We start from the raw sequence: 144,179 nt of genomic DNA, 5'->3' as shown, positions 1-144,179 counted from the left end.
GGTTGTATATTTGTGGGTTAAAAAAAAAAATTGCAGATAGAAGGAAAACAGATGACATGATAGAAACATTTGTAATATTATGTTGTTTTCTATCTTATCTGCTGCGCCATTGTAATATTATGAGAAAACAAACATCACAGTCAGACAAGAACTATTGTATAAAAAGACAATAACAGAAAAAATTAGAAAACAACAACTGAGATGGTTTGGACACACTGTACGCATGGATGCAGACAGACTTCCTAACGTCCTAATCAATACTTTTCCAACTGAAAAGAGAAAGACCTGGAAGACCAAGAATTACCTGGCTGAAATTAATAAAGAACATCTCGGGATGCAGAACATATAAGGAACTTTTTCGAACAGCAAGGAATAGAGAAGGCTGGAAGATCCTGCTCAAGAGAAGACTCAGCACGTCTTAGACGGAAGAGAAGAAGAAGAAGAATTCAATCCATCAAGGGCGATATTTAATTGTTTGCCTCAGGGCGCGATCTAATCTAGCGACGGTCCTGTATGCAAAATAATATTAAAGCAACTGATATAAATATCAGTTGATTTCCTTCTAGGTGTAAATCAGAACTGTTGACACGCTTCCCCCTGGTAGTCTAGCTGCTATCTCTAAACTAATCATTTCAGGCATCAACATAGGAAGGAAGAACAAAGTCCGGCTCATTCTCATCGCAAGAATGTTGCTGTAAACAATGCAGGATACATACCAAAAAAATTAGCATGTTTCAACGTAACACTTGGTATAGACGATATACAGAAATAGGGGGGGGGGTAATAGAGATTATGCCCAACACTAAAGAAACATTGAATATCGGCGAAACACCAAGATACTTTGAACACATATTGTGATCATTAGGGTTAGAAATCTCTGGTAACAATAGTCATAATATACAAATATATTGCTGTTCAAAACCTATGGACGAAGATTATTTCTGAATTATGCAAACGCAAACTGAGACGAATCGGCGTGTGGCAACCCCCCCCCCACCTCTACACACACAGATTTCGATTAGAAATCGGGTACACTTTCATATTTTCGAATCGTACGCAAAGAGGTCAGGTTGCTGCACAAAACAGGATGAAAGGCAACAGGGAATTGTGTTCGAAGTAAGCTCTTGTCGTTATGGAATGAAGCATCAAAGTTGGATTTCATGTTTGGATGATTCTGTTGTCTATTTCCATATTTAGTTTACCATCTTCACTAAAAACCGTCCTTAAGTAGCTGAAATGTTTTACTTGTGCTATAGGTTCTCCATTCACAATGTAGTTGATATTTTCAGTGCTTCTGCCTATTTGCATCGTCTTTGTCTTGTTACTGCTGACCTTCATGCCATATCTATTACAACAGTTATTCAATTTAGCCAGGGAATCTTGCAGACTTGTACCAGATTTATTTAGAAGTATAACATCATCTGCATAAAGTAAGTAGCTGAGATTAACATCGCCAGTTTTGATATCTGGTTTAATATCACTTTCATTCAAATTTGATCTATGTATATAATGAATAACGGAGGGGATAATATACATCCTCGTCTGACACCAGATTTAACATTAAACCATCTTCCTGTACTTCCTTCACTTCTAACTGCTGACTTGCAGCTCAAATAACGACTACGTATTGCTTGATATAATGCCCCATTGATACCATATAGCTGTAGAGTTTTGAATAGCTTCTCTCTTGGCACCATGTCACATGCCTTTTCCAGATCTACAAAACTTAAATACATATCTTTGTTATATTCCCTTGATTTCTCAACTATTTGTCGTAAAGTGAAAATCTGATCCTGATAGCCTCTATTTGGCCTGAATCCAGCTTGTTCTTCACCAAGCTTCCCGTACACAAACTTTCTCAACCGTTTCTCCAGTATACTTGCATAAATCTTACCAAGAACACTCAGTGGAGAAATACGTCTGTAATTCCGACAGTTAGTTTTATTTCCATTTTTATATATATGGCTACTATGAGAGAGCTCTATTTCAATCATCTGGAATTCGTCCCTATGTCTAGCCCTTCTGAACTATGCAGTGCAGCCACTGTAAGACTTTTATACCTCCATACTTCAGCACTTCTGGTAGAATATCATCTACTCCAGCTACATTTCCGCATTTCAGGCTTTTGGTGGCGTTTTCTACTTCAAGTATGGATATATATTTCTGATTGCATGCCTGTTGAGGGTTTGTTACCACTGTGCTGTTACTGGTTGTTTCATTTAGCAATTTTTCAAAGTAATTACACCAAGGATATCTTTTTCTCCAGTTTTCATGTAACCTTTGTCATTTCTAATTTCTTTTACAGCACTCTTTCCTCCATTTCTGAGCTTCATCAACAGTCTCCAGAAAATCTTGCCACCTTCTTGATATTTATTTTCTATGTTCTTACTAAAGTCTTCCCATGACTTTTGTTTAGCTAGTTTTTTACACAGTGTTTAGCTTTCTTACATTTGTCTACATTCTCTAAGAGCACAAGCTGATTTATTTTTCAGGAACTTTTGATATGCTTTCTCCTTTTCCTTCACTGCCTCTCGACATGGAGTTCTGATTTTTCTATCCTTGCAGACAACTTCACTCATGCCTCTCTGGCTGAATCAGTCAATGTTTTTTTCAGGATTTGCCACTGAATCTGGGATGTTTGGTTCCTGTTCTAAAACTCTAGCATTTTTTCTTGTTTAATGTTTTTATCTAAGAATAAAATTAAAATCTGAAAGCACTTTTAGAGTCAAAAGGATATTGAACGTAAATAAACTACAAGACAATAATATTCTAAGAAAATATCAACAAGAACTAGATAAAAACCTGAAGGAACCGAATTTTTTCCCGAATTATCTGAAGATTCATTGAAAATCGTCAGCATTGAAACTTGGCCCTTGCAGTTTTCTACAACCTGTCTTTGTGAGAAAGGATTTTCATCGCTCCTTCAAATAAAAACAATATACAGAAATCTTCTTAGTGTGTGCCGAACTTCGACTGAAGTTGACCAATATTGAGCCAGCTATCCAGCAACTCTGCAAAGGCCGAGAAGCTCAACCATCTCATTAAAAAGTAAGTAGTAACATAATTATATCATATTATTTATTTATTTACAAAAAATTATAAATTGTTCAATGAAGATATACTTTGAATCGTTTACTTCCAATTTGATTAATTATGTTTCCATATGTATTCAAAACATGCTTTTAGATTTATTGTGTTATAAATGGCAGTTTTTCCCAAATGTTGGTAATCCCCACATAGGTTTTTTTAAAAAAAATTACATAACTTAGTAGTCCGTAGAATTGTTTTAGGCATTTTACTGGTCCTTGGGCTTAGAAACGTTGAAAAACGTTGCTCTACTAAATCCAATGCAATACCTTATGCGACAATTATCACAAAGAGTAGATACTTCCCACTAAAATTCTAATTTTTTGAACCCGTCTGGCTCATATTTTCTTTGGTTTCCTGCACATCGCAATAAAACTAAAATTCCAAACTCTACGTTCTAAATTAATGTACAGTCTGTAATTTTACTTGAACATATATTAGCTTTCAACTTATATTATTTGAGCAATCCGAATTATCTGAAAGTGATCAGTTTTAATAATTAAAGCTAAAATTCTAAAATTAAAGGTAAACTCGTGAATTTTTCAAGAAAAAACTTCAAGTGTACGCAGCAAGGGATTTTTTTTTATTTTGAAAATTACAATTCCATCAAAACTCTAGCATTATATTTAAGAGCATATTATTTTTAATTTATATTTTCATTATTAAAATGTGATTATCTGTAATGCTGATCGTCTAATTTATTTCCTCCATATTATTCTTTAGAGTACATCAACGAGAAGTTATAAAAGAGGACAAAGCACATCACAGCCAAACTTGAAAATAAAATAAATAGGACTCTGAATGTTGGACTATAGCGTAGAGGCATTCAATTACTTATATTCAAGTGCAGTATTTAGATCCTCACAATGCTGATTATAGTGTTTTCTTAATACAACCACACTTAATCGGAGTCTGCCACTCTACTTGCTGAGCTTGGTTGAAAACATAAAGAAAGGGATCTTATCTTCATTTTTTCGAAATGTATACGAGATGACGTCAGTATTAGTCCACGCTACTGTTCATTCCACCTTCACATCAACGTTTCGGTTTTATGCCCTGAGTCGCAGTTCTTGTCCAAGGAAACATCATTATTCATTAAAATAGCGAAGGATTCAAAGGGGGAAAGATTTCCCCCCTTGAAAAATCAGACAAAATAATATTGTAAATTTTATGTTACATTTAGATGGAAAAGAGATTTCATCGTCCAGTGTGAGACCACTGCTCTACTTATTGGAGATATACGAAGTGGCTTGAAATAGTTCCAGGTTTGGTCTCTAGAACAGGGTTTCCATATTCCACATCATTGATTTATCCACAATACGTTTAAATAGGCATCCAATGAACTGAAAATATTCATACACTTGGATTATTAAAACTTCAAATTCATGTAACTGATTCTATTCTATAGATCTTTATTTTTTCTCCAGAGCAATAATTACCAATCACCACTTTACCTCTTCTTATATCGATGCGTGTGGGTTTAATTTTTGGATTTAATTTACAAAAATTCAGGCGATCTATACGAAGTACAGACCAACGAGAAACATGTATTACATGTCTGAGGAATTTCAGAGTGGAAAAGAGGAATTCAAAGGACTTAAGGAAAGTTAGAAGTATTATCGGTTTTCCAATGGCTTATCATAGAATTAATTATACCACTCTTAAAATTGGTCTACCTGCTAAAAAAGAGAACAATTTTTATACTTTTCCTTAATTTTGCAAGGTCGTTCTGAGGGTTTCGAAAAAAAAATTACTTTGGAATGTCACAGTTTCATGTGACAAATGGAAAACAGTTTCCAAAAAGCGAAACAGAATAGAAAAATTATTGCAATAAAAATTTTTAAAAAAATTACAAAAACGGCAGTACAAAAAAGGTAATATTATTATCGAAATGTATTTTCTGATCTTCCCTCCTTTGTTGAGTTGCTATATTTTTTTAAAGTTTTACCATGTATGCCACTTTTTCTGGTTCACTCGGTCGACGAGGCAGCACGCAGCAACTGAAAAAAAAATGAAAGAAAAATCCAAATCTGATTTTGAAAGGACTAAGTGCAACAAACTTGCCTCCTGCTCAAACAGCAGTCGAGCCTTTAGGTCTCTCACATAGGCCACTGCGCGCAACTCTTGCCGGTTATGTTTTCACCCTTCTCACATACAGAGGATACCACTGTAAACATCATTCAAAAACAAGGTTAACCACCTGGCATCATTCTTACCATCCAACTTCTGTTGATGACCAAGGAAAAGTACCTCAACATTATTAAGATCAGCGTAGCACACTGCATGCCTCCTTTAGGCTTTGATCAGAAAGCCATTAGAAGAATCTTGAATAGCTTGGATGCCAACCAGTCTTCTGGTTCCGATGGTATTCATCCAGCTGCGCATAAAACTCGTGATCGTAAACTAGCACTCGTCCTGTATGATGTTTGCAATCTTTAATATTTATCTAGCATCTCGCCTTCGGCATGGAAACAAGTTCCTTCCTATCCCAAAGAAAGGAGATAAGACCCGGCCATCCACATCTCGATTCTTAAGAAAGTGTGCTTTATTGACCTCTGTTAAGTGCTAGCTATGGGCATTTGCATGTCTTTCTATTAAAATTTTTTATTGAAGTGATGTCAACAGCAACTATATACAAGTAGCCTAGTCATGAAGATACTTCACGCGCAAACTTTGTTTGCTTACGCTGAGTAAAAGATTAAACAAGAATATAAGTTCTTGGCAGTTATAATTTATAATAGTGAGTTAACAGTCCTCACGGACACTCGGATATTTCATCCCGCAAAACATTCAAACTGGGCAGAAGAACACAAGTTTATAAGATGTCAAGCTACATGGCCGTGACTGTCCGTTGAGCCTAACATGAAAAGGAAAATAAGATGGTATACTGTAGGACTTAAAAGTGTGACAGGCATGTAGGCTGGCACAGACACTTTTCGTCCCCCATTATGATGAAATTAATTTTTTTTATTTTAATCTTGTTAAGAAATTTTCCAAGGTATCCATTAGGCTTATCATGTAAACCAAAGTTTTTTTTTTCTATTAAAAAGGAGTCTTTCTATTAAAAATTTTAAAGTTGTGTACTTTTCTATAAATTTTCAAATATTATGAAGAAATATTGACTTTTTTTTTAGAATAGGATTTTGTAATTAATAAAAATTGAGGAAGCTGCATTTTAACTTGCTATTCTTTTTGTGAACTGAAAAAACTAAAAGGAAAGAAAGAAAAAAAGAAAATGAAAAACTACCAAGTGTAGAAAGTGGCTGAAAGCGAATTCTGTTTTTGCTGGTTGGTCGAGAGGCTGAGGAGGGCCTGAAGGTTAACTTGCTATCTTAATAGCGTACCAATAACGTATATAACGTTTATTTAACACGTAGAAAATTTGAATATATTCCCTTTTTTAGTTAAATTATTACAGAGCTTTGTACTGTAGTGAACATTCAAAGGTCATTTTCAAGAGAGAGAGAGAGAGAGGGGGGGGGGATGGTGTATTGCAGCGACGAACATTCAAGGTTTATTTTCAAGAGGGAGGAAGGTGACCTTCAAATGCTCCGAGCCAACATTAACTATGATACAGCTGTGTACTTCGTTAGTCATTTTTTACCCCTAGATTAGTTGTGCTTTAACTTTCTATGGGACATCATATGCACAAAATATATATTTGAAATCAGTGAATAACCCTTTAAAGTGATTTGCAGTTTATTGTTGCATGGAAAGAAAAAATGCGCCTCTAAAAGGGAAAGCCAGTAGATCGGGAGGTCAGGGTTACGACGCGAGGGTTGATGCTAAATAAAATGGGGGGGGACGAGTAGATTTTTTTCGTAGCGAGTATTGTTTTACATAATTTATTGGCCAGTGGCGACCCGTGAAGCTTTAAGTGGGGGGCGCTGCCTATACAAAATTTTAAAAAAAAATCCTTCTTTTTTTTCCTAATTAGTAACCAATTTATTAATAAACTGGTTACCGATTAGGAAAAAAAGAAATTTTTTTAATTATTTTGTATAGGCTGCACCCCCACTTAAAAATTCAGGGGCCGCCACTGTTATTGACCTCTGTTAAGTGTTAGCTGTAAGTCACCTTTCTCCTAGAAAATTATCTTTGAAGAGGATCTTTAAAACTACGAAGGTTTCACTATAATTTCAGATAATAAACCAATTCATCAATCAGTTTGCATACTGACGTTTTTTGTTACGTGACACTATATTGTTATGCTACACTGTCATGTCCACAGATATTGACTTAAAAATGATCAAACCTTCCTCCACATATTGTTTTCAGGAAAATTCTGCGTGTTTTGCACGCATCTTTCAATGGCACCCACGATAGTAATTGATGAATTTAAATAAATGTTAATCCTTAATATTAATTAATTAATATTACAGCGTGGTGTGATGTTGATATTGGATTTATTTATTCGTATGGAGTTTCCCCCGTTCCTTTAGGGGGGGGGGGATGACTGGTTGAGTCCTCCTAAGGATGGATGATATTGGATTAAGTGCGTTAGTACAGACGGAAGATCATGCACTACATAATGTACATGATCTTCCTGTGTACTGTGGAGTGACCTCTCGCGATGAATTTTCGTACTCCTTGGAGGTATCATTAATAATAATAATAATAATAATAATAATACATTAAACAAGTTCTGCATATACCGTATGTTTGATTTTAAAATAACTTATCGATTTTATCAGAAAAGTTGATGGGAGTTTATTTACACTACAGTACGTACTTGCATTTCACTCAACAGGGCCTGGGTTAGAATTCCGTCGTGGGTGATTATCTCTAAGACTAGAGGAACTTTTCTAACCTCTTTTTTTTTCAACTGGTTACCCAGTTAAACGATCTCTGGCACGGGCAAGCGAGTTTTTTTCTCTCAGAAACTCGGTTTTTTCATCCCGTAAACTCAAGAAAATCGACCGTAGAACCGACACATTTCCGACATTCAAAATATTGTGTTAGGGTTAGTGACCACGAGATGGCATCACTTTTTGAGGCGTCTCTTCACTGCGGGCTGTTTAAATTACAGAGCTTGAGAATCTCCACAATCCCAGCGGAGATTGAACTGTCCACTCAGTCTCCAAAAGAGTTAGATAGGGCTAAAACGGCCTCGCCTACTCCCTATACGGAAATAAAAGGCGTTAGCTGATTTTTTTATATCGTCGTCGTCCGGTAGCATCCTCTAGCAAGAGGTTGCAGCAGATGAGCATCTCTTCTCCAATTTTCTCGGTCTGTCGCCTCCGTCATTCTTAAACCAGTTCATTCCACGATGTCATTGAACCACTCTGTAGTTGGTCTTCCACGTCTTCTCTTCCCCTCAACTTTCCCTTGTAATATTATTCTTGTCAGGTGTCCTGAAGAACCTCTCAGAAGATGTCCTGCAAATCTGGTCTTTCTTTGCATAGTATTCTTGAGCAGTGTTCTTTCCATCCCAACTCTTCTTAAAACTTCTTGATTTGTTATTCTCTCTGATATATATATTTATATATAAGTAATAAAAACTAGAGAAGAAATCGTAGCCCATCCATGGTACGAATGTACTATAGGTTTCCAAAAACCTTTTGTTGGTGGAAACCACATAAAATAAGCACATTATATATATATGTAGAAGTTTTTTAACTTGGGTATATTATGTATTCAAAATACCAAGTAATTTTATATAAACTTACTTGGGAAACAGGATTAGAAACTATCTATCCCAATGGCTTTAACAGGCCTTTAAGGCCCACAACCTTCCAAGCATGCTTGGATTTCGTAACCGAAGTACGAGAATAGGATGGTCACCCCTATGCCGTAAGTATTCCTGAATGTATCCCTGTGTGTTCACGGGGCCGGTTTGCCTGCTTGCGGGATGAAAAATCCCAGATAAACTGGCAGAAAAACCCTGCTGTCCACGCCCAAGACCGGCTAACTTGGATATGGCTGAGGAAGATCCTCAAGCTCCTCACGTCGGCGACGGGAATCGAACCTAGGACACTCCTTCCCCAGGCATATGATTGCGAAGCGCAAAGTCACTAGGTTAACCGCGCGGACAGGATTAGAAACCAAGTTTATATAAAATTACTTGGTATCTTGAATATATATATATATATATATATTCAAGATACCAAGTAATATATATTACTTGGTATCTTGGTATATTACAAGATACCAAAATATATATAAGTGAAGACATAAAATATCACGAACTAGTGAGTCAGATAACGGTTTGGTTAAGTGAGTCACTCAATGAGTTGACTCACTGGTAATTCACATTATTCTCCTCCATGCGATAATTTCTTAATATTTAGTTCAACATTTATTTCATCTGAAACTAAATGGCTATTTAGTACTTTCTATTAATTGGAAAGAAGAATTTAAAATTCGGCATTTATTATTTTTTTTAAAAAAGTTGTAAATGATTAAGAGATCTTTTTTCTGTGCATCAGGTGACACATTACGTTAGATACAAGTTACATGTGGCAAAATTATATTGACTTGCAAATTATTGGCTGGGATGATCGTGGTTCAACTGATTGAACAAAAATAATGTATTGCTTAGTAAAATAAAGACGAATTTCGTTAACATGTACAGCGGAAATAGAAATATTTTTAAACAACTGACAACAAATAAACAGGCGAATTGCTAGATAGGGCTAAATAATGTCCTCTGATATACATGTACAATGCAGCTGCGGAGCCGGAGGCAGCTATGAATATATCAACCATGAAGTGTGCACGTGAAGTTTTTGAAATTTAAATATTCCAAGCGCTACAAAGTAAGGCTGTTGTATGAAACCTAAATGATTATATACCAAGCCTACTGAAATGTCTGTAGTACAGCAGTAGAGACTTTCAGAATTTTTGCTGTCCACCACTTTCAAGCGTTTAAGCCGAACATTATTCTGACTTCGATTTCAACATAACTGAATACGTGTCAACGTGCGACTTTAGTTCAGTAGATACTACGTGTACCAAATGTAGCTGTTTCAAAACTGCTTTAAAAGCAGTATTCTTGTTAGAAATGATAAAAGCCTCTGAACTTATTTTATGATTATCATAAAAGCACGCGGCAATTTTTTTATTATTTTATAAAAGTAAGATTGCTGTATAAGTCTAAATAATAGAGATCTAAATATTCAAATTAAAACAGAGATATGAATTTTTATACACAGAACATAAAGATAAAAATCGATATTTTGATAGAACATAAATATGTTCTATCAAAATATCGATTTTTACTATCAAAATATCTCTTTACATCGACAACGTGATGACGTCCAATACATCAGTACAATTACGATTCCTTTTGTCAGCAACCTTTCCAAAAAATTAGCTAACCTTTTAAAACCACATAAGATCAGAGTGGCATTCAAACCAATCAACACTATTCGGAAATTTTTAAGATCACCGAAAGATCCTCACCCATTCTACAAGTACTCTGGAGTATATAATATACCTTGCTCATGTGGTATTAGTTACGTAGGTCAGACCTCTAGAAGCTTTGAAACGAGAAAGAAAGAACACATAGGATATGTCAGAAATAACAGACAAGACACTTTGCCTCTACTAACCATCACATTGAGTGGGATAAGAGCCTTATGCCATACATAGAAGATAACTACCATTCAAGAACCCTTAAAGAAGCAGCTACAGTTGCCCGTAAAACTGAAAACCTAAACAAGAATCAAGGTCTAATTTTACCAGAAATTTGAAAACTTTTATCAGATCATTAAACATCAAAGAAATGAACTTTCATAACAATTACGTCATGATATATAACGAATAAATTACGTTAACGAGACACGCACATTGTCACGCACAATACCAATTTTTTGTATGAATTAGAACCATCAGTTATAACCTAGTCTGTAACCTTCATTTTAGCTTACTAGTTTGTATTCCCTGAGGATGCCAATAGAAAAAGATTGGCGAAACATGTAGGAGGATAAAATAAAGCTACTTGACAAAGATTCGATAAAAAAGTGTAATAGTCTTAGAACATAAATATGTTCTATCAAAAATATGTTATTTCACAGATTGATCTTGAATTCATCATGCAACTTTGGCTATATTTAAGGATAATACAGAAATTTGTTCACTTTCGCTTTCACTTTCTAAGATGTTACAGGATTGGTGATTCTTTTTATATTATATATATATTTTTTTAATTAATAATTTCTTAGAACTCTCCATTTGAAGAACCTGGTATTAATCTACGTGTACAATTCGGTTTTATATTTCAAATGATATATAAAATATTTTCTATTATTTAATATTTCTATAATAATAATATTTAATATTTTCTATTATTACATTCACACATAGCACAACCAAGACATAAATAAATTGAAAGCCAAAACGGCTATTTTTCTGGCATCCTTAATAATAATTAAGGGGATACAAATCCCTTGTTGTTTAACTGCCAGTAAGCAAAACTCTAAGATAGAGAACTACGAATCTATGAGTTTCATATATATATATATATATATATATATATATAAGTGTAAATGACCACTTGGTAGTACAACTCCAAGGCAACTCGAAGGAAAGGTGGAGCAAGCTCCCTCACTATTCTTGATATTTTCTCATAATGAAAAATCACAGTCCCTAGGAGATGTAATACTGTAATTACATTATGATGAGAGGTCACTACCCAGACCGGTTTCAACCTTTTTTGAGGTCTCATCAGTGAGTAGGTAGACCTAGAAGATAACAAGGTCCTTATAGTCCTTATAAGGACTGGCTTAAAGGGGCGAAGCAAGAATGCTTTTCATCTTCCCCGTTATCTGTAGAGGACAGTGTAGGGATAAGGTGTTATTGAGCTATTAAAGCTCTGATCATGGCAGGAGGGTAACAGCAATAGCCGAGCCTCAGTTAGAACTTCATTAGCTACAGCATTGCCATCCATTACCCTCCAAGGGTATTGGACTGAATGAATCAATCACCGCATCTCACGGTCGATTGATTCCTCGATTTAAGTGAAAAGAACTTATATACCTTTACTATACGAATGCCATAAAGGTGTGTTTGTATATTATAACATAAATTGAAAGGCAAAACGGCTATTTTTCTGGCATCCTTAATAATAATTAAGGGGATACAAATCCCTTGTTGTTCAACTGCCAGTAAGGATGCCAGAAAAATAGCCGTTTTGGCTTTTTTTTCCTAATATTACTATACGAATGCCATAAAGGTGTGTTTGTATATTATAACATAAATTGAAAGGTAAAACGGCTATTTTTCTGGCATCCTTAATAATAATTAAGGGGATACAAATCCCTTGTTTGTTCAACTGCCAGTAAGGATGCCAGAAAAATAGCCGTTTTGGCTTTCAATTTATGTTATAATATACAAACACACCTTTATGGCATTCGTATAGTAAAGGTATGTAAGTTCTTTTCACTTAAACCTTGTTATCTTCCAGGTCTACCTACTCACTGATGAGACCTCAAAAAAAAGGTTGAAACCGGTCTGGATAGTGACCTCTCCTCATAATGTAATTACAGTATTACATCCCCTAGGGGCTGTGTTTTTACATTATGAGAAAATATCAAGGATAGTGAGGGAGCTTGCTCCACCTTTGCTTCGAGTTGCCTTGGTGTTGTACTACCAAGTAGTCATTTACACCTGGATTCGCCGATAGTTTTTCGGTATATATGAAACCCATAGATTCGTAGTTCTCGATCTTAGAGTTTTGCTTACTGGCAGTTGAACAACAAGGGATTTGTATCCCCCTTCATTATCGATACATAAATAAGTTTAAATGTTCAAGATCAGAACAGGTTTTAAACAGAAGAGATACTGATACTGATTTTATTATTTATCGGACTTTAAAAAGATCTTAGAAAGTGGGATGAAATGCTTTGATTGCTATAATAATAAATGCTATTTATACAGTTGAAAAATTATTAATTAATTTAAAAGGAACGCAGAAAAAAAAATTCAAGTTATTTTGAACTTATTCAAGGTTTCCTAATATTCAAATGTCAAAAACAACATATCTACCATAAAAGAAAGCACGATAGGGATGATAATTAAAATTTTCAATATCTGATAAATAAAAGAGAGAGCGAGGGAGACTCCGAATCTCGTCTGGGACGCGAAGAATCTTATCACTGAAGATGAGGTAGCCGGTTCATACAGAGGTGTCAGCGTTTTAATTCTGGGAGTTTTTTTCATCCCAAAAAATACATAATCATACAAATTACATACTCCATTACATAAATACAAATTACATACTTCATTACATAAATACAAATTACATACTCCATTACATATATACAAATAACTCAGCCCATAACAGACAATGCAGATAGGATTGAAGCCCTATTATAAGCAATATTCAGATTCCAAGAAAGCCAAACTAATTTGGTTCGTAACAAGCAATTGAGCCTAACAAGAAAGGGAAGAGGGGATGAGATGTACCCACATTGCCTGTTTGCTGGAGAACAATGAAAGAGGTACAAGCAACGCACAATAATATCACACTTGTACCTCCATCATTGTTCTCCAACCAACAGGCAGTGCGGGTTATAATCCCACTGTGATAAAAGGATGTTTTTGAATGTATTATTTAGACAGTCGAAAACTTTTATCTCCCGGTATGAGTCATTACCCTGCTCGTGGAGGCGGGAAGTGACCTGAAAATGTTGTATGTTTGGTCTCTCGAGTTCCTCGATGTGCTATAGGTTCTATTATATCAATCCCACCCACGCAAGCTGTGGGTGGGATTGATATAATAGAAAAAGAGAGGTAGATTGCATATCTTAACATCTTAATAAGCCGATCATCGAAACCGGAATGCGCCACCATTTATTATCTTCAATTAGGACAAAGGCAAGGGCTGTCGCAGCGCAAAGAGTAGAACAGGAATAGTTTTTTTTTTATTGCTGTGTTCGTTGAAAAATGAAAATTATCTTTATTTTTATTATTTTAGCGATTTTATTATTACCTTTGTATCAATTTTGAATTGATACAAAGGTAATAATAAAATCATTTTCATTACACTCGTTTGCAAAAATGAAAATAAAAATTATTTTCGATGCACTGAACGATATTCATGTAAAATAAATGAATATTGCGATTCAGAGAGGCCAAAGTCAGTAGAATAAATTTATAAGTAAATAATTTACCTAATATATACAGGGGTGACTCGTGCATAGGCACTACGGGACTGCAGCACCCCCAATTTCTCTCGATATATAAATATATTTATTAATTTATTTATATTTGCTTGTAATATTTAATTTCATCATCAAAAATCCTATACAATTCTCTTATTTTGTATAAAAAATAATAAAAATTCATCTTGTAGCACTTAGGAGGGTGAAGGATGTTAGCAGCACTGTGTTTACCACAGTGTCATATTGCTACGCGCGCAAGCATATGCACGTCATAGTGAGATACGAGCTATTAGTGTAATGCGGCACTGTCTGTCGCGCAGTTCCACTGTTGTTTATATGCAGTTTGCCTGTAGTAGAGGGATCGTAGTACTTATCTTGTTTACTCCGTCTATTTAAATATTTGGACATTACAATTAAAGGATTTAATTGTAATGTCCAAAAATTGTAAATCCATTCCTTTAATTACAATTAAAGGAATGGATTTTATTTTTAAGTAATTTTGAATTATACTAAAGTGTATAATTTTATCGATAATAAACAATATTTTTTCATGTTTCATTTTTTTTAAAGTTTTACCATAATTTTGATATTTTATCCAAACACGTTTACACTGTACTTACAGTGTGTATGTATATTTTGAAAGTTGCAGCACCCCCACGATTTCAAGCCACGAGCCGCCACTGAATATATAATATATAAATTATTTAAATTTGATTCTTGGTTATATACCTTATTGTGTAAGTTTAGATTTTCACTTTTCACTCATGAAAGCTTATCATCATCATAATCATCAAATTCCTGAAATGTATCCTCAAGGGGTGTACAGGATATGATAGTACTACATGAAAAATTTACATCATTACTGCTTCTTATCTACAATTTTACTCCAAATTAGTCTGTTACTTCTCAAGACTCCAACATTATCAGATCTTATATTTCTATCATCTAAGGAACTTTGTACAGTATCAATCCACCTATATCTTGGTCTTCCTCTGGGTCTTTTACCTGCCAACCTGGCACAGAGCACTTGTTTTGCTAATCTTTTCTCTCCTATTCTGTTTAAGTGAACATACCATCTGAGATTGGCTCTGCTAACGGATTCCTGGATGCTGACAATGTCAAGTTCTTTCCTAATATCCTCATTTTTAATATGATATTGCCATTGACGCCATCTCTTCACGCCTCTAATCTTTCTCAGAACTCTCATATCTGCGGTCGCTAGTCTTTGGTCAAGTGTTTTACTTCTGACCCAGCTCTCAGATCCATAAGTTAAAACTGGTTTGAACACTGTCTTGTATACAGCTAATTTAGTGTTCTGATTTCTCTCTTATTCCATATGAATTTATTCAATTGACTTCCTACCATACCAGCTTTGTTGATTCTGTTGTCTATTTCCATATTTAATTTACCATCTTCACTAAAAAGCGTGCCTAAGAAGCTGCAATATTTTATTTGTTCCACAGGTTCTCCGTTCACAACACAGTTGACATTTTGAACGATTCTACCTATTTTCATTGTCTTTTTAATGCTGACCTTCATACCATATCAATTACAACAGTTGTAGTAATTGATATGGTATGAAGTATGGAATTACAAACTTGTAGCGGATTTATTTAGAAGTATAACATCGTCCGCATAAACCAAAGAACTGACATTAACATCTCCAATTCTGATATCAGGTTTAATACCGCTTTCTTTCATAATGTGATCCATATAGATAATGAGTAACAGAGGGGATAATGTACATCCTTGTCTCACACCAGATTTAACATTAAACCATCTTCCTGTACTTCCTTCAATTCTAACTGCTGACTTGCAACTCAAATAACGACTAAGTATTGCTTGATATAATGCCCCATTGACACTATATAACTGTAGCGTATTGAATAGCTTCTCTCTTGGCACCTTGTCATATGCCTTTTCCAGATCGACAAAACTTAAATACAAATCTTTGTTATATTCCCATGCTTTCTCAACTGTTTGTCGTAAAGTGAAGATATGATCCTGACAGCCTATTTGGCCTGAATCCAGCTTGTTCTTCACCAAGCTTTTCTTCCACAATTCTTCTCAACCGTTTCTTAAGTATACCGGCATAAATCTTGCCAGGAACACTCAGTAGGGAAATACCTCTGTAATTCTCACATTCAGTTTTAATTCCCTTTTTATATATGGGTACTATGAGAGCTCTACTCCAATCATCGGGAATTCTTCCCTCCGTCCACGCCTTCTGAATTATGCAGTGCAGCCACTGTAAGACTTTTATACCACCATACTTCAGCATTTCTGGTCGAATATCATCTACTCCTGCTGCCTTTCCATATTTGCCTTTGATGGCTTTTTCTACTTCAAGTATGGATATGTATTCCTGACTGTATGCCTGTTTGCTAAGTGTTTTTTTTACCACTGTGCTATCACTGCTTGTTTCTTTTAGCAGTTTTTCAAAGTAATTACTCCTTACTTCAAGAATATCTTTTTATGCTGTTTTCATGTCACCTTATCATCTCCAACTCCTTTTACAGCACTTTTTCCTCGATTTTTAAGCTTCTTCAACAACCTCCAGAATATCTTACCATTTTCTTGATATTTAGTTTCTATGTTCTTGTCAAAGTCCTCTCATAACTTTTGTTTAGCTAATTTTACGTGTTTAGCTTTCTTACATTTGTCTCTGTATTCTCTAAGAGCACAAGCTGACTTGTTTTCCAAGAACTTTTGATATGCTTTCTTCTTTTCCTGCACTGCCACTTTAACTTTAATTTTTCTATCCTTGCAGACACTCTCACCGCATGCCTCTCTGGCTGAATCAATCAGGGTTTTCTTCAAGGCTTGCCACTGAATCTCCAAGGTTTGGTTCCTGTTCACAAACTCTTTCATTTTTCCTTCAATAATCTTTGTGTATTTTAGTCTACAGTTCATGTCTGAGAGCTGCTCAACTTTTATTTGCTTTAAAACATTCTTACATGTTATTCTTTCCAATATGAAATTCAATTTTATCCTGCTCTAGACTAAATGGTGATCCCTTCCAGTTTCAAATTCTTTGTACACTCTGGTGTCTTGCACCAGGGAGAAAACATCATTATCAACAATAACATAGTCAATGAGACTTTTCTTATTCCTTGCCTCTTCTCTCCATGTGAATTTGTGCACATTTGTATGTTGGAACAAGGTGTTAGTAATAATTATTCCATGTCATGAGCAGAAATCCAACAGGGATTTGCCATTATTATTAGCTTTGCTCTTTTCTCCAAATTTTCACAAAATATTTTTGTATGTCTGAAAATCATTTCCTACTCTGCTATTTAGATCCCCTACAAGCACCAACTTTTCCTTTTTCATTGTGTCAGTTTCTTTCTCTAAAGGATCAAAACATTCCTCCACTTCTACCTTAGTAGAACCTTCTGTGAGACCATAGGCACAAATAAGTCTCATTGTCCAATTCCCCATTCTGATATTTGCCCACATAACTCAACTTGAGCTTGCCTGCCATTCAAGGAGATTCGCCTCGTATTTTGTGTCGAATACTATGGCTACTCCTTATTTTCCTTGATTGACATTGCCTGAATATAACATTTTGTATTTATTGCTCAGAATGATCTCACCAGTTTTTGTCTTTTTGTTTCAGTCATCCCTATTATGTAGATCTGGTGCTTATCTAATTCCTCAGCTAGCTCCATTTCTTTACCATTCAGGCTTCTTATGTTGATAGTACCGATCTTTAAGTGATATTGAGTTGTGATGTGCTTTCAGATTTGTTCCAGTAGCTGACTTTTCGCTGTTCGGCCTGGTTCCCTGGCGAAAACAACGGGGGCCATGTTTAACCGGGCGACGCCCCAGTCGGCATGAAATTTTGTCATGTTGTACCATCATTTTGTATATTGGTTTAAGCCAATAAGAATACAATTTGGTCGGCTAAATCCGAAATTGCCAGCCCATCCTTGTTCGCTCAGTATCCAGGTAGATACCCAACAGGGTGCACCACGAGAAGGTGAGGATTAGACATTAGGTCAGAAGCCCTGGTCGGTTCTCCGCATTCCTTTAAATGCTATGTGGAGGTCTCCTCTCAGTTATACAGCTTTTTATTATCAATAATCTATGAAGAAAAAAATAAATAAAAAAAACCGGTATATCCAATTTAGTATTAAATTCCTTACTTAAATTCCTTAGTTTCGTAAGCTCTGTTTTTTGCTTTCTCGGAATTAAAGATACATCAGATACAGTTTAAAAATGTTAAATATATATAACATAAATAATATGGCATTTAATGATGTAGTTTATGCTCTGTCTTTTAATATTTTAAGTATATTTTATGTAATTTCCAATCCTAAGGAAGCAGACAACTACGCAAGCGAAATCGGTAGACGTATATAAATGCTAAATTTTTTATTTAATTAGAAATTATAAAAATTATGTTTTAAAATTCTAATATAAAGGGTCTGCGCGGCTAGCATTGACTGCTACAACGCGAAGTCTGCAGCAGAAGAAGAAGAAGAAGAAGAAAGATTATTATAGGTTCAATTGAATTTTTAATCTCTCAACTCAGTCAAATCAACCGTAAAAATCAAGTAAATAACGAGTACATATAAATAAATACAGTACCTGTCAAATTACGAAACGTTGCCTCTTATCTAGTGCGTGGAAATGCACTCAAAGTTAGCGATGGTGAGAAGTTGAGACCGAAATAGTGGGCTAAAGAGTTCCACTGCCTACCCCCCCTTTTTCCCCCTTTGGGGAAAGCAGAGGCATTAGAGGAGAGAGGAGAGGATAGGAGAGAAAATGTCTATTTTACTACTATTGCTTTACTATTTCATTCATTATCTTAGCGGATGACCTTCAGTATTAATTCACGATTGTTCCTATCACTGATCACGAAACGCGAAAACATTCCTTACTATTCGTCATCTTCTTCTTGGCTTCACGTATTAGGCAATTGTTTGCCTGTAACATTTTCAAGGGTTTAAAAAGTCATCTGCCCATCTCCTCCTGGGGGTCTTCTTCTTGATCTGTGTCCCTTTGGTTTATATTTCAGGCAATATTTGGACATCTGTCTTCATTCATTCTTTCTATGTGGTTTTTACAGTTCTTTCTATAGTTTGTGATGTCTTCTATTGCGTTAATTATGGATAATTTTTCTTACTTCTTCATTTCTTATCTTGTCTATTCTTTTATAGCCTGCGAGCGGTTTTAGGAACTTTATTTCTGCAGCTTCCACTTGTCTTTTATCTCGTTCTCCCCGAGTCCAAGTTTCACTGCCATATACAGTTATAGTATTTCCGAATACTATAATATAATATTATATTATAGTATTTCCAAATTGATTTGGCTATTATTTTATATAGTTTTATTTGGGTTGTTCTAGACATCTGTTTATTGAAGTGTCTGTTCAAAGTTCCAATGACTGCAGGAATTTTTGCTTTTTATATGCAATATCAATTTCTTCATAATTTCCTAGATATTTAAATTTGTTCACTTGTTCTATTACTTTGTTGTGGATGACTAGTTTGCATCTTTTAATTTCTTTACCTTGAAATGCTGTTGATTTTGTTTTATTAATTGAGATTTTCATGTCATACTGTTCTATTGTTTTGTTCAATACGTGTAAATTTTCTGTAATTGGTCTTCATTTTCAGCAAAAATAACTTTATCATCAGCATACAAAAGGCTGGTTAATTCTTAATATATATATATATACAGGGTGTTCGGGATAAATTTGACAGTTTCGTAAGGAAAAAGAAAATCTTCTTTGTATCTATTAAATTTAATGAATTGACAAAAAAACATTACAGGCAGAGTTAATTACAATACTATCAACAAGATTTACTCAAAATAACCACCATTAGCATCGATCACAGCTTAAATTCTGCTTCGGAACCTCGAACAAGCTGATGCTACAGTCTCCCTGGGAAGGGCCGCAAAAACTGTTTTAATTTTATCCATTAACTGGGCTTTTGTATTACTGGAAGTGCGATTGGTGTCTTTTTCAACTGCGCCCCATACAAAATAATCCATGGGGTTAAGGTCTGGGGAGTTTGGAGGCCAAACATTTGGACTGGTGAAGTCATAGAAATTTTCAGACAACCATTTTTGACTTTTCCCAGAGGTGTGGCAAGGGGCCGAATCCTGCTGCCATACATACGGCCTACCATTGGCTACCCTTGTTATCCAGGGCTTGACTACAGTTAGCAACTCCACGAACAAAGCCCGAATTCCAATGCCAGGGTTCTTCAACACCTGTTCCTGCAGATTTGCGAGGAATTCTGCTGTACGAACGCAATCAGATCGTCTGCTAGGGATCTTTCTTCTTGCTACATCCTCGTAGTCACCATTGCAAGTCTCTAGTTCATGCCTGATTGTTTTTACTGTATTCAGGGAGCATTGGGCAGCAGTCGTAATATCCTTATTTTGATGGCGGGCACGAATCATCATGATACAAGTTATTGTCTTCCATGATTCAGGTGGGTTCCAGCTATCCATCCTTTCTGACATCTTGTATATGAATGAAGAAGGGTCCAAACTTTTAAATGAAGAGAAGTGTGTGTTAATACATGTAACTTACGGAAAAATATAATTAATTATAAATATGTCAAATTTATCCCGAACACCCTGTATATATATATATATATATATATATACATGGGTATGGGTAGTGGCTCCTTGCCTTTAATGCATAGCATCATACATCTCCTCAAGGAGATGGGCCTTTGCATTAAGGGTAAATATTAAGAATAGTGATCAGAGCTTATTCCATCTTTACCACGAGTTGCCTAGACTTGCACTACCTTATGGGTCAGTTAGACTCACACTACGTGCAGGCGCAAACTTGACTTATTTGTCTGTTTGCTTACTTGGGAAACAGAGAAAAACCAGGTTTAAAATAGCTTGGTATCTTTAACATATATTATACCAAAGTAAAAAACTTTCTACATATATATATATATATATATATATATATATATATATAGAAAAAATTAAAACCAATAAAGGTCTTGAATAAGACCTCTATTGGTTTTAATTTTTTCGGTTGTTTCATTATTACTTTTAATTTTAATATAGCTTTCTTCTATTATATATGCTACTGCTTTTGTGGTTTGAGGTGGAGCTTTCAATTCATATAGTACATTGATTAATTTTGTTCTGTTGATTTGATTGTATGCTTTCTCATAATCCAGGAAGGCCATATATGTTGGCAGGTTAAATTCTGTTTTTCCCTATAATTTGTTTGAGTGTAAATGTAGGATCTGTGCAGGATCTTCTTTTCCTAAAGCCGCATTGTTCTTCTCCAATAATTTCCTCAGCCCATGGTGTTAATTTACCTTTAATTATATTATTATTATTAGTCACTAATCGAAAGAGGGTATCTACTCTACAACTCTGCTTCCACCACTCACAATCCACCAACTGACCGCAACTACACCAACGGCACCTACCGCTGACCACCACCACTAGTCTTTCCACAGACAATCACAAACACCCATGCCCACGGCAGGATTCGAACCGGCAGCCTCTTGACTGGACAGCGGACACGCTAACAACTCGGCCAGCCTGACTGATATATATAGTTAGTTAGAGTTAGATTTAGAGAGTTAGATTTAGAGTTAGATATATACAGTTAGAGTGGTTATATCTAGATATATTTTATAGCATGCATTTAATAAGGATATTCCTCTGTCGTTTCCGCAGTCCTTTCTGTTTCCTTTTTTGAATATGTTTATGACTATTGCTGTTTTCCATTCTTGTGGGATGTTTCCTTCTTCCCATATTCTGTTTAGGAATTTAATTAATCGCAATTAAAATGGTTTAGAGCTGTATTTGTATAGTTCTGAATTTATTTAATCTTCTCCTGTAGCTTATCTATTTTTTAGTTTTTCCAAAATTTTCTTTAGATAATTTAACTGTATTAGTTCTTCATTTGTTTCTTGACTTATTTCTTGTTTTATTTCAATATGATTATTATTGTTTAGAAGCTGGGTGTAGTGATTGGTCCATTCTTTTGTGGATGGGCCTTCTAATTGTAGATTATCCTTTGTTTCTTGAGTCATTTTTTTAATGATTTTTATAGCTCTTTAGTTAAGGTCCATTTATATCATGCTCTAATCTTGATACAGATTTTTCTCAGTCCTGCCTTCTGATTTTCCTGGTTTCTCTTCTTGCTATTGCTCTGATTCTTTTATATTCTATTTCATTTCCTATGGTTCTGTCGTTTAACCATCTGAGGTACATTTCTTTTTTCTTTCTTATTAAAGATTCTATTTTTGGGTTCCAGGTTCTGAGTCCTTTCCTTTTTCTTTGCAGTTTTGTTCCTATATCTTCATATGCTGCTTGTTTTACTATTTGTTTAATGTTTTGCCATTCATTTTCTATATCTGTACCTTCATTTATTTTCTTTATATGATTTGTAAGTCTTCTTTGGTATAGTTCTCTGATACTATCTTGCTGGCTGTAACAGTTCTATCTTAAACTGCTCCTGCTTTTGTATTCTTGTATTGTTTCTATTTCTCTGGTTTGGGATCTTAATAGTACTGATTAATAAATAATGGTCTGAGTCAATATTGCATCCTCTGTCTTCTTCTTCTTCTTCTGCGGCTTCTCCCACTTAAGTGGGGTCACTGTTTGTAATGAGTCTCTTCCACACCTTCCTGTCTTGGGCTGTCACCACATCCAAGTTCTTCATCTTCAAGTCCTCTTCTACCAGCTCCCTCCATTTCTTCTTTGGCCGCCCACGCTTCCGCCTTCCTTGCACATCCATCTGCATGACCCTTCTTCCCACATATTCGTCCTCCCTCCTCATCACATGACCAAACCATCTCAACCTTGCCTTCTGTATTTTCGCTCCTAAGTTCGTAACTTTCACTGTTCCCCTGACATAGTCATTTCTCAGACGATCCTTTCTGGTCACACCGCACATCCACCTAAGCATTCTCATCTCTGCTACCTCCATCCTGCTGATGTTATTTTTCCTCAGGGCCACAGTTTCTATAGCATATGTCATAGCTGGCCTCACTACTGTCCTATAGATTTTGCTTTTCAGATTGATCGGCACCCTCTTATCGCATAACACTCCAGCCATCTCCCTCCAGTTCCTCCAACCCGCTTGTATCCTGCATCCCACTTCCTTCTCAGCTCCTCCATCTTCTTCCACTGTTGAACCTAAGTATCTAAAGTCTCTCACCTTCCTGATGATATTTCCTTCCAGCTCCAGATCTGTCTCCTGGCCGCCGCCCACTGCGCAACACATATACTCTGTCTTACTTCTGCTCAGTCTCATACCTCTCTCTTCCAGTACTTTTCTCCATCTTTCCAGTTTGGTTCCCGCTTCTTCTCTTGAATCTACACACAACAAGATGTCATCTGCATACAACATTGTCCAAGGCGCATCTTCTCTCACCTCCTCTCTTACCACCTCCATCACAATATTAAACAGAAACGGACTTAATGCTGAACCTTGATGCAAGCCAACTGTTACTTGAAAACTTTCTGTCTGTCCCAAACAGGTCCGAACACTTGTCTTCACATTTCTGTACATTTCCCGCAACAACCTGACATATTTCTCCGGCACCTTCTTCTCCCTCAGACACCTCCAGACTTCTAGCCTTGGCACTCTATCGTATGCTTTCTCCAGATCAATAAATACCAGATGTAGCTCCCTTTGTTTCTCTCGATATTTTTCCATCATCTGCCGTAACCCAAAGATAGCATCTGTTGTTGATCTACCAGGCATGAAACCAAATTGTTCCTTTGCAATCTCCACCTCCTTCCTCAATCTACCATCAAGAACTCTTTCTAGGATCTTCATTGTGTGGGACATCAACTTTATTTCTCTGTAAGTTTTAGTCTTGTGCATCCCCTTTACCCTTGTAGATGGGGACAAGAGTACTCTCCCTCAATTCCTCAGGTATATTTTCCTGTTGGCAAACTTTCATGAACAGGTCCCACAGCATGTCAATTCCCTCTTCCCCCAGTGCCTTCCATGCCTCCACTGGAATTCTGTCGGGGCCCACCGATTTTCCATTCTTCATCTTCTTCATGGCCTCCGTCACTTCCACTCTACTGATGTTATGCACCATCCCCTCAGAAGGCTGCCCATCTCCTCTGAGAGTCCTTGCATTTTCCTCATTCAAAAGTCCCTGAAAGTATATTTTCCATCTGTTTCCTATGTCCACATCCTTCCATAATACTCTTCCTTCAGCATCTTTGATCTGCCTCACATGTAAGATGTCCTTTACTGCTTTATGTCTACATTTCGCTAGTTGGTAAATTTTTCTCTGTCCTTCCTTTGTTTCTAATTGATCATACAGATCTTGATATGCCATGGCCTTCGCCTGTGCCACAACTCTCTTGGCTTCTTGCTTTCTCTCTTTGTACACCTCTCTATCCTCTTCCACTCTTGACTCATCCCACTTCTGCTTTGCCTTCCTCTTAGCTGTCACTGCCACTTGTACATCATTATTCCACCACCAACCCTCCTTCTGCTCTCTAATCTTTCCAGATGTCTCACCAAGCACCTCGATTGCACAGCTCAGGATTACTTTTGAATTATGTTTCCACCAATCCTGTACACTTTCCAGTCCATCCGAAATCCTCTCTAACACCCTCTTCCTAAAACGATTCCTCACACTCTCCTCTTTTAAGTGAAACCACTTAATTGTCTTCATTTCACGGTATCCAGAAGTTCTTATTTTCGATCTTATTTGAAAGTCTCTGTATACTCTGCAAATTCTTACCATATTCTTTAGTTTTTCACCCATTATTATATAGTCAATGATGCTTTTATATACAGGCACTCTGGCTTCTCATGTATAATCTTTATGTTTAAAGAAGCTGTTGGTGATTTTCAAACTATTATAAGCCACATATTATCTGAGTTCTCTTCCATTGTTATTAATGGTGTTTTCTCCTTGATCACCTATTAAATCTTTAAATGTAGTTGATCCAATTCAAGTATTGAAATCGCCTACAATGATTAAGTAATCTTGTTTATTTGTATTCTGCATTACATTTTGGAGGATTTTATAGAATTATTCTGTTTCAGATTTTTTCCCTTCTTTGGGTGCATATATTCCTATGATTGTAATAAATTTCTTATTTAATTTAAGCCTAGCCGTTATTATTCTTGCAGAGATTCAGTTATATGATTCAATTTTGTTTTTCCATTTATTCCTGATCATGATGGCTATACCTGCAGCTGCTCGTTTTTCATTGGATACTCCCACTGTATATTAAACTGTAGTCCTGAAGTTCTGTAGAGCCTTTTGATTTTTTCTTTGTTTCTGAAATTACTGCTATTTCTATTTTCATTTCTGTTAGGACTTTTTGCATTTCTTCGATCTTGTGATTGATGCCTAATGTTTACTGTTCCGATCCCTATCCAGTTCATAGTCCTTTTTTCCAATTCCGTTTCGTTATCCGTTTGGGCTGTCCGGTTTTTATTCCCTTGCAATTTACGAGTATAAGAATTTGTCCGCTTGGCTGGTTACCAACCACCCGCAGCCTAGTCTGGTGATGGGGCTGCCATCTTATGGGACTCCAGACATGCCTGCTTTAAGCCAGTGGCGCACTCAGGTGGGGGGAGGGAGGGAGCCGAGAACTCAATATTTAATCTTGGAAGGGGTAGGTATTGGATGCTAGTGATTTGTGATGTGTATATTAGTGTTAATGGTTTCTTAACTTTGTTGGCATATTATCTACGTGTTTTAAATTTCTTGGTAGGTTGTTGAGTTGCGTGGGTATCTGATGTGATCTCACAAAAGAACCGTATGAGTTGTAGAAGGGTGTGAGGATGTAGAGAGTTGTTGTAGGTCGTGTTATACGATATGTGTCTCTGTTGTTTCGATAGGTGATGTTGAAGTAATTCCTTGTTAATGTCATGTAGTGTTTCAGGTTTTTAATGCTCAGAATTCTGTGTATCGCCATGTGCTTGTCGGATATTGGTTGTTGCGTGTAAGGCGTCCAGATCACTGTTGACACGATTTTCCTGTGTAGTGTTTCTAATTTTTTTAGGTGGCTGTTTGATGTATTTGCATAGACTGTTATTCCGTATCTGAGTAGGGATTCGCAGATACTGTGATATAGGAATTTTTTTTTTTATGTTGGGTGGAATAATGTCTTTAACTTGGAAGATTTTTGCTGCGATGATCCGGAGTTTGGTGTGTAGATATTCTATATGTTTTGTCCATTTAAGGTGGGAATCTATATAGAGACCGAGGTATTTTGCGTGTGTTACAGGTTTGATTTCAGAATATTGGCAGGTATTTTTGTTGTTAATGCAGCGGTATGTGTGACGATGCATCGATAGTGATGCGGGGCGTATGATTCTTGGGTTGTGTATTATCAACATCGACATCATCATCGACATCATCATCATCATAATAATAATAATAATAATAATAATAATAATAATAATTATTATTCATTTCTTGTATTTAAAATATCACATAATTTATTAAAAATATCTCAAGTTCTTCTGGTTCCCATCTGCCATACGGCCGCGGGAGGGTAGATATATGCTACCATTCTAGGGAGAGATGATTATGAGCAAGGTGGTTTCCCGTTGCCTTCCTTGCCAAGTATTTATGACTGTAACCTGTGTGTTCACGGGGCCGGTTTGCCTACTTGCGAGATGAAAAACCCCAGATAAACTGGCGGAAAAAACCCTGCTGCCCACGCCCGGCTAACTTGGCTATGGCTGAGGAAGATCCTTAAGCTCCTCACGTCGTGGACGGGAATCGAACCTAGGAATCCCCAGGCATATGGTTGCGAAGCGCAAAGCCACTAGGCTAACCGCGCGGACTATCTCAAGTTAGTATTGCTTATTATATTATTATTTAAAAAATATACACGTATAAAAGCAAACCAGAACCAGAACCAGGGCCAGATTTGAACATGATGCCATAAGCCATGAAAATTAAATACGGTATACTATACTATAAAATATATTAATTCTTTAAGCCAGTGGCGCACTCAGGATTTAAACTGGTGGCAGGAGGGGGCCGAGAACTCAAGATTTAATCTTGGTAAGCGAGCACTCGAGATATAACCTTGGTGGGTGCGAGTTGAGTAGACGATTTGAGAATAGACATCACGCATTGCATACGACCTATGACTGAGCATCTGCAGTGATCGCCAATACATGAAATCAGTGATCTCCTCTGGCCCGGTTCGGGTAAACGTAGTAGTGCTCGGTCTGCCCGAGCACTACCTCGTTCGCCTTACGTTCACAGCGGCCGTGATTCCCGAGAGCTATAGGGTATTCCCACTTTATGTGACTGCTAATTCATAAGTAGTATAGAAATAGAAGATATCACACAACACAAAAATAAATAAATAAAAAAATAAATATAAAAATAATTTTAATTAGGAAAAGATTTTTAGAAAATTTTCTAATGTTTTTTTCCTTTTTCTTTTTTTGGAAGGCCCGGGTCCTCTGGGTGCGCCGCTGCTTTAAGCATATACACATATTCAGCAAAGGTTTAACGAAAAATGTGAACGACAATAAATTTCCTATTCAGTTGTTGCAATTGCATAACTCTTAACATCAAATTTCGAACGTTGCACGAATCACGGCACAGTATTAAACTAACATTGATTTTTTGGTCTAGCAAAGACAAGCATTCTTTGTCAAGAAATAAGCTGTAAAATGTATTTACAATTTCTTTCTTATCTATTTTATTTTTTAATAAATCCAGATCAGTGCTATACAGGGTGGCTCAAAATTCGACGTACAAACTTTGAGGGGAGATAGAGAACATCAAAACCAACCATATTCACATAGGAAAGCATGACCAGAAACGTCACCCGAAAGTGATTGGTGGCGCTGTTTGCCAGCGCTCCAGGTGAGCAATTGGGGCTTCCTCATTCAAACTTTCGACGTCGTATGAAGAACATGCGTCGTTTTACGAACGCTGAGATGGCAGACGTGCACCTCGCTTACCATATTATGTATCCAACTACTATCGAACTGTTCAGTTACGCCTAATAAAAATTTTTACACTACTTACTGCCTTGTGCTATTTTGGTATCTTTGTGTCCCTGTTAGTACCTTCCGGTCATGCTTTTCTATGTGAACATGGTTGATTTTGATGTTCTCTACCTCCTCTCAAAATTTGTACGTGGAATTTTGAACCACCCTGTATATCATTACCGTATACGTTGATAAGGAAAAAACAGTTACAGCAAATTACAACTCAAATACAACATTTTAATATGATAATTATTCATACAGCTTATAATGAATATTAATATAAATATTAATTTAATTTATATAAATAATATTTTATTAACGAAGTATTTAAATAAGAAATGCTTATAAATACCTGACAGAGATCCAGTAATTAACATATTTGTATTAGGTTGCTAGTATTATACTAGTTATATTAGCAGTTTTGCAAAAATTGAAAGTGCTTGTCTAGTTAAAGATTATAAAGATTATCTGAATTATCAACAATAAATTTCAAGGCAGTAGCGAAAAAACAAACAAACAAAAGACTATTCTGCTAGACGAAATTCAAAAATCAATTATAAAGGAATCAAAAATAACAAAATATACATACCTGGTGAGTTTTGCAGAGCTGTTACTTAAAGTTTTCAGATTGTAAATAAATTACATATTCAAGGATTCAAAACATAAATAAATAAAATAAAGCAACATTAATTACAAAAGATACAACGAGTGCGATAAATACACTATTCAAGTCACCAGGCTATCACTTACGTACACAAACTATTAATGGTCAAATATTTCAATAAATAAATAAACCGCTAATGCGCTAATAAACCGCTAATTCCCCTATAGGGGAATAAAATGCATAAAATGAGTAGGAGGGACTAAAATTAAATAAAATTAAATTAATGAAATTGGTTCAAGATTATACCAACTAAAATTCACAGAATTTTCCATATAAAATTTAATTTGTACATAAATGATATAGGAAATGACTTGAAAGGAGTTGTTTGCTGACGATGCAAAGTTGGGAAGTGCAATATGAAATCAAGCGATGTTGAGAGTTTGCAGGATGATTTAAATAAGCTGACAAAATGGACAAAGGGTAATGGATGTCAGCTCAATCTGGAAAAGTGTCAAGTTATGCATTTTGGGGTTAAAAGATTTCCAGCTGTGTACCACATGGATGGAACGGTACTCCAAGAGATTGATGAGGCTAGGAATTTGGGAGTATGAGTGGATAGGGAATTGAAGGTCAGGTGACACATTGCTAAGGTGTCCAAGATTGCACATAGGATTACTTGGTTATTCAAGAACACATTAACATCCAGAGATAAAGAGGTTATTATTCCTCTTTATAAGGCGTTGATGCTTCCACATTTGGATTACTGTGCTCAAGTCTGGTCGCCTGGATTCCTTGGAGATGAAGAATTGGTGGAGAGGGCCCAGAGGAGAGTGACTAAGTTGGTGAGTAGTGTAAAAAATGCTCCCTACATTGATAGATTGAGAGCTTGTGGATTACAGAGGTTGGTTGATAGGTGGAGAAGAAGAGATATGATAGAAACATTTAAATTACTTAAAGGTTTTTATAAGATTGATGCAAGGGAAATATTTCAGCTTTGTGATAGCGATGGAAGAACAAGAGGTCAACCCTAGAAATTAAGGAAAAGTGTGGTTAACAAGGGTGGGAGAACTAGATTTTTTGCTTGGAGAGTGGTGAATGAATGGAATGCATTTCCTGGGTCAGTTGGAGTATTTCGTCTGTAAATGAGTTCAAGAACAGCTATGATAAATATTGTTTTGATACCTTGGGTCTTCCGCGATGACTCTTCTGACTCCATGAAGATACCCATATAATAATAATAATAATAATAATAATAATAATAATAATAATAATAATAATAATAATAAAAGTTAAAAGATGCTAAAATTCGTTTGCCATTCCCTGATGTAGCATTTTCACGATACTAGGATACTGATTTTAAATTCTGATTTTTTCTACCAATAATTAGCTTTTGGTCCAAAAAATAGTTATCACAAACTCTCGATCTATTTTTTTAGGACCTCCTAGACGAGTCTTTGGCTACATGGGGTTTTGGGATGATAATAATAATAATAATAATAATAATAATAATAATAATAATAATAATAATAAAATTTAAAAAAACTGAAGTCCGCCTGACAAAGACGAACTACATGGATTTCGGTCAAAGCATCTAACCAGTCTACATGATCGAATGGCAGAACAAGTTAATTATTTGTTGCAATCAGGTTCACTGGAAGACTGGATGATATCTGGGCGCACTTTTCTCTTCATGAAAGATAAGGATAAGGGTATAAGTAAGTAACTATCATCCAATAACATGCCTACCAACTATGCAGAAGCTGTTCACCGCATACATATACCACCACTTATCAGATTTATCCGATTGAACCAAAAGGCAATTTTCAAAAATCTAGAAGAACAAAATACCAGATCCTTATTAATAAAATGATTCTCAGAAATAATTTTATTAAAACTGATTTCCAAAACACAAATAGATTACTCAGAAATACGAAAAACTAACTTAAAAATAGCATGAATAGATTATAAGAAAGCAGTCGATTCCCTCCCACACTACTGGATCCTAAAATCACCACAAATATTTGGAATTTGCAAAAACATACGCTCGTTTCTGGCTGTTGCTATGAAATTATGGAAAACAACTTTAATAGTCAATAATGAACGATACGGAGATATTAGCATCAAAAGTGGAATTTTCCGAGGTGATTCCTTGTCACCATTGTTCTTCAACATTTCTTTGATACTTTTGTCTATGATTTGGAAGAAAACAAAACTTTGATATGAAATTCCTAAATATAATAAAAAAAAATTCCCATCTGTTGTATAAGAATGAGTTGAAGTTATACGGAAAATCGGACCAGCAAATAGAGTCTTTACTGAACACAGTTCGTTTTTTCAGTCAGGACATCAAAATGGAATTTGGTTTAGATAAATGCACAATTTTGTCCATTAAAAGAAAAAAATAATTACACTAGCAATTTGAATTTTGATTAAGAGAAGTATATGAGTAATTTCAGCTGACCAACACTATAAATACCTAGAATTATTAGAAACCGGTGATATTCTCCACTCTAAAGATAAAATAGACATCAGCAGAATAAACCAAAATAGTTAGAAATATTCGAAATATTCTGAAAACAAAACTAAATGGATTAAACACAATTAGAGCAATGAATTATTGGGCTATACCAGTGATCCACCAGCTGGCATAATAGATTGGATAAAAGAAGACCTGGCTAAAAAATGGCTAATGACTATGCATCATGCATTAAATCCACGAAGTGATCATGACTGGTTGTAGCTACCAAGGAGATTAGGTGGATGGGATCTTCTTCAGGTGGGACAGACTGTGGAGGAAGAAGAAAATAGCTTAAAAAGTTACATCGACAATAGTTCTGGGTAAATGTTTCAAGCAATTACACAAGAGGGCCTTCTAAAAGCAACAGGAAACAAATTCGATTACAAAAAGGAACAGCAAAATAACCGTTATGTGCGCTGGAAAAATAAACCCTTGCAGCCACTTGATCATGGCGGTCAGTTTGAACTGTCTTGCTGCAGACACTGATTAGATGTTCTACAGTCTCATCTTTCTGATCGCATAATCTGCATTTGCTGTTATTATTAATGTTAAACATTTTTGCTTTCATTGCATTAGTTTGTAATAGCCAGTCTTGTTCACGTCAATTTTTAACTCAGTATCTAAAAATAATAATTCATTGGCATATATTAAAAAAAATATGGGTTTCCTACTTCTAATAACTGGTGGTAGCATAAAATATAGATAGTATTAGAAAACGAAACAGCACATACTGAAATATATGACATCAAATAAAGTGATCAAGCTGCTGCTCCTAAAAGCTGTAGTGCACCTGACCATAATAATAAATGCAATCTTAAAGTTTCACTATTTTCCTCCCATTTGGAAACTGGCTGATGTAATCCCAATACATAAGCCAGGCAAGGACCCACACCTGCCTCAAAAGTATCGTCCCATCATTCTCGTCTCCAACGTGGGTAAAATTGAAGTGAAAGTCATCCTCTCACGACTTCAAGCTTCGGTAAATGAACTAATCATCCTTCCAAAAGAACAATTTGGTTTTCGGCAATACCATAGTATTACTCAACAAATCCTCAGACGAGTTGAATATCACCACCAGCTACAACTGGCATCAATGCACTGGAGCTTTTTTTCTCAATTTCTTTATCCAAAGCATTTGACAAAATTTGGCACTTTGGATTACTACATAAACTTATCTCAGTCGGTATCTCATTGAAAATGGTACACATAATTAGATCATATCTACAGAATAGAAGCATGCAAGTCAAGATAAATGTCACAATCTCAGCCCAGCGCCATGTCTTGACCGGAGGTCCGCAAGGACACTTACTGGCTCCATTACTTTTCTCTATATATACGTCAGATATTCTGCACAACCTAATGTCGTCCATCATGGTCTTATATGCAGATGATACAGCATTATGAGACAGATCTCTTCGGCCACACTCTGTTACTAAAAAACTTCCAGATAACCGAAAGTTAGAGAAATGGTTCTGCAATTGGACTACAAGTAAATCCCAAAAGAGCACAGCCATTCTCTTCACGAAGAGATCGATATCTCCTGCAGCAGACGTCTTACTGTTCAATACTAAAATTCCATGGCAGACAGAAACAAAATACCTTGCTGTAGTGCTGGACAAAAAATTAACTTTTAATCAACACATCAAGAATACGTGTGCAAAGGCATCTAAAGCCATCACCCAGATCTACTCCCTAATTAACAGGAAAGGCTAGCTAAACATTAGAATCAAATTGCTCTTATACTAGCTGACCATTCGTCCATAATCACTTACACCTCTCAAGCCTGGAGCCATACCTCCAATACTAATATTCCCAAACTGCAACGTGTACAAAACAAGTGCTTACGAATGATTCTAAACGCTCCATGGTTCTTCAGAAACAATTAACTTCATCGAGATATAAATATTCCTTACATCTTCTTTTACCTACAATCTTTAGCAACAAAGTTTTCCTTAAGAACGTCCATACACCCCAATGATCTGGTTAGGAAGATGTATCCTACAATGCAATTGATCTACTCAAACATAAAAGACCAAAATCCATTTTAATTTCGTGTTGCGATACATAATCTCCACGCCCATTCAGGGCGAGCAAACTGCTCATAAAATTTACCCCTCACTGCATCCCTAACAAATATGGGGAATATGAAAAGCATCTTGCTTCACCCCTAAAGCCATTAATGTCAAACGAAACAGCAAAAATTCTCTGGGACTTTAGAATACAAACCGATTGGCATTTGGAACACAATAGACCTGACATCACAATTATCGAACATCGACAGGTTTGAATTATTAATATCGCAGTACCCAGTGACAGCAACATTAACAACAAAGAACTGGAAAATTTTACTAAATATCGACATCTGGCAATCGAAGTTGGCCGGCTATGGCTTGAACACACCAGAGTCATCCCAATAGTTATCGATGCAATTTCAAAGTAGCTATACAACTATTTACAGCAATTAAACATGAACGAAAGGATCCCCTGATCTACAAAAAAACAGCAATACTGGAAGAGTCCATATTTTACGACTCTACCTGACAGACTATTCCTAGATTCTTGGGTGGAATTGAACTGTTCTGTATCACCAGTCAAATTGTTGTTTTAATGATATCCTGTTTTGATTGTCTATCAATTATGTGAATAAACTTTTTTTTTTCACTATATTATTTCAGGAAATTACAACGTACTAGGATATACATTAAAATAAATTTTAATATATTTCTATATTTCGGCAACGTCACGCTGCCATTTTCAAGAACTTAGGTACAAGATACATGCACGCAGGCACAGCAAAAACAATAAATGAGTAAGAAGAATGAAGCTATTATTTCTCCTAAAGTCCTGATGGTGCCCTCTAGCGGGCGATGTTGGTATTCTTGGGCGATGGGGCTGGAGGTCTTCTGATGTAGGTTTCCCAAATTTGAGGAAGTCTCATGCAGCCAAATTTGTTGAGGTTTGGCTCGTTTCTTAGGGCTGAAGCTGATTCTATGAAAAGCCTTTCATATCTGTATTTGCTACGGTGTATTATCCTGGCTTTTTTCCACCGTATTCTATGGCAGGTATCCAGAGCATGGTCAGAAAGACCAGAGGGGCTGTATTGGTGAAACCGGATGTAGTCCTTGTGTTCTGAAATTCTGATATTTGCTGTCCTGCCTGTTTATCCGAAGTAGGACAGCTTACAGCTGCAAGGGACCTGGTACACCCCAGGTAGGTCTAGGGGGGGGGGGCAGGTTGGTCTTTTGTTGAGCGGATAAGGGATGCCAATTTTTTATATGGTTTGTAACAAGAAGTTATGTTTTTTTAGGATTTTTGTGATTTTTTCTGAGGTGCCTCGGATGTAAGGTATGGTGATGGATTTAGAGTAATCCTTGTTGTGAGGGGGAGGGGGGGTTGTGGTTTACTGGTTTTAATATTTTTTGGATTTTTTGGGTGGGTAGCCATTGGCTGAGAACGTGTTGAGGATGTGGTTTCGTTCTGTGGTTAGGGCATTGTCATTCGAGCAAATTAGTTTAGCCCTGTTGTGTAGTGTCTTAATGACTCCATATTGTTGTGAGGGGGGGGGATTGTTGGTGAATGTATCTGCCTGTATGGGTGGGTTTTCTATATACTGAAAAAACCAAGGTTCCATCAGGTTGCCGGGTGACTAGTGTGTCTAAGAACGGAATGCAGTTGTTTTTTTCCTCTTCCAGGGTGAATTTGATTCTGGGGTGTTGGTTGTTTAAGGGTGTTAAGAAGGAGAGGAGTGCATCGGAGCCATGTGGCCAAATAGCGAATACATCATCTACATAGCGAAGCCAAATGGTTGGTTTTTGTGGGGCAGAGTTCAAGGCTTGCTCTTCAAAAGTCTCCATAAAAAAGTTGGCCAAGGGTGGGGAGAGTGGAGAAACCATGGCTGTCCCCTCTATTTGTTTGTAGAATTTTCCTTGCCAAACAAAATAGCCTGAGTTCATTGTGAACTGAAATAGGGCTGTGATATCGGGAGGAAATTTAGCTTGGATTAGCTCTAAGGATTCTTTGAGAGGGACATTCGTAAATAAGGAGGAGACATCAAAACTGACCATATATCAGTGTGTTTGAATGTAAGGTTTTCTATGCTGGCTTTGAAATGGGCTGAGTTTTTTATGTGTGATGGTGTGTTGCCAGTACAGTGTGAGAGAGCTTTGGCCAAATGTTTAGCTAGTTTGTATGTGGGGGAATCAATGCCATCCACTATGGGACGTAATGGCACATTTTCCTTGTGAATTTTTGGGAGTCCATAAATACAAGGGGATATGGAGTTATATGATTTTAGTTTGTTGGTGATTTCCACAGGCCAAGAAGTGACCTTCTTAAGGAGCCTGTGGAGTTTTCTAATTTGTGAGTTGGTGGGATTGTATTCGATAGGGAGGTAAGTGGAACGATCTAACAATAGAGATTTCAGCTTACCTGTGTAATCTTTTTGGTTCATCAATACTGTGGCATTCCCTTTGTCAGCTTTGGTGATTATTATTTTCTTGTTTTTCTTTAATTCTAATAGAGATTTAATTTCTTTACTGTGCATGTTGGTTTTAGGTGGTTTGGCTTCGGTCAGAACACAAGCTACATCCAGTCTAATATCGTTGGCGACGTGGCTTGGGAGGTGTCGGATCCCGCGTTCAATCCGTATCATGATATCCTCAGCAGGTATTCTTTTGGGCGCAATGGCGAAGTTGTGGCCACGTGCGAGGGCGTCGAGTGCTTCAGGTTTCACGCTTAGTGACGACAGATTCTCCCCACCCTTGGCCAACTTTTATATGGAGACTTTTGAAGAGCAAGCCTTGAACTCTACCCCATGCACTCCACTCCTTCTTAACACACTTAAACAACCAACACCCCAGAATCAAATTCACCCTGGAAGAGGAAAAAAAACAACTGCATTTCGTTCTTAGACACACTAGTCACCTGCCAACCTGATGGAACCTTGGTTTTCTCAGTATATAGAAAACCCACCCATACAGGCAGATACATTCACCAACAATCCCACCACCCCCCTCACAACAATATGGAGTCATTAAGACACTACACAACAGGGCTAAACTTATCTGCTCGAATGACAATGCCCTAACCACAGAACGAAACCACATCCTCAACACGTTCTCAGCCAATGGCTACCCCCCCCAAAAAATCCAAAAAATATTAAAACCAGTAAACCACAACCCCCCTCCCCCTCACAACAAGGATTACTCTAAATCCATCACCATACCTTACATCCGAGGCACCTCAGAAAAAATCACAAAAATCCTAAAAAAACATAACTTCTTGTTACAAACCATATAAAAAATTGGCATCCCTTATCCGCTCAACAAAAGACCAACCTGCCCCCCCCTAGACCTACCTGGGGTGTACCAGGTCCCTTGCAGCTGTAAGCTGTCCTACTTCGGATAAACAGGCAGGACAGCAAATATCAGAATTTCAGAACACAAGGACTACATCCGGTTTCACCAATACAGCCACTCTGGTCTTTCTGACCATGCTCTGGATACCTGCCATAGAATACGGTGGAAAAAAGCCAGGATAATACACCGTAGCAAATACAGATATGAAAGGCTTTTCATAGAATCAGCTTCAGCCCTAAGAAACGAGCCAAACCTCAACAAATTTGGCTGCATGAGACTTCCTCAAATTTGGGAAACCTACATCAGAAGACCTCCAGCCCCATCGCCCAAGAATACCAACATCGCCCGCTAGAGGGCACCATCAGGACTTTAGGAGAAATAATAGCTTCATTCTTCTTACTCATTTATTGTTTTTGCTGTGCCTGCGTGCACGTATCTTGTACGTAAGTTATTGAAAATGGCAGCGTGATGTTGCCGAAGTATAGAAATATATTAAAATTTATTTTAATGTATATCCTAGTACGTTGTAATTTCCTGAAATAATATAGTGAAAATGCATAACCAACGTCTAAGCCTTTCCACTAGAAATATGTGAATAAAGTAATAATAATAATATTTAAAATGATAAAAATGTAAAGTAAGTGCCGACATACTTAAGGCAGCACGAGCGCTGTCTGTGTGACTTAACATACAAGATATTCCAATTCAAGTTATAAAAAGGTGAAGGCGCGATTAAATTCCTTTTCTACAGATAGATTCCTTAGTTGTTATGGGATGGGGGGTCATATTCGAGCAAGTTTTTTCCTTCGGTCAGACTGTGTCTATCGCATGTATGCATGCCGCATAAAATATATAGGGTAATGATGACAGTAAGATTCTGTATTTTGTTCCAATATAATGAACTATTAGGGAACTTTTTTTTAAAAATTGGCGAATGTACGCGCATCCATAAACCACATTATTGTTTAAATGAGGTATTTCACTTTGACTAATAAGTTTGGAATTTTTGGAGTGGTCATGTCTGTTTTGCCATGGGGCTTTATGGGGCCTAAATGTACCAAATGAGAACAATGTACAGTGATGAGATTTTTTGTGAGCTGAATTTGCAGTAAATGAAAAAAAATTCATGAAATGTTAACAGAACAGTATAATGACATCGTTAATGAGTAACAAACATTATTCACTTATCAAAAATGGCTGAACATGGGTGCATCAATGAAAAACCAACGAATTAGAATTAGAATATATAGAATAAGAGTATGGCAGAAGCATATCACTATATAGCGAAACTTAACGCAATACATCGTTGGCTGAAATACCGTGAGTTCTACTATCGATTTTCTAGAATTGTGGGATGAAAAAACTAACTAAACTATAGCAGAGATCGAATAAATTGGGGACCAGTAGAAGCAACGCATAGAAAAATTCCTCTAGTCGGCGACAATAATCGAACTCAGAACGGTCTCTCTTTGGGCGGCCTAGCATTATGAATGCAAATGTCATTTTCACCAAGGTATACAGGCTTAAGGCGCAGAATTAAAAACCTAAAGATTATTCTGGGGATCGTCAGTAGTGTTTGAAACATTTCTTTGCTAACGCATTTTCTTTCCCCAGAAGGAAGTAAACGAGACCGTTTTAGTCCTTTCTAACTTTTGGAGATTGAGGAAAACTTCATCCCTTAGCCAATCAAATATAGCTAACACAAATTATCAATGATATTAAATGCATCCGGTGAAGAGAGTATGGTAGGCACTTGCTGATTTATCGTAGTATCCATCCCTAACAGAATAAATTATTGTCTGATATATTGTGGATTATATGGTCGACTTGTATTATAACAATAATTATAATAATAATAATTATTATAGCAGCATCTGGAAATCTGGAAGTCATTTTAGATGAGTGTATGAGTTATGTGTGAAGTTAAATACATTAATAGCTTCATACAACTCAATCATGTGGTAAGTTCTTGTCTGAGATTTTCAATACAGAATAATCGCAAAAATGATTTAAGCTTATTGATTCTGTGAAGTTTCTCTCTTTTTATGTCTCGTTGATCCTAGTATCTGTACAAAATTTCAGCTTCTCAAAACTATATATATATATATTTTTAATATTATTTAAGAAAAAGTTGTTTTAGATGCTTGTCAGGCAGAAGAAGAAGAAAATTCTTGACCTGATTTAATTGTTCTATCAAAAAAGCAAATGGCTACAGATAAAAGATAATCTTCCCCCCGGAACACTCGCAGATGACAAAAGTTCGTCCTCCCTGAAAGTTGAATTTTTTTATCTTGCAAAACTGGTGAACTGGCCAGAGCACAGAAAATACATATACAACAGATATGATACACTGATTTTAATAGCAATACTAAGATCCACATCTAGTTTCGTTCAGTTATAATATACATTTTTTTTTAAAAAAAACTATTCCTTGTCGTTTTTTTGACAATAATATGCCTAGTGACCTGTTTTAGTGTCATATAATCTTTAAAGAGATGGAATGGTGTCTATTTTTTCTTTTTGGTTTATATTTTGCTATTTCTTGTGGTCTCTTCAGTAACATTCTGTTCACATTTTGAATTCGTTTGTTTCACTATTCGTATATTGTTCATAAGGTTGGTTTTTGTCAGAGGTTTGTGAAATTTCTGTTTCTTTTTTTTTTCTTTCTTTCTTCAAGTTACGAACAGAGAGAAAGTCTAAGTAAATTCTTATTTTGGATGTTGTTCACGTAATTTCTCATACGGTCTGTAATCTATTTGTTGACTATTCTTGCATTTAGATACAATATAAGAATGCTCTGGCCTGGTTGGCATATCTATTCTCTAGCTAAAAGGCTGCGGTTCGAATCCCGCCTTGGGGATGGATATTCGTGGCGTTCTTCACGGATGCAATATATGCACTCCCAAGATGGACTGGGTCACCATAAGAAAAATCGACCCAACCGTTTTCCCATTAGGAGGAGAGGCCTTCTGCAGTAATGAGAGAGATCAGAGGCTGAATACAAAACAATAATACAGTGTGCATTTATTTTGATTTATGCTGTTAATTATTTGATTGAAGTTTGTAAACTATTTCGGATTCTTCTTTATTGTTTTTTCTAGAGTGTTTTTATGTAGTTCCCATCCAAGAAAGGCTTCTATAAACCTATAGTACATTGGGGGTAAGGATTTTTTTTCATTTTTGCTTTTGATTTTATATTTTTTTCATTTATGTTTTACATTGTCCGATACCTCTTCTAGAGAGCAAACATGGACCTTTTCATGCCTCTAATAAGGGGGGTGGGGGATAATCTCACACTAGACAATGAAATTCATTTCCTGCCTAATACAATCAAAAACATGAGCATAGTGGGATTCAAACCTGCAGTCTGTTGTTTGGAGAGCGGATGCGCTAACTACTCGGCCAACCAGGTCGTGTGAAGGCGGAATATTATGTTTCCTCTTTGCATTTGTAAATCTAAAATAACTACCTACAAATATTCTACTTTCGTTTTAATATTTTAGATATCATTATTGTGTTTCCTGCTTTTGATCTCTGAGATTTCTTTACTCTGCTATATATTTTAATATAATTAGTTGCTTTGTTCCTTAACCCCATTTTTTACTCTCTTGTTATTCAGCTAGTTTTACACCATACTGCTTTAATATTTTGAACAGTTAATATTAACATGGAATGTTCTAATATTTTGGTTGTGCTATAATAAATTTAGTTTCATCCTTTATCCATGTGTAAGCAAGCAAAGTTTGCGCCTGAAGTATCTTCAGGACTGAGGCAACTCGTCGTAAAGGTGGTCCAAGCTCTCATCACTCCTTGTCTTAGTATCTCCCATAATGAAAGCATATCTCCTTGCGGACGTGTATAATGCTATGCATTAAGGGAAGGGCCACTAACCAGACTGGTTTCAACTCGTCAGTGGGAGCCAGACCAGAGGTGATGATACCAAGGTGGAAGCAATGGAGAAGTCATATTTACCTGTGCGAGTTGCCAAAATGTGTCTCACCTTATTACTAAATTACTGGTTGTGCATTTGTCTGTTATTATGGATGGCATCTACTTTGTATGTCAGGTTTCTACTTGTGTGAGAATTACGAGTAATAAATAAATTCTCCTGAATAATATTGTTAATGAAAAATATCAGTGAAATTTACTTTTTTTTTTTTTTACATTTGTTAACAAATTTGATGAGTTCCCTCTCCTTTCAGATAGCTCGTTCTCATCCAATAAAACCCATCCGGCTCCGTTTCGTATATACATAACTCTTTTGTTGTTCAGTAACTGGAAAGTGATTTTTGGGTTGACTTTGGGGGGGGGGGCATATATCCTAGAACATTTATTTTTCATAAAACGAAAAATGTATTTCATTTCTTATATATATATATTGTGCATTTGTCTGTTATTGTGGATGGCATCTACTTTGTATGTCAGGTTTCTACTTGTGTGAGAATTACGAGTAATAAATAAATATTCTTGAATAATATTGTTAATGAAAAATATCAGTGAAATTTACTTTTTTTTTTACAAAAAAATTTGTTAACAAATTTGATGAGTTACCTCTCCTTTCAAATAGCTCGTTCTCATCCATATAAGCCTGTGTAGCTCAGTGGATGTGGTTGCACACCACGGCGCATGGCAGCACGAAGGAAGACTTGGTTTCGAGTCTAGTCGGAGAATAGAGGAAATTTTACTAAGCCTTTTTTCTACCGGTTTCCGATTTAGTCGATCTCTGGCAGGGGCAAACGGGTTTATTCTCCTGGAAACTCGGGTTTTTCGTCCCGTAAACTCAAGAAAATCGACCTTAGAATCGAATCCATATTATTTCAGACATTAAATACGAGTGTTTGGGTTAAGGACTGCGTGCCGCTTAAATAGTGATAGCCTTGGGCCAACTATCTCTGATTGGGTACCAATAGCGATTGAACTGCCCACTCAGTCTCCAAAAAGTTAGATAGGGCTAAAAGCGGCCTCGCCTACTCCCTGTATATACGGAATAAAAAGGCGTTAACTGATTATATATATATATAGATACTAGGGGGGAATCTGTCCCACTGGCGCTACGGCGCCCAAAGCCCCGTGTTCCGGGCTGGTAAGCCGGTAAGACAGAAAATGTGACATAAAAACGTTTCAAATTTCGGCTTATCTTTATATATATATAGAGTAGATATATACTCCAAAATAATCAAATACAAATAAGATTAAATCACGAGCTATCATATACGAGAGTGATAAACCAAGTGGTCCGACAGGGATGTCTCCTCTCAGCAACTCTTTTTAATATTTACTTAAATTAAATAATAATAAAATGGAATAAAAATTTACATCAAGGAATTAAACTTTCTTTTACAGTGAAATTAAACACTCTCCTTTTTTGCCGACGACAAAATAATAATTACAAATTCTGAAGATAACTTACAGAAAGCTATTTTAAATCTAAATGAGATAGCCAAAGATTATGGTATGATAATATCAAAAGAAAAATAAAAAACTATGGCCTTTAAAGGACAAGATCCAGCAAGAACTAAAATAGTAATAGATAACAAGATCTTAGATCAGGTGAATTCGTTTAACTACCTAGGATGTATGATCACATATGAAAAAGATATAAACGTAAAAATTGCAAAATATTTGAAAACAACAGGTTTAATTAACTCTATATTTAAACCAAACTTAGTTCAATAACAAATCAGACTAAAAAAGTATACAATACATTAGCCCTACCAGTCTTAATGTATGGAAGCGAAATCTGGACAATAAAACAAAAAGACAAACAAAGATTAATAACAGCAGAAAATAAGTTTATGAGAAAAACTGCAAAGTATACCCTATTTGATCACAAAAAAACGAAGATATTATGAAAGAATTAAATCAAGAACCAGTAATAGAAAAAATTAAAAAATATAAACATAAATGCATGGAACACATTCAAAGAATGAAAACAGAAAGATTACCAAAACAATCCTTAAAGTACAAGCCATTAGGAAAAAGAAAACCAGGACGTCCTCTTAAACGATTTAACGATGACTTCTAAGGCCGGAACAGGCCATGCTAGGCGTAAATCCTTGATACGCATGATGATGATATATACTCCCTATAAGGGAATAAAGGGCGTTAGTTGATTTATATACAGGGTGATCCAAAAGTGACAGAAAAAATAAAAATTCAATAATTCGAAAAGTATAGACAGTAGCATAGCACGATGCGGTTTTTACAGAAATGCACAGAAAGACATGGAATTTTTTTTTAATAAAGAGAAATTTTATTGTCAGAATAGTTACATTTGTCACCGACAGGTGGCGATGTAGTGGTACCGGAGCTGCTACCTGTCACTATTTAAACCGTGAGATACGTAAATTTCAGATGTAGTGAATACTCAAGTTAGACTTTCAACATTTAACGTTTATTACTGAAGTTAAACGTTCTGCCAAGATGAGGCATGTTATCATTACGAGATAAAGCACTTTAGTTAAGCTAAATTATCAGAACTTCGGATGTGCAAGAGAGGCAAGCAGTCCATAGTGTAACATTCATGCATGATGGAGCACCTCTGCACATCACAGGTCCTGTCCGGTACCTGCTGCGATCGACATTTGGCGATGACAGTGTCCTCAGTCGCTCTTTCCAGCACGAATGACCACCAAGATCCCCAGACCTAACACCTTGTGACTTTTGGTTATGGGGATACTTGAAGTCACAGGTGTACAGAGGTCGGCCGACGTCTTTGGCCATATTGAAAGAAGCTATTCGCCATCATGTGACAGGAATTACAGCTGAAATCCTCTTCGATGCTGTGCAGGGTGTCGTGCCACGTCTGACGTCCATTCTCATGAATGACGGCCGTCAAATTGAACATTTGTAATCCTTGCTGCGTTGTGAACTGTACTGTGCCACTGCACAAACTACTGACACAACTGAAGCACCACCCGTGGGTGGCAAATGTAACTATTCTGGTAATAAAATTTTTCGTTATCAAAAAAAATCCCATGTTTTTCCGTGCATTTCTGTTAACCCATATCGTTCTACTGTCTATACTTTTCGAATTACCGAATTTTTACTTTTTCTGTTACTTTTGGATCACCCGGTATTCATATTTATATATACTGACTAAAACCGAGACTAGAATGACAATTAAATTTATTCAAAACGCAACATGTTTCATCGGATTGCTCGACTTCTTCAGGCGTGGGAACATAGAAAGCAAATAAACACTATAGGAAACATCGTATCACTATAAAAACGACTATTATAAAATTCAGGTAGCTTTGAACTGTAGCTACAGTCCGTGTTGATGTCCTATTCTTAGGCAGCTGCGTGCGCCCGATTTCACGAGTCTGCCAATATCGGATAGCAGAGCTGAAAGAGTCTGTAGATTACAGTTAAGGTTATTATTTATGTGATGAAGGTCCATAACAATTTCTTTAGACTCGACTATGCTGCGCTCCACTCGTCACGGCATATATGAGGGTGGTTTGAAGTTGTTGTCCAGTTTATCTCATGTTGACGGCCTTCATCATTTGCGTTTACTGCAAACCGTACATGGCTTGACAGGGCACTTGCTCTAGTTCTTTTGAAGGCAATGTCCCTCTGGTGTTCTTACAGACGTAAGAGGATGGATTTTTCAGCTTGGCCATAGTATTGCTTCACGCAGTCACACGTGATTTTGTGCACTCCTGGAAATTGTAGATAGTTGTGAGCTTGTTTGTATTTGCTTAAAATCGATTTTTTTTAGGAAGAGTAGAGAAAAACAGGTTTTTATGTTGAATTTTCATAAAATTCTTCTTAGTTTCGTGGAGAGAGAGCTGATGTATGTTAAGAAGATATAGCCTTTGCGGTTGTCTTGTGTTTCTGAGTTGTTTTGATGGCAGCGGTATAGATGCTTATTAATAGTTTTCGACGAGTAGTCATTACTTGTGAAGGGTCTTTGTAGATGTTGTAGTTCATTTTTTAGCTCTTCACCATCTGACAGAAAACGTAAGACTTACTAAGACATCTGATTCTATTAAAATCTCAATCTTTAGAAAGTCTACACACACATATAGATACCTGGATTCGTCCTCACATCACTATCCTGCACAGAAAGTGGGTTATCATCTCAACCCTAGCACATCATGCCAGATCTATACTGTCAGATGATGAAGAGCTAAAATATGAACTACAACATTTACAAAGAACCTTCACAAGTAAACACAAATGATGAAGGACGTCAACATGAGAAAAATTGGATAACAACTTCAAATCTTCATATATGCCGTGACGAGGTGGAGCGCCACATAGTCAAGTCTAAGGAAATGGACCTTCATCACATAAATAATAACCTTAGCTATAATCTACCGGACTCTTTCAGCTTTGCTATCCGATATTGGCTGACTCGTGAAATCAGACGCAAGCAGCTGCCTAATAATAGGACTTCAACACGGACTGTAGCTACAGTTCAAAGCTAATTGAATTTTATAATAGTCGTTTTTATAGTGATACGATGTTTCTTATAGTGTTTATTTGCTTTCTATGTTCCCACTCCTGAAGAAGTTGGACAATCCGATGAAACATGTTGCGTTTTGAATAAATTTAATTGTTATTCTAGTCTCTGTTTTAGTCAGTATATATAAATATGAACATATCCCAATTCCGATTAATGCTACAAATTGTTATATATATATATATATATATAAATCAGCTAACGCCTTTTATTCCCTTATAGGAAGTAGGCGAGGCCTTTTAGCCCCATATTTTAGCCTTATAGCTTATGTCGTTAATTATGGAATCAAATATTTTAATTTTTGTGTCATTTTGCAATTTTATAAAGCACCATCTAGCGATGAACATTTATTTTGGTCATTGCAACCTGCTATGATCGCAACCAATCGTTGCACGACAACGCAGAAGCGCTGCGACATCCTCTTGTAGCCACGTTGTTACCTGTAATTTGTATTTAAGCCGGTGGCGTTCAGTCTTTTTGTTGGTGCTTTTGTTAGTGTGGTCTTGTTTGCAGTCCGTGCAACAATATTTAGGGATAATCATTTTTTAAAAGTATTAGATTAATTTTTAGAAATGTATAGAATTGTCGTACTCTGTTCGCTGGTGCCACTCTTTCTATGTAGCGATGTACTTGATTATTCGGGTGCAGATTTTGAAGACCGAGTTAAAGAGCATGATACGATATTAGTAGAATTTTTTGCTCCTTGGTAAGTTGCTACAGTGAGTTATGAAAATGACTAATGGGTACCATTAGTGCTTTTGTTTAATCACTGTAATGGAAGTAACTTTTGCTCTCCGACGTGATGATTGTTATGTATCCAAATTATCTGAACCGATTGATCCCACTTTTTAGAAACGGTCAAATCTAATTTTTAGATTTGATTGTTTTCTCTTAATTTTAATAATCACATGGTTAAAAGAAAATTAAGAAACCCCTTGTTCTCACAATTCAGGTTGATTAATTTGTTTATTTCTCCTACATTTGTGTTGGAAAACTACTCAACCTCTGCGCGTTTTATAAAGCAGTCTTGCTGCCATTACATACTGAATATGCACTCGTAAAGGCATAGATCCGCATTTTATCATAGTTGAATTGGATTTCTCGATGAGAGGGATATGTATACATGTTCCTTTATGTTTATGTAAAAGAATGGGAGACGGAGTTGTGGAGTAGGTGCCCTCCCTCGGTGAATCTTTCGACTCCCTGGAGGTGTTATGCAATAATAATATCCTTACTTAGGTCTAATTATTCTGAGTATCATTATTACATGACATCTCTAAGGACTTATTACAGGAAGATGCGCAATTGTTCACGTCTGTCCCCCTGCTTAATTCACCAACTATACACAACATGGCTACCATCCGCCAACAGTACTTTTTTGTCTGTAAATTGCATGTGATTTCGTGTCTGGGTGGAAAAAACTACTAATGGAAGCATAGGAAATTAGATAACTTGCCTTCAATGATGTGGAATTTGTTTCAGAATGGGCATTGTGCTCAAACATGGTTGCCTAGGTTCTGTGGAAATGGATCAGAAAGATCTAGTAGCATTTAATGACATCTGGCTCATGTAATACTGTAATTGTAATTACAGTATTACATGAGCCAGATTACATGAACACTGCATATGAAGACTGAAATATGGTTTTCAAAGTTTAAATAGCAGAAAAAATATGCCAAACATTAGTTGGATAGGGGCAGTATGGATACAAAGGCATTCATAATGTTTGCATAACAATAAGGCTAGGAAACTGCATTATTATGCCTCTAAATTGCTTATATTATTAAATTCAACCACTTTGCCTGTTTTTGTGATTTAAAAACATAGGCATCAGATGAAAACCATGTTACCTGTGAAACTGCCTAATATGTCTTCATTGAGGGAAAGGGAAAAAAACATGAAAGATTAATAAGAAATGAGGGGAATTTTAGAGCCTTGAAAAAGTTTGTTGGGGGGGGGGAGACTTGTGTCTGGAAGCTGAGTAAGAGTGGGGGGGGTCTAGATTCTTAAGATGTACAGTGAGTAAGCTGTTGATACTTGCTGGATGAGTGCATATTCAGTGGCTTTTCAAGAGCTCAAAGTATTTTAGAATTGTGGGATCGGCAGAGGAAACCCTATCCAGTGAATTATTACAAGTTAACACCTCCAGGGTCTATTTTAACATCCAATTTTGGAAGTGTCTAATTTTCAACAAAATTTTTCTTCAAAAACTAAGTGTTGCATACTAGAATAGAGAAAAAAATTCATTATCAATGGTTGTTATGTTATTTTAACTTCATCATAAAACTTAAATCTGAGAACAAATGTTATGTTATGCTGTGTGACATGATAGTATATGCCATGAAAAAACAACTGAGGAATAGGGATTGTTACATAATACAGTGGCTGCCCACAATGATAGCATGGAGGCAATTGCTTTTGCTCCCAGATGGTCATCTGCACCAGTCAGACTTTTTGTTAGAAAGTTGGCAAGTAACAAGGTATTTTCTGTACTATAAGATTTAAATTATTCATTGATTGGGTAGCAGAGAAAACCTGTCTTTAACTATCATAAGCACAAATTAACTTTTGTCATAGTTAAATGGTAATTTGCATTTTTATATTTAAAAAGAAAAAATATGGAAACAACCACTGTGTATCATGTCCTGTCAAGTGCCTTTTCCCTCCAGGAGATTGACTATCGTGTGTTTCCACCTTGTCCTATTCTGCACCTCTTTGCCGCATTCCTTATATGAGAGATAGGTCTAGCCTTCGGTATTTTTCATCCACTCCAGTCTTTGTTTTTCTCTTCTTCTCTCTCCCTCAACAGTTCCTTCAAGAAGTTTAGGCAGTTTCAGAATATGCCAAAAGCTGACTTTTCTTTTTTTTTAATTTCTTGTATTAGGCTCCTGTTTATGCCTACTATCTCTAGTATCTCTTCATTTGTCTTTCCATGATATCCTCATAATTCTTTGCAGCATCCACATTTCAAAGGCCTCTCAGGTTGGAGAGTGTTCATGTTTCTACTCCATATAATAATATGGACCATATTTAAATCAACATTTGGAGATTCTTAGTGTTGTTTTCAGATTTAATTCTTTAGATGTCAGTAGATTTTTTATACTATTGAAAGTTGAATTTGCAATTTCAATCTTTTTTTCTAATTGCATCTTCAGTTCTGCTATTCTGTGATCAAGTGTCTGAGGTATACATATGTTTGCACCTGTTCTAATTTATTTCATTTTATATTGATGCATATTTTTGGTATTTCCTTTTTCTCTTGAAGTTATCATGATTTTTGTCTTTTTAAGGTTGAAACTGAGTCCATACTGTTCACTGTACTTGAGGGTTTCATCTATAAGTCATGTGGTCATATTTGTTTTCAGCTAGAAGAACAGTGTCATCTGCATATCCTAGGTTATTAATATATCTGCCCCTACAGTGATTCCTTTGAAGGTTACTAATTTTATTAAATATTTCTTCTGTGTACAGGTTAAAGAGAATTGGAGACAAGACACAACCTCATCTCATGCCTTTCTGAACTGGGAATTCTTTTGAGGTCTCTATTTATTCTGAAAGATGCAGTCTGTTCCCAGTAACGATAAATTATTAGCCTAATGTCTTTTCCATCCATGCTGTTTTTGAAAGGATTTCAATTAATTGCTCATGTTGAGCATTGTCGAATGCCTTTTTGTAATCTATGGAGCAGAGGTACAAATCTTTTTTTTTTTTTTTTAAGATATCTTTCTATGCTGGTTCTGACATTGAAAATACCTTCTTTTGTACCTACATTTTCCTTGAAGCCACTTTGTATATAATTTATTTCTGTTTATTGTTCTTTTATTTCTTTCAAGAATAGCGTATAGGAGGTTTGATACTTGACTGATGAGGCTAATTGTCCTGAACTCTTCACATCTTGTAGCTTTTTGTTTTTTTGGGGAATTGGAACGAAAATTGAGTGATTAATATCTTTTGGGTAGAAATCCAGTCTCGTTTATCTTATTGCATAATTTTATTTAGAAATTTCAGTCCTCCTTCATCGAGAGCACTCTGCCAAGATATTATCTATTCCTGCAGCTGGAAGTTTTTCCCACTTGGTTAGACTAAAATAAATTTAGTTTAATCCTTTATCCAAGTGTAAGCAAACAAAGTTTGTACCTGAAGTATCTTCAGGACTCGGGCAACATTATGGGAGATACTAAGATAAGTGATGAGAGCTTAGTCCACCTTTAACACAAGTTGCCTCAGTCCTCAAAATACTTCAGGTGCAGTCTTTGTTTGCTTACATTTGGATAAAGATTAAACTAAATTTATTATTTTTGTCTAACCAAGTGGGGGGAAAAAAATTCCAACAGCTTTCTCTAAATCCAGAGTAATTTAATAAGGTGAGACCTTTTTAGCAACTCATAGGTATATGACTTCTGCATTACTTCCACTTTAGTATCACCACTTCTGGGTCTGGCTCCCACTGACGAGACCTCAATAAAGGTCAAAACCGGTCTGGGTAATGGCCCTTTCCTTAATGAATAACATTATACATCTCTGCAAAGAGATGTGCTTTGCATTATGGGAGATACTAGGACAAGTGATGAGAGCTTGGTCCACCCTTAACCACGAGTTGCCTCAGTCCTGAAGATGCTTCAGGTGCAAATTCTGTTTGCTTACACTTGGATAAGGACTGACTGGCTGATTTTCCTTTTCAGTCATTTCCGATGTAGGTGACTTCATAGGCATTGCCCACAAGGTATTTCTGGTGAGATTTTTACAGGAAGGGTAGTTCACCATTGCTTTCCTCAATTTTATCCGGGCTCAGGACCGGCATATAGCTGGGATGTATTCATGATTTAGCCCATGCTTTCATGGGGCCGGTTTGCCTGTTCTGGGGGACGAAAAAACTGAGTTTCTGGGTGAAAATACCCTCTACCTCTGTATGAGACTGGCTAACTCACCTTTGGTCAAAAGAGACCAGATAAAGATTTCTCACATCACTGACTGGAATCGAGCCAGGTCTTTCCGACCAAAGGGCTTTTTCTATACTGACTGAGCTACGGAGGCTCCTAAAGGATAAAACTAAATTTATTATAGTTTAACCAATGTAATAGAATTCCTGTTCTCAAACTTCCAACATTTTCTCTAAATCTAGAGTAATTTAATAAGGTCAGACACCATGAAAGAGTTTGAGAACAGGAATCAAACCTTGGAGATTCAGTGCCAAAAGTCATGGGAGACTTTGGCAAGAATACAGAAAATAAATATCAAGAAGGTGGCAAAATATTCTGGAAGTTGTTGAAGAAGCTTAGGAATGGAGGAAAGAGTGCTGTAAAAGGAGTTAGAGATGATAAAGGTGACATGAAAACAGGAGAAAAAGATACTCTTGAAGTATAGAGTAATTACTTTGAAAAACTGCTAAATGAAACAAGCAGTGATGATAGCATAGTGGTAAAATGCACTGCCCAGGCATGCAATCAGGAATACATATCCATACTCAAAGTGGAAAAAGCCATCAAAGGCTTGAAATGTGGAAAGGCAGCAGGAGTAGATGATATTCGACCTGAAATGCTGAAGTATGGTGGTATAAGAGCCTTACAGTGGCTGCATTGCATAGTTCAGAAAGCATGGACAGAAGGACGAATTCCCAATGATTGGAGTAGAGCTGTCATAGTACCCATATATAAAACGGGAAATAAAACTGAATGTGAGAATTAGAGGTATTTCCCTACTAAGTGTTCCTGGCAAGATTTATGCAAGTATACTTGAGAAATGGTTGAGAAGAATTGTGGAAGAAAAGCTTGGTGAAGAACAAGCTGGATTCAGGCCAAATAGAGGCTGTCAGGATCAGATCTTCACTTTATGACATAGTCGAGAAAGCATGGGAATATAACAAAGATCTGTGTTTTAAGTTTTGTTGATTTGGAAAAGGCTTATGACAAGGTAACAAGAGAGAAGCTATTCAATGTGCTGCAGTTATATGGTGTGAATGGGGCATTATATCAAGCAATACTTAGTCTTTATTTGAGTTGTAAGTCAGCAGTTAGAATTGAAGGAAGTACAGGAAGATGGTTTAATGTTAAATCTGGTGTGAGACAAGGATGTACATTATCCCCTCTGTTATTCATTATCTATATGGATCACATTATGAAGGAAAGTGGTATTAAACCTGATATCAAAATTGGAGATGTTAATATCAGCTCTTTGCTTTATGCGGATGATGTTATACTTCTAAATAAATCCGCTACAAGTCTGCAAGATTCTCTGACTAAATTGAATAGTTGTTGTAATAGATATGGTATGGAGGTCAGCAATACAAAGACAATGAAAATAGGCAGAATCATTGAAAATGTCAACTGTGTTGTGAATGGAGAACCTGTGGAACAAGTAAAACATTTCAGCTACTTAGGCACGATTTTTACTGAATATGGTAAATTAAATATAGAAATAGACAACAGAATCAGCAAAGCCGGTATGGTGGGAAGTCAATTGAATAAATTCATATGGAATAAGAGAGAAATTAGTCGGAACACTAAATTAGCTGTATACAAGACAGTGTTCAAACCAGTTTTAACTTATGGATCTGAGAGCTGGGTCAGAAGTAAAACACTTGACCAAAGACTAGAGACCATCGATATGAGAGTCCTGAGAAAGATTATAGGCATGAACAGATGGCATCAATGGCAATATCATATTAAAAACGAGGATATTAGGAAAGAACTTAACATTGTCAGCATCCAGGAATGCGTTAGCAGAGCTAATCTTAGGTGGTATGGTCACCTAAACAGAATGGTGAAGAAAGATTAGCAAAACAAGTGTTCTCAGCCAGGTTGGCAGCAAAACGACCCAGAGGTAGAACAAGATATAGGTGGATTCATACGGTACAAAGTGCCTTAGACGATAGAAATATAAGATCTGATAATATTGGAGTCTTGACAAGTAAGACTGATTTGGAAGAAAATTGTAGATAGGAAGTTAGTAATGATGTAATTTTTTTCATGTAGTGCTATCATATTCTGTACACACCTTGAGGGTACATGACAGGAATTTGACCTTTTGTCAACTAGTATAGGTAAGTATGACTTCTCCATTACTTCCACCTTAGTATTACCATTTCTGGGTCTGGCTCCCACTGACGAGACCTCAATAAAGGTTGAAATCAGTGTGGATAGTGGCCCTTCCCTTAATGCATAGCATTATATATCTCCACAAGGAGATGTGCTTTGCATTATGGGAGATATTAAGAGAAGCGATGAGAGCTTGGTCTACCTTTACCACGAGTTGCCTCAGTCCTGAAGATATTTCAGACACAAACTTTGTTTGCTTACACTTCAATAATGGATTAAACTAAATTTATTATATTCCTGCAGCTTTGTGGTCTTAGTTTTCTGATGGTGTTTTCATCTTCACAAAGTAAAATGGAATGGCTTTCTAAATCCGTCTGTTCAGGAATATTATTTCTTTGTTGCTCATATAATTTCCTTGTGTATTCAGTCCATCTTTCCATTATTTTTTTCTTTATCTATCAGAACAGCAATCCCAAACTGGCCCATTATTTCACGGCCCCCAAGGGGGCCGTGAAATAATGAAAAATTTAAAATGTTTTAAGACTAAGTAGATTTTTTATTTTAAAAGAAACGTATTTAACTTTTATTTCTTTTTTGTTATTTTTTGTTTTAATGGAAAAATTCACACATTGGTGTTGGTTCACAAACTTTGCTTCCTGCGTATTTCAGCGCTTAAGCAATATTAGTAAATATTGCTTATTCATATGTTTCATTTCAAAGCAGTGGTTAATTGTATTTACTTCGAATGCTCTCAAGGGAAGCTCCAAATCTTCCTGTCCCTTTTCATCACGCGTTCGTAATCAGGGACTGTTGACTTTATATACATATCAAAACTCATTTTATATTATCACTGTCATCCAAGCTAGTTTTCTGTTACCAATAAAAGTTTCCCATATACTTCGCACATGAAAAAAAGCTTAAACAAGTTCATGTGGGGAGATAGTAATTCACTTGCAGTGGTAAACAACACGCCCTCCCTAACAGCCACTATACTGCAGAGGCAATAAAAACAAGTACTTTTATTTTGCCAGTGAATAAGGTATGAGGCGTCTGTGTAATATATTTCTCAAGAAATAGCCCAATTAGAGAACTGGGATATAAACACTAATGAATCACATGTCCCCCTCATACAGAAACTATGCTGTATAGACTGAAACAAAACCATGTTGCATGGGCAAACACAGTATCTAACTAAAAACTATTGTTATTAATTAGATGTGTAAGAGTTCAAATTCCCAAGGCAGCAATAAAATTCAACCGAACGTGTTAAAATTCTTAAGTGTTAAAACTAAATAATATATATATATAAAAAAATGAATGTTATGGCAGTTTCGCATATGGAATTCGGTTGAAGAGTTAGCATTTCAACTCGATTGTCAGCTATGCTTTTATCTTTCGGTTGCGCGATCGTTTGTTAATACCGCACCAATCATATGCAGTTTTAATAACCTGCCTTTGCTCTCTGTTTCGTGTTAGGCTTAATTACCGTAAAGGGAGAAAAGTCGCAAAAGAGAAATGTTCCTGGTCTGGGGATCCCTTATTCAGGTAATATTCACTAATTTCATGTTATCAGTCTGTGGTGTGCCAGTATCGGTAAGTGGTAATATTATTTGATCTATTCTACGTTAAAAAAATTTAATCCTGAGATGGATAAGTGGCTAATTAAAAAAAAAAAAATAATAAATAAAAATCCCCATGAACAATCAGAAACAGACTAAAAAAAAAAAAAGGATAGTATTTCATATTTTACCAGAACTGCCCGCATCTTCTTCAGAACCAAACAGTAAGAAGCAAAAAATGTAATATGCTTTTGATTTTTGCAATATTCGCTGGTATGTTTTGTATTGAATATAAATACAATAAATATTATTATAATATCTCTATTACGATTTTTTTTCGAGGGAGGCCATGAAATATTTTAATTTTTGCAAAGGGGTCCCTGACATCCAGAAGTTTGGGAAGCACTGTATTAGAATATGGCCTCTTGAGTCTCATGACAATTGCCTGATTTATTGTATTTGTCATGCTTGTCATTTCTCTGATCTTTTCATACATTTCTGTGTTTTCTGTATCTATACCTTTTTTTTTTTTTATATTCTTCGTCCATTCCTCTTTTGACTCTTCTGCATTTTTTTTTTTTTTTTTTTTTTTTTTTTTTTTTTTTTTTTTTTTTTTTCATGCTTTTATATTCAGTTTAGGCCTGTGTAGCTCAGTGGAAGTGTCACTTGAAGTCGGACGTAAGTTCAAGTTTAGTCACTGACTGGAGGAACTTTTTCTAAGCCTTTCTTTGACCTATTCCGGAATTAGTCTATCTCTGGCATGAGCAAGCGGGTTTTTCCTCCTGGAAACTCGAGAAAATTGACCATAGTACCCACATTATTTCAGACAGTAACATATCGTGTTAGGGTTAGGTACCAAGAGATGGCAGTACTTGTTTGCCAGCCTCTTCATCGGTGGCTGCTGTAATTAGTGATAGACATGGGCCAGCTATCTCTGATTGGTTTATGGGTGGAGATTGAACTGCCCATTCGGTCTCCAAAAGCTAGATATTTTTTTCCTGAGATTACTCACAGGAAACAAACTGTACTGATGCTGTCCAGTCACCCTAATTTTCATTCACACGTAGACCTATACTTCACTGTGCAGGCTCTCAAAACTGAAATAACAAATAGATTGGTTACTCTTTAATTTCTAGAGTGTCTTATGGCTGTAGATCAGTGTGTGTGTGTTCATGGCTGGTCTGCCTGTTCTGAGTGATGAAAAACTAGTTTCTGAGGGGGGGGGGGCTCTATCTTCGTATGAAACTGGCTCATACAAAAATACTTTGTAAGAACCTTTTATCTGGTCTCTTTCACCTAAAGGAGAGAGACCATATAAAGGTTCTTCACATTATGGACTGGAATTAAACCCAGGCCTTCCTAACCAAAGGGCTTGTACCGACTGTCCAGTAAAAGCTGAAACTATGGTTTAGTCATAAAGTGAGGGTTTGCTGGAGAACTTGAAATTGTGTGTGCAATCCATATTCTCGGGATTTTTAAACACAATTGTCATTCAGATTAGGATTGATCAAAATTTCACAGGCTATCTTAAATTCGCATTTGTACCAGGTTTCTATATAATGTAAAGAACAGGGAACTTTCAGATCATTTAGTGTAGGTCAGCGGTTCCTAACTTGTTTCCCATGGAACCCTAAGCTTCTGCAATAAAATTAGTTTTTGAGCTCTAATTAATAGTTTGTATTAAAATCTTATTGAAGGTAGTTTTAAAATTTCAATGAAATCTGAGTCAAGTGGTGTGCAAATGAATTGAATACTTGAATTCAATTGTCATATCCCCTGACAAAATTATCTGTAGTGAGATGGGTGCAGTAAATGACAAAAGTGCACTCGAAATGACATTTTTACTGAAATTGACGAAATTCGAAAAGAAATTTTCATCTAAAATGATTGGAGGTGTCGTGTAGTAGTAATATATTAAAATTAACGAGTGTGGCATTAAATAATACTTTCCTCTGCTAAAAGATAACTATTGTTTTCAGTCCTTTAAGTATTAAATAAAAACCAGAGGAACTGTCTATGATTTTCATTGATCTGACATCAAACAGCCAAATAAAAGCTAAATTTAATCAAGCTTCATTAAATGAGGTTTGGTGTGAATTAAGAGAAGAATATTCAAAAAGTCGATTGTTTGCTGTTTAGTACCACATTTGTGTAAAAGTAGATTTTCACTCTACACTGCAACAAAAACAAAATACATCTGATTCCCTTTCTGATATTAGAATTCAACTGTCCACAATTAAACCAAATTTTGAAAGAAAAAAATTGTTAAATTATTCACATTAATTAAAAGTTTGAATTAATATTTGCTTTTCCATTATTAAACTTTTTTTTGTAATTTCAATAATTCTTTTTTGTACCAGGTGAAGAGTTTTGATTGAAGTAAGTTGGGTACTGCTGTTGTAGGATGTTTAGACCATGATGCTATTTTGCAAGCAATTTGTTGACAAATTAGGCTATCCCAGGTCAACAATCAGTGATACTATACTGAGATGGAAGGGCAAGTGCTACCTGCAGTGGAAGACCCATCACAATTGTCACAGAATGTGACTGTAGGGTGCTATGAAGCATAATATGTAAAAACTGCCATTCCTCAGCCTACATGTTGAATGTGGAGGTCTGGACATAGACTGGAAAATGAATGTGTACAAAAAAAAAAAAAAAAATTCAGAACAAGCTTATCACATGGGTTTCCATGGTAGAACCACAGTGTGCAAGCCCCACATTATCTGAGACAACATGCATCTTCAGTGATACAAAGAATATGTACAAGGGGACATGTACGATTGGAACACTGTATTATGGAGTAACAAATTAAGCTATACCCTCTACCAAGCAGTTGTAGTGGTTGCCTTAGTGTTATGCACTCTGGTAACTTCAACTATGAAATTCAGAGATGGCAGTGTGATAAGGGCCTGTTTGTCCTTGGACCTCTGTTTGTGGTGTCTCAAACATTGAACTCTGAGAGATATCTGAACAATGCAATGCTTTTTCTCTTTCAGCAAGAAAATGCACCCTGTTGTAAGACTGCTGCTGTAACTGCATGATTTGTGGACACAAATGTCACCACATTTGACTGGCCTCTGCAGAGTCCTTATCGCAATCCTATTGTGCATTTGTGGGATGGACTGGAGCATTGGGCAAATTCAAGGGATGTCTGTACCACAATACTTGAGGACCTCATTACCTACCATACAGAAAGAATGGGCCAAAATTCCCATTATCACTATCATACACTTGTGGAAAGTATGTCCCACAAGATTGCTGCAGTCATTGCAGCATAAGGTGGGTACCAGGACTGTTTGTTCCTCACTATGGTGTCCATTTAACTTCTTTTTAAGCAGTATAGAGCCAAGTGATAATGATGGTGACTTTCTATAGAAAGTTCTTTATAAGGAGATTGAAGATGTGGGTTTCCAAGTTTGGTTGATAAGAAAAGGAGGCAAGATAGAAACTGTTCCGTTACTAATGGGTCCTAGAAGATTGTTAATTTTTTTCTTTTAATAAATAGAGGAAACCAGTAATCATCCCTGGAAGTTGTGTAAGAATGGTTAGATTTTTTTTTTTTTTTACTTGGAGGGTACTGAATGATGGGAATAGATTGCCACAGGTAGTGTTCCAATAGTGAAATGAATTTAAGGAGGGGTGTATGTGAATGATGGACTGTGTGTGGCTCCTACAGTAAATCTTACTTTTTTTACATAATTATACATTTCAATGGACAGGTGTCCATAGTAACTTACTTTTATACATTATGTTACTAGCAAATGACATTAGGTATTCCTTTAGGATGGGATGCCTGTCTTTTGCTAGTAGCATAATGTATAAAAGGAGAAACTCATGTTAATAGTGAAACAGCACCAGGAAAGGATTGAAAATAGTATTTTATTCTTCCAATATTTCATTTGTTATAGAGACATCATCAGGGAATAAAAGATGGACTTGGAACACACACACAGCACAAACTGAGATGTGGACGAAAGACTAATCCTAACTTGATGGGGTACCCTCACTGGACAGCTTTCCAATGAAATGCACAATTATGTAAAAATAAAAAATCTTTAGCCCACCTACTGTACCAATAAGTTGACTATTAATCTTTTGTGGTTGAAGTTAAATGTGACTCCTCCAAGGAGTCATTGAAGGAAGGCACCTACTCTACAGCTGTTTCCACCACTTAATCCAGCTACAGCAAACTGCTGCTACTACCATTCTCACCAACAACTGCCCACTAGTATTTTGTCTATAAATTGCCTGTTCTGAAGGCTGATTTGTCTGTATGCAGGAGAAAAAAACCTTGCTAACACCATATGAGATCAGCTAACTCACCTTGAATTGAAAAAAATCCATATGAAGATTTCTCTTCTCATAATGAGAATTTAACTTGGGCCTTTCACAGTCAAAGGGTGCAATGTACTGCAGTTCTTCCAGTTGCACTAAGGAGGTGCTTAAAATTCCCACTTAGCTTTGTGCCATGGATTTTTGTTAATGATATGTTCGATTAATATGAAAAATCCTTTCCTGTTGATCAAAGATAATAGGCAGAGAATGTCTTTAGCCTTAATTCTTTGCAGATTTATAGGCAGATGGCTCCACCTTAAGTTGTCAGCAGTTATTTAGTTCAGATTACTCATCTTGAGACTTATGTTAGAGTACAGACAGCCATCTCTTGTTCCTAAACTTAATGGAATCTGAATAAGAACTTTTAATGAGCACCTTTTCTGACTTGTAGGGTTAAAAGTCTAGTTTCTAGGAAGAATATTTCAGTTTGGCTGAAAATTTGAACTAGTTTTTTTTTTTTTTTTCTAGTATTATGGAAACAGTGTGATCTGCATTTCTATACTGGCATAAGATTAATATATTAAACTTGCATTTATTTTCTTCACTCATGCACAAAAGGCATCAAAGCCTACAAGAATATCCATGCTGTGTGTTAGGGTATTTCTTAAAAGAGCAAATTTGAAATGTTTTGTATTTCATGTGGCACCTGCCAATGGTTTTTGCAGTAAGGAATCCTGGAAACTTCTCATTATTGAGAGTATATTAATGGGTTGCAACAGCTAGTTTTTAATATCCTACCCAATAAAATTAAGTCACTTTTATTTTTAAATTTTAATTTAGTACCCAAAGTGAATTTTTAAAAATTTAATTAGTGATTTGTAACATTTACTTTTTTTTGAACAAACTTCAGTAATAGAAATGACAGAATGAAATTTTTATTTAGATAGATTAATATAATTTACAAATTGTTTAAAACAAACAAACCTTAAATTTGTGGTTGCTTTCTCACAGTTGGGTTACTTACTACCAAACTTTTTGGACTTCATTGTTGGTGTGCAGTTGTATTGATCCATCAGGTCATGTCTCTTCAATGGCACTGAAAATTTGTGCATTAAAGTGTTTTTATATTTACTGGAATGACTTCATTCTAGTCAGCTGTATCTTTTGTTCAGAAAATCAGTTGGAAATTTAATCATAAAATAACTGCAAAGTGTTTACCACAAAGTCTTCTGGTCATAGACTGGAAGAAGGGTTCTGTCTACAATAGAAACTGTAGCTTGTTTCAATGGACTATCTTCTCCAAAACGTCAGTATTTCTCAAAAGAGACATTGAAAAATTTGTTATATAGCAAATAGCCAGTTCCTCTGAAATGTGCCAGATGCCACCAACCATTTTGAACTCAGATTTTCTTCAGTCTCTTTCTTAGCAGCAAGGCCTTGGATTTTTAATGTTCAAAACATAATTGGCTTTCCTCTTCCAACTACACAGATCATGCAGACAGATACTGAGACATTTACTATTGCCACTGGTTTTTTCACATGCTTGCTCAGATACCTGATAACCTTAAACACGCTGAACTACTTCATTAGTGATGGAAAAAGAAATCAGCACCATATTATGGTCTAAATTACATAAAGGACAAATAATATTCACAGCATAACCTAGTGATAGTTTTCTTAACTAATGCTGATCTCTTCCACCGTGGAGCAATATAGACAGCCATTGCCACCTTTTTTTTCTATAGCAGTATAAAAATTTGGGGTGGGATGATTTTCACTTCATTATGTTGGTTGAGATTTGTCTAGCTTTCTGACTCTTAGGTACTAAAAGAGTTGTCAAAATAATCATCCTTGTCTAATATAGAAGCATTTATTACTATTACTCATTCCATCCTACATTTCTGGCTGGTAATCATCCTGATTTTCTAAAATGGAGTGCCAAGGCTATACAGCAAGCATAATGTATCCGACTTATCCCAAACCCTGTCTTCCTGTATTGCTTATACCGAAGCATAAAATAACTGCAAGAAAATTCGACTTGTCCAATTTTGACAAGGGGCTAAAAGCAGAAAAGTTGGAACCTTTTTCCAAATGGCAGCCATGGCTTCTTTTCATCTAGCTAAAGATGAGCTATGACTTCTATACCTCTTCCATCACTGTTATACTCGAATTGTTCAATATCATCACTTACGAATGGATATCCTGTTCTAATCTCCCTTGCCTTGTAATTTCTCTATAGTTAACCCTGACAAATGTCTCCCCAGCTATTGCAAACCGTCATTATGTTACACCTTCTGACTTTCTGTACAAAAAAAAAATTTTTGAACTTTATGCGAATAAGATAAATCTAACCTAGATGATGGCATTTATTCAGTTATAGTAAAGGCGTATAACTGAATTTTCCAGCAGCATGGAGATTAGTCCATATATTTCACCTATTCCTAAAGAAGTTGTGATAAATACTTTTTTCAAACTACTGTCCAATTTCTTCTGTCTTAGTTCTCTAAAGTAATAGAGAGAGAACAATTGATGTTCAACTCCTTTTGTTAACTTGATCGCTCAACTGATAAGTGATCACCAATAAGGATTCTGTAACAGTAGATTCAATAGGGGATCTTAACTATATCATCCTTCTGTGAACAAATACCATGAAATAATGTGGCAATGTAGTTGCTCTTCATATAAGGTGACAGCAGGATTTGGTGTTGAGGTTTAACTCTTGAGCAGTAAAGCTGTGTATGTTAATATCCTAAAAACTGACTACATTCAAATTTTAGCTACTGTAATAAAGCCAAAAACTTTAGCTTCAGAGTTTTTGCAGGGAAACATTATTTTGTTGCAATATCTTAGCAATCTTTCCAATTTTTTTTTTTTAATTTATATTTTTTTTAGCTATCGTACATAGTGAAATTTAAAATTATGTAACTAATACATTAAGAGAAGATTGAAATTAATCAAGGTGCAAGACAGGGATGTAGTTTCTCTAACTCTATATAGATAGAATTATTAAAATATAGAAAACAATAACACGAGATTCCCAATTAATTAAGACAATGAAATGACCTTAAAATCAATTTACGAATTAAATAAAATAAGCCAACAATAAAACCATAAATTTTACAGAAGACTCATGGTATTTAAAGGTCAGTCATATTAGATCAAAAATGAGAAAATAAAAGTTGACAGTTCTTAATTATTTAGGTTGCATAATAACATATCTAAAATGCCAGAAACATTTTGACAATATGACAGAATTTCATGCCAGCTGGTGCATCGCTGGTTAAACAATGGTCTCCGGTTTTTTCATCAGGGAACCAGGGAGAACAGCAAAAAGTCGGCAACTGGAACAAATCTCTGAACATGTCCCAAGTCAACATCAATAGAGTTCAAGATTGGAACTATCAACAAGCATCAAGGAAAAAAATGGAACTAGCAGAAGAACTTAGTTAAGTACCAGATGGAAATAATTTGGCGTGACTGAAACAATACAAAAACAAGAACTTTCTAAGTGACAAATGTAAAATGTTATATTCTGGGAAAAGAGGGAGTAGCCATAGTATTCAAAACAAAATGAGGATAATCATCTTGAATGGCAGGCAGTGGAGAAATGTGGGTAAATATCAGAATGGGAAAACTGGACAATGAGATTATTTGTGCTTATGGTCCCACAGAAGAGGAATTTTTTGAGGCATTAGAGAAGGCAGTTGAGTCTGTGAAAAAGGAAAGGTTGGTCCTTTTTGAAGATCTAAACAGAATAGGAAATGATTTAATAGACATAGAAAAGTTTTGGGAAAATTTCAAGAAAAGTGCAAAGCTAATAATAAGCATAAATGCCTGCTTGAATTCTGTTCATGACATGGATTAGTTATTACTAACACAATGTTCCAACAGAAAAATGTTCAAAAATTCACATGGAGAGAACATACATAAAATAGGAAAGTCTCATTTGACTATTATAGTTGATAATGTTTTCCAGCTTCTTCACGACATGAGAGTATGTAGAGGATTTTTAAAATAGGAAGTGATCACTTGAATTTCATATTGAAAAGAAGTGTAAGAAAGTTTTTTAAAACAAATAAGGGTTGAGCTACTTTCAGAGGTGGACTGAAATCCACAAGCATTGTTAAAGAAAAAATGAAAAGTTTGAAAACAAGAACCAAACCTTGGAGATTCAGTGGCAAATCCTAAACAAAATGTTGATTCAGCCAGAGAGGCATGTGGTGAGGGTTTTAAGAATAGAAAAAATGAATTCCTTGGTGGACTTGAAGTTTTAAATACTTCAAGATGAAGGAAAAGAAGAAAGCATATTGAAAGCTCTTGGCAAGTAAATCAGTTTGTGCTCTTAAAGAATAAAGAGCTCATCATGCATATCAAGGATTTAGGCCTAGCATGGCTTGTTCTGGCCTTAGAAGTCATCGTTTAAGAGGCCGTCCTGGTTTTCTTTTTCCTAATGGCTTGTACTTTAAGGCTTGTTTTGGTAATCTTCTGTTTTCATTCTTTGAATGTGTTCCATCCATTTATGTTTATATTTTTTCTATTACTGGTTCTTGGTTTAATTCTTTCATAATATCTCAGTTTCTTTTGTGATCAAATAGGGTATACTTTGCAGTTTTTCTCATAAACTTCATTTCTGCTGTTGTTTATCTTTGTCTTTTTGTTTTATTGTCCAGATTTCGCTTCCATACATTAAGACCGGTAGGGCTAATGTATTGTATACTTTTAGCCTGGTTTGTTTTTGAACTAGGTTTGGTTTAAATATAGAATTAATTACACCTGTTATTTTTAAATAGTTTGTAATTTTTACGTTCACATCTTTTTCATATGTGATCGTAAATCCTAGGTAGTTAAATGAATTCACCTGTTCTAAGATTTTGTTATCTATTACTATTTTAGTTCTTGCTGGATCTTGTCCTTTAAAGGCCATAGTTTTTGATTTTTCCGTTTTTGATATTATCATACTATAATCTTTGGATATCTCATTTAGATTTAAAATAGCTTTCTGTAAGTTATCGTCAGAATTTGTAATTATTATTTGGTCTTCGGCAAAGAGGAGAGTGTTTAAGTTAACTGTAGGAGAAAGTTTAATTCCTTGATGTAAATTTTTACTCCATTTTATTATTTCATTTAAGTAGATATTAAAGAGTTGCTGTCGGACCCCTTGGTTTATCTCTCTTGTATATGATAGCTCATGATTTAATCTTATTTGCATTTGATTATTTTCATATATACTTGTGATAGCTTTTAGGATATTATTTGGTATTTGTCTTTCTTTTAATGTGTTAAATGTTTTTTTTTTAACTTTGTCAAATGCTTTTTCAAAGTCAATAAATGCAATAGGTGTTTCTAAATTATATTCTCTTTTCTCTATTAATTTTAGGCAAAAGGCTGGGTCTATACATGATCGTTCTTTTCTAAATCCATCCTGTACTTCTAGAATAATAATAGAATATAGTTCTGAACCTAGCTTATCTTCTCCAGGTGATTTTCCATTTCTTGTTTCATTCAGGTTGATTTCTAATTCTTCAGTTATTTCCTTTTAATTTTCGTTAATTGTTTGCCAGTTGTCTTTTTTTTTAATGAAGAGCTAACTGTAAGAAAGTGAAGCACCGTACATCTAGCTCAACAGGTCATGGGAAGACCTTTGGTAAGAACATAGATAATATATTGGGAAGGTGGCAAAATACTCTGGAGGCTATTGAAAAACTTGCAAATGGAGGAAAGAGTACTATGAAAGAAATCAGAAATGAAAGTGACAAACTGAAGATAAAGATATTCTAGATGTCTGGAGTAATTACTTTAAAGTGCTAAATAAAACAAGTAATGCCATCATGATGGTAGAAAACTTCTAACAGGAATGCATATCCATATTTCAATTAGAAAAAGTCTCCAAAAACCTGTGGAAATGAGCCTGGAGTAGATGAAATTTAGCCAGAAATGCTTAAATAACAAGTTTTAGTGACTGCATTGCATCATTTAGAAGGCCTGGTCAGAGGGTTGAATTCTGGATAATTTCAGCTGAGCTCTTATAGTGCCAATCCTTTTTAAAAAAAAAAGGGAGGGGGTAAAACAATGTGAGAAGTAGGTATTTCTCTGAGTGTTCCTGTGTGATTTATGCAAGTATACTTGAGAAATGTGGAAGAGAGCTTGGTGAAGAACAAGCTGGATTCAGGCCAACTAGAGGTCAGGATCAGATTTTCACTTTAAGACCAATAATTCAGAAATCTTGACTATGTAGCAAGGATTTGTAATTAAGTTTTGATCTGGAAAAGGCATATGACAAGGTGCCAAGAAGAAAGCTTTTCAAACTGTTATCAAACAATACATTACTTCTGATTTAAGCTGTAAAAAAAAAAAAAAAAAAAAAAAAAAAAAAAGTCAAGACTGAAGTACAGGTTTGAGGTAAAATCAAATGTGTCAAGGGTGCACATAATTTCCACTGTTATTCATAATCTATATGGATCACATTCATGAAGGAAAGATGCATTAAATCTGATATCAAAATTGATGTTAATTTTAGCTCTTTACTATATGCAGATGTCATGAATAAATCCAGTACTAGTCTGCAAGATTCCCTGACTAAATTGAATAACTGTTGTAATAAATGTGGTATGAAAATCAGCAATAAAAAGACAGCCAATGAAAATTGGCAGGAACATTGAAAACATCAACTGTATCCTGAATGATGAACTTATAGAGCAAGAAACATTTTGCCGATTAGGCATAATTTTTGATGAAGATAGTAAATTAAATATGAAAATTGATAACAGAATTAGTAAAGCAGGTATGATAGGAAGCTAGCTGAATAAATTTATATAAAATAAGAAAAATTAATCAAAAACTGAATTAGCTGTGTACAAAATAATTTTCAAACAACTTTTAATTTATGGATCTGATAGGTGGGTTAGAAATAACACTTGATCAAAGACTGGAGACCTCTGATAAGAGTTCTGAGAAAGATTTGTGAAGTGAACAGATGGTAACAATGGCAGTATCACATTAAAAATGACGATAATCAGAAATTTCCATTGTCAGTATTCAGGAATGTGTTAGTAATCTCAAACAGAATGTTTGAGATTAGCTTTAACACATTCTTGTATTACTAATCTTTCCTCTGGGAGAGAAAAGATGAGCAATACAAGTGTTCTTTAGGCAGTCTATCTACATCTTTGTCTCAGAGGAGACAAAGATGTAGATAGACTGATACCATAAAAAGTGCCTTGCAAGATGGAAATATAAGATCCAATAATATTGGAATCTTGACCAGGTTAGTAACAGTAACATTTTTATGTAGTGCTATCATATTTATCCTGTACATATCAGGAATTTGACCTCTGCTATCTTGAATTCTTTATCTCTAAACTATTCTTTAAAAGGTTTGGAGAACTTTGTCAGTCTCCATGTCAGCAAAACCCAAAAGAACTATTTTCTTTGTCTTGCTCTCAAGAATACCCAAATCATCTAGACAAGATTTCTTTTCTTGGTTTATTGGCATTAGGGGGAAAGTTAAGATTTCACTTTTCCTCGGTGTTTGTTTTAATTTTTGAAGAACTATTAACTTTCTACAAATCAAACGATTGAATACTGTCTGCACATCTAGGATGGTGACCTTAAGAGCTCCCTAAAATTACCCAATATAGAAGAATGCGATTAGGATCAGTCTTTCACTACTTTATACATTCATGAGAGGTCAAGGGACCTAGTTACACATTAGTGCCATGTGTGGTGTGCAGGTGAGGACTGAGATAGTTGATGGATTTTTTGAAGAGTGTAGTTGCTTTGGAATATTTCTTGAAGGCTCTTCCAGAGAAGAGGTGGAAAAAATAAGAGGAAGATAAGCACAGGATGCTGGGCAGCTACTACTCTTGTATTAAAGGTGCAACAAAATGGATGAATGATGGTTGCCAATTCCATCAGAGCAGTGACCATGGAAGTCACCGTAGAATAGATAGCACCAAAACACTACATCTGTGAGGTGTTGAAGTGAATCTATGAGGGATCATCTGAGCCTAATTGCTTGTTTCTGGACAGCATCAATGATTGTAAGGATAGTTCAGGTGCACCACCCCAAACATGCAAGCAGTATTCTATGTATATACAAATTTGGGATTTGTATATAGTTAAGAAATGGTTTGGGTGCAAAATGACATCTTGAATTAGTCTAATTTAGTGATCTTTTATGTTAAGAGGGATGACTGGAGGTGAATATTAGTTGAAGCAGAGATCAAATCTTATGATGATTTGTGTTGTATTACTTTGGGTAAGAGTAAGTGAGCTGAGATCTCTTTTGCAAGAGAAGAGGTAAAACTATTTTGGTTGTCATTGAACATTACAAAGTTATCATTGCCCCATTGAAATATATGTAGATCAATGGTTAAGGTACTAGTTGTAGATTATCTTGTAGCCTGAGATCTTAATACTGCCATGTTTGTTAAGTGAGTGGAGAGAGTACTATCATCTGCAAAGCTGTGGATACGATTAGTGTGATTGCAAGTATATGATTTCATGAACAAGAGAAAGATGATAGGACAGGCACTCCAGCATTGATGAAACTCAGAGTGAGCCATATGATTTACAAAGAATGACTGAAGAGAAGCTGGCTATCCAATTATAGAGTGGTAGGGAGACCAAAGGATGGCAACTTGTTTAGCAGGGCAATAGCACAAATTCTTGAAACTTTCCATTACATTCACCCAGTGGGTGATGCAAGCTATAATGTCAGCTGTGGATCTTGAGTAGTGGAATCTATGTAGGTGACTGCTGATTAATTGGTGTGCCTCTAAGTAGTGAAGGAGTTGTCTATTGAGTTTATTTTTTAACAGTATATATTAGAACACAGAATATTAAGTAAATAATTATTTATTAACTTATTGTTGATATTTCACTGGTTATAACCAGCATCTTCAGAACACAAACACAGTTTGTCACAATATGCGAGACTATAACAACATGGTGTAATCAGTGGACTAGTTAAACAAAATTGTAGCAGCAACACAAGGACTAAAGTCCTGATTTTGGCACCCTCTATCTGGAAAAAAAAAAAAAAAATTGCAGCTATTACACAAGACAAGTCCTAAACAGAGGGGGGGGGGAAACTGGTACTAGTTTTTTCTTAAGATGACTGTCTCCCAGATCTTAGGCAAATTTATACAGCCATATTTGTTGAGATTTGGAGTGTGTTTCAGGGCTTCTGTTGCCTCTAAGAACAATCTCTCCAACTTGTAAGAGCTTTTGTGCAGTACTTTTGTGTTCTACCAGTTGATCCTGTGTGCAGGGGTATCCAGAGCATGCCATAATGATAATGCTGGATGTATCTTTTATGTTCACAGTTCTTCCTGTTTGACCATATTAGGCCTTGATTATATGAGCAGGGTACTTTGTAGACTCCTAGATGTGATAAAGGAGGAATGCTTTCCTTGGGTGAACGGATAAGAGTTGCTAATTTGACACACGGTCTGAATATGATGCGTAGTTCATGTTTATTAAGAATTCTAGAAATCTTTTCAGATGTGCCTTTAATATATGGGATGGGGACTGTTCTGTTGTAGTTCTCTGTGGAGGGATTTCTTAGGAGTGTTTAATATTTTGTTTATCTTATGGGGATTATAGCCATTGTCTAAGAAGGTGTGGCATAAGTGAGCCAGTTCATCAAGAGCATTGTCATTGGAACAGATTACTCTTGCTCTGTGGGTTAGCATTTTTAAAATGCCATACTGTTGAGAAGGGTTGAAAACTGCTTTTGTGCATCTGAAGATGTTGGTTATAACACCAGTGAAATATCAGCAATAAGTTAATAAATAATTATTTACTTATTATTCTGTGTTCTAATATATACCATTAATAAAATAAAAAAAAATAAACATGTTACCAACTAGTTGGTAAGTTTGATGGTAGACTTCTTTATCACCTTTTTCTTGGAATAAGATGGATATGGAATTGCTTTCATGCATGAATAGATACAATCTATGTATAATAGATTGCAGAGATAATGCAAAATGGGTATTAGCTCTGGAGCACAATGTTTGAGAACAATTAGAGAGAGAGATGCAGCCAGGAATAGAAGACTTTATTGTTAAAGTTATTTAGTAGTTTTCTTGGTTCTTTTGGGTGAATATCAGTATGTTACTTGTTGAATGTCAATATATTTCAGCTTTTTGATGGCTTTTCTACCTTGAGTACTAATAGCTACTTCTAATTGCATTCCTCTAGTGCAGTGGTCTCCAAACTTTTTTGATCGTGTATCCCCAAGACAGAAAAAATAAATAGTGCATACCCCCAATTGATTGAGCAAAAATCTGTTGTAATAAGTATTATAAAGAGGAAATATGCCTTGTATCATCATATAATAATTAAACTCTAGATATTTTTATTATTCACAGCTTACAAACATATTTATTACAATATTTAATGTGAACAATGGCCTTGCATTTCTTTCATAATTTCTTGAAATTCTGGTTTAATGGCTTCTGATACTGCAATACGAAGGTCTGGTTTCAAGTTTAATTTATTTCGATATTTGGATTTAATACTTGTCATTGCAGAAACAGACGATTATGTGCACTACTCGCAAATTTACGTTTACAGGATCTTTGTCTTTGTCTATATTAGATATGTTTAATTGATGAAAGAAAATAATATTCTTTATCTTTAATTTTTTTTTCCTATCAATGTAAAACTTTTTTGATGGTACTCCCACGTATCGACTCACGTACCCCATGGGGTACGTGTACCACACTTTGGAGACCACTGCTCTAGTGCATTTTCTAGTATGTTTTGATTTAGCTATCTTTTAAAGTAATCATTACAGACAAAGAATATCTTCAATTTTCATGTTGCCTTTTATCTTTCATTCTTTTGACAATTTCTCTCTTTTCTGGGCTTTTTTTTTTTTTTTTTTTTTTGAATGAGTGGAGCATTTTGCCACTTTCCTGATATTTATCTTATTTTCTTAACCAGTCTTTATAACTCTGTTTAACTAGCCATTTTACACATGTTTTTTTTAATTTTTTTTTTTATAATCTACTTGTTAAGAACTTCAGATACATTGCCTAACTCCTTTTCTTCACTATGGAGTTTTGCTTGCTTATGCTTTTAGACATCTGTTTCTTTCACAATCTGGCTGCAAGTTTTAGATTTTATTATGAAACTTTCTTTTTTTCTTCTTGAATAATTTATACATGTTCAGTATAGTTTGACTCTGAAAGTTGCTTGAGTTATTTATTTTTTTTTTTTTGCAGTGTTATCCACAATAAATCCAGTTTTTTTTTTTCTTCATGTGAATTTTGTGCACTTCATTGGAGCATTGCGAGTAATGAGTAGTACATATCCCTAACAAAAATCCTGCAAGGATCTAAACATTTGATAGCTTTATTACTCTTTTCTCAATTTTTCCACATGTTTCTATGGCTTGTATTCATTTCCTACTGGACTGTTTAGATCTCCAAGGATCTACTCTTGTTTTTCATTATCAGTTTCCTTCTATATGAACTTCTTTCTTTTTAAATACATGCTGCTTCAGGACTGTAGGCATAAGTGTTCCAATTTTCTGTTTTGATATTTGCCCATATAATACGATGTTGCTTACCATTCATGATTATCCTCTTGATTATTGTAGAATGCTATGGCTAATCCTTCCTTTTTTTTTTTAATCTATTTTCTGAATAGAACATGCTCTTGTTATTTAGAATCTTCCCATTTTTTTTTCAGTAAGTATTAATGTTTTTAGTGTGAAACACTAGTTTACCTTGGGGAGCTATTCAGTACTTATACAGATTTTAAAACATGCAGTTAAATGCAAATCTTAGAAATGGCCACCTTCCACAAAATTAGTATTCTCATGTTATATCTAAAATGTAATTTCTTCTCTTCAGAAAGAAATTGCTCAGAGGTAATTTGAAGCCATCTTTTATTGCAAATTACTAAAAAAAAAAATGTACGTTGTTTTTACTAGGTGTGGTCATTGTAAACGACTAGCTCCTGAATATGAAAAAGCTGCAACTGTTTTAAAGGATAATGATCCATCTGTTCCATTAGCAAAGGTAACTAAAATTTTAATATTGTCTTAGTACTAAGAATCCTAAATGCAAAACCTTTTAGAGGGTTAAGAAAAAGCTGATAAAAATCAAATATCATGGTATATCCCTTCCCCTTATCTTAATCAACCATAACATTTTATTATAAATTGTGGCAAAGTATACAAACATGACCTTTAATTTGCATGTTCATGCTGTTTATTATAAAGTATATCTAAATCTTGTTGACTTTTCTGAAATCTTCACCAGTCCAGAAATACTGATAGGCTGATGACTACATGCCTTTTGCATCACTGTTGTGCAATGGGATTATTCTAAATTCTTTCTGTTCTGCCTGTGGAATCGTCTCTGTGCTGATATTGTCAGACCCATGCTGATTTCTTATTCCAGCAAGGTACTAGGCAGCAGCTCTAGTACCTTACATCAGTGGTGTAGCTAGAACTTTTGCCGCCCCTCTCAATGCACACCAAAAATACTACAAAAAGGCAAAACGACGTATAGGTAAAGAAAGTAAAACACCATGTTTATTTTTGAAGTAAAACTTTTAATTTCAACATTCTAAAATGTTATTTTTCTTGCTTTTCTGATTAGGAAAATCATCGATGACATTGAAGTCTATTACATAGTAATGTAGGTAATTCTTAATCAATTTTATTTAGAAAAACTCCTCACAACTAGCAACACTTACAGCAATTGTGAGGAATATTCACAGTAGTATTACAATATTTGGAACTGAGTTCTCGAGACTATTTTAGAATTAACTGCAAAAGTTCGAAAAGGTTCAAAGTGTGGACAGCACCCCCCCCCCCCCCCCCGCTACATCGCTGCCTTGCATGAATTTCTTCAGCGTTGAAGCATTGAGCTGTTACATAAACCAGGTTGATTAATTTTAAGCAAGATAGGCACTTTTATCTCATCTAAGTCTGGTGCCCACCTGCCATCTTCATTCAGTAGTTATGAGGGATTGCTGAAAAGTTCTGATAAAACACTTAAAACAAAAATGATATTAAAGCAACTGACATAACCAGAAGAAAAACATATCTTAAAACCCTTTAAGCTCCATGTTTCGTCAAATTGTAATTTCTTTTTCTGTTAGGATACATAAGAAGACATGCCAGAGGTTTTGAAAAAATTCAAAGACACAGGTGAGCAGTCATCAAATTTTTCATGCTGCAAGAAAAGTCTGCAACTGAGATTTGCCAAACTTTATGTGCGACTTTAGGGAATTGTGCCCCAGCAGTTGCCAGATGAGTGGCCAAGTATGAAACTTGGCATCCTGTGACAACAGATGGCCCCAAGTCTGGAAGGCCTTCCACAGCAATTGCACCTGAAAACATCATTGCAGTACATCCATGATGGAATGAATTAGAATCATTATGGAGATACTCTCAGCAAAGTGGGTCTCCAAATGTTTGAAATGCTGACCAAAAGAGAGAACATGTGCTGTCATCCCAATGGATTTTGGATCATTTTGAGAAATTGGGTGCAATTTTTTTGGCTGTTAATGAAACGTTGCTTCATCACTATGACCTGAGCCAAACAAGTCTGGCGTTATTTAAAACCACATCTAACTTGTTTCTGTATGTATATACATACAGAAATGAGTTAGATGTGGTTTTAAATTTGTGAACGTATTGTGTGTGTCATTCTTTTGCATTCCTATAGACTTAAATGTGGATTGCTGGATAGTCTCAGCCCTAACTTGTTCTTTCTCACTTTTACATTTCTTTATCCTAGAATAAAGAGAATGTGTCATTAGTTGATCTAGGTTTTCAGTGACCCATATCTACAAGATTCATGATTAACACTTCGGCAGGATGAGACTTAAGTCATAAGTATCTCATTTCTGGCCTTATAACAAGGAAAGATTCCTGTCTGCTCTTTGATCAGCACAATAGCTATTCTAGTTCACTATCCTACTTTTAGAAATATACATATCTACAAGAGAACTTTCTCTATGCTTGTGTAAAGTTTATTTCATATTAATCCTTCATTCACACTAATCTGGGTAGATGACTGTACACATGCCCTTAAATGTAGTTCTGATCATTCTGCACAAGCTGATGCAATCTGACTTGGTTACGAAACAGTCATATTAGGTTTGGGGTGAAGCCATTGATTCATGATGGTTTGTGCTTTATTTCAAACAATCCTTCTACAGGTTTTATCATCTGCTATCTTGAGAGATGCATTGAGCCACTTGGTAGCAAGTGGATTTTCTCTCTCTCTCTCTCTCTCTCAGGTTTAAAGCACAATAAATGTATGATGTAATAATTTATTAATAACCTAGTATGGCCATCCATAGTCTTAAAATTATTGAATTGCAATGTCTAATGAATAAAAATCCTATAATTTTTAAAAATAATTTTCATAGAATACTCTGGTAGGAGGATATAGATATAGGAAATTTAAAGTTTAGCCCTGTCTCCTTGATACAGAAGTGTTTGCTTTATGTGAAGTAACTTTGGTCTTTTTATTGCATGATTAGACAGCCTAGCTGGATTGAATAATTATCATCTCTAACCCAGTACAATTAAATCTTGCTGTGGTGTGATTTATGCTGCCTGTTGCAAGTTCCAGGCAGTTCCAAATATGACTGTTCCATCACCTTGCTTTATTGCAGGCATGGAGTAGCTTTAAAACTGATTTCTTCATCTCTGGAGCACTGTTTTTAGTTTGGGGTAGGAGAATAGGGACACTTGAAATATTTTGCTTAGTCTATTTAAAGGAACTTTATCTTACTTATCCTGTTTCTTTTTTTTTATAACAGACCTTCCTATGCTGGTTTCATTCTATGATGGATGTAAAGAAAAAAACAGTGGATATAAACATCACTTTAATGTTATGAATCTCGTGATGCACTACAGTGTGTTTAAGTTCATTAGGACAGTTGCACATCAATGCACTTAAAAAAGAACAATTGCCAAATTTGATAATTGTTTTGACTGGGAAACTTGAAAAGACCAAATGGTCTTTTCAAGTTTCCCACTTTACTTCAATAACCTATTGCCAAAGATGCTCCATGATTTTTAACTGAATTGTTAAAAATAGTTTTATATATTTGTTCTCACTTCTTAAACTGTCTTCAGAACAGTGGAGCCTGTTCAGCTAAGTATAGTGAACTTGCACTACTTATGCTCTAAACTAACCTGTGTGCTCCAGTTAAATCTATTTATTTCATCGAAACAACCAGTTCTTGATAACCCATGATTCGGTCTTTGACTTACTTGTGTGTGTGTGTGTGTGTAAAGTTGACTAACTTCTGTTCTTCTACAATCAAAGCTCTTAAGCATATAATCTGCTGGAGAATTTGTGCTGTATATTCATGTGTGAAATTAATAATCATACTATGAGTAACCTTTCAATAAGACACTGCAGAGTATAACATCATAATACTGTTCCACAATAGATTTTGCTTTCGTTGATCCAAACCGAACAAACATTGATCCATGTAAAAATATACACATGAAACCATTTGATGCGACATGATTAAAAAAAGCAGTTTTCATCAGTATTGCAGGTATCACGAGCACTAAATTTTTGAATCAAGATGACCCGATTTTTCTAACTCCATGTGGTGGGGTTTATTGGCTGGCCCAATTAAATATATTGTATCACGAATGAAGCAAATTCTTCTATTCTCAATTTGTTCTGGTTTTTCCAGACTTGTCCCAATAACTCAGCTGTCCCGAGTAACTGAACATCTTGAACAAGTTTCTATATCTGGAAGCTACATGCAAACATGGCTTGACTGGTGGTTTTCTACAGGTGAATTTTGGTGTTTTGTGATGATTTAGATTGAATTTGTAGATATTAGTTACGATTAATAGAATTGAGCAATGTTTGCTTTTTTTCTATTGAGTATAGATGTAGGAACCAAGATTCTGAAAATCTTCAGGACGTTAGTTGTTTATGCAGAACATGAATTGCTATTTAATGTTATTGTTTCTTTATTAATTCTTCAGTAGTTAGTCTTCTATTTCCTTTTTGAAAAGAAGTCTTAGTAATGAAAGCTTTGCTGCTACTTCATGGATGGATTGTGTAATATAAGTGAAGCTTTAGGCTGGTTTTTCAGGTATCTTTAATTTTTAAACTTGAAAAGAACTGAAATTTAAAATGCACCTCATTATTCTATGGTCAATTTTTAGTCAACACTGTTGTAGCCTTTGCAGTTTTCAGCTGCATTGACCAGAATGGTTGTTCTCATCTCCATTTTTCCATTTTCAAAGTCTTCAAAAGAATAAAGGCAATAATTTTAAACCCAAAAGCAACTATAAACCAGTATTTACATATTCACTAAGATTTCAGATGAAAACTTTAAGAATGCATTCTATAATTGGTTATCAGATAACTTACATTGTCCTAACAAACACCATCATAAGCAGAGATTTTAATGTACAAAGTTAAGATGCTTCAAAAATCACAAAAGAAATCTTAATGTGCCACAATACTATTTTTCTTGATATACTTCTCAATGATATTATCAAGTATGTATAGGATACTATGACAGTTAAGTTGACTATCCTATTTTCCTCCAAATTAAATCCTAGATTTTTCTGCTGATGTAAGGGTCAGTTTTGTGTGGTTGGTGACCTTGCATTCAGAATCAATTCTCTGCCTATGTTTTCTGATTTGACTCTGCTTCACTGCATAGGTCATTAAACTTCCCATCTTCCAATAGTAGGTATGAATATTATAGGTGAAGATAGTAACTAGTTTCTCCAGAGGAGTTTGAGTGCTATTCTTGCTTATAGACTTCCTTAAAGGTGGCCTGTAAGTGAAAGCCAACAGGCCTACTTTGAGGAAGTCTATCTCCTAGTAGTATTAATATTATCTCTATGCGTGTTTTTATTTAATATATAATCAGCAAAAAAAAGTAGGTTAATCTTGCTTTATGGGATAACTAATATTAGCATATTAAAAATACAGTAAATAATGATCTCAAAATCATGTCACATTATATATTGCCATATAATTAGAATAAAACTGAGATTCAAATTGTATTTCTATGGTAGTCATCTGTTTATGTATTGATGGCCTTTTTTTTTTATGCAAGAGACTTGATCAGACTTCAGAGATATGATTGTTAGGTATTAAAGGATGGCAGTATCCAGAAAATGTAGGATATTCAGTATTACTGTTCCTAGAGAGAATGAAATCTGGACAAAATGCCAATGGCCAACACCCATGCCTGGTAATAAATGCAGGTTTTCTGCCTTGGGCAATGCCAGTTTTCATCTAATGGATGAAAACTGCAATAGCTGAAACTAATCCATCTTAAAGTGATCATACATCTAATCATGCTGTCTACGATTTAGTGTCTAATGCAATCGATGGATTTATCTGAAAAAGATTCTTTTAAATGAATTTCGTTTCTAGCTCTGCCATGCTGAGAGTATAAGTGCTGATCTTTCTAGATCAAGGGTTATCTAAAAACTGAGAAGAATTGTCCTGATTTTATGGTCCATAAGTAGCAACATGTATAAAGGATGTTTTTCTGGAAAATCTAAGCCTTGATACTATACTCTATATCATGATTGCTACTAAACATCAGCATCTTGGCTGATCGGTGCATCCTTTCATAGTGACTCTTCCACATGCTGAATTTGAATCCTCCATCTCAAACACTTATTCTCCATAGATTTGTAAAAAGATGAAAGATCTATGAAACAATCATGATGTAGATTGAAGATATTAAATTATATTCTTGATTTAATACTTCAAGTGTAACAAAATTTGTGTGAAGTAACTTCATGACTGGGCAACTCGTATATAGAGGCTAATGACTTCACATCACTTGCCTTAGTATCTCATAATGCAAAGCCCATAACCTTACCCTTATGGGCATGTATAATGCTATGCATTATGAGATGGGTTGCTTCCCATACCGATTCCGACCTTTATCGAGGTCTCATCAGTGTGAGCCATACCCAGAAGTGATACCAAGATTGAAATAATGCAGAGGGCATATTTCTATATACAAGTAGCCAAAAGGTGTTGCACATTATTACTAAAATACTCTGGATTAGAGATGTTAAAAGATTTTCCATTTAGTTATACTATAAATTAAAGATATCAAGAAATTATATTCTTAATTTAACACTTTCATCCAAGTGTAAGCAAACAAAGTTTGTGTATGAAGTAACTTCACTACTGGGCTTTACGTAATAAATAATGGTACAGTCATACCTCGATTAATGAAGAGGATGCGTTCCATGAAATTACTTTGCTAAGTGAAACTTCATTCTCAGAGGTAAAAAATAATACTATGGCGATAATGGAGATACATTCATACTTAAAGAAAAAGAGCATTTTTTGACAAAAGAAAACCTTTATTAATTTAAAAGTCAATATTACATACCTAACAACAAAGATAAAATCATGACGTTTTAAAATTGATTGTTTATACTTTTTTTCTCTTTCATTTAACTGCCTATATGGATTTGTTGCATTTAACACTGGTCGCTTAACAATAACACTGCTTTGTAAATCGGGATCATTTTCACTGAAAAAATTTTAAATGTTTCCAGTGTCATTGAAGCACTTTTCTTAAATTTTTGGTTGCTAACAAGTTTTTCTAAATCTTCCACTGAAAAACCATCTTCTACATTTAATAAATTTCTTGCATCCTCTTTATTGACATTTTCAAAACCTACTGATTGAGCCATCTGTATGACTTCATTTCTAATCTCTTGAATGTTATTTTCTTCTAGTATAACTTCTGGCCATAATTTGCACCTAACTCCATTTCTGAGTGATTTCTTTCCAAGAGCTATAAATATTTTCAATTGAGTCTTTAATGGTGTAGTTTTTCCAAAAAGTTTTGACATTTGCTTTTTATCTTGTTCAATTAAATTGCTTAATGTACCATGTAGATGAGCTTTAAATGTTGCTGTTACTCTCTGATCCATCAGTTGAATCAGGAAAGTTCTTTGCTTTAAGAAAGAAAACTTTAACAGGAATGCATGTGTCTAATGTACTATGATCAGTAGGATATCCTGAGCATTGTCGAACAACAAAAGAAATTTTTCTTCAAAATTATTTCTTTGGCAATACTGTTTCACTTCTGGACAAAAATGGTTAACAAACAAATCCAGTAAATATCTCTTTAGTAATCCACAGGTCTCTATTGGCTTTCCATATTACAGGTAAATTCATTTTTGTTACCTTTTTAACGTCTTTAGATTTTTCGAAGGTCAACTAATAATAATTGTAAATTAAAATCACCAGAGGCATTTGATCCAAAGAGTAACGTTAAACGGTCTTTGGCTGCTTTGAACACAGCTGCTGATTTTCTTCACTAGAAATGAAGCTTTTTGATAGTAGCCATTTCCAGTACAACTGCTTTCAACAACATTTGAACACCGAACTTGAAAGATTTATCACGTTCCATTATTTCCTTTAGTTTTTCTCAAAACTTATTTGCAGCTTCTTCTGATAATTTTACTCTGAATTCTGGCCTGTTTTTTAAATGTCTCAAACCAACCATGAGAAGCTGCAAAATTTTCTTCAGTTTGTTTAGATATTTGTCTAGGTAATTAAACAAAAAATAATGCTTTTTCTTGAATCGCCATTTGAGTTAAAGGCATATGATGTGATATATCATCTATCCACAAACTTAACATCTTCTCCATTTTTTTCTCTAAAATTGGACTCCTTAAGCCAGTTAATTTTGCTGTTATAAACATCTGTACAATTCTGAGCAGACTTTTTTTTTTCCCTCTGACTAAGTATGGTTGTTAAAGTTGACTGCTCTAATCCTAAAGAATGTGCCATATCGGATTTTCTTTCAACACGTTGTACGATATGTAATTTAGTTTCTAAAGAAATTGCTTTTCTATTCCTTGATTTTGACATTTTAACTAAATATTTACAAAATCTACAATAATGCTATCGGAGAACATATGCCATTCATTGCAATGCACCACACTGAAACACACCCTGTGAAGCATAAGCAACGACTAAATTATGCTTATGATGTGCAAAACTTAAAACATCCACAGCTTGGGAGTATGTGACAAGTAGCCGTCGTTCGCCAATCGGATGATTGCTGGGCATTGGACCTTAAAATTTGCATATTTTTATAAAATGCAGCTTGAAATTGCAGACTTAGTTATATCGAGGCTTCATTACCAGAGGTAACATTAACAGGTATGACTGTAATGAGGTGTGACATCTTTTGGCTACTTATACATGAAAATATGTCTTCTGCATTACTTCAACCTTGGTATCACTTCTGGGTCTGGCTCCCACTGATGAGATTTCAAAAGTTGAAACCAGTCTGGGTAGTGACCCATAATGCATAGCATTATACATGACCGTATGGATATGTGCTTTGCATTATGGGATACTAAGGAAGTGATGCGAAGTCATTAGCCTCTATATACAAGTTGCTCGGTTTTGAAGTTATTGCATGCACAAGCTTTGTTTGCTTACACTTGGAAGAAGGATTAAATTAAGAGAATAATTTCTTGGTATCTTTTTAATTAATAGTGTAACCAAGTGGAAAAGCTTTCAAAATCATTGTGGTATGGCATACTTACGGTAATGTTTAGAAATCTTAGTCCACACTAAACAGTAGCAGTTTTGAAAGCATTGGGGAGGGTCCTGTGATATGTTGGGATGGTGGCCATAGTCCTTTTGGCTAGACAATATTGTTCAACATTATTTGAACTAAATTTAATTTCCCCAATTACTCCTACATATAGCAGATAAATTAGTTTTGCTTTTCTTGGAAAAGCGTTAATATATATAAAAAAATTTTTTTTTTAATTTCTGAACTATGATTGATTCCTTGCTGAAAAAACACAAGCTGTAGGAGTCCGTGTATGTATATATGTATAACATTTAGCCTAGTTACCATTTGCGGGTATTCAGTTTAGTGTAATTGGTTTTAGTTCATGTGAGGCCTAGTTTTTAAAATAGTTGCCTTGTGACTTAGTGATGTGTTATTTTTCAGTTGTTCCATACCAGGAATGGAGTGCCAATGTTTTTGCTACATAATAAGACTAATACTTAAAAAGTAAAGTGAATGTAATAGCAATTTTTTACTATGCCTCCTTTCCCAAGAAGTAAGATAGTGATTACTTTAATGAGTTTTCACCACATATTATTACATTGCATTATCGTTTGCATATCATTACATCTCACTAATTTAAATTTTCTTTCAAAATGATAAAATTGTAAAACAATGACATCCTAATGTATAACCTAAGTGCATGAGCTCATCCAGGTTACAAAAGTAACAATTATACAGCATAAATAATACACAAAAATATTGACAATATATTTAGAGAATATGTCTGCATGTACACACTAACTACTCAAGTACATGTGTGCAACAGTGCAGTTCAGTAATTCAAAAAATTATAATAGTACAGAAAGATATACAGAGAATAATATATATTTATATTACATGTGGAATAAGAACAATGCAGTTCAGTAATTACTTGAATAATTTGTATTGGTTAATTTCTCTTGGTATAAATTGGTAAACTACTTTTTTTATACAATTTTTTAAACCAGTTTTCAATATTCTTATAAAAATTTAGGTACTGTCTAATCAGATTTCTGTATGCCTTCATGACTTTCGTATTAAGAGGTGAAGATTTTTGGAGCCAAATATATATAGTGTTTGTATAACAAGTATTTATGTACTGGTTATCAGTCTTCAGGAAAAGTAGCATCCTGTAAATACGTAGTTGTCTAAGTGAAAGGATATTTAATGATATATTTAGCATTGTGGGTTCTCTATATTTAATGTTGGTTAAAGTGCATATTAATTTCTTTTGTAAAGAGATTAATGACATCGGTATGGTGTGATATGTTCCTCCCCAGCTTGTTGTTATACTGTACTCTATAACAGTTTGTATCGAGCTGAATTATAATGTTCTTAATATTGTCAGTGTCAAGAATCTCTTTAAAAAGAAAACTTGATGGCATAAATCTTACTTTGTTACATACTTCTGTAATATGTGGTTTCCAGCTTAAGTTGCTGTTTATTTTTAATCTTCCGTAGGTTATAGTATTCACATTTTCTATACCCATACAATTACAGTTTTACTTTAACAGTTGTAGGAATGTATGGATGGAAAAAAATGTTGGAAGTTTATTTTCCACTTGGTTAGACTATAATAAACTTAGTTTAATTATTTATCCAAGTATAAGCAAACAAAGTTTGCACCTGAAGTATCTCCAGGACTGAGTCAACTCATAGTAAAGGTGGACCAAGCTCTCAGTATCTCCCATAATGCAAAGCACATCCCCTTGCAGACATCCTTAATGTTATGCATTAAGGGAAGGGCCGTTACCCAAACCAGTTTCAACCTTTATTGAGATCTTGTCAATGGGAGCCAGACCCAGAAGTGGTGCTTTAATGGTCAGCCAGGCCTGACTGACCATAGTAGTGGCTGCAGATGTATGACTTGTGTTCCTCCAGGTGGATAATTGCTGATCTGCCTGTCTGTCCAAAGTACGTCAGCTTACAGGAACAGGGTACTTTATAAACTCCAAGCACTAAGAGAGGAGGGAGCTGATCTTTTATAGACTAGATGAGGTAGCCAGTTTGCAGTGGGGCACTGTGGTCCACCTTTACTTTGGTCCTGAAGATACTTCAGGTGCAAACTTTGTTTACACTTGGATAAAGGATTTAACTAAGTTTATGATGGAAAAATTTGGTTTTACTAATAGTTGTATTTTTGAGTTCAAAAATTTATAAACTTTGTTTTTCCAGCATTGATGGCAAGTTTGTTCACATGAAACCAATTTGTCATTATTTTGCAAATCTGTGTTCACCATATTTTGCATTTCATTTTCAGAATTTGCAGTGAATATCAATGCGGTATCATCTACTAAGGTGTTTACTTTACTTCATAACTGGAAGTCAGAAGTCGTTGATATAAATAGTACTGGCCCAAGCATGCAATCTTAGGGAACACCACATTTTACCTGAATAAATTGCTATAGCTTGTGATCTGGATGTTAAATAACTATTAAACCAGTCACACAGCCTGTAATTCATGTATTCTCCAGTTTTTTTTAATAAACTATTATGGGGTATCGTGTCAGTCTTTCTGCAGGTCTAGAAAGACTGTGTTAAACTTGGTTGGTCTTGTGATGAATAAATAAGTTTATGAAGTTCAGCAGCATGTCCTCAGTGTTTAGTTTCTGTCTTAAACCATACTGGTTCTTTGAGACTTTTTTTTTTTTTTTCCCTAAAAAAATTAATCTATTTTTTTACTAATTCTTTCGATATTTTGAAGAAAACCTGGAGATTGGTATGTAGTTTTCAAGATCGTTTTTGCATTATTTTTTATATAATACCTTAAATTTGATTGGAAACACCATCAGTGATAGATTAAAGATGGTCATCAGAGGAGCTATCAGGTATTTCTGCAACTCCTACACAATTCTGACAATATTATCATGGCCAGGAGCAGAAGAGTAAAAGTTGCATTGTAATATCTTTAGATTTCATTCTCACAAGTAGGTAAAAAGTACATTGAACTCTCATTTCTTTTAAGTCTACAATATACGGATGGATTATTAGGACTATTTACAAGTTTTTCATTGGCGTTATAAAGTAATTAAATCTATGATTTAATCTATATGAATTAAATCTATTTTCGATGTGTCACAGATGTAGGGTATGGCGATGGCATTTCTAAACCCTTTCTGAAGAGATGACCTGGGAATGGGAGAAGGAACCAAGTATTTTTTAATGCTGTGATCGCTATAGCCATTGGAGAGGAAGGTGCTGTGTGTGTGGTCAAGCTCAGTTGCAAGGGTGGTTCCACTGGAACAAAGATTGTGGGGGGTCTTGTTTAACTGTGCGATGCCCCAACTGGCATGAAATTCTGTCATATTGTACCATTTTATATTAAGTATATTTTGCCATCTTTAAAATTACTAATTATTGCTAATACTTATTTTGTACTTTATGTTCTTGTTTCTTTCTGGCCATCTATTTCTTGTCTCCTTAGACCTGAATTTTATTTTATTTCTTTATTTTTTTTGTGCGTTACAGAGTGTTTCAAAGTCTCCTAATTAAAATCTACCTGAATTTTTTGTGAAATCTTTATTTCATATATGCTTTCATGAGGTCCTTAAGGGACACCTGTTTCCAAATTTCTGTTTATGGCTTGTTGACTGAGATCATCAACAGTTTGATTAATTAAAAATTGTGCTATAACCATATTTACTTATCCTCTTTGCACCTCATATCACATAAGGCAGAGATCGTATATTTTATTTTAGATAAATGTCCTGAACTACCAGCACAGCTTCTCTCCAGCCGTCTATTCTCTCCTTTTCATCCTCTGCCAAATTAATTTAGGCCTTTTCTTTTTCCTTCTTTGATCCATGTCAAAGTCACTCTAGAAATCTTTGCTGTCTATTCTCGGTATGTGTCAAATCTGTTTCATCTGCAATTTTTTCATCATAGATAAGGTTTAGTTTATTCAGAATATGTAAATCAATGTTATATATTGGTGCCACAATATTATTTTATGCAAATGTTTTTGTTTTAAAACTGTAATTTTGCTTCCTGTTTTTTTGGTTAGTTTCCATGTCTAATACATATAATACATATAATACATCTTTAACATTGCTATTGACATTTATCTTGGTTTTATTATATTTTGATTTTCCATAATTCAATTTTTTTATCTTTGTTCTAAATTATATTTTTAATTATTCAGTTTCTAAATTTGCTCCCAAGTATGTAAAATTCTTAACTTCTACTACTTCATGTTGTTTGATTTTAATTTTTTTATGCCATTTGCAGTTCAGTTTATGAACTTCTCATATTTAAGAAAATTTCAGCTGTTTTATGGCTCCCAATTTTGCTTGTGTGTCATAATTTTTTGATACTAAAACTGTCATCTGCATAACCTAGCCCAGTTGTGTCCAACCTTTTTATGTGCACTTCACAAAAATTTACCCATAGAGTTGCTGACGTGCTGGGCAGTTTTTAATAGGGGAAAAATTAATCTAACTTCATAATATTTTATAAATATTTATAATTTCATAAATTTTATTTCTAATTATTTATGTAAATTTATAATATTATTCAATGTGAAATTGATTATTGTATTATTAAATTGATTTTAATGATAATTTGAAAAAAAAAAAAGTACTGAGAAAAATATTTATGCATTATAACTCATCTTTGTAGTTAGTTGAGCAGGGGAAGCAGCAGAAGGATGTTGGCGATACACTTGCCATGTTTACTCAAATAACTCTCCCTTGCATATAACTGACACCCCTGATTTTACTTTATGAAAACTGACACTTGAGCAATAGTAACTCGCTCCCCCCAGTTAACAACACACGCTTCACAACAGCCATTGTACTGCAGATGCAAGAAAAATAAGTAGTTTTCTTGTATCCCTGAATAAGGTACAGAGGCGTTTGCAGTCTGTGTAATATATTTCTCGACAAATAGTGCAATTAGAGACAGCTGGAATAAAAACTGCACTAACTAATGTATCGCATATACCCTCTCACAGAAATGCTGCTGTATAGCAGCGCTTCCCAAACTGTGGGCCACGGCCCCCTTGGGGGCCATAGATTTTGTTGAGGGGAGCCGTGAAATAATGAAAACAAATTGAAAATGTTTTAATACTAAGTAGGTTTTTTATCTTAAAAGAAATGTATTTAATTTTTATTATTATTTCTTTTTTGTTATTTTTTTATATTTTAATGGAAAAAATTGCATATTGGTGTTGGTTCACAAGTTTTGCTTCCTGCGTATTTCGGCACTTAAATGAATATTAGTAAATCTATGCTTATTCATATAAGTTTCATTTCAAAGCAGAAATCTAAGAATTGCAGTTTCAAATATTTCACCTGATATTGGTGCAGCAGTATTGAAACACATCCATCACATTAAATTGTTATTAAACTTTTTTGTTTTTAATTCTTTCTTTATTACTAATCATTTTAAGTTTCATGTGCTTGTACTGCCAATGTAAAATAACAATATATCTATCTATATAAAAATATGAGATAATGTGTATGTAAGATGCTAAAAATGTAATAATTGCATTTGATTTTTGCAATATTCTGTGTATGTTTTTGTATTGAATATAGATACAATAAATATTATAATAATGTCTATATTATGATTTTTTTTCGAGGGGGGACCATGAAATATTTTAATTTTTCCAAAGGGGACCCTGACATCCAGAAGCTTGGGAAGCACTGCTGTATAGGACTCGAGCAAAACCATATGTTGCACCGGAAACATAGTATCTAACTAAAAACTATTGTTCAATTACATGAAATGTTTGTTTTATTGCATTTGAAATTCTCGATATTATGACAGATCACAAAGGATAACTTCAAATAAAATCCTACTGCGAATTGAAATATGCCACATAATGCATGAGAGTTCCCCTGCCAGCCCAAATGCAAACAAGTAGCCATAAAATTCAACCAAGGGTTGAAACTTTGTTGAGTTGATCCTGCCAGTAATGAGAAGTTCCGCAAGAACAATAAATGACACCCCATCGTGAATGTTTTAAAACTAAGAAATATATAGTGAATGTTGTTATGACAGTTTCAGATGTTATGGAATTCAGATGAAGAGAATTACCATTTCAACTCAACAATTGTAGGTTGGTTTTGTCTTTGGGTGGTGTGATCTTTGTTAATATCACGCCAATCATATGCACATCTTCATAGTTGCTCTCTCATGTAAAAACAAAACTTAACTTGTATGTGTTGTAACAATTAAAAATAAATAGATAAAAGGGGTTGAATAATTTATAAACAAAGGATATCATCTGTAAATTGTTGACATGCCACCGAACCTATGACATGTGTGCCATAGGTTCGCCATCTATGACCTAGACCCTTCTGTGATAGGATTGAATTTAATTCCTCTTATACCTGTAATTTTTCTCATAATCAGATCAGTGACTGTTAAACAGTAAACCAGATTTTACACAGCCCTGCCTGATGCCAGACCTTAACCATTCTGATATTTGCCATGTAGTAATACAACTTGCTTCCTTTATACATCTTTATCTTCACATATTTTAGGAATTCCATCCCGTTCATGTCTCCTATATGGGAGGTTGACTACTATGATGCGACTCATAGTTAACTACAGGTGTAACAATATTGTTTCAAGTATTCATGACTGTAATCTGTATGTGTTCACGGGGCTGGTATTGCTTTTTCTGAGGGATAAAAAAAGTTTCCACGTGAAAAACTCTCTACTTCTGTATGAGACTAGCTAACTCGCCTTTAGTTGAAAGAGACCAGATAAACGTTCCTCGTGCCATCAACAGGAATCGAACCCCGGTCTTTCGGACCAAAGGGCTTAGTCTATGCTGACTGAGCTACGGAGGTTCTAGGAATTCCATAACTTCTAATGATTAACCATAACGTTTCTATATCAGTACTGTCAAATAAGTGCAAAATCTAGAAAACTTAGGTATAAACAAGCTCCTAAGTTGAATGCTTTTGTTCAGTGATGTTCTGTAAAGTAAAAATGTAGTGCACAGTGTTTCCATAAGTTCTAAAACCAACTGTGCCTTAATCTTTGCTTCATTTTTGATCTTATTTATCAGTATTTTAGAGAATTTTTACAGGTACTGGCAGAATTTTCAAATCTAGTAAGATCACTTCCTTTTGGGATTATAATTTTTTCTACTGGTAGATATATTATCAGTCTCTAGCATTGTTAAAGATGATCAGTAGCAGTTTTCTTTGTTTCTTGATCATTTCTTCTGCCTATATCCTAAGCCTTTAACTTTCACTTCACAATCATGTTCTAAATTTTGAAATCTGTTCTTTCAATATGATCTTCAGTTAGCAGCAAACTATCTTTATTCCTTATAGCATTTATTAAATTAAATTTTACTAACTTGTATTAGTGTTAATAACAGTATAAACATTATGTATTGCTATCATATTCTTTTTGCTCCTTGAGGGTACATATTAATTGTTATGATTAGTTTCCTATCAGCAATTTTCTTACAAATTAATGTTATTTGTCAGATCTTAAGTATTGTTTAAATCTTTCATATTAGTCTTAAGGAATTAACTGTATCAGTCCAAATTGTCTTGCCATCCTGGCATCAACCACCTATTCTACCAACCTTTCCTCTTTCATTTGGAAGTTTACAGTAACTTGTTATATTATTTTTACCCCTCTACAGCTGCAATCACCTCATGATTTGAAGAAAAACTCTGACCAGTGAGGAAGAGTTTTAGTTTTGGGAAGAGATAGAAGTCGGAGGGAGCCAAATCCGGGAAATACGATGGGTGTTCCAACAATTCATAGTGCAGATCCCTTAATTTTCCCATTGTCAAAATGTGGAACACTTCACATATCTTGGATGATGCATGACTTGGACCCTCCCCCTCCCCCCAAAAAAAGAGAGAAAAATTAGAATAGCCATGGAAGAGCTGAGCTATATAGATACAGGTTTCTATAATGTGCAGTTTGGTTTGCATCTTCAGCAGCAATGCTCTGTGTGAGGCCTGGGTACTCCTGAGAAAATCTGAAAGGAGGTTATTAGCATTTGAGAGGAAGTGCTATAGAAAGATCTTGAGAATAAGCCAAATCCAGAAAGTGAACAATGAGGAAATCTACAGATGAATACAACCAAAGAAAACCTGATCCAGAAAATAGTCAAAAGGAAACTACGTCTCTTTGGCCATATATGTAGAACGAACGATGAGAGGAAAATAAAAATGCTGCTATTTGGGATGATTGAAGGAAAGAACAAAAAAGAAGACTAAACAAAGAATGGGGCGATGACATTGTCAAATGGTGCGGAGGCTCTATGCACGGACTGAGCCATCTTGCACAGTTTAAAATGCAGTGAAGGAATTATATCAAGATTGCATCGGACACCTATGAGCACTGGACCCATGGATGGTTGATGATGAAACTGGGTCTTTACTCAAGAATTTTTTTGTCTAGTCTGGTTAAAAGATCAGAATAATATTTCCAGTTATTGTTTTACCTTTTTCAAGATAATTAATAAACAAAATTCCTTTTGCATCCCAAAACACTAATGCCATGATGAAAGGCTGTCGGTTCCATCAGCCTTTCCTGCTGATGGAACAGACATTGTCTTCTTTAGCACTGAACAACCAGCTTCTGTCCACAGTTTTACCTGGAGTTTGGATTCTGGTGTGTAATAGTGAATCTAAGTCTCATGCATAGTAATAAATCTGTACACAAAATCAGTTTTATTCTTTTAAAACACTTCAAGCACTGTTCAAAAATTATCATGTGAGTGCATTTTTGATCTGCTGTAAGCAAGCATGGCACCCATCTTGTGCAAAGCTTTTGCATTTCATGCAAAATATATCCTACACGTTCTTTTGAAATATAGTTTCAAAAGAACGTGTAGCAATTTCACGAACACCTATAGTTTCATCAATTTCATGTACTTTGATTCACCAGTCATCCAATACCATATCGTGCACTTGATCAATGATTTCTGGTGTTTTTTACTTTTTGGATATCCTTCACATGAATTAAGGCAGGTACAGCCACATTTAAACTTGACAGCCCATTTCTTAATTGCCAAAAACGAAGAAGAGTTCCCATAAACTTTTGAGCTTCAAATGAATTTCTTTTGGCATTAAACCTGCTTTTTAAAAAGAATATAACTGCACTCAATTTTATCCATTTCAAAGGATACAGACAACACTTTAGCTTCAGACAGCTGTAAAAAAACAAACTACTTGATAGAATAACTTGCAATTTCACATGCATGCTTATGACAGATGTACCAACTTAGGGAAAAAAAAATCTTGCTGATAGTGTTGCCATCTATGATCGAGGCCGAGAACTTTTCAGACCACCCTCGTACAACTCTGTCTAAACCACTGGATCCACCAATGCCATCTACTGTCCACCACTAGCATTTTTCACACACATCCATCTCGGGATTTGAATCTACAGTCTTATTGGCTGGAGAGCACATACACTAACCACTCTGCCAATCAAGCTGGCCATGTATTTTTAAATGCCAAGTTGTTGATTGCTTGTGCAGTGTATACCTAAGTTAAACGTGCTGGAATAACTAAATTAGTAGCATGTTTTCATTAGTTTTTATTATTTTACTGAACCTTCTTAATGTTTGCCAGATATCAATTGATGCAGCATAATTTACATTACATCAATGGATAAGTGCCTATCTATGATGACTTCTGTGTAATTTTCTTTATCAAAGTATTAAGTGTGCAAAAGCATGTTTGAGACATTTCATAATTTCAATGTTATCTCATGAAGTATCTTCTTGCTTGCATGTGCTGCTTGGAAAGAAGTCAAGATACCATAGTATGGGGAACAAACAGCCATGGCACTCACCTTAAGACGTAGTACTTCCTTTCACTGCAATGACTGCGGCTGGAGCATGCCTTCCACGAGTATAAGATGGTGATCAATGGGCATTTTGGACCATTATTCTTATAGGCATGTAGTGAGGTGGATGTCCCTTGACACTCTAGTTCATCAGTTCATCCCACATGTATTCAATAGGGTTGAGATCAGGGCTCTGTGGAGGCCATTTGGGTGTGATGTTTATCTTCACAAACTACACAGTTATAGCCTTATGATGCTGTGCATTCATTTTGCTGAAAGATACTATGATTAGTTCTGTAGAAACCACAAAGTATGTGGAAGCTGCATTGTCGAATGTTCAGGTGTCTCTAGGAGTTCAGTGTTGGTGGCACCGCAAACAGAGGTCAGGGGGGAAACCAAGATGAACAGGAGCATGCAATCACACCACCACCTCTGAATTTCATAGTTGGTATTATGTACTCTGGTGACATGGTAAGACAGCTTTCCAAGCTTCCATTTCCCTTCTTGCAGCCACTTCACTTGGACACAGATGCACTGGCTACAAGCATGTGACTCATCACATGGCATCATCATGCCACGTATTGTTAGACTTCACTCCAAGTGTATCTGTAGTCATTTATTGGTATTAGATTGCTGTGTGTTCAGACTGCTTTTTTGTAGTATTTATTAGCACATAATTTATGATGAAAATAAAACTTTTCTATTTTAAATAATAGGTTGACTGCACATCAGATGCTGGGAAAGAAACTTGTAGTAAATATGGAGTAAGTGGCTATCCTACCCTAAAGATATTCCGTCAGGGAGATTTTTCATCTGAATACAGTGGACCAAGAGAATCTGGTAAGAATAAATATAAATTGAATGAATTCATGCTCCTAAAATTTCATTTTTTTTATTTAACTTTTAAAAATCCTTATTCTATTTTAAGAAATATTCTAGCAAATAGTATTTGCAAACAAATTTTCTTTGGAAAGAACTATTAATAAAATGATACTAGATTTGCTATAGAAAAATTCATTCTAGAATTGGATAGCATTGATAGATGTGGGACTTCTGTCAAGTTTTAATAAACTGAAACTTGCTGTACTATAATATAACACTTTGCAGCTTGCTATGCTATTTCTTGTGTAGAGACTTAAGTGCTGTGAAGACATTATGTTGGAGGTTTAATGGATTTTTTTACAACACTCAGAAAGAATTAAAATAGAATTTAATACTTCCTATATTTCGTCCTAGTCACTAGGACATCTACAGGGATTACAAAAACAATTAATGTAACATGCACACAAAAACTTACAATACTAAGCCCAACCACGTGGGTGACACTAAAGTCCTATCTAGGTGGAGCGCCCTCTAAGGGCGGTAGTAGGTGGCCTGGAATGTAAGGTGGGACCTCTGGTGATGAGTGTTTCTAATCATCCATGGAGAAGATTTAGCACGTAAATCCAAGCAATACGGTAAGTCAAAACTAAGACTATCTAGACAACTAAATAGGCTGGCCTTTTTAAAAAGATGTCGGGATACAAGAGTGATACCGAAATGCGTTAAAATGAAGACCAATTTCCATTCCAAAAAAGCACTCCGTATATGTATATATATACACACACACACACACACATATAAACGTGCCAGCCTAGCATTACTACGCGAGCAAATCGCCTCTACTCGTGCCACCCTCGCAGTGATGAACGCCGCCATTGGCTCCCTACATACAGAGCTCTCCACCGTTCTTAACCCTGAACTTTGGTCGATTCTCTCTGACATTTCGGAAACTTCCGCACAGAGAGAATTTCAAAAAATAAAAAACAAACACGTCAAGAAATACAGCAACCTGGTTAAAGACAAACCACAACCACAAATTCAACCGCTCCAGACAGTAATTAACCTCTCTTCCAAAAGGCTCAACGAGGATGCCGTCAGCGCCCTTGGCCTCGGCCGTAATTTTGCCGTCGCCCCGAAAGAAGTGCCGGTGATCGATGTAATGGTTAATGTCGAACGGGGGATCGGTCGCTTACCGTCAGAGGTAGCCAACATCCTCGCTCACTCTTCGCCTCCAAAAAGTAACTTTTCTTATGCCCAACGCATGGCTCTCCAGAAACTACGCAAAGAAAAAAGTATCGTCATCACCAGAGCGGATAAGGGTAATGACACAGCTGTTCTTAATACCAGCGAATACAATCGTAAAATGAACACTATCCTCCGCGATCGCGCTACCTACATCCCGATAGAACACGACCCCACAAAAACACAAGAAATTAAAAATCTTACTTAAAGTAACCTCCTGGCCCCCTGACGTCACAAAAAAACTTAAACCTTTCCGCTCCCGTTCCCCCCCCCCCCCCCCCCCCGAATATACGGTTTACCAAAAATCCACAAACCCAATTCCCCACTCACTACTATAGTAGATGCCACCAATGCACCTTGTTACAGACTGTCTAAACAGCTGGCCAACTCTGTCCCCCCTCACCAGAAATTCAGCTTCCTATATAAAAAAAAAAAAAAACTTGACCCACTTTAAAGCCCTCAAAGAAAATTTAACCTTGAACAATACAGACATATTGGTAAGCTTTGATATCTCCTCCTTGTTTACCAATATTCCCTTAACTGACACTTTATCTCTCTTAGAAAAAGTTTTCTCCTCTGACATCTTAGGTCTCTTTTCCTTTGCCATCAACTCTGGGTATTTCTCTTGGAATAACAATCTACAAGCAGATAGAATGAACCGCCATGGGTTCCCCCTCTCACCCCCCTTTGCCAATTTCTATATGGAAGAATTCGAAAAACGAGCCATAGACTCAGCCCCACTCAAACCTTCTATCTGGCTAAGATATGTAGATGTGTTCTCCATTTGGCCTCATGGCCCAGACACGTTAGACTCCTTCCTCGTTCATCTCAATAGCCTACATCCAAGAATCTGGTTTACTATGGAAAAGGAAAAGAACAATTGTTTACCCTTCCTAGACACCTTAGTCACGTGCCTGCCCAATGATACACTTGGGCAGGCACGTGACTTCACTGTATACAGAAAACCCACACACACAGGCAGATACATTCACAAACTCTCCCACCACCACCCCTCACAACAATATGGCATCATTAAAACCCTTACCAAGAGAGCCCACAATCTTTGTTCCAGTGGAACTGCCCTCACTACTGAGCTTAACCACATACACAGAACTTTCCTCTCCAATGGCTACAGTGAACACAGTATCAAAAAAATAATCAATTCCTCCCCAATTCCCCGTCCCTCTCGTCAACAAGAATTTAAAAATGCCATCATACCCTACATCCAAGGCACTTCGGGAAAAAATAGCCAAGATACTAAAAAAGTATAACCTACACACAGCATATAAGCCCTACCGCAAACTTGCTACCCTTATCCGTTCTACGAAAGATCAGCTCCTCCCTCTCTCACTGCCTGGAGTTTACAAAGTACTTTGTTCCTGTAAGCTTGCGTCCTTTGGACAGACAGGCAGATCAGCATCCATCTGCCTGGAGGAACACAAGTCATACATCGTTAAACACAACTATGGCCATTCAGGCTTGGCTGACCATATTTTGGACACCACCCACAGCGTATCATGGAAGAAAACCACCATGCTCCACCACAGCAAATTCAAGAAAGAGAGACTTTTCTTAGAAGCAGCAGCAGCTCTCAGAAACCAATCAAATCTTAACAAATACGGTTGCATTAAGCTTCCGAAGATTTGGGAAACTCTCATCACCAGAGGTCCCACCTTACATTCCAGGCCACCTACTACCACCCTTAGAGGGTGCTCCACCTAGATAGGACTCTAGTGACTTAACTTACAATACTAAGCCCACGTGGTTGGGCTTAGTATTGTAAGTTTTTGTGTGCATGTTACATTAATTGTTTTTGTAATTCCCGTAGATGTCCTAGTAACTAGGACGAAATATAGGAGTATTAAATTCTAGGTAAGTTAACTGATCACATATGAAGGGGGGGGTCACCCAGGAACTCTGGTTTTTGTCGCCTAGAACAGACATACTGACCCCATGAACACACATCAACAGACCTAGGACACGCTGGGAGGCCTAGGGCTTAACCACCTTATCTTCAAGTTTGTTGCAGTTCCTAGAATAATCATTAAAAAAAAACTCTAAACACTGTAAAGGTAAAAGAGGAGGATTAAGTAATGAGTTCCATAACAAAAGGCTCTTCATCTGTGTGAAGAGCCATTTACAGAGTATATGTATGAAAGTCAGTATGAAAATGTCTTTTCTCATAAAAAAAAAAAAAAAAAAAAAAAAATTAAATTGGCTTATTGCAGGCATTGTAGCTTTCCAGTTTTTATATATATTATACAGTCTTACTGTTTCTCAGCAAGATGCTCTATGCTGACCCTGTGAAAAATCTCCACTGCAAGGGTTCCTTCCGAATAGCTATCAGATCCAGGCTATGTGTAGGATGAGGAAAGGTCGGTCCAGCCAAGTGCTGCAATTGCAACCCTTCTATGCAAAGTTGAGGATATGTTTCTGACCCAGTATGTATACTCATCTGAGTACACATTTTCCAGGTGTAAATTTCCATCGTACTGGATCTTTGGCTATAAAGAACTATATCATCTCTGCTTTGTACATACTTCCTATAATGTGCCATCATCTTGAAAGTTGTCACATTCCTGTGACAGTTGCAAACATTGTGGAACTGACTGCTGTTTCCACTTCATCTATCAAGTTTTCTGTTTTGCTCAAAATGAATAAACAGGGTGCATTACTTTCATAATGCATCTTATATGTACAGTAAAAACATAAAATTATCTGGAAGTGTCTAGAAGACTTGGTTTCCTGCAATATCATCTCAACAGTTTCTGTCTAATGACTATTACAGAAATATTGAAATTCTTTTTAATTTTATATTGCAATTATCCATTTGAAACTGGTTGTATTCAAACATTTATCTTTGTTAAATCTCTTCATGCTCTGTGGCACAAGGCTAAGATCCTTTGTCCAGAGTCAGTGTTCTTGCTTTTAACTTGCATTTTCAGCTTGCCCATCCAGCTTCATTTCTTTCTTTCTCCATCATCCTTTGTCATGTGAGCTTTGGTCTTCCTCTCCTATGCCTTCCTTCATGGGTCCAAGTCAGAGCCACCCTTGGGATGTCATCAAGGTTCATCCTGAGTACATGTTCTGTCCATCTATTCAATTTGATTTCCTCTTGAATACTTTATTTTATATAATTCTTTATGTGATAAATTTTTCTAAGACATTTGGTTAGGAAACTAACTTTTGTTCTTGCATTTTGCTTATTTTCCAAGTTTCTACTCTGTAGAGAAAAAGAGATCTAACATTTTACTTAAAAAGGTCCTCAATTCTGTTGTAATCTTATCCTGCAGATTTGTGTTGGCTGTAAACTTGTGAAAGCATTGCATGCTTAGGCTATTCTGTTTAATATCTTTATCTGTGCCACCATTTGACAGACTGTTGCTCCAAGTTATTGAAAGTCTGTCAAATCTTTCACTTCTATGTTGTCTACCTTCAAAGTTTCTTTACTTTTTATTATTAAACCTTATCATTTTTTTATCTTTATTTTTAAACTGAAGATGTATTTTTCTCTTAATCTGTCTGTTTTCTGTTGCAAATTGAAACAAGAAGAAATCATCAGAACGATGTCATTTGCATAATCCAGGTCTTCAAGACGTTATCATATTCCATCTTAAGCCAGCTTTGGTTTTTATTTTTGGTCATAGCTCAATCTATCACTACATTGAAAAGTAGGCCAGACAGTATGCATCCTAGTCAAACTCTAGTTACAATGGGGAAGGCTCTTGATCTGTTTTAATACATTTGTTTGATAACATTATCTTATTTGGTATGCTATAGCCTTCGTAGCTGAGTCAGTATAGATGAAGCCCTTTGGTTTGAAAGACCTAGGTTCAATTCCTGTCAGTGACGTGAGGAACCTTTAGCTGGTCTTCTACAGAGGTAGGGGTTTTTCACCTGGAAACACTGGGAGGCATAGGGCCAACCACCTTATCCTTGAACTGCGGTTAAGAAATCCAAGAATACTTGGAAGGTCGTGGGCCCTTAAGTGCCTGTTAGAACCAGTGATAGAATAGAATTTTGTATGCCACAGATGCTTAGAATTTCCAGAGGATTTCTCTGTTAATGCAATCAAAGGCTTTGGCAAAGTCTAAAATTCAAGTACAAGGGGATATCAAATTCTAAAGTTTGTTCTGCGTTTCTCAAAATGAAAAGCTCGGGTTCCAAAGCCTGCTTGTTCCTTCATCAGTATTACTTAGATTTCATTTTTCATTCTTTCCATTAATACACTGCTAAATATCTTTCCTGGCTAATTCAGGATATAAGATTAATTTCTCTTTCTAACATTTTGTTAGGAAGAGAAATTAATTTTTGGTATTTTCATTATCACTGCTTCTTTCCACTGATCTGTTATTTTCTTGTTAAATATCTTTAGTCACTCCTTAATTTTTATAATACTAACTGCTTGAATAATCAGATTTAGGAAAGATACTGTCAATTCTGTCCTTATTGATCTTAGTATCACCTCAGCATGCTGTTTTGTGTTGGTCTTGCCAGCTAGAAATCTTTCACTAATTCTTTGTGTTAATATTTTGCAAAGAAAATCCATTTTGTATAGTTAACATTCAGGTATTGTTTCTGTTAATCATAAGGAATTTTTTTTTATTGATGTTTATTTTTTTTTTCTTCAGATGGTATTATTAAATATATGAAAGCTCAAGTTGGACCCAGTTCTAAAGAACTCACTAATATGCAAGAGGCTACTAAATTCTTTGAGAAAGATGAAGTACTTATTGTTGGTAAGTATATTGTAAACTAGGAAGTTTTTAAATCTTGTGTATGTAAGAAGAATGCTGAGCACACAACTTAGTGAAATTGTACCACTTTCCTTTAGTACCTAAGGAAATTTATGGATGTCACTTTGATTCTGCTTCTAATAATCCTAAATTTGCTTCCAGGCATGTAAGTTTTTTTTATAGTTTTTATATAAAAATGCATTGGATTTACATAAATCCATTCGTTCCTTATTTTTTTCCCTTGTTTCCCACTAGCTTTGCAATGGGTTATTTAGGAGTCAGATAACTAGGAAAGAGACTACATAATCTGTAAAGAATATGGAGAACTCAATAGGGTTTATGACCACTCCCTAGTCTTTCTCATACTATACCCTAGTTAGGTATCCACCTGGATATTGAACAAATAGGCTGACAGTTTGGGGAGAATGTGAACCAAATACAACTAGTTTATTTACTTAAACCATCAACAAAAACAGTGGTAGTATAGTATAATCATTCTGGCTGTGGCACTCGGTTAAACAAGTTCTTCAATTTTTTGTCAGCTACTGAACAAACTTATCCTCACCAGAATTGAAGGCAAGTCACCATGAAAACTGTTACTGGAATAGTGGAACTTTCAAGAGAATGAGCACTGTCAGTATAACTGAAATAAAGAACAAAACAGCTGAAATACTGCTAAATGTTACATTCAGGCAGTGGTGATCAGGAAAAGGAAGTTGTAGTATAGTACTCAACAGAAACATGAAAATACCTTATTGTATGGTAGGCACTAAACTGAATTTGTTGGCAGATTTTATAATGGGAAATGATGCAGTAAGATTAGTGCCTGCAGTCCTACATAATTGATCTTTTGAGACATATAATGAATGTTCAGTGTATTGAACTGAATGGATTTGAAATTAATGACTTGTGTTATTTTCTTAAAATAATTAGTTTTAAAGTAATATAAATTATACACAAAAATTCGCAGTAATAAGTATTTGGTAATCTATAAATATGGCTATCAAAGGCTTGAAATATGGAAAGGCAGCAGAAGTAGATGATATTCGACCAGAAATGCTGAAGTATGTGGTATAAAAGTCTTACAGTGGCTGCACTCCATAGTTCAGAAGTCCTGGACACAGGGATGAATTCCCAATGATTGGAGTATGGCTCTCATAGTATCCATATATAAAAAGGGAAATAAAACTGAATGAGAGAATTACAGAGGTATGTCCCTATTGAGTGTTTCTGGTAAGATTATGCACGTATATTGAGAAACGGTTGAGAAGAATTGTAAAAGAAAAACTTGCTGAAGAACAAGCTGGATTTGGGCCAAATAGAGGCTGTCAGGATCAGATCTTCACTTTACAACAAATAGTTGAAAAATCATGGGAATATGACAAAGATCTGTATTTAAGTTTTTTCAACCTGAAAAGGGCAAGAGAGACTATTCAATATGCTACAGTTATATGGTGTCAATGCGTGCGTTATATCAAGCAATGCTTAGTCTTTATTTGAGTTGTAAGTCAGCAGTTAGAATTGAAGGAAGTACAGGAAGATGGTTTGATGTTAAATCTTGTGAGAGAAGGATGTAAATTATCCCTACTGTTATTCATGATCTATATGGATCACATTATGAAGGGAAGCAGTATTAAACCTGATGTCAAAATTGGAGATGTTAATGTCAGCTCTTGGCTTTATGCAGATGATGTTATACTTCTAAATAAATCTGCTATAAGACCTCAAGATTCCCTGACTAAATTGAATAACTGTTGTAATAGATTTGGTATGATGGTCAACTATAAAAAGACGAAGACAATGAAAATAGGGAGAATCGTTGAAAATGTCAACTGCATTGTGAATGGAGAACGTGTGGAACAAGTAAAACATTTCAGCTACTTAGGCACAATTTTTAGTCAAGATGGTAAATTAAATATTTAAATAGACAACAGAATCAACAAAGCTGGTATGGTAAGAAGTCAGTTGAATAAATTCATATGGAATAAGAGGGAAATTAGCTGTTTACAAAACGGTGTTTAAACCAATTTTAACTTATGGATCTGAGAGCTGGGTCAGAAGTAAAACACTTGACCAAAGACTAGAGACCGCAGATATGAAAGTCCTGAGAAAGATTAGAGGCATGAAGAGATGGCATCAATGGCAATATCATATTAAAAAAGAGTACATTAGGAAAGAACTTTATTGCCAGCATCCAGGTATGCGTTAGCAGAGCTAATCTAGAGTAGTATGGTCACTTAAACAGAATGGGCAAGGAAAGATGAGCAAAACAAGTGTTCTCTACCAGGTTGGCAGGTAAACGACACAGAGGAAGACCAAGATATAGGTGGATTGATATGGTACAGAGTGCTTTAGATGATAGAAATACAAGATCTGATAATGTTGGAGTCTTGACAAGTAACAGACTGATTTGGAGGAAAATTGTAGATAGGAAGTTAGTAATGATGTAAATTTTTCATGTAGTACTATTATATTCTGTATACCCCTTGAGGGTACATGGCAGGAATTTGAGTATTTGGGAATTTCTTTATTTTGTTGCTAATAACATTAAAGCAGTATTGTATTGTAAAATGGTGCCAAAACCAAACCTTGCAATAACGAAGAATTCCAGTGAAATTGCTACAAAGGCTAGTCTCCAAAACGCAACCATGCCGCTTCAGAAACTAATGAAGAGATAGAGTATGAATTAACTTCATCTGACTAAAACAACTCAGTGCAGATGACAGGGGAATTACAAAAAGTTAAAGCTATTCACAGAGGTATAGGAAGGATATCAATGATGAGGAGAGACTAGACCAGGAGAAATTAAAATTACAGAATTGTGTAAGATATTGCATAACAAAGTAGATAAAATTATTTGTGAAATGGATATTATATGGTGTAGAGATTAAATTGTTAAACATGTGATTGATGACCGTGTTACCACTTCATTTTTTCTGGATGCTGAAATTTAATGAATGTAATTGAAAATCAGAAAAGTATGTGACAGAAGGATTTCAATAGTAAAAGAGATGGCTGCTCCACCTTCAGTTGAAGTGGTAAGTAGTGAAGTGTTTTTTTTTTCTATTTAGAAAAGGCTGAACTTAAGAGCAGGAAATTATTACCAACTGAAGAGAATTCTAGGTTTGATTTCATAGTATTAGTTGCTAGAAAAGGATATTGGCAATGCATGAGAAGTATTTGAAAAAGACATTTAATGCAATATTGGAATGTGTTCCTCGAATTCAAAGAATGGATTTATGACTATTGTACAGATTATGGAAGAAACTGGCTTTTCAACCTAAAGACAATCCAAAAGGAATTCCTTGATAAATTTCCCTCCCATTGGAAGAACATCTACTGTGAAAGTATGGTGTGGGTAATAATTTTAGGTGTGTGCTATTACAGGTTACTTGTCATCTTTTGTTTAGTTGGGAAAAAAATTGTGTGTAGTACTAATTTTAATACTCATTAGATTATGGTTTAGGTTATAGCAGCAGTAGGCATTAGTCCTCAAAATTTATTAAATTGCAATTAATTCATTTTCTTTAATAAACTTGCTGTTAATCCTTACAGAATTTTTTTTTTTAAGGATTTTTCAAGGACAAGGATAGCAAACTTAAAGAAGAATTCTTGAAGTTGGCAGAAAAATTAAGAGAAAGCATGGCTTTTGCTCATACACTTGTATCAGAAATCATGGAAAAATACAGTTATGCTGAGTAAGTTTGTATAGTTGTTATAGAACTTAAGCTATCTAGAAATGTTATACATTCTTTATTTATATAAATTGTGATGTAGCTTTAAATTAGAAACCAATCCTGTCTTCTTTCAGCTTATTTATCTCTATTCTGAAATTGCCTTTCTCATAATGATCAATTAATCTCCTAAGAATTTTTAGCTTACAGCACTAGTCTGCTATAAATTGTGAAACTTTATGTATGGGATTAATCTGTTTATGTAGTACTATCTGCCTTATTACATTTTTAGAAGAAAAATTAATATTTAAGTATTGTAAATAGTACAGAACCACTGACTTGTCATATAAAAGGGTGTGCTTCAGTAAGCTCCCCCCACACACACATACTACTAATAAATGCTAGCCTAATTGTCTGAGTAGATTATCTTTCCAGATAAGAAGCTATAGGTTTAAATCTTATGGATTTCACAATTAGTGTTGTACTGCAGAAATCTTTAGTTAAGCACACTGAAATGGAATATGAAAGTGAACAAATGAATGTAGTACTTGGTCAAAAGAATGAATAGCTGAAACAAGCAGGTGTCTTTCTATAAACAAAAGCAAATGAACAAATGAGATACTATCCCTAAAAGAGTAATTGGTGGATTACATAAGTAATGTGCTGTATTTAATATTTTCCTGCAGCCACATTGTCAAGGAACAATTTTGAACACCTAGGGCAATCTCAACCTGACATGATGAGATTGCTTAGTGATATGCAATTGCAAAATGTTTAACTTAGCCTCTCAAGCCTCCTAACAATTCAACAGCAGCAAATTGTTAAGCATTTGACCTGATTTGTTTTAAAGTAATACAAGGATGAAACTGTTTTAGTTGTTTCATGTGAGATTTCTAAAATAAAATTTTATATTCAGTGCTATACCATTAACTAGTATAGTCATGTTTGTTATAGCTCTCTTGCTATAACAAATGCATGCTAACTAGGATTTGACTGTGGTGATTTCTTCTACTCCTTTTACATAATCTGTTTATTGGTCTCCTAATCCAAATACTTGCTTTCTGAATAAAGTCCATTCTTGGAATAATTCAGTTTTCTATCTAAAAATTGACCATTATGCTGACCTTCCTTGGTTTCCTACCAAGTGTGCAAAAGCTGTTCCAGATAATTCAGCACATCCCAAGTGATTAAAGTCATAAATCAGCTTTGTGCTGTCTGTATACTATAGTTTACAACATTGAATATAAAATCACTTTAAAAGGGACAAGTACAGAAAACTTGCTACTTGCTCATGATCTTTCTACTTTTGTGCAGATGTCATTGTAACATTACCAAAGATAAGGCAAAACTATGACATGAACTTCACTGGCTCCCCTACTTCAACTTCGCAGATCAAGCTGGAAGCTGATTCATTTGCCATCAGTCATGATCTCACACAAATAATCAATCTACCAACCAGAATACCACAATCCTTATCATTCAACCAACATTGACCTTTCCTTAAAACGAGGTCTCTCTACAATAATGTGGATGTTTGCTCTCCACTTGGCAGTTCTGACCACAATTTTAATATAGTCTCCTTCTTTACAGTTCATCCTCTTCCTCTCAGCCTTATACCCTATTACATTACAATTGTGCCAACTAGGATGACCTCCAGAATTTTTGTCTTTTTCATTGTCAGATTGTTTTTGTTCTCCCAGTCCAAACACCTGCACTGAACTAATAACTGTAATGAGAGTTCATTCTCCACTCCAATGCAAACCCCTGACCTTTATCTGAGCCATAGTTCTCAAAAATAAATAAAAGCCTCTGCTGTCTCCATGATAATAGTGCAGCTTGTTTTCAATGGCTTAAATTAAGCTCCAACTTCTAATTCAACACAACCAGAAATGTTACGGAAAATAAAGAGATTCCAAAACAGACTTCATAAGAATAAAATGCCATAAATTTGCTCCTGCTCAACTGACAGTCAAGCCTTCTGGTCTCTTGCTAAGGCTGTTGTGCATAAATTCTGCCTTCCTTGTTGCTACCCAGATGGTATTCCTCCAGTTGTGCTCCAGAATTGATACCCATCTTATATTGGCTATATAAACTATCATATTCTACTGGCATCTACCTAACAGCATGGAAACAAGCCTGTACCCAAAAAGAGGCAACAAAAGCCTACCATCTATCAATCCATTGGTCATAGCTAAGTACTTCTGAAAAGTAATGGTTAATAATTGAAAAGGTTATCACCAGTAGTGTTGATACACTAGCTGTTGATAATAGCTACTTGGAGGTGATTAGTAATCACTGATATTTGATTCTGCCATTCTCATTCTACAGCCAACCACCTAGCTAATATTGTCCACTTTGAACATGGGTCATGGTAACATTTGGAGAAACTCGTTATCACTCTTGATATTTCAAAGCCATTTGATGTATGAAGCCAAGGTTCCCTTAACAAGCTGCCTTCTTATGGCTTCCCCTAATCGGATTTCTCATTAGTACTGGTGTGCCCCAGTGTTCTCTGCTCTCACTAAAGCTGTTCTTCTTTAACATCAATGATCTCCTTTCTCTTACTTCAAATTTTAGTCACAGCTTTGCTAATGATGGTACTTTTCCTCTTCCTTATTTGATAAACCTTGTAGTACCCAAATGTTAAGATGTCTGAAGATCTTCCATAACCAATGGCTTGAACACTGACCTTTTTTAAATGGGGTGAAGACAACTTAATAAATTTCATTCCCAAAAAAAAAAAAAACTCAAGCCTGCATTTATTACCTGCAAGAAAAATCCTATTTTCATTTGTAATTCTAGTATCTTTTCAAGATAAACTTTCTCTTCTTGACTGTCACATCCAGTTAATCCTGGCAAACATATTACTTGTAGATTCTTTCACCTTAGAAAAAAACTTTTCCATTCTAAACACTACTTCTCTTCCTCTCAACTCCTAAGACTTTGTCTCAAATCCAACCATCTTTGAATTACTGTTCTGACATTTGGAGTAGAGCATCTAAAATATCCACAAGAATTCTTGATCAAATTCAGAAGAGGATAATATGCTTAATAACCTTTCCATCATAGACTCCATCATTCACTTTAACATTGGTGCTCTGTTTCGGCACTGTGCTTTTTTTTCTATAGGTACTCTCATGGCCACTGCTCCTCTGAATTGGCTGTTATTCTTCTATCTCAACACCTGCATACTGTCCAGCTCCTCCTCTAAGAAACAGATAAACATGTTAATTTTTTTTTTCTTGATGACTTGCTCACATGTGGCACTGCTGTGTTATAGGTCTTTGGTGTAGGTGTGTGTTATCATTAAAAAGGAAAAAAAGGCACATTGCCTTCCCTGTATACCAAGAATATCTTATTATTTTCCAATCTTTCTACGGGGAAAGCAGAATTGTTAATAGCTTGAATAACAGTTATGCAACTGACATTTCTCAGTTGTATTCTAAATATGTACTCCAGAATTAACACCATCCTAGCTATGTGGAAGCAAGACTATTGAAAGGAGTCTGCCATGAAACTACTGTTCCTTTAATTTCTCAACGATCATAGCAGTGACTTCTTTGGTATCTAGAAGCTTTTCAGTTAATAACCAGTATGGATTCTGCCTCTCTTTTAGAGTTGTTTTTCTCTCTGGACAGATTTAATGACAACCAAGTTTTTTTTTTTCTTTCACTTGTAAGACACCATACTAACAGAATTTCTTCATTTCAGATCTTGAGAATGGGGTTGTTTTTAAAAAAAAAAATAAATAAATAAATGAATGCCCTAGGTACCAAATGGAGGCAGGCTGGAAACTACCCATTTTAACAGATTTGTGAATTTAGTGTAGTACTGTGACAAAATATGAATGGTAGATGCATTAATTATTTTGGTGTTACTACGTGTAAAAACTTCATGAATTTGAAGTGTTTAGGCTAAACAAGATAAATGTATCATAACAGTTAATGATAGTTTGATTCTAAGTAAAGAATATCCCTATTCACTTTTCCTTATCTCTGCATTCTTATTTCAGTGAAGTTATTCTCTTCCGTCCCAAGAAGTTCCACAGTAAATTTGAAGATAAAGAAGTCAAGTTTGAAGGTTCTGCAGATAAGAATGAACTAGAAAAATTTGTTAAAAGCAATTAGTAAGTATTTGCTCTTTTATAATTATTACTTGAAACAGTAATATTAAATAGAACAGTTCTGTGTGAGCCCACTAAACTTTTACTGTTACGATATGGGTATCATGTAATTGGACCTACACAAGTGTACTTCAGCAACGTTTATGCTTCAGTATTTTCTCTGAAGCATAAACGTTGAAGTTTAACACGATTTTAAGACAATCGTGTTAAGAACCTAGGCATCAGAACAGTTGTCTGTTCTGCCAAACTGATCCAAAGAAATTTTACTCTTCAAGATTTGAACCTAAATCATTGAATATAGTATGTACTTAGGTTTGAATACTGAATCCTTTGTATTCTCCTCCTAACAGCCTTGCTCTCTGAAGAGTTCTCTGAGCACTACTTTTTTTTTTTTTTTTTTTTGTCCATCACCTAATTTCTTACTTATTTCACTAGGTGTTCATCACTGCATATTTGATGGTAGGCTATAAAAACTATTGAAAGCATGGATAAAAATCCAAATTAAATCGTGGCCATTATTATGGTCTTGTGACAAAGTAAGATTAGTCATGATTGATCTCTCTTTAATGTAGCTACTGTGCCATGCTCAAATGATGACTATAAGGAGTATCCTAAATAACAATTTTTCAATTAGTGTCAGTAACACTAAGAATATTATTATAACTAACATATTTATTCAGTGGTTCTGTAATTCTCTGCTATAGAATGAACTACCAATTATGAATTATAAAATCTTTTAAACTTACAATTTTAGAAACTATTTTTTATCAATTGGAAATTCACTAAAGATGCCATTTTTTTCTGTGTATAAAACAAACCCTACTTTTTCAAGCACTTTTTCACAATTCTTGGTGAAAAGCTTATATGCTGGTTAAACATGATAACTAATAAATAAAGAATTGACAGCGTACACCAGAAATATAAATTAAAAAGAACTTTAATAAATACTTGCTGATATTTCGGCAACATCACGTTGCCATCTTCTTGGGAACTTAAAATAAAGAACAAGTGCACGCAAGTGCTACATAACAGCAAATGAGAAACAAAGCGAAGAAGCTGTTTTCCTAAAGCCCTGATGGTGCCCCCTGGTGGTCTATATTGGTAGTTTTTGGGTTTAAGTTCTAATATGTTTCCCAAATTACGGGCAGTCTTATGCACCCAAATTTGTTGAGGTTTGGCATGTTCCTAAGGGCTGAGGCTGATTCCATGAATAGTCTTTCATATTTGAACTTGCTGCAGTGTATTACTGTGGCTTTCTTCCACCTTATTCTGTGGTTGGTATCCAGAGCATGGTCTGCAAGCCCAAAGTTGCTGTACTGGTGAAATCAGATGTTGTCCTTGTGTTCTGAGATTCTGATATTTGCTGTCTTGCCTGTTTGGCCAAAGTAGGACAATTTACAGCTGCAAGGGACCTGGTATACACAGAGTAGGTCTAGGGGAAGTGGTTGGTCTTTAGTCGAGTGGATAAGGGATGCCAATTTTCTATATGGTCTGTAACAGGTGGTTAAGTCATGTTTTTTTAGGATCTGTAGATTTTTTCCGAGGTATCTCGGATGTAAGGGATGGTGATGGATTTAGAGCAATCTTTTTGGTTAGGGGGAGGTGGGTTGTGGATAACTGGTTTAAGTATTTTTTGGGTTGGGGGGTAGCCATTGGCTGAGAAAGTGTTAAGGATGTGATTTAATTCAGTGGTTAGGGCTTGATCATTTGAACAGATAAGTTTTGCCCTGTTTAATAGTGTCTTAATAACTCCGTATTGTTGTGGGGGGGGGGGGGGAATTGTTGATGAATGTATCTGCCTGGATGGGTTGGTTTTCTATAAACTGAGAAAACCAACGTTCCATCAGGTTGGTGGGTGTCAACCTGATGGACCCTTGTTTTTCTTTTTCTAGGTTTTTGGTTGTTTAAGTGTGTTAAGGAGAGGAGTGTATCCAGGCCATATGGCCAATTAATATATATTTCTAGTGTATGCTGTCAATTCCTTAATTATTAGTTTTCAAGCCCACAATTAAGAAATCGATATTTTAAACATCTCCAATGTCTAATCAAACTCAGTGGGAAGAGGTCCAATCTCTCTCTCTCAAGCTTTATTTCCATGTTCTTATGTGTAATTGATGACTTGTAACTTGAATTTTGAAGAATGACAACTGTTTTCTATTTTCGGACATTTTTATGGGCTAGTGCTCAAAATATTGTTAATGCATTAACTTACCTTGCCAATGAGTTGTAGATATCTGAAGCTTTCAGAGTTCTGATTGTATTATTCAGAATCGGCCATTAATGTCGACTGTTAACAATACAGCACAGGGTAGTGATAGGTAGAAGCCTATTCCCGGAGACAAGGTACCTGCAGTTTCACCATGACAGTCATAGGTCTCTCACTTACCCCCTTGTGTATAAGCCAACACCCAATTTTTGGTCTAAAAATTTTTAGAAAAAAAAAGTTATACATAGGGAAAAATATGGTAAGTTGATAATCCTGACATCTGTTTACTACTTATTAGTGTGAAGGGGGGAGATCTCTGTTCTTCCCCTTATCTGCCAAGTGATTTAAGATAACTTTCTTTATTTTGTATGTCATTAAGGAAATTTTGTTGCTCACACTAGTCTCTTCTGCTCATTGTTCACATACTTGCAGAATAGTTAGTTTTCTCTTTACTAGAGCTGGATGATTATTATTATGTAACACCTCCAAGGCGTCCAAAGACTCGTCGAGGGAGGACACTACAACTCTCAGTCTACCCCACCCATAACTATCATCATCTTCCACCATCTCCCTAGCGATTTTCATAGACAATCGCAAACATCCATGCCCACGGCAGGATTTAAACCCGTAACCTTTCGACTGGAGAGTTGATACACTAACCACTCAGGCTGGCCTTTCAAAATTGTTTCGCTGGTTATGTTTGATTCATTTCTGTTATTCTTACCAGTCTCTTTTTATTACCTATGTATGTATATATAATAAATAAATTGCATTAAATTTTGGCATTTCTAACTGGCTGTAATTGAAATTTTGCTTTGTCAGTTGCTTATGTCTGCCTTTACTTGCTGATTTGTCAGATGAATATTCTTTTCACAGTACTTTGGACCTTCATAATTCATCCAGCCAATTCTGGGTTTATGAAATCTGTTTCCCTGTAAACATTGTCATTATACAAGACAGACAGTACTAAGGTACACTTGCAATAGTGCCGCTTAATAATTTCTCTTAATATACCATAAGTTTTTTAATTTTATCCTTGATGCTTTCTAATTATAATTTTCCTTCTTTAGTCATTGTTTCCTACAGAAACAAATGATCAGTCACAAATTAATGAAGTAATTAAGAGACCATTTATTTTGATACTGAATTGAATCTTGTCTCTCCCCTCAAACTAGGTTCTTAGTGTATTGCTTATCACAAAATTCCTAAAGAAATTCGCTGTTTTTTGTAATATTAGCTATTTCATTCTGTCAAGATTTTAATTAATTAGTCCACATAATATTACTACTTCCTCTACTATGGTAATATCCTTCCACACAGCTATGCACACTTATGCATGATAGTAAAATTCTTATCCTAAATAAGAATTCAGTGCATCATTGATTTGCCTCTGAACAGTATCTTCCATGCAATATCTGGCTGAATTTCTCTAGTTAATGTCTGGTTAATAATTTAAACAGCAGATTTAATATGCAAGATATGCTTCAGTGTTCTCTCCCTGTCTGCTGTTAAGGCAAATACCCTTCCTATTACTTGGAATATCCCTTGAAATCTAAATCTATTTAGTCCAGCAGTTACTCAACCTTGCAGCCTGCAGAGCTGTTTGCATGCTCCTGCACTGTCAATTATTAAATAAAGAAAAAATAAAATTGAAACTGGAAAACATGTCTTCTCCTAGTAATATTTATTAAAATCATAAATATTAACATATGTTACACTAAATTTTTTGTGATTCCTTTATTTTTGAGTGAAATGTTATCCACTCCAATTTTGTGCATGCATTTTATGTAATTTAATCTCCTGGCAACCTTGCGCTTGAGTGATGTCACTGGTAATAAATGTTACATGTGTAATTATCCACTTTAATATAGCAAGTATAAATTTTTATAGAAAAAATATTGGTGCCTGCGATTCTTCCCAGTCTCAAATGTGCCCCACAACTGATCTAGTCATTTACCATTATTTAAAAATATCACTTTTAAATCTTGCTAAACTTGATAGATCCACTAGTATTTAGGTGAATACCATTTGCTACCAAACTGTGTCAGATTAAATTGCAATCATGTGCACAATTTGCTTAGAATCAAATTAGCATGCCATTGATTACTTGCTAATCAAATGTGGGCATTATATTAATTTTTTTTAAACTTTCGACTTAAGTACAAAAATTGTCTTTTAAATAACTTCATTTTTATTACTTTCACACTAAATTATTTCATCCATTTTCATTGCACAACACTTTATTTAAAGTGCTTGGTTTAGCTCTGTTCCATCATGCTGAAATAATATTCTTGTGATCTAATCTGAATGAAATGTTCTTATCCTTTAGCCATAATGGAAAAGTGGTGTCGTTTGGTGGGATTCAAAATACCAGTTAGATTTTATTACAACTCTTAATGTAGTCTATAATAGTGAAGAGGATGTATAATGCTAGCTGCTTTATGCTTTAATATTAAACCATTTTCATATACATGTTTCAACTCCTGACTTGTAGCTTAAGGAAAGAGAAAGACCAGTGAAGCCAGAACAGGCAAATGCTTTATCCTTCAAGTATTACTGTGTAGCTCAGTGAAAGTGGTATTTGCATCTTCTGCACTAGGCCACCAGTTCAAAGTTCAAATCCAGTTATTGACTAGAGGAATTAAATTAAATTGAGAATCATTATTCTCTGCTCCACAATGCCAATAAAATTGTTCTGCAGGATATTTAATCACTTATCAACTATTGCTCTTCCCAGTTTTGCATCATGAAACAACTGAATATCCCTGTCCTCCTTTAAATTTTCCTCTATATCATTTTTAATAATAAAAAAAAATTTAAAGGGGTCCTACTATATAACCTTGAAGTACATCACTAGTTGCCCTCATTCTTCTAGACTCCACTCCACCATGCACTACTCTGATCTGTCATCCGCTCCCTTATCTATGTGCTACTAGCTATATATCCATTCATTTTCTCAACTTTTGTAATAGTTTTCCAAGTGGTATTCTGTTATGCCTTTGCAAAGTCCAGTAGTATCATAGTGTAGCCATCTCATTTATCCAATTCCACTGTCACCTTTATTATAAAATGTGAATAAATTACTAAGCACGACCTATCCCTTACAAAACCATGCTGCTCACTATACAATGTTGCATCCTTATCGACTCACTTTTTGATTTTACTTTTAATCAATATTTTAACAACCACTCCTGATATATTAATTGGTCTATAGTTTGTCATATCTGTTTTGGAGCCACCTTTAGGCAATGGAACCATCTTTCCATTCTCCTGGAACCCTGCCAGAGCAGAAACTTGGAATGAACAACTTCATTACACCCTCTGTCCAAATACAAACCGAACTTTTGATAGAAAATAAAGCACGAGACGATTATAATTATTCAGATAATTTATTTCAATCAATATATTCTCCCTTAGCTTTGATACAGTGTTTAGCATGGTCAATTAATTCGTTAAATGAGTTTTTTATATGGGTTTTTGTGATATTGTTGAGGGTCGTGGTTACTGCCACTTGCACGTTTTCAATGGTGTCGTATCGCTTTCCTTTCATTGGCAAATGAAGTCTGGGGAAGAAAAAGAAGTCATAAGGTGCTAAATCAGGTGAATATAGCAAGTGACAATACACAAACTTCGTTTTTGCTCAAAAACTATCTCACAATGTTAGAGCGATGAGATGGTGCAAAAGTGACCAGCTGCCTGCATCACGATATTCATGCCGTATGCGATGAATTCTCGCTATCAATCGCTTCAAAACTTAGAGATAAAACTCGCAATTGACCGTTTGGCCAGGTGGAACAAATTCTTTGTGAATAATGCCCTTGGAATCATAGAAACAAATCAGCATTGTCTTTACTTTTGACTTCTCCAAGCAGATGCCCCTCTTCTGGTTGTCTTCACTCAGCACTCTGGCACTTTGTTTCAGACTCATACTCACCACATCACTTTTTGTCACCAGTGACAATTGTTTCAAGGAAGTTTGAGTCCTTATGAGCAGTTTTAATGAGGTCCTTGTGGTTTTTAATTAGATATATTTTTTGATCGTCAGTCAACTTGTGGGGAACAAATCACGAATTCAATTTACAAAGGCCCAAACTCTCGGTCAAAATGTTGTGCAGAGTTGATTTTGGAATCCCACTGATGGTTTCTGGTTTCCTTTGATGAAATCATGCCCTTTTTGGGTGGTAACTTTGCTCAGTCCAGTTTTTGGACGGCCCGGCTTTTTGTCGTCAAGCGTCTTGTGACCACCTTAAAATCGCTTAAACCATTCGTAAACTTGAGTACAGGATAAGCATTCATCACCGTTTTGCTTTTTGAAACATTTGATGCATTTCGATAAAACTTTTACTAAGTTTAACACAAAAGTCAATTGCAGCTCCCTGTTTGAAACTCATTTTCCGACAGTTTGTCAAAACACAGTCGCTCTTGGTACCATAACTTGGCTTCTAATGAAACAAGTGTCATAAATAGTTGACACAACACTAAAGAAGGTTGCCACTTTTGTCAACAAAAAGATACAACAGGTGGCGCCACTAGTTCTATTTTCGAAACGTTCGGTTTCTTTTTGGACAGAGGGGTGTATATATTTGCCAGTTCTTTTGCACATCATATAGTACAGATTGATATGTCATTCAATCCAACTGCTGTATTTACATTGATATTGTTCAATATGCTGAACTTCTGCTGTTCATCTATATCAATGTTTCCCAAACCAACAGAACACTTCACAAATCCTGAAATTTTAATGGAACAACTTGGTTATTTTGTAATTAATTATTAACACATTACAATATTAATAATTATGGCATAATCATAAAGAGTATTAGTACACTTATATATATGGTGTGACATTTTGACAAATATAAAATTACATTTAAATCAGTTATCAATCACTGGACTAATGAAATCTTGTTCATATTGTAGCTTCCAAGGCCTACATCATTAAATTAATTTGTGCTCATTTTCATTGACATTTCCCATTCTGATCTCCAAAAATTTATAATATAAGTGCTTACGAGTGAATGCTGACTTTTCTCCTGTGTGCTTGGTAGTTTCCCCCCCCCCCCTCCTTTTGTACATCCTGGAGATTGCTTTGTAGGCTGGTGGTGGATGACTCACTATCTGTTGCATCAAACACCTTCAATAAGAGATTTCTTAATACCAAAATTAAACAAAGTCCCTTGTCTCTTATTCATATTAAAATTTTAAATCTGCAGGCCTACAATACGAACTTGCGAAGAAAGTATTCAGTATTACTAGATTTCAGGACCAGATACAGACTAACTTGATCTTCAATTTTAGTGGAAAAATTTTCTTTTATACTTCGTTGCTGATTGGTCACTAACATTTGCAACACAGATATTATTTCTTTCAGTTTTGAGAACAGAGGATATGCTGCCCATTGTTGTAATCAGCTTGCAGGCAATTTTTATGATTGGTCATAAACAGCGGTAGTTTCTTTCCCGATTGTTGAAAGATTTCGATGTGTGAAAATTAACAATACACAGATGTTATTAGGCATTCTGGGTCTGAGCTTTTGACATAATCATGTATATTATTCTCCTCAGAATATTTCTACTATAAAGTATTTATTCATGAAAAATGCTTAGAAAACTAAAAGGACAAATTCCAGGAGAACTTCTTATGGAACACTTGTTCACAGAACACAGTTTGGGAAACCCTGATCTATATCAATTTTTATATGCATTTGTCACATCAAATTGCAAAATCATATATCTGAATGACACACTTTGCAATGTGATCACTCAGCAACTCAACTATTCCTTTTTGCTTCTGTCACCTTCTTATTATCAGGATTTTTAAAGCCATCTTACCATATCTATGTCCCCATAGTGGAAGTTTCATAATTGCTATGCTTGCACTCATTGTGTTAATCTTCCTATGGACCCCCTGCCCTTTCCAGTCTATAGCAGCAACCAACGATATATTTTATCCTATTGGCCTCTCACACCAGGCAGCCTCAAATGAACCATCTTCCCCAGGCCAAAGATCTTTCAATTTTAATTTTTTGGTGCAGTGCTTCAGCTATCATCTGCAATATCTCTATCCTCCTTGGAAATACAATACCCTTTACATTCTATCAATGTAATTATAGGCATCAGTGAGACCTGGCTGATAGCATGATAATTTTTGGCCAAGTCATTTGAATGAGAAACCTGTGAAATCTCATTCAGCATTGCATAATTATTTCTGTACACTAATTTTTCCCAGGAGTGGCCAGGGAAATCTATATCTCTGGTTTCCCTGGTTTTTGCACTTCCAAATTCTCCCTTTCTCTAAACATTAAACTCCAAAACCATTTAAATATGCAGAGTTAAGCATATGTACTCCATGTATCTATAAACTGCACCCCATTCCTCCTTAAACAATCTTCTCATTAGCAATTATGGTACTTCTCAACCCTGCTGCCTTGGCATGATAGGACAAACTATATTACATTAATTTCTTTAATGTAATTTCAGGCTATTACTATGACAGAACTATATTGCTAAGTTTATATTATTAATCTCCTATCAACAGTTTTCCTCCAAATTAGTCTGTTACTTATTAGCATTCCAATATTATTATATCTGACATTTTTGGGCATCTAAGGCACTTCTAACCTAACTGATCTACCTAAACCTTGTGGCATAAAAGACCTGCTTTGCTAATATTTTCTCATTCATTATTAAATGAAAATAAATCAATTTTACCAACTTTGCTATTGATGGTATCTGCTCATTTCCCAAATCTTTCTCAGATCCATAGTTTAAAACTGATTTAAAAACTATCTTGTATTGTGCTAGCTTACTGTTAATTCTAATTTTTTTATTATTCCATATAAATTTATTCAATTGGCATCCCACAACTGTGCCTAATAGATGAAATATCATTTGCATATGTTCTCCATTTGAGAATGCAGCTGAAGTTCTGTTTCTGTTTATTTTTATAGTGTTGGTCTTTTTATTGCTGATTTTCATGCCAAATTTGTTATGATGTATAAATTAACTGACCTGATCACTTAATAATTGAAGAAAATATTTCAGAACTGCTGTCTGCACAGTTGCAAAACTAAAATGAACCCTCTCAAGTGAATAGACTACAAGTGGCTATCATAATATCTGCTAAAAACCATATCAATAAACAAGAGGAAAGAAAAAGAAAAAATGATGGATAACTCAAGAGGTAATCAACCTTTTTGATAAAAGAAGAACATGGAAAAGAAGAGCAAATGAAGAAGAAAGGTAAAGATATAAAACTTTTGATAAAAGAATCAAACAGTTATGTAAAAGATTGAAAGAAAACTGGATAAATAGGCAGTGCACTGAGATGGAAGAATTACAAAACAAGAACAAAACCAGAGAAGCATTCATGAAAGTGAAAGAACTTAACGGAAAAACAAAATGCACAGTTCTAATAACATCAAGGACAAAGATGGAAACATACTCCTTGATAAAGAAAAGATAAATGGAAGATGGGTGGAGTACTTGTCAGATCTCTATGATGATGATGATAATGGTAACATGTTAGATGATTCGTGACATGTTAAGTTAAACATAACAACAGATGCCACTCTACCCACAAGAAAGGAAGTAGACATGTAATTAAGAATCTTCCTAATAATAAATCTCCTGGGTGTGATAATATTCCGGCTGAGCTGCCAAAAGCTTTGACTGGCAATAACTATTTAGTGGAATCCATTCAAAACATCTATAAAACAATAAGATTTCCTGAAGTTTTTACATTTATCTGTATACCATTTCCAAAGAAACATAATGCACAAAACTGTGAAGATTACAGAACTGTGAGCCTAATATCCCATGCATCTAAAATTTTAACCATCGTTAACAAACAAATTGAAAGAGCCATAAGCGGTGAATTGAGTGAACAACAAAGGATTCAGCAGAGGAATGGGAACCATTAATGCTATCCTGGAACTAAAAATACTAATAAAAAGGTCACTTGAAAGAAATAGGAATATTTACATGTGCTTCATAGGCTTTCAGAAGGCTTTTGACTGGGTAAAACATAATAAAACGTTCAATATATTAGATAAATTAGACAGAAGATCGGGTACTTAAGATTATAAAAATGATTTACACCAAACAGAAAATGCAGCTGTTTAACTCTGAGACTTTTGAAGTGAAAATAAAGAGGAGTTAGATAAGGTTGTATCCTTTCACCAAATCTATTTAATATCTATAGTGAGACTGATGAAAAAGATTGAAAAACAAAAAAAACAGGAATTAGTATCAATGGTATAAAATACAACAATCTTGGATATATATGCTGATGATACCATTCTAATAGCAGAAAACAGAAACAAATTGATCAAATTACTGCAGCTACTAATTGAAGAAGGTAAAGAATTTGGACTAGATATTAATGGAAAAAAAAACCAAATTTATGAAAATCTCAAAAGAAAGCTGATCTGAGCCAGAAATATTTATAAACAATATGAAAATTGAACATACAACAGAATCCACTTCTTAAAAATAAGAACAGCCATAGCTAAAGATGCATTCTGGAAAAATAAACATCTGCTCAGAAGTTCTGTGAGTTTAGAGACAAAGAAAAGAATGATAAGAACATTAGTGTGGCCAATTTTCACATATGGAAGTGAGACCTGGATATTCAAGAAGAGAGTAAGACAACAGATAATGGCCTTTGAAATGCGGTACTGTAGGAGAGCTCTGAAAATCCAATGGACAGAACATCTGACAAATACAGATGTCCTACAGAGAATGAGAACGCAGAAATCTTTATTACAGGAAATGATCCAAAGAAAGATGAGATTGGCAGGACAGAGGATTCTAACAGTTTTAGAAGGAAAAATTATGGGAAAAGGATCAAGAGGCAAAAAAAGGATATGGCTTGAAGATATAAGATGACCGACAGGATCACATGGCTATGCAGAAACAAAGAAAAGCCACCAACAGAGAGAACTAGAAGGACGTGCTGCACCCTCTCACTGAGGAAGCTACATGAAGATCACTTAATCATTATTTGTTTATGAAGTTAAAACATGGAAATGCACGTGTTTTGTGAAACCATTCAGAGCATAGAACCCTCAGTATTATAATACAAGCACTTCCATGGAGTCAAAGACTCATCATGGGAGGCCCAATCTATCATATCTCTCCTTGAACTCATTAACAGACAAAGCACTTGCAGCTGACTGGCAACCCATTCCACTCATTTAACTTTCCAAGCAAAAAATCTAGTCCTTGCACCCCTACTAAATACACCTTTTGTTCAACTTTCAGGGATGTTCCCTTGTTCTGGTCTCTTTAGTCAAGTGCTGAAGCATTTCCCCTGCATCAGTCCTATAAAACCATTTAAGTAATTAAATGTTTCTATCATATCCTATCTTTTTCTCCCATCAACCAACTTCTGCAATCCACACACCTCAATCTATCTTCATAGCGAACATACCACAGGCCACTTGTATTTCCTCGAATACAGTGCTATCAATATGATACATGGATTGTAGCCTATTTTATCCACAATGCGAAACTTTACATTTCTCCACATGAAATTGATACCTATTATTTTTTTTTTGCCACACCGACAGCCTATTTAAATTATTCTGCAAGCTCTCCACATTGCCTTGATTAACTATTACTCTACCTAATTTTGCATCATTGCAAACAACTGAATATTTCTTTTAAGGTTATTTCCTATATCATTTATATACAAATTAAACAGCAATGGTCCCAGTACTGAACCTTGCAAAACACTAGTCACCTGTTTTCATCTCAATTCTGTCCCATATATCACTTTTTGATATCTGTTCAGCAGCCATCCACTTAACCAGTGTCATGTTCATTCCTATTTGTTCTAATTTGCATAACAGATTTCCATGTGGTATTCTGTCAAATGCCTTTGCAAAATCATTGTGTAGCCATTTTCTTTATCCAGCTCGGCTGTTACTCTATTTTAAAACCCTAGGTCATTAATAAATTATGACCAAGCCTTCACAAAACCATGTTGACCCTCATACAGTATCATATTTTTATCTATCCATTCTCGACTTCTCTTTTTGACAAATTTTTCTAGTACTTTTACCTTGCCTGAGATACTGATTAGTATATACCGTATTTGCCAGCATATAAGATGCACCCTCTTTTTTTTGTACACATTTTTTTAGGAAAATGTGTACAAAAAAAGTTAATTATATATTCATTATAAATACTATAATGAATTTATAGTATTTCAAATATAAAATAAGTAAGTTTACTTTCAACAAATACCTAATCTAACTAGGAAAGAGTACCCACCTTTTAATTGTCAAAACCCAGAAATTCATCTCCAGAGCTAAATGAAGAGACACTTGAAACCTCTTCTGAATCAGAGTCCTCATACAACAAATTGTCCTCTGTGCCATCCAGTGCATTACTAATTCCACACTTCTTAAATGATTTAACCACTGTCTCAGTTTTCATAGCATGAAGCTTTGACCCACTCACAAAACATCGTCTGTTCTGTGAGAACGAAATTGATCCCATATTAGCAAGGCAGGCTTCTTCAACAGTCCACCAGGGTGCCTAGACCAAATTTTATCTATCCATAACTTCATTCCTCTTCAATCCATCCAGCCTTTTGCATAAACATGTACAAACACTCCTTTAAGTAATTTTCTTTGGGTAGTGATTTCCTTTTAAAAATCAATAGTGACAGCAATTTTGTCCCATCAGCACAGCAGGATAAAACAACTGTAGTGAGTTTTTTTGTTCCCTGGAATCTTAATAGTAACACTTTTAGTACCCTTGGAATCCACAGTTTTGTTTGAGGGCACATCAAAAGTCAGCGGAACCTCGTCTGCATTTCCTATTTGTGCAAGTTCAAAATTTTCTTGTTTCCTTGCATTAATGATGAATTGATGAAATTTGTCATTAATGAATCTAACTAAAACTAATGAATCGCATCTCCCCCTCCCATAGAAAATGCTCTGACTCAAGCAAAACCACATGTTGCCAGTGCAACATGTGGTTTTGTCTGAGTGAACATGTTAAAACGAAGAATTTTAGATATCGTTATAAGGAATTCGGTTGAAGAGAATTAGCATTTCAACTCAACTGTCGGCTTGTCTTTGTCATTTAGTAGCACGATCTTTTGTTAATACTGCACTAATCATGTGAACGCGGATGTCTGAAGTTTGAGGAACACTGCTCTGCATAACTCGGAACAGAGAATTTCCAGAAATGAAAATAATAAAAAAAACTGAGTATTGGCATATAAGACACTCTGTTTTTCAGATCTATTTTCAAAGAAAAAAAAAGTGTCTTATATGCTGGCAAATACGGTAATTTGCTACTGCAATCTTAAAATTTCCCTTACACAGGGAAATTATTTTGCTCTTTCCACTCCCTTGGAACTCTACCAGAACTGAGACTTAAATAGAGCCTAGTCAGAGGCATTGCCAGTTTCATTACACATTCTTACAAAACCTTAGCTGATATCCCATCTGAACCCACACAATGTGTTTACATTGAGATTCTGCAATATCCTAAGAACCTCCAATTTATCCACCTCTCTTGCCACGTTAGTGTGTCACAGGTTACACACTTTAACCAGTGACACACATAAGTGTGTCACAGGTTAAAGCAGTAACATCACTAGGATGACATACCCTTGCAAAGTGGTCACTCAGTAGCTCAACTATTTTATCTGCTTTTATCATCTCATGACCACCATTCATTAAGGTTAATCTTCCATAGTTATTCTTCCTCTTACTTGCCACATAATGAAAGAACTCTTTGGGATTTCCTTTGATCTGCTCGGCTAGATTCTTCTCATAATCCGATTTTGTCTTCCTTGCCACGTTGGTCACCTTTCTCTTTATATACCCTACATATCATTTTCTTCTGCAGCATGTGCTTAATTCATCCATCCAACTCCTATCTGATATTAACCCTTAGGTATATCATTTAATATTGCTTCCTCTAGATCAGGCATGGGCAACTTTTCCTAGTTTGGGGGCCAAATTATCATTCTGTCTGAGAGTTAAGGGCTGGACCAAATTATTAAATAAAATTAATTAAAACAAGTTGCTACTTCATATTTATTTATGATATAATGCTTTGGTATAAAGCTCTACATAAATTTTATAATATAATGAACGACAATTTAATGTGAAGATTGGCTTTGTACTTCAACTACGAGATGATCAATGTTGACCTTAATATTACTTAAGGATAATCACATAGAATTTTCGAAGTTTTTGTCCGTTATTCTCGTCCAAATTTTTGATTTATTGTATTTCATCCTCAAAAAAACTGTTCACACATGTGCTGCTGAAAAGACAAATGATTTTTGTTAATTTGTATGTTTTTCTTCCATCAAATAAAATTTATAAAAATCTGTCAAAGCAATGTTGTGATTTTAGCACTAAATCTGCCTGAAGCTCAATAAATCTAAGTTTTTTGGCACATTATTTACATCAGCATCCATCGGACGAGCAGATATAGTGAATGTGGAGTGTTGGTTTTTGAAGTCGGCAAACCTTGTATCAAATTGCTCTATTAGTGCCTTTGGTTCATCTCCATAACAATTATAAGGGATATTTTTGAGTTGCTAAAGTAGGAAAATGATAACAATTTTTAGCTTTTATCTGACTTTCCAACAATCTTAGTTTATTACAAAAAGCTTTGACATGTCTATGCAGTTCATGAACCAATTGTCCTTGTTTTTGCAATTTAAGATTCAGTTCGTTTAGGTATCCGGTGACATCTACAAGGAATGCTAAATCACACACCCACTCATCTTTTACTTGGTTAATTGTTTCCTTTTATGTCCATGAAATCTGCAGTCTCTTGTCTCAGATCATAAAATCGTTTTAACATGTTACCTTTACCCAACCACCTCATTTCACAATAATAAGACCTATCTTCATAATCTGAAAATAGGTCTGCCGAATACTCCTTAAATTGGCAGGGATTAAGTGCAATTTAATAAAGTTAATACTGGATACTACAACTTTCATAACATTCGGGAATTTAATCGATTTTGCACACAGATTTTGGTGGATAATGCAGTGAAAATTAGTTAAATTTTCCATATGGATCTGTAGTTCTATTGCTCTTTCATGAACTATTAAGAAAAATCCCTTCTGTGCACCAGCCATTGCAGGGGCTCCAGATAGTGAACTCCATTTAAGCCCAAATCTCTAAGAGTGTAATATTTCAAATATATCTTCATCGGTAGTTGTCATTTTAATGGCTGAAGTGCTAATAATTCTTCTGTGATGTTGAAATCTGCATCAACTCCTCAAATAAATATTGCTAGTTCTGCTGTATCAGAGGCATTGGTGCTGTCATCCAAAGCAATTGAAAATGCTTCCAATCTAGCAATCTTCTCTTTTAAACTTTTTTTTGATATCAGCCATAATTTCTATCCGTCGGACAACAATATGTCTCGACAAACGAATATTCTCTAAGTCTTTTTCTTTTCAGGATATATTATACTTGCAACATCCAGCAGATTTTCTATGATAAATTCTCCTTCACCAAATGACTTAAAATGCTTAGCGATTTTTTTTTTTCGCTTACCACAAAGCTGGCTTTGACAATGCTGTGATGCTGCGTTCTTTGCTTGTTGAACATTTGCTGCTGGGTATCCAAGTTCTTCAACTTCTATATTTCATCTTTTCGTAGTTGTCCATCAATTTTTGGGTGATTTGCATGTCTCGAAGTAAAGTGTCTCTTCAACTTGTATTCTTTGTTGACGGATATGGATTCGTTGCACAGCAAACATACAGGCAAACCTTTTATTCAGAATAAAATAATCCTCCGTCCAGTTGTCTTGAAATTGACTATTCTCTGCATCTACATTTTTTATTTTCAATAACCTCTGACATTGTCCCAAATTTATAAGCGATATTCAAAACTGTCCTACACCGTAGGCACTGAACAGAACATAACATCAATGCAGGCACTGAACAAAGCACAACACCAACGCAAGTACCGAACTGACACGTAACACGTTCACACACGCCGCTAGTCAAAGTGAGAAAGAGACCTTGGTTGGAGAAAACAGTGTTTTGTGCAAGTCATATGACATCAGCTTAATGAGTTGTAGAACACACCATGTTTTCTCCCACCATGAATCAGACCATTTCACTGAAATAGATTAGGGCTGGTTCCTGCTGGGGGTTGCCCATATGTGCTCTAGATGATACTTCTTGCCTCTGAAATCATTTATACCAACCAAGACAATCATTTCCTTGGACTTGCCTTTTTGCATCTGAATGCAATGGCTAATATCGTGAATTTTGCACTCAGAAAACACTACTTTTTTTCACACTTTCATTGGGTACTCTCCGTGAGCACTGAATCTCTGTATATAATTTTCTTAATTTTTTTTGTTGTTCAGTCTGTCTTTATTCCTTTGGACCACCTGCTTCAAATCCCATCAGGAGATTAGTCCCACTAATCTCCTATTGCTTCTGCAATTTTTCAATTTCGTGCTTTGTCTCCTATAAATGAACATTCAAGTGTGCAATTTCTTTATTGTCCATTTCATTTTGTTTCCACAGCTGCACGTTCAAACAATACCATCATTTTCTTAATTAAACTTAATCTCTCTCTCTCTCTCTGGCTTCAATTTCTTTCTATATATCCTTTAATTTTCTCGACAAATACATTTTACACACACTGCACTGAATAAAATTGTACAAATTTACATTGCCTGATAATATGGTCTTTGTCATAATGGTTATCCATACATTGGTGCCATGCTGACAGTCGTATTTAAACAGCAGCAAAAAATAAATTAAAATACAGCCTCTATTTGACATGAATCCAGCTTGCTTCTCAAGTATGCTAGCATAAATCTTGCCAGGAACACTCGTAGGGAAATACTCCTGTAATTCTCACATTCAGTCTTATTTCCCTTTTTATATATGGGTACTATGAGAGCTCTACTCCAATCATCAGGAATTCGTCCCTCTGTCCAGGTCTTCTGAACTATACAGTGCAGCCACTGTAAGATTTTTATACCACCATACTTCAGCATCTCTGGTCGAATATCATCTACTCCTGCTGCCTTTCCACATTTCAAGCCTTTGATAGCTTTTTCTACTTCAAGTATAGATATGTATTTCTGATTGCATGCCTGGTCAGTGTTTTTTATCACTGTGCTGTCATCACTGCTGGTTTCATTTACCAACTTTTTGAAGTAATTACTCAATACTTCAAGGATATCTTTTTCTCCAGTTTTCATATCACCTTTGTCATCTCTAATTCTTTTACAGCACTCTCCTTTATTTCTGAGCTTCTTCAACAACCTCCAGAATATCTTGCCATCTTCTTGATATTTTTTATTTTCTATGTTCTTAACAAAGTCTTCCCATGACTTTTGTTTAGGTTTTACACTGTTTAGCTTTCTGACATTGCTCTCTGTATTCTCTAAGAGCACAAGCTGACTTATTTGCCAGGATCTTTTCATATGCTTTTTTTCTTTTCCTTCACTGCCTTTCACTTTCTGTGTCCACCAGGGAGTTTTGATTTTTCTATCCTTGCAGACAACCTCACCACATGCCTCACTGGCAGAATCAATCGATGTTTTCTTCAGAACTTGCCACTTAATCTCCAAGGTTTGATTTCTGTTCTCAAATTCTTTCATTTTTTCTTGAATAATGTTCGTATATTTTAGTCTACAGTTCACATCTGAGAGCTGCTCAACTTTTATTTGTTTTAAAACTTGCATGTTCTTTTCAATATGAAATTCAATTTTATCCTGCTTAAGACTAAATGATGATCACTTCCAATTTCAAATCCTCTAGACATTCTAGTGTCCTGCACCAGAGAAAAAACATCACTATCAACAATAATATAGTCAATGAGACATTTCTTATTCCTTGCATGTTCTCTCCATGTGAATTTGTGCACATTTTTATGTTGGAAATGGTGTTAGTAATAACCAGTCCATGTCCTGAGCAGAAATCCAACAGGTATTTGCCATTATTATTAGCTTTGTTCTTTTCTCCAAATTTTCCCAAAATATTTTTGTATGTTTGACAATCACTTCCTACTCTGCCATTTAGATTCCTAACAAGGACCAACTTTTCCTTTTTCATTATGTCAGTAGCTTTCTCTAGAGCCACAAAAAAATTCCTCCACTTCTACATTAGTAGAGCCTTGTGTGGGACCATATGCACAAATAGTCTCATTGTCAAGTTCACCATTCTGATATTTGCCCACATCACTACTTGAAATTTCCTGTCATGCAAGATTAGCCTCATATTTAGTGTTGAATACTATGGCTATTCCTTCTTTTCTTTGATTGTCATTGCTTGAATATAACATTTTGTATTTATTGCTCAGAGATCACACCAGTTTTGGTCTTTTTTGTTTCAGTCCCGTCTATGTTGATCTGGTACTTATTCTAATTCCTCAGCTAGCTCCATTTCTTTGCCATTCAGGCTTTTTATGTTGATAGTACCGATCTTCAATTCTGTTGATATTGAGTTGGTGTGTTTTAGGATTTGTTCCAGTAGCTGACTTTTCGCTGATCGTCCTTTTTTCCTGGCGAAAACAACGGGGGACCTTGTTTAACTGGGCACGCCCCAGCCGGTACGAAATTTTGTCATATCGTACCATTTTTTTTATTTTGGTTTAACCAATAAGAATACAATTTGGTTGGCTAAATCCCAAATTGCTAGCCCATCCTCGTTTGTTCAGTATCCAGGTAGATACCTAACAGGGTGCACCACGAGAAGGTGAGGATTTGACATTAAGTCAGAAGCACTAGTCGGTTCTCCACATTCCTTTAAAGGCTATGTGGAAGTCTCCTCGCAGTTATACAGCTTTGACCTTAAGCATCCATTGAAGGATTATTTAAAATTCAATTATGTTAATGTACACTAAATTGAAATAATAACAGGCTTAGGTAGTAACTGAATAATAACTTATATATCAGTAGCATCTTGCACATAACATAAATAACAAATTCTGTATCCAGAATACATTTAAGAGGAAATGGTGTAATGTGGTTGATTAATTCCAGCATAACATGCTGAAATTAATGTCTAAATTTAAACTTTCCTCTTCACTAAACAAAAATGGTCATGTTTATATTCATGGTCATATTTATTCCAGTTCTACTGGTCTTAAAAAAAAAAATCATAAGGATTAATATTTACTTTGTGGATATAACTATTTTGAAGTTACATATTCTGGAATTGATTAATCATCAAGAGCAGATTTTTTTTCCTCTTTCACAAATATGCTGCTTTTTTTTTTAATTTTCTAAACTACCATCCACATTTGTTCTATAATTTTAACAATTTTTCTTACTCATCACAATTTATTACAGCCATGGATTGGTTGGCCTTAGGACCCATGATAATTATAATGATTTCCAGGCCCCACTTCTTGTAGCATATTACGATGTTGATTATGTCAAGAATGCTAAAGGTATGTGCAATTAGTTTCAGATAATCAATTCAAGTTTTATTTTCCTTAAGATTTGTATAGTGAAGAACTTAATGATTTTTTTTCATTACATTCTCTAAGCTGGACTGAACCATTAAATAGCATATTACGTACATCGGAAAGTGCCATTTTTTGAAATTTAAACCTAAAGATGAGTTCATTAATAAAGCTTAAAACTACAAGTTTTATCTGAAAATGCAAGCTCACCTAACCAAACACATAAGACCTCATTATTGCTGTATTGTTCTTGCAAGGTTTGGTTTTGGCACCATTTTACAATACTGCTTTAATGTTATTAGCAACAAAATAATAATTACCAAATACTTATCATCAAATTCCTGCCATGTAACCGCAAGGGGTGTACAAAATATGATAGTACTACATGAAAAAATTACATCATTACTAACTTCCTATCTACAATTTTCCTCCAAATAAATCTTACCTGTCAAGACTCCAACATTATCAACGCATTGTAATCACTTTTGGACCACCTAAATTCAGAGGCTTGATCTTTCCTTGTTGGCAAGTCAGTCCATATGAATTGTCCTTAAGTCCTTGTTTTCTCCTAAATGAGTTCAGCTTATTAAAAAAAACTATCTTGTACAACTTCAAATATGTTGCTTAAACTGCAACTGCAGTGCAATATGGCCTTGTTTTGGGTTTTATTTACATATGAATAAAACCTGAACTATAGTTAATTTGAAATAACCTAGTAAATCTTCATTTGCAGGGATCATATCACTATTTTTTTTTTTTTTTTTTAGGAACTAATTACTGGAGAAACAGAATTATGAAAGTTGCACAAAGCTACAAAGGTAAACTGAATTTTGCTATTTCTAATAAAGAAAAGTTCTCTGCTGAGGTAGAAGATTATGGGCTCTCTGTAAGTGGTGACAAGCCAATTGTTGGAGTACGTAATGAGAAGCAGCAGAAGTTTAACATGAAAGATGAGTTTAGGTAATGAATTTCAGTATTCAGCATTTCATGTATGCACAAATTAATATAGCAAATATTTAGTTGTGATATACTTTGTCATGAATTACTTAAATATTCCAACCAGGCAGTAGTACTATTTTTAGTTATATTCCAAATAATGGAAATGAATTATCAAACTTCAGTTATTAGGATATAGTATTTCAATAGTTCATAAGATCTTGCTATAGCGTTGTCTTAACATTTAATTAACTTCAACTAACTTGCAAAACTACAAAATTGATATTAATGTGAAATGTGTTCCATTTCAAAAACTGGATGGGGGTTGCACCTAATAATTTCGGTCTGCTTAGGCTGTTTTTGATTTTTTTTAAATCCTTCTCTTCCACATTAAACTAGTAAAAGCCTGTGAGAGAACTCAAAACAAGGTTCTTCAAATGCAGTGGGATACTTAAGAGGAAGTGAACTGCATTCAAATACTAACAGAGAAAATTTAATTACCAAAAGAAAACACTAAATACATATTAAATACTTGATGGGTCCCTGAAATAAATGTTTTAGGGACCCATCAAAACTGACCCAACTTGGTTAATTATATCTTTGAGCAGGTAATTTTTACTAAATCAACATCTATAATGATATGCATAAAGAAATAGAATTGAAGGCTAATGGCTGACATTTTGTAACTCTAAGTCTAGAATATCCATTCAAAAAAAATGAAAGGAGATCTGAAAGTACTGAGAAACTTCTGGACCATCATCTTGTTCATACATCAACTGTTTGAACAAGACATGAACTAAGAAGCCTGTTCAAAGATCCAACATTCAATCATTTATAAGAGAATTGAGTTTAATCATGTTTGGAGAGCAGATCAGTTAATCGAGCAAGTACTTACACATAAAATTGACAAAAGACCCCATTTCACTGGTTGATCCCAAATATGATGGACGGATCTTGTAAAGACTCCAGAGAGCTGAATAAACACATTACATCAGATGGAGAAACCTACTGATAGCATTGGATCTAAATGCTCCATTTAGCTGTTGAATAAATGTTGAAGGAAACTTGAGGCTGATGGAACAAAAGTGGTGCTACATTGCTTATTTGATTTGAATCAGTTATTCATCTGATTTGATCCACGCGCTTTACAAAAAGCAGAAATTTCTGCATAGCATGCCAGCTGGGCAGAGAACATAAAGCTTGCAAATATTGCTTATCTCATGATCATCTTTTAACAATCCAATCAGTATTTTGCCAGTAAATGCACTTTGTTGTTGAGGGATTAAACTGCTTGAAGTGAAAAATTAAGCTTATAAAACATGGCTTATGGGTAATTTCTGAAACCCTCATATGCATAATAGCTTTGTATAATTTTTAGTTTTAATTTATTAAAATAGCAACACATTAGGCTTTGGCATCTGCTTTATATTCTAAACAAATGTTTTGCTTTAATTATAGTATGGAAAACCTTGAAAAATTCATTCAAGACTATTTGGCTGGTAACTTGGAACCTCATTTGAAGTCAGAACCTATTCCAGAAAGCAATGATGGTCCTGTAAAGGTAACTTTCTTGTTTTTGGTTTTCAAAATATAAGTGGATTTGTCTGCATGTAGTTACTTTGGTTTGGTAATACAATATTATATAAAAATAGGCCTTACTAGATGTTTTATAGAAATGTGGTAAACATAATAATTGAAAAAATTGGTTTAATATATCTAAAGAAAATTAATTGTTATATCGTGCTTAAGCATCATTCAAGGAGAGAGTGAAAGAATTGGTCACAACATTTAGATAGTCTGGGGAATGCTAATGTTTTTTTTTTCTCCTGTTCACTTGGCTGTAATAAAGATGTGAAAGTATACTCGTACTGTTTGACTCATTGTTACTATTTGGAACATCGTGACCATTTTTACTCTTCCTGAATGATGCTCATGTTACAGTGAGTAAAACATATAAAATCGATAAATTGTAATTTTTCCTTACATGAGGTAGTTTTCAAAATCTTGTAATAGGCCTTACTGTTATGCAAGGAAGATTACAAGACTCATGATTAGGCATTGAGACTGTGGAATTCACTTAAGATTTTTGTAAAGATGTGAAATGATCTTTCAGTTGCATACCAACATCCTCATGGAGCAGGACACAAAATTATTCTATTCATTGTTTTGCATATTGGGTAGGCATAATATATTGTGTACTATGTATCTGGATTCAAAATAGAAGACCATAAAAATTTTTACTTCGGGATATGACATTCCACATTTAGGTGGTATGCTGAATTAGCAAAGAGGGATAGAATATTGTTTGGATCAGTAGCTTAGATAGGCATCGCAGACTTAAAGCTGAAAAGCTATTAAAAAATAAAAACCTAGTGTCACAGTTCTACCACAGACTGTTTTACTTTGTCTCAAATCTAGTCTTCATCTTGACCAGACCTAAAGGATAAGCAAATACCAGTTCAATTTGCAACAGAGTTTGAAACTTCTTCAGTGAAAATTTTTTAACATTTCTATCCTACCTAATGCCAATTGAAAGGTAGGGTGCAAAAGATATTCGGTACTCTTTAATTCTCCTACCTTGTTAAAGAGGAGTTTGAAGAAAAGATCTTAAATGAAAAAAGACTGTTCTTTTCTTCATTTTTGCTGTGCTCTTATTCAGTCAAAACAAGATCATGGGACATAGATCTAAAACAGTACTGCAATAGTTGGATCCTCTCTGCCATCAGGTAACCAAACAGTAACTGCATTCTTATCACCTGTTCTTAGTCTGCTAAAACAAATGAACCATCATTATTACATTGCCAGACCATCCAATATGGATAAGTTTTTCTTCACAAAGAATTTGTCTCTCAACAATCTAATCAGATTCCACTGGATATTTATCAAGTAAATTCGTATAAATATTTTAACGCTGGACTACATCTATTTTAGCCGATTCATAGTAATATGCCAATGAAATGTGCTGAAAATATTGGTCAGATACTTGTTGCACAAATTAACGTATGTAAACTAACATTACTTTTTGACTGTTTGCTGTGAATGTGTATGTGTGTATGTGTATATATATATTTCTGATCTAGCTGAAGGTTATTTATTACATTCTGCCAAAAGATGAACTGACATCCTGGAAATATTTAATTTACAACAATGAGCCTATTCAATACAGAAATGAGTATCGACTATCGGATCTACAGAGGTGTGCAGTACATATCCTAGAGACAAGCAAGTTGAGGGTATAGGAATGGTCAGAAAATGGAATGTAGTGGTTATTATAAAGTGTAAGGTGCCTCTGAACCTAAGGGGTTAGGAAGTTGTAATTTAAGCATAGTCAAGCTAAAAGCTTAACAGACAAGGGAGAGAGGGATTTCTGATGTTGGTTATATTTTATTAGTCTGACTTAGTTATGGAGGCAGAATGTAAAACGTTTTAGAAAAGTGTTGATAAACATCTAAAAACTAGAACTTAAGGGATCCAGTTAGTGTCATGGAAGTTTAATATATTTGAGCATAGCATAAAATAGAGGCCATCTGGATAGCTAAGCTGTCTAACTAAATCTGGATAAGAAGTGCAATTTGGTCTCGCTATTTATCTACCTCCGGCAGGTATGGGTGTTGAGCAACTGCAAAAAAACAGTGAAGAAATGTGATACATATTCGCAGCATAAAGCCTAGACAAAGTCAACTAAAATGGTGAAAGATAATATGAGAGAAATTGATCAAGAGGAAGTCCTACTTTTTCTGTTGTGGTAAGAGGAATGAATATGCAAGGATTACTTTAATGAATGAAAAAAGGTGTGTTTGGTGGGGGAGGGAGTTGAATTGGTGAACCGTTTTGCAGTTATTTAGGTGCAAATGCATCCCAAGTATGGGTAGGTGAACTGATGGAATTTAATGTATTCATGTGTTTTGTAATGTGGGATATCCAAGAATTATCTTTACAACATTTATCTGATATAAAAAGTTAACCAGGGTGTATTAATACTGGGTAACTCATGGTGGTTTGATAAGTTTTCTTTTTTATCCTCCAGATCTTCATTCCTCTCCTCAGTCAATAAATCAACAAGTGAAAGCATAGTGTGCTGAGTGGTTTCATTCAAATGAAATCTGATACACAAGTCTAACAAAGCAATCTCTTGCAAGTGTTGCAACTTCAAATATTTTCACAAGATATCATGCACTATTGAACAAGGCAACTAACTCATAATGCAGCTCATGTCAACTTGCATGGACTTTGAACAAAAGCCACTCATATATGCTCTACATTTTCTTCAGATGTTTGAGATCACCTTTCTTGTGTTTTTGCACTTCTGGTTTTCATGGACTTTTTATACCAAGCCATGTGGTTGTCTTGATAAGTGATCTGTTGTAACAAGTTCTAAGCCTTTGTTGGACCTGGGTATCAGGATTTTGTTTAAATAAACTATTCAGTACACTGTTTTTTCCTGTGGATCCATTATATAACTGTTGGAAGGGAGATTAAGGAGTTCCTTATGAAATGGGATATCCCCAGTATTTCCACATCTCCTGGATGAATTTTTTTTATACTGGATTAAAGTCTTAAAAGTAATTTTAGGACACCTTTTTTACTATGGAATTAAAAGGAACTTCTAGTGTATTAAGAGAATGTGGAAGTAAAAAGGTGGCAAGGTACTTCAATTTACATATGGAGTTCCAAAACAGAAATAGAAAATTATAGATTAATCATTAATGTAGGTTAATAAACTGGAAAAGTTAGGCCAGGATTCAGGAAGCTAAGACTAATCCTATAGACAGCAAATTTAAATAGGGGAAATGGTTGTCATGTTGTGGACTTAAAGGTATTTGAGATCTTGCATAGAGATACACATAAGACTGCCAATGTTTCATATTAGAGGCAGGTCACCAGTGGTGTCACAGGGTTCTGTTTGACTTGCTTTTATTGAATCCTAAATTAATATTAGAAATTAAAAATTAACCCTTTTTTATCCTTAAAACAAAAAGTGGCAGAGGCAGACTTTTTTCTTTGTGAAATTCATCCCACATGGAGCTATCTACATGTTGGCTCATTTCACCATCCTCAACAAAAGCTAAATATCATGAAAGCTTAAAAATTGGCTTTAAAGATTTTTTTTTTTTCTCTTTTAAATCAATCTTTGATTCTTGTTCAACCAATTCCTTCTAAAAGACAATTGAAGATCATTTTCCAATAAACCAGCTCATGCATTGTCAGAAATTTCAACAGCACCATTTCTCTACCTTACATAGAGTGGAAAGACAGTAGTGCATTCAACAATTCACAACTGAATCACCTTTAAAACTTTCAACATCTTGCAAAATTTCCTATATATGTTTAACTAAAGACAAAATGTTCCATTGGTAAAATAACTTAGTATATAGGATCCCATGTTCTTATGGCAAGCTTTACCATGCTCTGATGGGGAGTAATTTTAAATCTAAGAACACATAAGTGGTCTCACTGTGCTCTTCATGGACTTGCTGTCTGCTTCCGTGCCATACACAGGTGACACTTTTGCTAGAACATTTGTAGAGTCTTCTGAAGCGATTCATTCAAATGGTACTTTAAACAGAAACAAATGCCTCATATTTCATGACATCTTGAAATCTTTGTCATGTAACATGACATTTGTTATGCCATTACTCAGGCTTCATGGAACAATCAGCACATGCCATACAGTGCTCAGATCTTTTTGTGTGATTTCTGCTACTTTTCCTGACAAAGTTGTCATCTAATTAGACAGCCAAACATCATAATTTCTTATGTTATAATTAAATCTGGACCTTATCCTCACACTACTGTTGTGACTGGTCTTCGGTTATCACATCAAATACTATTTTTCATTTCTGTGAATCACCTGTGTGATAGTTAACTACTGCTGGCTACAGTTATCTTGATGTGTAATGTAGTTTATTTTTCTATTTTGTTGAGACTGCATGAATTCTTCAGGAGGGAGATATTACATTAAACTAATCTTGGATCTTCTCCCATAAGTCCTAAATGAACCGTTGGGTCATTCGTGACTGGTAGGTGATACTCTTTGCTAGCCTCCTCCAGTCGTCTCAGTCTCTTGTTCTTGATCTCAGTTGAGAAAGGGAGGAATTTGTCCATCTTCTGGATCTTGGATCTGAAAGAGGTGTACTAAAGATTTTCACACTGCAGTTTTACCATATTCTTGGTGTTAGTGATAAACCATCACCTGCTTATTTAACTACAGAAACTATTACATAGCATTTCAATGTTAAGTTTCCTTGCTATGATAATTCATAAGCAGTTTAAATTTTCTAAATCAGATAATTGATTTGCATTATGGCCAAAGATGAAAAGCACTTTCTCAGTTACATGCAGACCATTAAACTCATCTGTGACAAAAGGAATAGAAAACAAACCTTATGCATGCTAATCCTACTTATTTGTTGCAATTCCTCCTGAATGACATCTTTTGTTTCTTAAAACTTTTTTGTAAAATGGAATTTAAGTAATTCTTTAGTCATAATTTTTAAGAGGTTGCTTAAGATTTTTTCATTTTTAAAATTCAAGTAATATCATCCTTTTTTAAAATTAAGGTATGGTGCTTATAAGATAACACCTAGTGCCATTATTTTAAAGACATTTATTTAAATGAAGAAATACATAGCATCTTGCTTCTTGAATAGGTTGCTGTTGCTGAGAACTTTCAGGAATTGGTTATAGAGAATGATAAAGATGTGTTAATTGAATTTTATGCTCCTTGGTGTGGTCACTGTAAAAAGCTAGCACCAATATATGAAGAATTAGGAAATGAGGTAAGATTTGATTCAGTCCAAATATATAATTTTTGTTTTCAGGTGATACAAGAAAGTTACTTGACTTTGGAATTTTTGAAATTATAGGACTTGAGTAGCCTCAGTTTGCTGCTATATTTATAGACAAAAGCCAGATTAAACATTGCCCAGGTTCATTTCCTTATTGAAGTTGTTTAAAATGCTTATTAACTGAACATAAGTTGGAGATAGCACTTCACATTAGCTCGCTGCATAATCTTGATTTTTTCAGATAAAAAAAAAAAAAGTTGTGATTGTGAAAAATAAAGGATATTTGTTTTTAAAAATTATATTTAACACATTTGCTGCCAACTATGAGTATACTCTTAGTTGATATATGAGCCTCGCAAGCCAACTAAGAATATTCTCGTATGTCGATTACCGACCTCCTATGCCCAAGTTAACCCATAATTTGTAAATTAAATTACAATTGGTACACTTTAAAACAATTTTCCATGCACAATGGTGGTTTCTCCTGGCACACAGAACAATAATGATTCCTGTTATTTATTTTTTTATTTTAATTTATGCGCTACGGGATTACTTGTAGTTGGCGTATGAAACAAAATTCTGTCTGATAAGTCTGCTACGAGATTAGTTGTACTGACCTTGAAGTGAAAGTGCTTGGTGTGCAGTAATAAACTATGCCCGAGGAGTGTGGCAGCGAACGTGTTAATAATGCACTAGAAAACTCATCTAAAGTTTCTTTTCATTTAAATACCTCTAACAAATGTAACCCTGGTATTTTGTCACTTGCGAGATTTCCTTCTTAATTGCATAGAGCTCTTCTAGAATCAGAGAATAGTTAAAAATAGCTAATTTTTTGCATCAGAATAATCCCAACTGTAGAACAAAATTAAAAATCTGAGGTGTCTGTGTAGAAGTTGTACTGGATCATGTAACCTTTTCCTCCCTGCTAAAGGTACATTTACTGCAGTTTAAACTGTAATATTCATTATCTGGATTGAAAAGTACTCAAATTACTTTAATACACAACTATTTGTAGATGAAAGCAGATTTTTTATTGGAAGATTAAAGAAAGGCTGTGGAAGATGAGTTTGTTGTCCAAACTTTAACATTTTGAAAATAGTATTACTTTACAACTCTTTTTTTTTTAATCTGTTTTAATTGCGATTCCATTCACGCATCGAAGAGCTGATCAGTCTGAGAATCCTATTGTACAAACCAGACATGCCGCTCCCCCCCCCAAGCTCTTGAAGCAAAGTGTTCCTTTCATTAAATCTGAAATTATCTACCACTGTCTGTATTGTGATGGCACACCTATGTTAGATCTGTTATTTGCACTTGCACTATTTTTTATGCAACTTCCCACTAAGGTTTGTAAACCTACAAAGTATGTCGGTTTGGTGGGTGGGTTAATGATTTTTTTATTCATTTTTCATATAATTCAATGATCTTTCTGTGGACAAACTGTGGGAGAAAAAAAACTTAATGGAGGCTTAGCATAGCCTCAAGTAAGTGCTGCAATGGTCTCGGACCAAGCAGTGAAATTTGTCTCCTCCTTAGGAAAAGATGGTAGTCAATCACAAACATCCATTGTCCACAGTAGGATTCAAACTGCAGCTTGTTCGTTGGAGAGCAGATATGCTGACCATTTGGTCAACCAGGCTAGCCTTTTAAACTTTTTTTAATTATACATATCAATCTGACTTTAATATATTTTCTTTTCTATAATGATTTTGTTTGCTGTTTAAACTTGTATGCAAAACTGAAATGGTTGTAATTTGAGTTTTGTGTTGGTTGTCTTATATATGTGTACACACACACTTGTAATGTTCATAATTATGGACTATTTATATTGATTTCAGATGCAAGGGGAAGATGTAATTGTTGTTAAAATGGATGCAACAGCAAATGATGTTCCTCCTCCATTTGAAGTGCATGGGTAAGAAATTTGGCATTTCAAGATAACTTATATAAAAGCCTATCAATTTATAATGGCTGTTTTATAAATAAAAATTTATAATTTATAATTGGTTCAACTAATTTAGGGACCTATGCTTTTTTACTGCTATATGGTAATATTCAGGTAATGAAAGATTGGAAAGTAATCTATATTCTAATTTGAATACAAAGAGTAGTATAATATAACTTTCAAAAGAAAGCATATGAAGTCTTAAAGGTTAAATAAAATTGAAATAACTGTATAGGTGTGGAGCATAGTGAAGTAAAATAAATGTTTATTAATATTGATGTACTCTTATGCATATCGTGGGAGATGAACTTAACTAGCTGCCAAGATAATGAATGTGCAAAATCTGAAGCTATCTACCCAAATCTCCATCGTGAATATTTCACATATAGACTTCGAATTCTCATTGGTGTAAACCACAAATAAAATGATGGTACAACATGACAGGATTTCATGCTGTCTGGGGCATTGCCCAGTTAAACAAGCCCCCCCCCCCACATTGTTTTTTTGCCAGGGAACCAGGATAAACAGCAAAAAGTTGGCTACTGGAACAAATCCTAAAACGCACTCCAACTAGTCATCACCAGAGTTCAAGATCAGTACTATCAACATAAGAAGCCTGAAAGGCAAAGAAATTAAGCTGGCTGGGCATTTGGATAAGTACCAGATGAACATATAATAGTAGTGACTGGAAAGAAAAAAAAAAGTGAAATCTAAACAATAAATAAAAATTATATTCAAGCAATAACAATCAGGGGGAAAAGGAGCAGCTATAGTATTCAACAGTAAATAAGAGGTTAATCTTTTTGAATGGCAGGCAATGTAGAGTGATGTGGGTGAATATCAGAATGGGGAATGCACAATGAGATTTATTTGTGCCTAATGTTCTACTAAGGTAGAAGTGGAGAAATTTTTTTTAGGCTTTAGAGAAAGCAACTTGACACAATGAAAAATTGGTCCTTGAGGATCTAAATAGCAGAGTAGGAAATGGTTGAATTTTGCACCAAGACCACGTGCCAGCCCATAGCACTTTGTCTATGAAGCAGTTTTTGCTAATCAGAACATCACTGTGCTTGAACACCCACTTTTATTTGCCAAACCTGGCTCCCTGCAATTTCTACCTCTTCCCCAAGATCAAGTCAGTGCTCAAAGGAACCCATTTTTTGTCAGTAGATGTTTAAAGCAAAAACGACAGATTCTCAACAGTCTTTCAGAAAATTATATGTAGAATTGCTTTGAATGTTGGCAGCATCATATGCAGCTGCCTTAACTCAGAAGGGAACTATTTTGAAGAAGATCATAGTAAAAGGTGATCATGCCATAAACTAGACATCTCTCTGACAGAGGTCAGTTGATATGTGCTAAGATGCATTTCATTCAGAACTAAGTTCAGATTTTTTAGTTATTGATAAATTATAAAATAGAGCTGCATTTATCTACAACAGTATCGAGACCAAAATAAAAATATATAAAGTAAAAAAAAAAAAAAAAAAAATTTGTACACTTAAGACATTTTGCATACTGTGAACTCATGCTCTTCTGTTGTATCACTTATACGATACTGTAAGTTATTCCTTTCGGTCTTCTCACTCTTAGCAGCAATAGCCTTGGAAAAAGCATTGATCCTGGTCCATCAGTTGCAGGAATGAGGTATTAGGTGAATGTGTTAATGGGATGACCATCGTAAGAGTAATGGCAAAAGAGATCACTGACTGTATTTAATATAAATGCACCTATAAATGTCGATGAGAATTTTTTTTATTTTTTTGTTACCACCAAGGGTTTTGTTAGGTCTACTTGCTGCACATATTCGTAAGCAGTGCATAGAAAATAAGAAATTGAGCACTTTGGGTTAACATTTGGATGGTAACATTCTACATTAAATCTGAACATAAAAAAGTACTGTTAGCATTTTTCTTAATGATTTTGAAAAAAAAAATTGGGTTGCTAAAACATTAAAACACCAGCTTGATAGGTAGTAAATGATTTTAATCAGTACTAGTAAATTTTTTTAACAGCTGATTATCCATTCATTTGATAAAGATGAACATAAAATGACAAACCATCTAGGTTTCAATGTTAGACTTAAAACTGTTAGTTTTTGTTTAAGAAACTTGAACACAACTTGGCATGAATTCATTAACATCCAGAATTCAAACCAGTTAATTCATGATGAATTCACTAATTGACCAATATCCCAGGAGAGGATGTATAGCATCAATGCCATTCTGAAGGAAACTTGTCATAGCAAATGACAAATTCCATTATTGAAAACCTTTTGGGCCATTACTATTTCATTGAGAGTGACTCAATGTGCTGATTTTGCTGTATTAAATGTTGATGCTACATAGTTTTGTAAGATACCATAGTGTCTGAATTATTTATGTGGCAGTGACTTAAAAGGTGCTTTAAATTTAAAATTTTAAGTTGGTTTTCTGTAGTTGGATAATTTTTTTTTTTTTTTTTTACTTTCAGTTTTCCCACATTATACTGGGCTCCTAAAGGGAAGAAAGCAAATCCTGAACAGTATCAGGTAAAGAATAAATTTATGGCATTATTTCATGTTAACTTTACATTAACTTTATGGCATTATTTCATATTAACTTTACATTAACAATTCCATACTTAACTCAACAGAGTTCAGGATTCTTACTATCAACATCGAAGGAAAAGAAATGGAACTAGCAGGATTAGCTAACTGCCTGTTTGACATAATATTTCATATTAACTTTACATTACCTCAATTCCATACCAACTCAACAGAGTTCAAGATTCTTATTCTCAACGTCAGAAGCATCAATGGAAAAGAAATGGAACTAGCAGGTTTGGCTAAATGCCTGATTGACATAATGGGCATCATAAAGAACAAAACCAGGTGAAATGTTTCTAAGTAACAAATACAAAATGTTTTATTCTGGCAATAACAATCAGGGAAAAGAGAATAGCCATAGTGTTCAACACTAAATAAGATAATCTTGAATGACAGGCAATATCAAGTAGAGCGATGTGACCAAATATCAGAATGGAGAACTGGACAATGACGTATTTGTTCTCATAGTCCCACAGAAGGTTACCAAGGAAGAAATTGAGGAATTTTTTCAGGCATTAGAATGCTGCTGGCTCAATGAAAAAGAAAGTTTGTCCTTGTTGAAGATCTAAATAGCAGAGGAGAAAAGGATACCAGACAAATGGATGATTTGGAGGAAAGAGCAAAACTAATAATGGTAAATGCTGGATTTCTGTTTGGGACATGAATTATTTACTAACACCATGTACCAACATCAGTCTCATTTACTATGTTACAGTTGATGCAATGTTTTCCCACTGAACCAGTGGGAAAACATTGCATCAAATTTGAAATAGGAAGTGATCACTATTTAGTTTTGAGCAGGATAAAATTGAATTTTATATTGAAAAGAAATGAAAGTTTTCAAACCAATGAAGATTGAGCAGCTTCAGAGGTGAACTGAAATACACAATCATCATTGAAGAAAAAATTAGTTTGAAAACAAGAAGAAAACATTGATTCAGTCAGAGGCATGTGATGAGATTGTAAAGATAGAAAAATCTGACCTCCTTCTTAGAATCAAGAAGTTAAAGAAAGCATACTGAAAGTTCCTAGCAAATAAGGCAGTTGTGTTCTTAAAGAAAAATGTAAGAAAGTGAAGCACTTGTAAAACTAGCTGAACAAGTCATAAGACCTTGGTAAGAACATAGAAAATAATACCAGGAAGGTGGCAAAATATTCTAGCAGCTATTGACAAAAAAAAAAAAAAAAACTTAGAGGAAAGAGTACTATAAAAGGAATCAGAGGTGATAAAGGTAACATGAAAACTGAAGATGTGTGGGGTAATTACTCTGAAAGTACTACTAAATCAAATGAGCAGTGTCAGCATGATGGAAAACTTCCAAAACGAATGCAGTGAGGAATATATATATCCATACTTCAAGTAGAAAAAGTCGTCAAAAAAAAAATGGGGGAAGGGGTAAAACATTGAGAATTATAGAGGTATTTTCCTACTGAATGTTCCTGGTAAATATACTTGAGAAATGACTAAGAAAAATAGTGGAAGGGAAGCTTGGTGAAGAACAAGCTGGATTCAGGTCCAATATAGATTGTCAATCGAGAAATATTTGAGAAATCTTGGGAATATAACAATTCGTATTTAAATTTTGTTGATCTAGAAAAGGCATATGACAAGGTGCCAAGAGAAAAGCTCTTCAAAGTACTACAGTTATATGGTGTAAATGGGACTTTATATCAAGCTGCAAGTCTTTAACTGTAAAATCTGTAAACCTGTAACTGTAAGCAGTTAAACTTGGAGTTACAGGAAGATGGTTTGAGGTAAAATCAGGTGTGTGTGAGAAGGGTGCACATTATCACCATTATTTGTTATTTATATGGATCACATTATGAAGGACAGTGGTATTAAATCTATCAAAATTGGCAGTGTTAATCTTAGCTCTTTACTTTATGCAGATGTTATACTTATGACTAAATCCAGCACGTCTCCAAGATTCCCTCCCTTTAGGAGGAGAATCTTGAATAACTGTTGTATGAAAATCAGGAAGAGAAAAGCTCTTCAAAGTACTACAGTTATATGGTGTAAATGGGACTTTATATCAAGCTGCAAGTCTTTAACTGTAAAATCTGTAAACCTGTAACTGTAAGCAGTTAAACTTGGAGTTACAGGAAGATGGTTTGAGGTAAAATCAGGTGTGTGTGAGAAGGGTGCACATTATCACCATTATTTGTTATTTATATGGATCACATTATGAAGGACAGTGGTATTAAATCTATCAAAATTGGCAGTGTTAATCTTAGCTCTTTACTTTATGCAGATGTTATACTTATGACTAAATCCAGCACGTCTCCAAGATTCCCTCCCTTTAGGAGGAGAATCTTGAATAACTGTTGTATGAAAATCAGGAGTAAAAATACAAAGACCATGAAAATAGGCAGAAACACTGAAAACATGAACTGGATCTTGAATGGTGAAAATATAGAATAAGTAAAACATTTAAGCATGTAGAAGCAGTATTTAGTGAAGATGAATTAAATATGGAATTAACAACAGAATTAGTAAAGCTGGTAAGGTAGAAGTTGGCTGAATAAATTTATATGGAAGAAGAAAGAAATTAGTCAAAACGCTATGTTAGTTGCATACAAGAAAGTGTTCAAACCAATTTTAGCTTATGGATCTTAGAGCTGGGTTAGGAAAAAAAAACTTGAAGACTGGAGACCTGGTATGAGAGTTCTGGGAAAGATTATTGGAGTGAACAGATGCCATCATTGGCAGTATTACATTAAAAATGAGGATATTAGGAAATAATTGTTAGCATTCAGGAATGTGTTAATAGAATGGAAGAGGAAAGATGGGTGTTCTCAGGTTGGCAAAGAAAAGACAAAGATGTATTGACATGGTAAAAAGTACCTTTTAAAAGACAAAAAATATAAGATTTGATAATATTAGAATCTTAACAGATTAATTTGGAGGGAAATTGTTGATCAGAAGTTAGCAATGGGGTAACTTTTTCATGTAGTACTACAATAATTATCATGTATGCTGTTGAGGGTACATATCAGAAATTCGATTATTTCATATTGTCATTCTGTGCTTAATATTTGCTAAGCGTCCATCAGTTATGATGAAACTTACCATGTTGAAATACTCACTTGAAACTATCACTCGGTGCATCTGAACATCACTAGGTTAAATTATAGAATAACATCTATCTACCTTGAATGTGGTCATATAATAAAATACTCGTAACCCCTAACTCTTCTGAAATGATCTGAACTAGAATATGGATGTATTGAAATTAAGCTTGCCAAGAAACATCCTTTATTCAAGCTTCATTTGCACATAAAGTATCTTCCCAACTTGGGTACTTGTATATAGACTAATAACTTCATATCAGTCCTTAGTATTCCATAATTCAAATTCACCCCTCTTTAAAGACGTGAAGTGTAATATGGGTAGAAGTCTTACTATTTTCAATTTTGAGGTCTTATTTGAGGGGATAGCTAAACCCAGAAGGATACCAAGGTTGAATTCATGCAGAAATCATATTTCCTGTATACAAATAGTCAAAAAGGTATATCACCTTATTAAAATACTCTGGATCAGGGATAGTGGTATACTTTTTTTTCTTCCACTTGGTTATAATTTACAAAGGCAAGCTATAAGTTCCATTCATGAAGATACTTCACATTCAAATTTTGTTTATAATTGGATAAAGGATTAAATAAGAATATAATTTCTTAACAAATTACAGTTTAAATTATAATGTGAAAAATACTTTCTACAACTACACTCTGTAGAGGGTTTTTAATAACGAGGCAATAAACTTTTCACTATATATATATATATATATATATATATATATATATATATATATATAATGGGGAAAATGACTTGTATTAATTCAATCTTCCAGGTAGTAGTCCTTCCCATTATGCATAGCATTATACACCTCTGAAAGGAGGTGCTTTTGGAGAACAAGCTGAGTTCAGGCCAAATGTTGCAAGATCAGATATTCTCTTTAAGAGAAATAGGTGAGAAATCGTGGTAATAGAATAAAGATCTGTATTTAGGTTTGTAGGTCTGAAAAAGCATACATTAAAAATTAGTTATGTAGTAAATGGAATATTATACAAAGCAATACATAGTGGTTAAAATTGAAAGAAATAAGATGATTGCGTGGGAAATCAAGTGCAAGACATGCAAGGCCTGTGTAACTCAGTGGAAGTGGCTCTTACATCCTCTGCACTAAGCCTGCTGAAGATAAACTTAAGTTCATTTGGTTGCCGACTGGAAGAACTTTTCTAAGCCTTTCTTCAACTGGTTCCTGTGTTGGTCTATATCTGGCACTGGCAAGCAAGTTTTTTAAACTCAAGAAAATACACTGTAGAACCCACATTATTTCAGATGGTAACATATCCTGTTAGAGTTGGGTACCAAGAGGTGGAAGCACTTGCTTGCATGTCTCTTCATTGGTTGCTGTTTATAATTAGCAATAATCATTGGCCAGCTATCTTTGATTGGCTACTGGTGGAGATTGAACTGTCAACTCTGTCCCAAAATAAAAAAAATGCTAGGTAGGGTTATAAAAGGCCTTGTCTACAAGGCATTAGCTGATTTTAGCTGACAAAGATGCACACATTCTACACTGATCTATATGGATCACATTATGAAAATAGCATAGCATTAAATATGATACTAGTATCAGGGATATCAAACTTAGCTGTCTGCTCTGCAGATGATGTAATCCTAAACACATCCAGTAAGTCTCCAAACTTCTCTAAATTAAATAAGAACTATAACTTTAGTGCTAAATTTAGCATTAAAGTTGCCTATGAACAGACAGGAACATAGATTTTAGCTGTTTAAGTACAGTTTTTAGTGAAGATGGAAAATTTAAATATAGCCATGATACATGCATGCATCATGATATTTTCTCAGATGTAACACCCATAGGCGCTTGCGCTCCTCTTGTAGCATTAGGGTAACCTTTGCCCCATCCTGCCAAATTGTTAGCATTCCTTTTCGTGTAGAATATTACTGAAAATTACTCTTACAATTCCCCCTTTTATTGACTTAGTTACATTTGATATATAGATACATTAACTATATTTTAAACAGTTCGAAATTTAATTTGCAAGATGTTATTTCCTCCCAAAACATAGTTACACTGTGCTAAATGATAAGTATGCTCAAATTATGGTTAATTTCTGTTAGACTCGAATGGTGACGTCATGTAGAATGAGGTTGCCTGTTTCAGATCTAACAGTGTGTGTGTGTGTGTGTATATGTATATATATATATATAGTTTACACAGAGTAATAGAATTTTGACTCATTTAGCTTCTGTTCTGCAAATATTTGGCCAGAATGAAACAAATCCAAACAGCTAGACTAATTTTGTGAAGATTTTTTACTACCTGTATGTTTTTGTTAAAATGTAGGCAGTTTTGGAAAGGACTTTGCCATATATCTAAACATTGCAATAGCTGAAAATAGTAAACGTAAATGATTTTACATCTCTTCAAGTACTTTAACTTAAATATTTTGTTTTACTTTAAACTTCATTCTAATTTCCTAACCTTTACTAAACTTTTTTTTTCCTTCCTAGGGTGGTCGTGAACTGAATGATTTCATCAAGTACATTTCCAAACAAGCTACTGATGAACTCAAAGGGTATGATAGGAAAGGGAAAAAGAAGTCTACAAAGACAGAATTATAAAACTTGTGCTTCACCTATGAGTAGGTGTTTTTATGAGGAACACATACTTGACTTTTTTTTAAAAAAAAAAAAGAAAGAAGAAAAAAAACCATCTTTATTGGGAAAGTTTTTTAATAGAATGGAAGATGGTAATGAACATTCTCCAACTCCAAGCTTTGATAGTCATCCAAGGCTGATTTTCAAGGGACCGAGAACTTTATACATTAGAAAGAAAATAGGTGTATAAAACATTCTTTGGAAAAGCTTTTTGTTGTAAAAAAAAATAAGTATTAAAAATTCCGTGTTACTGGACTCGTATTTTTAATGAGAAATTTCTGTATTTTGGATGGGAGCATAGTGTTGTTACATGTGAAACTCTGCTAAAGATGGTTATGATGAATTAATTTCTACTTGAATATGTTTGACATTTTGAATGTTGTCTTAACTCAAAGTTCAACTTCTTGAAAAGTAGCCTTCTGTATGATAAACATTTTGGTCACACTGTCCCCAGTGCAACTGGAATAGTCATGACTTCAGCTACCTCTATTTGTTAACCTTTTCTACATGAGTAGCAATACTATAGTGTAAACTGAAACTTGCATGTTAGTGCAGAATAGATCATTCTGCCGCAAAATTTTTATAAGTTACTTGTGGACTATTAAAGAACTACTTTTTTGGTGCTGAGTTTATATATATATACTAGGGGCTCTGATGCCTACACGGTCCCCCTCTCGAGTTCCAGACTGGTAGGCCGGTTCTCCTTGAATTTTGTAGACTTGAAAAGGGTTGCCCCCCCCCCCCCCCCATATAGCCCAGTTCTGTCCTATTTCTCCTGAAAAGAACCATTTTTTCCTCCAGTATTCTTTTTGATATCTAAATTTCCAGACAATTTGATATTTCTCTTCTTGGAATTACCCTGGCATAAACACATCAACCATTACATCCTCAGTTTCACAAAAAAAAAAAAAAAAAAAAAGATTTTTCTTTCGCTCAAGATGTTACTTCACCTCTGAACAGGTGTTAACGTTGTACAAATCACAAATCTGCCCAGTTATTTGAATACCCCTGTCATGTAGGGAATGGGACCTCTGAAAGCTCAAAACACTTGACTCAATATAGAGGAAAGCAATTAGACTTATTAATGACCCATCTCTTACTCACTCATCCCACTTTAGCACAGGCATTTGGTTTCTGCAATATGTATATTCTACAAGCATTTCCATGGGGAAAAAGCCATGTATGGACTCAACATGAAAAAAAAAAAAAGTTTGGGTGAAATGGCTGCAAGAAGAATTGAGGATTTCAGAGTTTGGAAGAAGCAGTATGATAGGATGCCATGTTGCAGGCCAATCTGTTTGACAAATTGAGCCATCCCAAGTCATCAGTGATGCTATAATCAGATGAAAGTGCAAGGAGTCAACTGTAAGTGTTACCTGCAGTGGACAATTAACCACACTTGTTAAACCTAACTCTAGGCTGCTATGATGGATAATATCTAAAACTGACATGTTGAATGTGGAGTTCCAGGCATCAACCAGAACAAATCTTACTAGATATATAATAACCCTATGAAATTTGGAGTTGGTGGTGTAATGATATGGTCCTGATTTAGCCTCTGACTGGTGGTGTCAGTGTCGCCAACAGTGAACTCAAAGATTTCTAGACAGTGCAGTGCTTCCTATTTTGTGATGTTGCTATGAAACTGACCATTGTCTTTCAGCAAGCTATGTACAATGGCATAAGGCTGCTGCAACTGCCTGATTAATGGACATGAATGCCATTACACTTGACTAGCCTCAACAGATCCCCTAATCTTAACTCTCTTGCACATCTGGGCTAAACTAGTGTTGGGTGAGGTCAAGGGATGTCTGTCCACAACAGTCCAAGACCTGATATGCACAGAGGGAGGCCAAGGGGCCCTGCCCCCCAAAGGGGGAAAAATCTAGAAAATTTTCCAAAAATCTTTTTCTAATTAAAATTTTTTTTTTATAATTTATGTTGTGTCTTCTATTTCTATACTACTTACGAATTAGCGATCATTGCAGTTGCTCAGTCGTAGGTTGCATGCAATGCATCATGTGGATTCTCAAATCGTCTACTCAACTCAGTTCCCCCCCCCCCCCCAGATTAAATCCTGAGTGCGCTACTGCATATGCTTACAGGAAGAATAGTCAAAAATTCCCATTGATTGCTATCATATACTTGTGGAAAGTATACCATGTTTGCAGCAAAAGGAGGTCCTACATTTTATTGAGATAGGTACCATGGCTGTTCATCTCCTAGTGTGGTATCTGTTGACTTTGTTCTAAGCAGTGTGTGTGTATATATGTATATATATCTTATTTCTAGCCTATATGCTCATTTTCATCTCCAGCCTGCCAAAGTTTTTCAGCTTTGGCATTAGAGATGGCATTTACCTACATGTATATTCTTGATATACCACTTTCCAAACAGGCTTCTCTCCTGTAACCTTAGTGGGGATGGTATGTCATCAAGGTAATTCAGGATCTATTGCTTGCTACTTGAATGAAACACTGACATGTGGGACAAACTTTTTGTTTTTCTCCCTGACTTTGATTTCATTGAATGGATTGTTTTGGATCTTCTAATCCTAATTCTAGTTGATCCACTTCAAGTCATAAGCTTTTGTTTAGACTAGTTAATCATGCACCGATTGTACCAAAGAACAACCAGGCATAAACCCAGTTGACTGCCACTGAAGTCTCCACCTTTTTCTCTTAATGCTAAAACTCGACAATTACAAACAAATCTTTGATATATGCAAAAGAAGAAAGTTGCATAATATCCAAATGGCAGTCATACTTTGTAGTCTTGCTAAAGATACTGGCAGCAAGTTATTGTTTACTTCTTTTGTACCCTGATGAATAGTATTTCACACCATAGTTGTGCCCTTTTGACAATTGATAGTTTCCCCCTGCAGAGTTGATGCCTGTTCTGTTTTCCCCTTATTCTCAACTGTTCCACTTAAATCTCTTCTACAGCCTGAGAGTTGACTCCATTTCCAAGAAGACTTTATCAAATTTCTCACTGTTTCTGAAGTAATGGATTAAAACCATTAACACTTAATATTTACATAAAAACTAAAACAATCCTTATGGATTCAGCCACTTTAAAAGTAGCATCCTGCTTAGCTCATCCACTTTTGATAAATACCATGAAGGGTGGGGAATCAAGTGGTTTGCATAATCTTTGTCTTTCCAACTAATTTTAGGGTTCCACAAGAACTTTCACTTTCTTGTCTGTGTATGTTATCTTCTACTTGAAGATAACTCCAATTTGCCATTTTGCTGATTACTGTACATTGTACTCTCATTTCGAATCTTGCATTCTACAAATTAGACATGAACAATATTAACTTCCAAAAATCTGATTCTAGAATCATTTGTAGGAGAGTTCACTGCTAGTAACTTTTTTTCCCCCTTGAAACAGACCTAAATCCTTAGTTGAAGGGTTTTTTAAGAGGGAGAAGATAATCAGTTTTTTTCACATAGAAGAGGCAATATTAGATTAATATTCCATGTAGCAGAGATCAAGAAAAAGTAAATTTTATGGGGAAAAATGTTCCACTAAACATGAATGGAATGAAAAAAAATGGAGCAACAGGTTCAGTGAATCAAATTCAACTGCAAAAGGATGTTAAGCAGCTGTAGGGGCACGACGAACATAACTGCCATTGTTCTATTAAACTGCATAAAGACTGCAAGTGGTC

At 35.1% G+C, this 144,179-nt stretch overlaps 1 protein-coding gene across 1 annotated transcript; it reads left to right on the top strand.

Annotated features, from left to right (window-relative positions):
• The first annotated feature begins 45,491 nt into the window (after positions 1-45,491).
• ERp60 (disulfide-isomerase A3) lies at positions 45,492-140,761 on the top strand. Its single transcript, XM_090404500.1, has 13 exons — positions 45,492-45,798; positions 69,911-69,998; positions 89,043-89,166; positions 95,022-95,129; positions 98,698-98,824; positions 102,813-102,926; positions 122,443-122,543; positions 123,326-123,518; positions 124,953-125,055; positions 130,145-130,273; positions 132,121-132,197; positions 134,700-134,757; positions 140,360-140,761. The coding sequence occupies exons 1-13, from the start codon at positions 45,665-45,667 to the stop codon at positions 140,468-140,470; spliced, it is 1,467 nt and encodes a 488-aa protein (XP_090260626.1). The 5' UTR covers positions 45,492-45,664; the 3' UTR covers positions 140,471-140,761.
• The last annotated feature ends 3,418 nt before the right edge of the window (positions 140,762-144,179 follow it).

This window comes from Typopeltis vanoorti, chromosome 14 (assembly GCF_054136105.1).
Source record: "Typopeltis vanoorti isolate ZY-2024b chromosome 14, IOZ_Tvanoo_1.0, whole genome shotgun sequence".
NCBI lineage: Eukaryota > Metazoa > Arthropoda > Arachnida > Uropygi > Thelyphonidae > Typopeltis > Typopeltis vanoorti.
Note: the sequence above shows the minus strand (reverse complement) of the source record. Positions and strands in the feature narration are given on the sequence as shown.

Excerpts from the sequence above, each read along its gene's own strand:
- ERp60 (XM_090404500.1), top strand. The coding sequence starts at position 45,665 with ATGTATAGAATTGTCGTACTCTGTTCGCTGGTGCCACTCTTTCTATGT. Across the intron at positions 45,799-69,910 it reads GTAGAATTTTTTGCTCCTTG|GTGTGGTCATTGTAAACGAC; the intron begins GTAAGTTGCTAC and ends TGTTTTTACTAG. Across the intron at positions 122,544-123,325 it reads TTATGTCAAGAATGCTAAAG|GAACTAATTACTGGAGAAAC; the intron begins GTATGTGCAATT and ends TTTTTTTTTTAG.